Here is a 121896-nt window from a genome sequence, read left to right on the forward strand (position 1 = left end):
CTTGGTGCCTTCCTTACGGATTACTTGGTGGGGCTTCGGAAGCGCCCGCGGTGTTTCTGCATGGTGCTTACCTCCTCGGAGCACTCGGGTGGGGCCCCGGATACACCCGCAGCGTTTCGAACTCTGTGCCTCCTGACTTTTGGATTACTTGGTGGGGCTTCGGAAGTGCCGCATCACGTTAACGGAACCCTCGTATCAGGTTTTCTCCGGGGGGTCTTTTGTGGATATAACTGCCAATTACTGTGTACAATATCTCTTATTACCTCCCAATTTGACCTGCATCAGGTTGGGGTCGGTTTCTGTTCCTTCAGGACACCAAGAGTATTGGTGCTATTTACAAGGGAAGGTTTCATGTCCCTGCTTTGATTGTGCAGAGGCTTATCTGCAGCAAAGAAGTTTTCTGATCTTGTTTCGAGCTGGGCTGCTTTTCTTTTCTTTTTTGGGTTGGCAGAGGAACGTTAAGTACAGACTACAATTAGTAGGTGGTGATTGATTCATTAAGGGTATTTGAACTCATCTGCACGCACTGTTTTGATACCTGATATATCTTATGATTAAGCCACCTCGGAGGGGATGATGAAGAACCTTTGGTGAAGTAACCAGTACGTTCCTAGAGTTCATATGTATAGTCTATGGAGAAGAGTGATAGAAGACCATACAAGTAGTCTTCAGGGCATCCCAGTCCTCCTCATTCTAAATAGTGATACCTGGGGAATGAGAAGAAGCCTGTTCTATTGCTCTCTTACTTCTGTATTCCTGTTTAGTATTACAGGTGAGATATTGTATAGCTTATCGTTAGCATTAGTATTATAGTACTAGGGTGACAGTACCACTTATTTCATGCTTTGTAGATTTTCAGGTCTCCAGTTCCTGCCGCCCAGCTGTTCCCCTCCGGACCTATTTTTTCCCCCGCTTGATCTCCTTAACAGTCTGTGAACACTATTGCCAGACTTGGGATGATCTAGAGGAGGGCCCCTTTATAGCATCAATACAATCCTGGGGATTAGCAACGGAGAACCTGACACAAACAGAGTGGGGTGAAGTCTCCAATCGCCGTAATCTCTGAGGAATGTGGAATTCCAGTCCGCCACCTAACCAGTAAGTATTTTATTTGTTGATTAATTAAAACCATTACAAAAAAGAAAAAAACAAATACAAAACAAACACAACGACTAATTGAACATATGGGGATAGAGTGCATAGATAAAAATTGCCCATAATTGATTAACATTTTCCAGTTAGGGATTATAGTGCTGCCAATATTTTCACAGGATTGGTAACAGTCCACAAGTTCCAAAGTAAAGTGCAATGGGCTTACAGAGCCGGAGCTAAAGTACAATGTACTAGCAGCAAAAAGAACATTTTACAGATTCTCCATATCTGTCGTATTGCAAAATCAATGCTAAAAGGACTTATGTTATCATCAAAAAAGTGAACAGTGCATTAAGCGCAATAGACTAGCAGCAAATATTCAATAGCAAAAAGTGAGCTGTGCATTAAGTGCAATAGGCTGGCAGCAAATATTCAATAGCAGTAAGTAACAGAGCAAAAGAAAGTATCACAAATGTCTAAAACTAAAACCAGCTAAAATACACTGGTAGAACAGAATCAGAACTAAAGTGACTTGTGCTATCAGCTAACGTGAAAGATGCATTACATTTTTCACTGGCGAATCTAATCAGAACTAAAGTGCCTTGTGCTAACGGCTAGGAATTAATATTTTATTTTTAAAACAATCTATTATGTATGGCTACTTTCGGGGATAAAGAGCACATACGCTAATCAATAAAATTATTCAGCATAATTAGCGGGACATTATTAAAAAAAGTACTCTAAAAACATCAAATATAACACAGTAAAAAAGTGCCATAGAAATAATCCATCAACCCCCTAAAAACTGCAGCATCATCATTTCACAGCTGGAACAAGTTTAACATATACTTAGGGCGTCAACCTTACATAATTTTTTTTCCACTCAAAGAAGGAACTGAACAAATTGCTGTATGATATAAACATTGACACCACTTAGGCAAAATAATAATGCCGATCTACACGTTCTAACTCCCATTTCTTTAAAAATAGGTTTTAAAATTGTTTTCCGTTCCTGCAACATTTTTGGGCATAATGTTATCATATGCAGCAAGGTTTCATCATACTGCCCGCAGAGCCTACAAATATTTGATGCCTATTTAGACTCACATTTAGGGGTTCCATCTTTGGTTGGATATATTCCAAACCTTAATAACATAAATTTCTTTTCAATAGAAGGTTTTTGATGAAAGAGTAAATAAGGTTGGGCAATCATTTTATCAAAAGAATTGGCAATAGATCAAAAATGTTTTCTGACTTCTGACAACAAAGCAGCGGTTGAATTAATTAATTTTGTTAGAACCATTTTACTCCTTGTTTCATCTTCCAACTTAGGGCATTCAAAATTTAAGAGACACTCAGCTAAGTAATCCTGCCAACTTCTGGAATATTCGCCTTTTAAAATCTCACGTCAGTACCCTCCTCTGCTCGAGATAATTCCAATAATGTTTTTTAAAATGTAGCTTGACGAACCCAGAGCTGATTCATTAAGCCAAATTCCAATCTTAAATTGGCACGTGGGATCTGCCTAGGAATCCTAAAAACTGATTTATATGTCCTTGCCACTATGCCCTCCAGCACTTTCACATCTCTACCCTTAAAAATTATGGACCCATAGTCCAGGAGGGAATACGTTTTGCTTTCATAACTTTAAGCAGGTGGTCATAATTGGGACATAACTTATCTCTCAGTTTTCGAAAAGCGAAGGCAAGTGAGGTACCTTTAGCCTCTAAGTTATCAAAATGCCGTCTAAATGACACAACCATCATCAAATGTAATTCCCAAATATTTGTAGGCTTTAACACATTCAATAGACAAACCATTGCTATTCAAATCCTTTACCCCTAGTTTGCCTTTCCCTATTAACATTATTTTAGTTTTTTTGTATTAATTGTTAAGCCATTTTGAGTTACATATATATTAAATGAATGTATTAATCTTTTTAATCCTATCATGGTTTGACTCATTAAAATGGTATCGTCAGCATACTGTAGGTATTTAATTTCTTTACCCATTACAGCAGGAGAATGCGAGTTTACATCATTAAAAACGGATGGGAGATCAGACATAAATAAATTAAAAAGACAAGGGGCGAGCACACAACCTTGCTTTAAACCGACATTTGTTTCAAGGCGGTGGGTAGTATGTTTACCACCGCCTATTTTTACTTGAACCCAGGTTTTGGAGTACAATAATTTAATCATTTTCAAGAGAGTTTTTGATATACCCCACTTCATTAACTTAGACCAAAGAATATTTCTGGGTACAGAATTAAAAGCGGCTTTTAAGTCGATAAAACAGATGTACAATTTTTGTTTCCTACATATTGCTCTTTCTCCTAATAAAGACAATAATATCAAAGTAGTAATAGTCGATTCTCCCTTCCTAAATCTTGTTTGAAAAATTGGGATCAATTCTTCTCTTTCCGCCCAAGTTTCCAACTCCTCCAACAGACAACTTGCAAATATTTTTGCATCCACGTCTGTGAGGGTTATTAATCGATAATTTGCAGGATTATCCTGGGGCCCACTTTTGTATAATGGCTGTATAATACTTCGCTTCCATGAATCTGGGATACAGCCTGAGATAAGAATGTCATTAAAAAGGAGCGTTAATAACTCTGGCCAGTACCTGATTTTAGCTTTATAAATAGCATTAGGAATTCCATTAGGGCCAGGTGCTCCATTTGATCTAATTTTAAGTAGAACTTTTTAACTTTGTCCACCGACCATAACTCAGTATCAATGGTGCCTGGTGTATCCCTAATACCAAAAGGGTCACACCCTTCTACTGGCTCCATTTTACATTGGTGGTCAAGGCATTCAAACGCCTCGGTTGGTTGGCATGGAGAAGTTATTTTCATATTAAAAAAATGTATCCAGCTAAATTCATCTATATTGGCACTTGTATTTCTAAAATTTCTATTTTCTAAGTTATTAATAATGCCCCAAAACAGTCGCAGATCCTTCGATTTACATGCATAGTGGAGTTTGGCCCAAGTTTCTTCATAATACAATTGTTTAGCCCTCCAAATTTCATTCTTGTAACCCCTCTTTAGGTTTCTGATTTTAAGTAACATTGAAAAATGAGAAATCCCATTTGCTTTTCTATACAAAGATCTTATTGTTTTGTTAAGAGTCCGTTTCAAGTATAATAAGCGGTGGGAAAAGCAGCCTGGGTTGTTAGGATTCAAGATTACACCCCCAGTTGGTTCCCTATTAGGGAATTTATTCAGTAAGTAGTCACACACGGTGGGCCAAAGAGCAACCATTGAAGTTCCTTCAGAGTAAGCGACCCAGGCATCAAGAATTAAAAACTAGAGAAAATCAATAATATCTTTCTCTGTTTTCTCACTTCTTATTAACCTTTTTAGGTTAAAAGCGGCCGGGGCAGTTCTTAGTATTCTGGTTTTTGATAAATACTTAAAGGGTAAACTAATCGTAATAACTTGTGGATTATGGTCACTCTCAATCCTTGGAACAACCTCATATCTTTGAACTAATTCTTAGAGTTTATCTGACAATATCGTATAATCAATTATAGATAGATAGTCAGTTTTATTAAATGTTGGGAAATACTCTCTATCATGCAAAATCATTAGATTATATTTAAAAAATTCACAATTGGACCATTGGGCTAAAAGATCTGAATGGGTATCCCGCTTTTTAAATGATAGAAGATGAGTGTTAAAATCCCCAGAAATAATCATCTGTGCGTCCCGATGATCATAATATAGCACTTTCACCATTTCCCATAGCTGAATAAGTTAAGATGATCGAACCTTTTTTTCGAACTTAAATAAACATTTAAGATGATCAACGATTGACTAGCTACTAATTTAACGCACTGAATCCATTTGACTTGAAGGTCTATCTCCGCAAAATCCCTAGGAATCACTCTCGACCCCAAACTGGTCATGAATAAACACATCTCTAAAACCGCCAAAAGGGCGTTCCTGAGCCTGAAACTTCTATACAAAATTAAACCCTTCCTCCCCCCCAAAGACCTGAAACAGGCCACGCAGGCACTTGTGTTCTCCAGAATTGACTATGGCATCGCAGTGCTGACTGGAACAGCCAAGTCGCACCTGGGACCTCTCACCTCCACCCTCAAAGCAGCAGCAAGAATGGTCACAGGAACAAAGAAATTTGACCACATCTCTTCGGCACTCAAAGAACTGAAATGGCTCCCGATTGACCAACGAGCCAACTTCCGCACAGCTTGCCTCACACATAAAGCCCTGCATACAGGCAAACCAGAATACCTGGCCACCAAACTCAAAAGGGCGGGTCAATCCAGGAACCTCAGAAGCTCCAACACACTACTACTCATCCCTCTGAAATCACAGAAACGCAAAACCTCAAATAAATCCTTTGCGGGGAATGCCCCCAGGATCTGGAACACAATCCCCCCATATCAGAATGACCGCCTCCTTCCCGCAATTCAAATCGCTACTCAAAGCCCTCTTCCATGAATACTCCTGTGCTTAACGAGAACCCCACACCTGACGGTGGAAGTCCGCTATCTCTCTGAACCCAGAGCCGGTTGATTCGCTCCTGATCTCCGTCCTATATTGCGCTCAAGTTGCTGTTGTACAGACCCTATTTCCTGCTTGTTGTTCTTGATTCCTGTTTTTCTATGCTTATTTTTCTTTGCTGCATATCTGTATTTGCTGTGAAGGGCTCTGATACCCCCGGGTCCAGCTAGCGCTATACAAAACTTAAATAAATAAATAAATAAATACACATATATTGAAAGTCCCCCACTTGGTCGACCATAAGCTGCGTCCCTACATGCTGCATTCAAGTATTCGTAATAGCCGATCAGTGGTGTACTAACCAAGTTCCATGTTTCTTGCAAAATTAACAAATCAAACAATTTTAAAAAACGTACAACATTTACATCCTCTAAAAGGGTGTTAAGACCATTTGTATTCCAAGAACAGAATTTAAACACTGCTGGTACATTATGTGAAGTACCCCAACATCAATCAGCCTTTACTGAATTTTTTCTTGATAAACTAGACGGAAGCCCACTCCAATCATCAGCCGCCTCGGGAACCCCTTTTAATTCCTCACACACACGTGATCCGGGCTCACAGCTTTTAATTTTAATGCCACCTAACCTCTTTAAGGCTGAAGATGGACCTGAGGCACCTTTCAATACTCTGAATTGGTTAACCTCAATTGGTTTTGGAGCCTCCTTCTTAACTATTGGTATTAATGGGGTCGGATATTGCAGACCCTGAAGTCTCCATACATTAATCCCCCAGGTTTCAAAATTATTAGAATTCACTAAAATTTTCCTTACAATATAATCCTTAAGCCAAGTCGTGATGGTTATCTCCCTGTTACCACCGTCTATCTTAAACTCTACAGAATCCAGATCTTCAGTTACAACACCCTTAAGGTCGGGAGTTGCTTTTAGTAGTTTCAAAATGTTCCCCCTATTCAAAATATCGTGTGTACCAAGAGTAGAGTATTGGGGACAAAAAAACACTTTTCGGTTTTCAATCTGCATTTTGGGGGATTCCATGTTACTCCTTAGCCCTGAATCAAAAAAATCCAAATTCCCAGCAATCATCGACAGGGGATTGTCCGACAGATTTAATCGTTTAATCTGCTCTAGCTTTGATTGACCTGTTGTACAAGCACATTCAACCTGGTCATTCTTATTAATTGCAGAAGGGTGGGATTTACAAATTTTGTGTTAGGCGGTTTCTGATCTGATCGCGTGTTGTTACTCAGAACTTCAATAAGCTGGGCTGTTCCAGCTGAATAGTGAGGCTACAGTCTTCGTCAAGCTCACAGAGGGTACACATAGGGTCCGAAGACTATACCTACCCACAAACTTGTTGCCCCATTTAGGAGCTAGTCGATGATGAGATCCGTCGTCAACGCGGTGCTCTGCCAAAATTAAAACAACGCCAGAGATCTGATGCATTAACCAAAGCAGGGTCACAGTCAAAGTCAGATGGAAAAAATGAGGGGGACGCTTTATCAAGGGACTGCTTGACCGAGTTGGCTGAGGTGAGTTCATTACCTTTATGACCGAGTTGGCTGAGGTGAGTTCATTACCTTTATCCCCTATTACCCCAGGGAAGTTTCAAAAGATTTCCAATATCGACGCTCAACCGTCGATTAAAAGTTTCTTTTTTAAGTACCATCACAGCCATACTCAAAAGCAAAATAGAAATCAAATTAAGAATGGCAATTCCAACGCTGATTGCAGAACATCATCATTTTCTTCTTCATTATCGCCACCATGTCTAAATAGTGCTCAGCTTTGTGAAAATCCTGAATTTAAATCTGACTTGGCTGTAGCATGGCCCAGTGTGGAGAAGTATTCCCCAGATAGGAACCTAATTTCTGGCCACTCTTTTTCATTGAAAGATCCCAAATTTATCCTGGGTCAATTTAAGGCGTATGACGTGAGCAGCCTCAAGGAGAAGACTCCAAAGCCAGTTAAAGACTCCCAAGATGCAGCGCTTAACCCGCCGGAAAACTTATCGGTACATCCTGGTAGGCTGCAGACGCAAGCACAAATTCACCGTCAAAATATGGTGGATCAGCCGATCGAGCTAATTCGGGAGGAGGACATACAAAGTTCAGCAATGGAAGAGTCGAACAAAAGAATTATAGAAAGTGCTAATGCTGTATGTTCAGTAATTGATATCTCTTCAGGTTCGAATCATAATGTGAGTGATGTGGCCGTTGTGTTTGATCCTAATGCTGTTAAGTTGATCAATAAAGGTGGTGGTGACGATTTAGTATTAAGTCCGATTGATCATCCTACCTCAATCGGGGACGCTCGTCCTTCTAATTTGGATCAATCAGTATAATCTTTCTGTATTAATAAGTCAATTTTGATTCCAGGTGTGGCTAGTCGGTGCAATAACTTTAAGGACGATATCAATGAGCAAGGTAAATCATTTACCTCTGCAGATTTATCCTTGTTAACAAAATCCGACGGAAATTTTCAGTCAAAACCAGATGCCTTGGAAAATAATGTTAGCAACCCTGAGCGTGGAGTATGGGATGGTTTGCTTAATACTATGGATTCTATAAAAAATGCCTTTAACTTCCACTCTGATAAGTTAGACATTCAGGTGGACATTTTAAATACTTTAGCAACACATGTTTTAGGAATTGATGCAAAGCTTTTTCAACTAACTAAATTGATTTCTAGAGTTCAAGCTGATAAAGAAAACCAGTTAATATCTTGCACTTGTGCTCAATTGATCGATAAAATTTCTGACCTGCCATCAATTGTTAGTTCTATGGTCCACGAAGTAAAGTTATTATCTGGTAGGAAAGCCGAGGGGAGAGATGACTTATTAAATACTGGAGCTATTGTAAACAATCCTCTAGCTTTAAAAGTTTCCCCCCGCGGATTGCTAATAACAAAAATATGGACTCTGGACCAGAAGCTGGTAACATTAGTGTATCTCTAGTGACTCCCCATTCTCCCAAATCAAAGATAAATCGGGAGTTAAATAAGAGTTGCTCAATAGTAAGTGTGGCCACAGAAGTAAAGATAGTACCCGAAGTTTTATCAAAAAGGGCGAAGAAAAGGTTAAGAAAAGCACATAACAAGTCAGCCCAGGATAAAAAAAGATCACTCCAATCCAAGAATTAGCAGGGCCCAAAGATAATACACAAAGCTATCCAATCGAGATAGGGTCAATTTGGTCTAGAGGTGATTGAGTAGTCCTAAAAGGAGTGCAATTTATGGTCAATGATATAACTGTAAACTCAAATACGCACAACAACCAGATTAGTCAGGGAGCACAGCCCTGTGTACAAGCCACCTGATTGAGCTTCCCCGGAAGGTACTCTGCTACGTCAGTGATCTTGTGGTCCAGGCAGAAGTGCTCCTTTACTATGCTGACCAACATTCGGGACCTTTTGCCCCCTAGGTGGTTGATATATCTCACCACTGAGACATTGTCCATCCGGAGAAGGATGCAACAATTGCTATGCAGAGGTGGGATTGACCTGATCGCAAACTCGAGGCAGTTTATGTGCAACATGTCATGTGTTCCAGCCACCAACAAAGCTCCTCCTGAGCTTCCAGGGATAAGGGAATGAGATGGTCCTAATGAAATTTCTTCTGAATGTAAAAGATCTTGAGCCTTTGAAGGGCCCGGTAGTGCAAAGGACACGGGAAAATGGTTTGGATCGAGGATGCCAACAGACCCACAATTCTCGCCAAAACTCGCAGAGAAATCATTTGGTTGGACAAAGTGGATCTGATCTCCCTTTTTATAGACCTGATCTTGCTCACGGGGAGAAGGAGTTGGGCAGAGATTGAATTTATTAGGAATCTTAAAAATTCTATCTGCTGACTCGGGACTATCACTGACTTCTTGATGTTGATAACAAAACCCAGATCTTGTAACAGGAACATCAACCACTCCAAGTGAGTGAGGAGAAGGGTTTGATCTTGCGCCTGAATTAACATGTCGTCTAAGTACACAATGAGGCGCACCCCCATTTCCCGAAGGCGGGAAACCACTGGTCTCAGGAGTTTAGTGAAGACCCACGGGGCCGACGACAACCAAAGGGGAGAGTGCGATATCGGTACCATTGCCCTTTCCATTGAAATTGGAAGAACATTTGATGTGAGGGGCAAACCGGTACTGTAGGGTAGGTATCCTTCAGGTCCAGCTGGACCATCCAGTCTTTCTCCAGCAGGAGATCTCTCAAAAGATGGATGCCCTCCATCTTGAAGTGTCTGTAGACTACATAAGGATTGAAATCTCTTAAGTTCAAGACTAATCGTTGACCTCTGCCCTTCTTTTGAACCAAAAAGACGTTGCTGCAAAATCCTTTGGGGATGAAGGGTCCTACAGCAATAGCCTGTTTGGCCAAACCCTCTTCTAGTTCTGAGTCTATAAAAATCTGTTCTTGAAGGGAAAAAAGGAGAGGACGAGGAGGAAACACCTAGCAGGGGGGATCCAACAGTTCTATCTGGTAGCCCTGAACGGTCTGAAGGACCCATACATCCGAGGTGAGATTTGTCCAATGACCACAAAATGCAACAACCTGCCCCCTAGTGGGATCTACAGACATACAGGACTTACCATACGAATGGGAGTCAAAGTTTTTGTATCCACGGTTGACACCCCTGTTGAAGCGACCGCTGTATCCACGAGATCTGGAGGTGTAGAAAGCCGGCCTGTTCGGGCTCTTGGGTGTAACCTCTGCGTCTCGGGGAGAATCCTCTCTGAGGACTTGGATTGGTGTAGCGGCCGGTCGAGCGCCCTCTGCCGGCCCTACCAGAGACCTGACGGAGCACCCTTTTAAGGGAAGCCTGTGATTTATCGAGCGAGGTGAACGTGCTCACGAATTTGGCAATGTCCTTCACAAACTTGTCGCCAAAAAGCTGCCCCTCAGTCAGGGGGCCTGGTTCCGATGAGGCCAACTCCACCAACTGTGGATCAATCCTAAGCAATACGGATTTGCGCCGTTCAGAGGCCAGAGCACAGTTATCGTTCCCCAACATGCAAATCGCCCTATGCGCCCATCCAGCCAGGACCTCGGGTGAATAGCGGCCCCGTCTCCTGTGCCAGGAGGGCCAACTCCAGAATTTTTGCTAAATGGCTCAAAAGGTCAAGAACCTTATCTTGGCATGCCCTGAGGGCGCAATCAACCCCCTCCTTAGGATCATTTTTATACTTTTTTAAGAAGGTGGTCATAGCAGAGTCTATGTCCGGAGTGAGGGCTGCCTTGTGAGCTAAGTCTGGTCGTGGGCATTCTGATTTCAATCGAGCCCTAACCCCTTTACAAAAAACCCTTGCGAAGGTGAATTTGCATGTATTCTGCAACAGAAGGGGGGTGGATCCAATCAGGGGACCTAGGATGTATAATGTCTGAGGGATCAAACAGGAAGGGCGAAGGTTGGACCGGGCAAGAAGTGTGCTTACGCTTTTTGGCGCACTTGCGAGGCCTAGAGTCATGGGATGAGTCTGTGTCAGTGTCTGTAGTGGTATCTTGAACAGAGATAGGACAGGACTGTGGGGGGGGTCAGGGACGTCATCCTTGGAACACTCTTTGGACTTACATAGTTTTGAATATGCATGTGCCTGAGGCCATGATGAACCTGAGGGTTCGGTAGGAGTGGGGGGAACAGGGACCGAGGGAGAGCCTGAGGGAGAAATGGAAGATCCAGGAGGAATCAGAAGTTCCAACTTCTTAGCTGTGGGCAATAGGGTGGAGGAAAGGGCCTTGTCTAACTTGGCACCCAAGTTTTTATCAATAATGTGTGTAATGTAATGTAATGTATAGGCATTTATATAGCGCACTACTTACCCGGAGGGTCCCAAAGGCGCTTCGACCGCTGCGAAACCCTTCCTGGCTTCCCTGAGAGATGGTCCCTTAATGGGTATCTCCAGGGTGAGACCAGGCATCCCCGGCGGTCTGGTGGGGCCGTTAGTGAAGATGAGGCAAGCTAATGCCCAGAGTTGCCAAGTGTGAACGCTGATCAGAGTGGGCACCGAGGCGAGAGAATTATCGAGTCCGCTGACCCTGGTCCAGAAACCTGCCGCGCCGGGAATCGAACCCTGGTCCCGGGCCGTCCTTTGCTCTCGGGTCTGCCGCCTCTAACCAGTGAGCCACACTACTTCACTCCTCAATGGACTCCTCTTCATAGTACTCATCATTGCCCTGCCCTTCACACACTGCAACCTCCTCCTGGTAGAAGTCACAATCTGCTATAGTTTTACACAGAATACAAAGATTCCAATCAACAGTCCCCAGAGGGAGGCAATAATCAGCCCCAAGAAGTGTAGGACGTCTGATGGGAGTAATGCCGAGGCCCAGGAGCCAGGGAAAAATCAATACCAACAAAACTAGTAATGCCAGTCCCAATCTAGGACTAATGGAGGATTGTTATCCCTAACTGAATGCAGTTTAGGGGCACCAAAAACTATTTTCCAGGCACCCTGGAATTCAAGGGTTAATGCCAATGATCAATGTTTAAGGTTCAATGGGGGAAAAACGCTGCTTTAGCTGCATAAACTAGCCCTACTGACTCCTGGCCTGCTGCGTAGTTATCCCCCGATTCAGCCTGGGGCAGGGCGTTGGTCCGTCAGTAATCAGGGGCTGCGCGCACACACAGACGCGGCCGGGCTCTGCGTGCATCTCACTCCCTGGGGAGGGGGGGCCAACTCCTCTGATCGCGAACTGCGATCAGCACCAGCAGCGATGGTAGCAGCGAAGCAGTCTGCAAGGGGACACGGCCTAGAGCGCAACAATCGCTCGGAAGAGGGGGGAGCAAGCGGCGGTAAGGCGCAGGGCAAGGCAGAACGGAGCAGCGCTCCGGAGGCAAAGTGAAAACAATTGCGCCACTAATCACAAAGCGCGCACAAGGGCACATAGAAAACGCCGCCCCCAGATAGCAAAATACTTATAAGTAAATAGTCATAAACATGCAATAATGCAGTAACTAAAACACCAAAGTGCAGAGTATGCAAAATAGAGAGGCCGCGACGGACGAGACTTGGACCGTCTCGGCTCCCGGTCCACGCGCTGCTCCGGCCTGGATCCCAGCGTCTGAATGAAGCCCTCCGCGATGCTCATGCTCCATACCTGAAGCGGAAGGTGTGGGGCTGCTCCGATCGCTGCTGGTGCCACTGGAGCGGCGTAGATTTGTAGTGCGGAGAGACGACGGCGGCGGCCAAAATGGTGACCGGAGCCCGCCGAGAGCGCCGATGGCTGCATCCCTCTGCAGGAGGTATGTCTAAAGTGCGCATTTCGAGGGACACAGCAACTGCCACTAGTGGAACACTACCTCGGGGGCCTCGGTAACAGCTTTACACCGGAGACGGCCCCGCCGCAATCGGTTCACCCGCGCCTGCCTGACTTTAAAATGGCACCCGGAGGTGACTCTTAAATGCCGATCGGCGCCTCTAATTGATGACCTGGGCCCAGCGCTTACTGCCTCTCCCACAACATATACTGCATCTGTTACCACGAGCTGCTGCCCCTCTGCCTATGCTGCAGCTGAGCTGAAGAAACCACTGGCCTTTCCTGAGGTTAACCCCGCACCTCCGACATTTTACCACGGCAGTGAATATCTGCCGACATTTGCCTTCGAAAAAGAGTTCGGGGATGTGTGGAAATCTGCAGAAATTAGCGCGAAAACACCAAGTGCCCGGCTCCAGCTCTCCTCTCACCCCCAGCCTGGAGCTGGAGAGCCCCGCTGTCATAGCAGCACCAGGATAGGTACTGCCGGGACGACGAGGTGCCCAGCTGGGGACGTGACACTGCAGCACATCCCGCCTCCCGCAGCAGGGCTGGCACAGAAACGGGCGAGACATGCAGGACAATGTTTTATACTAACTGAGCCTAAACTCTGAAATCGGTGCCGCCTGACTCTAAAATGGCACCTGCGGAGGACATGAGGCCTCGTGATAACTCCGGACCATCTCAACAGCCCGTTCCTCGCCAGGTAATCCTGTCCTATGCTGCGCCCCCCTCTGAATCCAGGGGCACTCCTATAAGACGCATCGGAGTCGGATGACCATAATTACAGACCCCGGTACGGGAAACACTTGAGGCACTGCATTTGTGGACCACAGACTCTTGGACTCCCTCACTTTTCCTTCTGTCCTGTCTGTCATTTTGCTGCTGTTCTCTGGCGTTTTTTCCCTGGTCCCCGGCCTGTCTTCTTGTCCATTCCTTCGTCTTTTACCCTTTTTCCTTGTTTCCCCCTTGATGTTCCTCAAATGTTTCTTCCCTTTTCTGCATTGCCTTTTCTCCTTACCCTTGATTCCCTCCCACCCTCCCTTGGTGTTGTGACCACGTCCCCCCTACGACCCCACTTAAGGGAACTCTGCCTGAGGATCTCTACTATGTGTGTATATATTTGTATATAGGGATAACTCTAATCACTAGTATATGCAGTAGACCTTTGCACCATCTACCGTTCCTATGTGACTCTTAGAGTATATCCAGTCATATCCCTTCCCTATGTATATAGAGATAACTCTAATCACTAGTATATGCAGTAGACCGTTGTGCTCTCTTCCATTTCTATGTGACTCTTAGAGTATATCCATTCGTATCCCTTCCCTATGTATATAGAGATAACTATAATCACTAGTTTATGCAGTAGACCTTTGTACCATCTACCGTTTCTATGTGACTCTTAGAGTACATCCAGTCATATCCCTTCCCTATGTATCTAGAGATAACTCTAATCACTAGTATATGCAGTAGACCTTTATACTATCTACCATTCCTATGTGACTCTTAGAGCATATCCACGTGTATCTCCTCCTTGTGTGACTTTACATCTTGTACATTTGCAATTTTTTTCCGTGTGTATCTGTTGTAACTTAGACTCTACCTTTCACTCTTTCCCCGTTCCCCCCTCACCTCTCCAGTACTTTGGTACAGACCGTTCTGACAGCTCGCGCCTGCTATCGAATGTTGAGATAGCAGTCGCGTCTCGTGTTGACAAGCTGGCGGCATCGTTAAGGCTTTTACCTTAATAAATTTGAGTTACTATCTACCCATATCGTTTCCTTATTACTACATTTAAATGGCGACGAGGTGAGGAGACTGTGCCAGGGACAGTGGATGCCGTCCCCCTGGAAGGAGTTAATTGCTTGTCGAAGGAAGAAATGAAGGAGAGTGCCCACGGCAAACAGCGGTTGAGAGCTGAAAGTGAAACAACTGTTGTGGTGAGACGCTAACAGAATAGTACGCGACTAATTTTACAAAGTTTGTGAAGGAGTAATACAAGGTGATCGTGAATATTATGACTCGGGAAAGTGCGAGTCAATGAGAGGAAGCTGTATGGAAAGTACGTAAGGATTAGCGGGGAAGGAGGTCTTCTTGTGTGTCAGGTCGGGCACAGGTGGGGATTTGATAGTTTTGAGTGCAGCGTCGAGGGAAAGGAATAAATGGACTGAGGCGGCGCACAGTAGCGTTAGGAGAGCAGCGAGGCAAGGGGCTGGCTGGCGGAGTTGGTCAGAATAACTTTCCATTCATGTGCTGCGCCATTGTCACCTCACGGTGCTCAGGTCCCCAGTCTCTGCTCTCTCAGGAGACTCGCCCTACTAGAGAAACAGCTACATGAGGCCAGCGCGAACTGTAGCAGGTTCCCTGCCGTTGGCATAGCGTTTTCCTCGACGCCCTTCCCCCTATCGATTCTGCCTCAGAAATCACTACAGGAAATTAGGCGGAACTTTGCAAAAAAAAAGTAATATTAAGGAGGAAGCGGAACGATATTACCTCCTCAGCGATCCAAGGAAGAATCTCCCCACCAGCAGCTCCGCTCGGACAGGAACTTTCTCCTCAGAGACTCATCCACAGGAAGTTCCCGCCAACAAGGGGTGGGGGGCTGTATTCCGATTGGTTCCTCTGACTAAGATCTGTGGTAAAAGAAAGGGGACTTTCGAACCAACTTGGGTGTTAGCAGAAGAAATACCTAGGCCAAGGAAACAGTGAAATTTACATTTTAACCCATCCCTCTCAGGTGGTAGAACCAAATTGTCATTTCTCCTCCGGTTGTGGGAAAATTGTAGTTTTACAGGCTGGTTTATAGGTGAAAGTTATCCTGTGTACTCCTTATCTGACTCTAGCAATTATCTCTCCACTTGGTTATCCTTTCATTAGTGAATAGGGAACTTAAGGGCAGTTAATGGCAATGGCGGGAGCAGGCATGAGTCAGCCTCCTCCTTTCCTGAATGAATTAGGAGAACCGGTTATTCCCTGGAAGAGGTGGGAAGGCATATTTAAATCTTATCTCATTGCCATAGGAGGAAGTAATTATTCAAACATACGTAAGCAACACATACTACTTCACAATTTAGGCACACATGGAAGGAAAATTTATGAAGACATTACAGGGAGGTTGGTGGAGGATGAGCAAGAGGAAGTAGTGGAGGGAATCAATGTCTACGAGAGCACTTTGAGGGAGTTAGAGTCACACTTCAAGGAAAAAACTAATGTGGTGCTGGAAAGACATAAGTTTTTTAAGAGGGTGCAGAAGAGAGAGGAGAGGGTGGGCGCTTACATAGCAGTGTTGAGAGGCTTATCAGCCACCTGTGAATTTGGGCAACTCACAGACTCGTTGATTAGAGATCAACTTGTGAGATGCACCAACGATATAAAGACACAAGAGGAATTGCTCACCAGGAACCCAAACTTAGAGGAAGCTATCAACATAGCAAAGGGCCTGGAACACACCGTGCGGTGTATGAGGGAAATGAAACCACAGGAGGGGACAAACAAAGAGAGGGCAGAGAACAATACCCACACTGAGGAAGAAACCATTTGTAAAGTAGGAGACAAGAGTAAGGAGATAGTTCGCAGTAAGACAGCCACCATGGTGTGTTTTAAATGTGGTAGTCCCAATCACTTGGCCAACAATTGGAAGTGCCCGGCGAGAAATGTACAATGCAGGAAGTGTAACAGGTGGGGGCACTACTCCAAGGTGTGTAAGACACCCAGCAAAGCAGTACATACCATAGAGTAGTCTTCCCAGGAAGAGGCAGGGGAGAAATCATATATTTTCCAAGTGGGTGAGGAAAATGAGAATAATGATGATATCTATCCTAAATGTGATGTTTTACTTGATGGGGTAAAGTTCAGTATGTATGCTGATTCATGCTCACCCTACACGTTGGTAGACAAAAGTGTGTTTGAGGAAAAATTTGCTAATCATCCTGTTAAAATGATGCAAGCTGATATCAGCCCGAAGGGGTACAACAAGGGAAGAATCTCATTAGAGGGCATGGTGACGATGAGAATTTCATTTAAGGACAGGCACACAGTGGGGAAAGTGTATGTATCCACTAGCGGCTCGACTCTATTGGGCTGGAAGCATCAGAAGGAGTTGGGAATGAAATTAGACCCGAACAACAAGGAGCAGGTGTTACTTATCAACCCTGCAGGCATAGCGGGGGACCTCACCGAAGAGTTTAAGGAGGTATTTAGCGAAAAGTTGGGTGTATTTAAGAACTATATGAACAGGATTATTCTTAAGGAAGGGGCAGTACCCGTGGTACACAAGACTAGATCCATACCATTGCGAATGAGAGAACCTCTCCAGCAGGAACTCCACAGGTTGGTTAGTCAGGGAGTCATTACGGAAATTGAGAGTTCAGCATGGTTGGCCCCGATTGTGATCACGGCAAAGGATGGAGGGAACAGCATAAGACTCTGTGTGGACCTGAGAGATCTTAATGCCAATATCCTGGTGGACAGGTTTCCCCTTCCCCGAATCAGTGAATTGTTAAGCACAATCCGGGGGGCCAAGTATTTTAGTGTATTGGACCTGTCCTCTGAATACTACCAAATTAAGCTACATCCTGATTCGCAAATCCTAACGGCATTCACCACCCCATTTGGCAACTTCAAGTTTCAGCGAATGCCATTCGGCTTGGCGTCAGCGGCTGCGGCCTTCCAAAGAGTCATGCAACATGTGCTGAAAGACTGCAAGAACACGATATGTTTTCAAGATGACATTCTGATCTATGGTGGAAGTGATGGAGAACACAATGAGATGGCAAGGAAGGTGTTAGAGAAGTTGAAAGAGGTCGGGTTCACCACCAAACCAAGCAAGTGCAAGCTAGGTGTAAGCTCGGTGGACTACCTTGGACACACCTTATCGGAGGAAGGCATCAAGCCAAAGTGCGACCTGGTCAGAGCAGTGAGAGACGCACCCACACCAAATAACAAAGAGGACATACTATCGTTCTTAGGACTTGCTGAGTACATGGCGAAATTTATCAAGGACTTTGCCATGGTGTCGCAGCCCCTTAGAGAGTTGATCAGGAAAGACAGTGTATTTGCATGGGGGAAGGAACAAGAGATGTCCATGAAGAGCATAAAGAAGGCGATCATTGAAGCCCCGTTTATTGGTAAATTCGACCCAAATGGAGCCACCATCATCTCGACTGATGCCAGCAACAGAGGAATCGGGGCCACCTTGGCGCAAAGAGAGGGGAACAAAGTCAAAGTAGTGGCTTTTGCATCAAGAACCCTCACTTCATCAGAAACAAACTATTCAACCATTGAAAAAGAGGCACTAGCAGTCTACTGGGCCATCCAACACTACAAGTTCTTCATCTGGGGAATTCCTTTCGAAGTACAGACTGACCATAAACCCTTGGTCTCACTTTTTACTAAGAAGGACATGGAAAGCATGACGCCCCGCATAGCTAAATGGTCTGTGGGGCTGCAAGCCTACAATTTCAGAGTGACCTACATTCCAGGGCAACAAAATTGGGTTGCAGATTTCCTATCGAGAGCACCGGCAGGTGGGGAGGAGGTCGAAGAGTTGAATGGTGACTCTATCCTGGAGGTGAGCCTAGCTGCGGTGGAAAAGAATGAATGGGAAACCCAGATGGAACAAGATGAAGTACTGAAGAAAGTGAAGAAACATATTCTTACTGGATGGCCAAAGAAATGCAAGGATATGGAGACCGAGATCCAACCGTACTGGAATGTGTGGGAAGATCTATCTGTTGAAGGGAACTTTATACTCAAGTCCGGCAAGCTGGTCCCTCCGGAAGCTTTAAGGGGTCAGATCGTGGAACTAGCGCATGAAGGACACCTGGGCCATAGTTTGAGCAAAGCTAGACTACGTATGGACTACTGGTTTCCAGCAATGGACAGTGAGATGGAGGACAAAGTGCGAGACTGCTACGCATGCAGCCTAAGTGACAAGTCTAAAGTCACTAAACGAGCACCATTGTCACCGGTGGAAGTTCCTAATGTTCCATGGGACAAGTTAGGTTTCGACATAGCCGGGCCCATCCATGGCAAGGGGCCCCAGGATTGGTACTTACTGGTACTGGTGGACTACTACTCAAGCTGGATAACCTGCAAGATCGTCCACAATGTGAACACAAAGTCAATCATCGAGTTTCTAAAAGAGGTGTTCTCGAGAGAAGGCATCCCATTAACGCTGGTTACGGAGAATGGGGTACAACTGGTCTCTGAAGAGATGAAGGAATTTCTGAAAGACTGCTCCATAGCTCATATCCGCACACCACTGTATTGCCCCAAGGCAAACGGCAAGGTGGAAAGAGTAAACCGCATGTTGAAAGAGTGCATGAAATTGGCCAATCAGGCTGGGGAAAACATTGAGGAAGCAATAAGAGACATGCTATGGGCATATCACACTACGCCAAAGTCCACTACTGGACGCACTCCATTCGAGTTACTGAGAGGGAGGAAAGCTGGATCGAAGCTGACCCCCAATTGGATGGGAAGAAAGCAATTAGAGGAGACAGATCCAGAAGAGATCAAGAGGAGGATCGAAAACAATCAAGGGAAATACAAAGAATGGTACGACAAGAAGTGGGGAGTCAAGGAAAGAGAATTCCAGCGAGGACAAAATGTCTACATCAGGAAACCGGAGAGACTAAGGAAAGGGGGTGACAAGTTTTATGCCCCCATTACCATCAGAATGCCGAAGAGGAACTCTGTGGTCAATTAGGATGGAAAATTATGGAGCCATGACCGGGTGGTGCCAGCTGGGGGGGATGAAGCTAGGTCAAGCACAAGACACAAGAAGGATGGAGGGTGGAGACATCAACAGAGGTGTTAGACAGGACAGGAAGAGTGATAGACTAAGGGTCTCCCCACACTGGCACAAACAATCCATAATGAGATCGTGATCTGCTATGTGAACCTAATGTGTTTTAGAGTTACATATGGTCTTCTGCGAAAGACCATGGGCCAGGAGAATGGGTGGGGTGTTTTCTTCCTGCCTCTACCCCTTGTCCTTCCGGCTCCTACTCTTCCCCTTCCTGTTCTTTCCTTTCCCCTAGGGAGGATGATGTGTTGTAACTTAGACTGTACCTTTCACTCTTTCCCCGTTCCCCCCTCACCTCTCCAGTACTTTGGTACAGACCGTTCTGACAGCTCGCGCCTGCTATCGAATGTTGAGATAGCAGTCGCGTCTCGTGTTGACAAGCTGGCGGCATCGTTAAGGCTTTTACCTTAATAAATTTGAGTTACTATCTACCCATATCGTTTCCTTATTACTACAGTATCCTTTTTGTAACACATGTAATCCTAAGTCTTTATGTTTTTCAACTGGTGCTCATGTAAAGCGCTCTGACACCTTTGGGTAAAGTTTGCGCTATAGAAAATCGCATAAATAAATAAATAAATAAAATCTGGGCTGCGGAGCAGCAAAGAAAGAAGCCAACATGGTGCCTCTCTATTTTGTGTACTTTGTGATGCAGTCATTGGCTGTGATAAAGGAGGCGTGGTTCAAAGCCTCATGGGTATTGATGTTTTTTTTACTTATGTAGTTTTACTTTCATTGGCTGCTGTGAGTTCAGTAAAGAAATTGAGACAGCATAATCAAAAGCCTCCGGTCCTGCTATAGAATTTTACAAGTCCAGTAATGCAATGTCCAAGCCTGGTCTGAGCTAGTGAGGAACGCCCCTAAGACTACAACTGAACTGGGGGCCCAAATTCGAGTCTACGCCTTGGCTAAAGATTCTGTGAAAATCTCTCAGTCTCCCAGTGCCTCCCAAAAATCAATGTGTCCTTGTGTAATGTAACTAGTGTTCATGCAAAGCACTCTAATACATTTGGGTGGGGTTCACGCTATATAAAAAACTGGGGGAAAATCACATTTACAGACTAGTTAGTAGCTTCTCTGCACGCCAGCTTTACTTGCACTTATTTACAAGCGCATCAAAAAACACGACACGTGCAGGCAGAGACAGAAGCACGTGGGATGGCGTGAAAACGCCAGGAAGTTACGTCCTATCACGTGATGCTGCGTGGGTGCCGCCCACGAACCCGAGAAAGTACTTCGCTTAATGTGAACGTTGTCGCTACAGCACTCTTCGACGAGACAAGTGACCTACCAGCGAGCATGCGTCATCAAGGTGTTTCTTCAGCGCATGCTCAATCAAGGGAATACTATTGTGCGCATGCTCAATCATGGGAATGGTTTTGTGCGCATGCTCAATCGTGGGAATACTATTGTGCGCATGCTCAATCAAGGGAATACTATCGTGCGCATGCGCATCAGTTCCGATGCCCCTCTGCTCGCTTTCAATTGTTTGTTTTCATGCTGATGAAGCCGTTGCTTGTGGTGTTTTCTTTCGGCGGTTGTTCAGGGCGGAGCTCCCAGTACAGTTAGTTTGTTGAGGGGACTGCTCGGTGTGCCCTTGTCTCTTGTTTCCTGAGGGGAATATTTTAAACTGAGGTATTTTCTCTTTTTTACGAAGGGTAAATCCACGTGCGTTTTAATGTGTCGGTGCTTTAGGCGAGGGGTGCTGTGTCCCGCTGTTTAGGGATCTCTCCTGCGCAGTTCCAGTTCAGGGTGCAGCCCCTTCTTCCCCTTCAGCCTCTCTCCACTCCTAACACCCCTGGAGCTGCCGTGAAGAGCAGGAAGGCCATGTCCCACCAGGAGCCAAGGAATGTAAGTAAGATATGTGTTGGATGTCAGTAAGCCCATTATATCAAATATGGTATCATAAAACTGTTATAACTTTACCCTGTGGGTGGGTGTCCTGTGGTTCAGCTTACATCACAGAAGTGTGGAATGTTATTTCTTAAAAATCTACTTGCCCAAAAAGCACGATGCTTCATGAATCAAATGGCCTCCTGTTAAATTTTACTTGTCCCTTTTGGTGCCATGCAGTTAGTTGGCAAATTATAGCCCTCTGGGCATGCTCATCTTATATACACACTACTGCAAATGCTAGGGAATTGGAGAGGGTCAATTCTGCCTAGGCCCCTACAGATGTCCAAAGATATTTGGATAGGTCACCACACCCACCATGTCATGGCATGCTCCATGATCGGTGACCTCCCACATCATGGTAGGAATTATACCACTGTGGTGGACTCAGCTGCATTCTAGGACTCCTTTTATAAATAGTACTGCATAGATAGAGACAAGGATCAACATTTAAAAATGCCTCCGGACATCCCACGGAAATGTTCCTTTATCAGTTGGGTGATCTGGATATCATTAAAAAGAGAAGTGTGGATGGTAATCTAAATCTAATGCATAATGTAGCCACTCATTTAAGCTATTTACTATCTAGGCAACATGTTACGGCCTTATTATTGCCCCTATGGGTAAAGCAGCCTTCGTCAGAGCTCAGTGTAATTTCCATGTCTACCACATTAAGGCCATGCTACTAATGGAGCAAACGCTCTCCTTCCTAAGTCCCTTGACTTGTCACTTTCAAAAATAGAATACCTGTGATCATCAGGAGTTTAAGGTATTACCATTGTAAATGGCAATGCCTTTTATTTATGTTTTAAAAATGAAATATAAATAAAGACATTGTCATTTACAATGCCGATAGCTCAAAGTCGCGTAAATGCAAGACCTATTGCATTGCAAATGCTTGTTTTCATTCTTGTAATGTAACGAAGAATACAGCCAACACGTTTCCTCCCAGAAAAAACTGAAGTTTTTCAGGCATGTCAAATGCATAAGACATAATATGCAGTCATTAAAATCACAATGATGGAAAAACATCACATCAAATCAAAATAACATTTTACACAAAACATTTAGCCTGTTATATTAAATGTTGCTTCTGTCTGCAATGGATGAACTCTGAATCACAGTGGCATGTCTGTCAAACACAATAATTAAATGAATAAAGAGACACCGTTGTGAGGACTATCATCTGGTGTAAATTTGTTGTGCCAAAAGAATTCCTTTCTGGCTTTTCAGCAGCTAGATTTTGATAGTGAGAAGACAGCACTTTTCTGCACCTATGATGGGTGCAAAGCTGTGTTAGTCTGGCACCATATTGTGCTGTCATACAGCACTTGTGTAAAGGATGCGCATGAGAGAAGAAAACTGTAGTGTAATGTTATTCTTTTGTTGTTCTCTGCTCGTGCTTATTGTTCTTATCTCGTGAGCGCATGTATGAGCGCATGCACAGAATGTACACATGTATTCTTTTGAATGTAAGGGCGCCTTCAGAAGCCAGGCGTCCGTTGTGTATGTTCAGTTACTGCTTGGACTCCTGGCTGATGAGGCGCTCCTCCTGTGATTGGAAACCTACTAATAAACCTCTTTTGGAATATAATCCTTCTCTGGGATCTTATTAAGACTACTAGTCTTCTACAAAAACCCTGCGTTATATGAACAATTTATGTTCATCATTATGTCTGACCATGCTAATTTTCCGACTGTGGCATAAATGTTCATGATTACAATCTCTCTTCCAGGCACTGCTCACATTCCAGGATGTTGTTGCTGGTTTCTCACAAGTGGAGTTTGAGCTTTTACACAACTGGCAATCGGATCTTTATGGGAATCTGATGAAGGAAATTCATCAAGCCTTCCTATCACTCGGTAAAATCACCTTTATATTTTATGAAAATTTGCACCGTGCATGAATTTCCAGACAGTTTGGTGGTTTATGTTGTCATTGCTTACGTATTGCTAATGCTTTTTTCTATAATTGAGCTACTTTTTTTTAGATATAAACAAGATGTTAAATGGACTACCTCAGAAGATTATTAAAAGCCAGATGGCTACATTGGTGATCTACACAAAGGGTATAAGGGCTTTTCGGATGGTGATGATCGACAAAGGGTACAAGGACTTCCTTTGATGGCTTTGTAGTGTGATAAGTCTATAAAAACATGTGCGAAATCGTACACAGTTTGCTGAAAGTAGTTTGGTGGAAGTGTGTTTTATTTTCTTCTATAAGTGGTTTTAATGTGCAGATCGTTAGAACTGCCTGGATGTGTTTTATTCAGTGTTTAATTTTGTTTGCATTTATTTAAATGTACTTTTATAGTGTATACTAAAAGTATAAGCTCCCAAAGGGCATTTGCTTAGCCCGATTGCTGGTTGAATCAATTGTGGGTAATTTTCAGTAGAACAATTCCTGCACTAGTCTACATCTTGGTTACAGGTGCTTCAAGTTGCAGTTTTTGAGGTGATACTTGTAGTGTGCCTTTTTTGAGGTGGTCTTGGGTGATTATCCTGTTGCATGGTTACTGAGCATTGGCAGCTACCATCGATTGGCTGCAAGAGTTCACAGAAGAGAAGGCTGCCTGTGGCTCACTTGTCTGCAAAGGGGTGGATCTTATGTGCTTTCCTGAAAGACATCGATCAGTAAAAGCGGTGAACTCGGTCTCATTTTCCTATAGTGAAAATGAAAGTACACCATCTTAAGTTTCTATGGTTTTATGCATTAAGACTTCTCTGACCACCATCTAGTCCTCATCTCCCAACATAGAGAGTAAGGATTCCATGTGTATCCTTAGTCCTTTAATTCTTTCATATATTCTTTCACCAAGTCCTAGTGGTAGATAAATCTAAATTTGTGCAACGAATAAGGTGCACAAATTGCACTTCGTTATTATTTAATAAACAGAAAAACAATTGCCAAACATTTGGTAGCCTTCTGTGAAAACTCAAGTGCATTCTATGATTCAGTAACATGTGGAACACCCTTTAGCAGCAATTATAATTCTTATAAGAAGTTAACTCACAAGAGAAAAATTCTCCTTACAAAACTGCTTCATCTCTTTGATGTTTGAGGACCTTCTTTTACGCACAGCTGTGCATCTGTTTGTATGCCACATCATTTTAATGGGGGACTATCACCCGGTAGGGGATTCTGGCGCTGAGCAGGTGTACGCCTAGCAGAGCCTAGGGCCTAGTGGGACTGTGCGAAATGTCAGGTCTTCAGCTTCTTGCAGAATTCAAGAAGTGAGAACGAGGCTCTTTTGTGTCGTGGCTTGTCGTGCCACACCTAAGGAGCGATGTAGGAGAAGGCTCGACCGCTGGATCTGGCTTTCCATATGCATGGGATGTGTGCAAGAAAGAGTCTGGGAGAGCAGAGATGTGTGGAAGGTTTATGAAAGCCGATGCGATTGTTGAGATATGTATACCAGTGTTATGTAGGGCCTTGAAATCGTGGGTGAGGAGCTTGAATTGTGCTTGTTCGTGTATGGGGGGCTAGTGGAGCTCCTCCAGGTGTGGTGTAATAGTTGGTGGAGCGTCGACTATCCTTCCACCTAGACACTCTTGGGACACCCCCCAATCTGCCTTTGCAGCATGGACCTCTTAACATAGGTTTTGGTTCTTTTCCCTGATGATACACCCACCCACGGTTCGAGTGAACTATAGTTACTATATTCTTCCCCATAGCTGTTGCCCTACCATCCCCAGGTACAGGCCCTGCTGTGAACAAAGGCAAAGAACACTAAAAATAAGGCCTCTCAAGGATGAGCTTGAAATTTTGACCAACTCTTCTGATACCACATATGCTGCTTTTTCCACACAGATACTTCTTATAGAGTCATTATGCACTAAGTTCAGTCATCTCTTGGACTTTAAATTGCACCCAATTTATGATCGTTTTGAGTCAGTTAATAAACACCTTGAAAAATTAGACCTGTTCACTTCTGATGTACAGGATATTCAGCCGCCTGCACAAAATACTGCCCAGGGGACAGACTTGTTTAATACACGGTTGTGTAGGGTAGAGGGCTTTAATCGGCGGCAAATGTGAAGTTAAAAGAGGATGCAGCCATATGCAAACTTTTCAAACAGGGTAGAGTAGATCTGGTGCTGTTGATACCAGGGTTGTTGATAACATAAAAGCAGTTCAGCTGCCAGGGATGCTCCCTGCCATCCATTTACTGCTTGATTCATGCCCATATTTGCAGTTTTCGCAAACGTGCCTCGGCCCCTGGAGCTGAAGTATGGTGCCAATGGTTAGATACTAAACATTTTTAACTTTTTAGTGGCGCATTAAAAAAATATTTTCGTTTTTAATTAATTTTAATGTATTAGTTATATTCACTGTATAAGATATGAATTATTTATGTGTATCTATTCTTTTATGATCATTTTGCAAGTGATTTAATAAAGAAATAATTCAATTCACTAGAATAATTTCTGATAAATAAGGCAGCACTGTGATGTATCATGCCACTAAGATTGGCGGGAGAGGGTTAGCCTTACATATTTTGTGAAATCTCGTGCATTTCTGGCCATATACTCGAGTGATAAGGGTCTCCACAATTAGTGTAATGTTCACACTAAATGCCCTTGTTTGTCCTGATTGCCTTATACGTGTACTAGGTATATTTTGCAGGTCACTGACTTTGTGGATTGCTGGTTTTTAAGTTTCTCTATTTGTTAATTTGGAGTTGGAATTTGAGCACAAAAAGGCTTCAAGTATTTAAATATAATATGACTATGGAGCCCACAACTGTTGCATTGGCTTATGCGTAAGATGCATTAGATTGGAGTCCCATAAGAAACCTAAATATTTTGTGGTTAGCTAGTAGTACAAGCAGATTTTGCCAAATTAGTTGTTTTGTTCACTGCTGGGGGTTCAACTTTAGCTATGGAAACATAATGACTAAACTTATTTCCTTAGACTTTTAGTAAATGTGCTGCCACCCAGCTCTTATTGCCATCCGGCCAGATTTTCAGTAGTCCAGTATCTCCAGTAAATGACCTTCTCTTACACACCTGTCATCAGTACATCAGAGCCTCCGTAGGCCATTAGCCATTCAGGATATTACTGAACAGGCCAGCTCATTCCTCAAAAGGGATCTTCGTAATCCTGACTTGAAGCTACTCACTTATTCCAATTCATCCTTTTCACACTTCCACTTTACCTATCACCTTGACTGTGCCCTCTTTCCTGGAATTATTGACCACCAGTGAGACTTATTAAATTACCAACATATACCAGCTGTTACTTACAACTGACTGCCCGTTTATTACTTCCATCGCTTGCTATTTGTTCTGCTGTCTATATTTATCAGTATAAAACATGTTGACTCTGCCATATAAAGAACACTTGTTGCAGTGGCTGCAATTGAGCAGGAAGCTTCTTGATCTTCACTTCTCTTACTCCGCTTTTTCTAAAATTCCATATTAACTCTGTTTGTTTATAGCATATAATATGACTTAAATAATTGAGATCATTCACATGCTTATTTTTTCACTGTATACTTATTTTCTTTAGGCCCTGTGATTTCAAACTTTGTCTTTTCGCTAAAAGAAAAAGAAAAGGAAGATTTTTGCTTCATAGACAATGACTCGGACAGAGGACACAGCGAAGACCATTGTCCAAGTGAGTGAAAATGGGGCGCTTGTGTGTTTAATCAGTAATAGGAGACCGTTTTTTTAAACAGCCACATTAGTAATCACCAACTTGTAGAAAATGTTCACTTGCATAAACAGCACTCGGGTAAGGTTTTGCTGTGTAACAGAATCATATATATTGGATATGGAGAAGTTAATTACAGAGACCAAATAAACCACTAATGTGGACTTTACCACTTTCTGGCTGCTTGTTTTTTATAGATTTCTTTGGGGGAAAAGTTTTAAGGTTTTTACACATACATGAAAAGGAACAGGGAAGCGAAATTACACGATTTTACAAAAGTTACAAACCAGTAAAAATATGACACTTGTCATTACCTCTTCTCACTGTTCTAAAATTATCTACATGTAGATCCTGTATCACATCTGTACCAGAACTTCGCCCCCCCCAACCTCCATTTCTAGGTTTTTATGTTAACCTCAGTTGCTTTTGTTTCTCGAGTCTGTGCCTTTACTCCTTACATTAACAGGATACTGTTTTCAGAAGTCTTTTGGGTGAGCTTTTGCATGTGCCACTTCACAATAATCTTTGAGGTGGGTTTCTTGCAGGGCCACTATGTAAGGAATAAGCTGCTTTGCTACATGGTCCTAACTTGGGAATATAACACAAGCAAGTCTCGAGCCTCCAGGCGCCTCACCTGGAAAAACTGTAGAGAAGTTCTAAAGGGGAATGGTCAATGTCTCTTCATTTGTCAGAGCGTCGTCCTCTGCGCTGCTGTTGTCACCTGTCTTGGCACAAGGCTGGTCCGAGGGAGGTTCTCTCTACACTCCAGTTCCCCCCTGTGGGTCAGAGAAGTGATGCAAATGTTGATTTGAAATTCAAAGGCTATGCCAAACTGATATGCCCATCTATATTTCACATCCTCCTTGCAAAGATTATCTGAATGGTTTGAGTTGCAGTTGTCTCGCCAGGGTGGTGGGGGAGGCATCCTGTAACAAAGACCAGGAAGCTCCCTGGAACTAGGCTGGACCCTGTTGCGAGCCATCTGGAGGATTTTCTTCTTGGTCTTAAAGGACTGTAGCTTGTCTAAAATGTCTCTGGCACGAGTGCTATCTCCCGTCTTCTGTGGCCCTACTCTGTGGACTCTCTCCAGTCACACTCAGGTCGTCGCCCATGAGTCTAGAAAATATGTCCACCAGAAAAGTCTCTAAATCTGGGCCCTATGCCCTCTCCTCCAGCTCCTGATGCAGATTTTGTTGCGTCTAGAGCGAAGTCTTCACACTTGAGGTGGGCTGACTGCAGTTGGGACCGAATATACGCTGTGTCCTATTCTAATGGGGCTACTCGCTGATCCTGATTGTGGCATTTTGCTTCAAGGTCCAGAGCCCTGGCCCCAACCGATCGACGTTACCTGGAAGAGAGGTCAGCCAAGCATTTATGACCTTCCTCATAGTATCCAAGGATGTGGTCTAGTCTGATTGTAGTTCTTCTCTGAGCTCTTTTTAAAATTCTCTTAGCGGTGTCAGGAGGTCTTCTTTAGACAAGGTCATCACTCCCCTGCAGTCTTTTGAAGTAATTGATTGCGCTATTAGACTGGGCCTTCTTCGGTGAAATAGAGGCTGTTGACTTCAAGGGGTGCCAGAGTGACCAATCTGGTTCACAGAAGATCAGAGGGGGGCCATGGCTCTTCAAGAAGAGAGAGAAGCTCTTGAGTAAGTGCAATACTCTCCGTGCGGGATGCTCTACTGACAACCAGGCAATCGGCACAGGTACCTCAGTCCCCGCAGACACCACCAGTTAGAAAGACCATCCCAGGCTGTAGATTCATTCATCCACTCCCACCGGGCGCAGGGAACCAAAGGCCCTTGAGTACAGGAAATCATGTAAGCGAGTGATCCAGCAGGCTGTTGGATATCAAGAGGTGCCAAAATTGTAACCAGATGTGGGAAGCAAAAGCAGAGATCCTGTGTGAAGTGCCTAATGCCAAAGCAAGCTGACAGGGGTCTCATGGGGAAAGGCCCGCTGGCCAGAGTCACTCGGGCCCATGGAGCAGGAGTGCCATTCACCACGGGCCAGCTGGAGAAGGCTTCAGGAGGAAGGAGCCAATTGTTGTGCTCTCTAGTGGTCCATGCCAGCCCCACTCCCCCCGCTGGATGAGTCTCGGCACACACAACGCACGGTCGTCCCACATGGTTTACCGGCCTGGAGGCTGAGAAAAACGGCATTTAGCTTGCCTCTCTCTTACCACACCATCGGGCAAAGCAGCGGTCGCCACTGTGTTCCCCCATCACCCGGCAACTCATGGCTGGCGCCATATTGGAGTCAGGCAGTCGCTGTTGGTTCCGGTTCTGCCCCAATGGTCTGGACCCAGCCTCCACAAATCGCCCACCAAGTACTCCCTGGGGCCGTGGAGAAATGATGAGCATGACTGCTGCCAAGCGTCTCGCTTCTACCCTGCCCGTCGGCATGGTGTCCTCAGGCCACAGCAATGATACTCCCTCAGATAACCACAGTAAAAAGTAAGATGTATACTTCAGCTACCACACATGTTAACATTAATGATGGTGATAGCATTAGATTTGTAAATGCTCAATTATATCGAGCATGCAGTATAGAATAAAGGAAGAGAAAGGTCGCCATTCCTCCAGACTCACCTATTCCTCTAAAGAGAGTCTATTCCAACCAGTGGCCAGTCGTTATAAGCAATAAAAACGGGTACTCCCAATAGCCACGTATCTGTGGAGCAAAGCCATACATGGCTATTGGGAGTACCAGTTCTATACTGCATGCTCGATATAATTGAGCATTTACAAATCTAATGCTGTGGTTGTTTTTCTGGGGCATCTCTAAGATGCCCTCTGAGTGCATTGTATAATAAAGCCCACGCTGGCATCAGTGTGGGTTTATTATGCTGAGAGGTTTGCTACCAAACTTACCAGAATACAGTAAAGCCATTATGGTGCTGTGGAGTTCATAATGACGAACTCCCAGACCATATACTTTCTTTGGCTTTACTGCACTTACAATGTCTAAGAACAGACTTAGACACTGTATGGGTACAGTGATCATGCAACTGTACTCTCACCAGTGGTATAGTGCACCCAGCTAGAGGGATGTCTTACCTATACCATAGGCAGTGGGTTGCAGGCATGGCACACAAGTATGTGTGTCATGTCGACTCATTTTTCTCTGCACCAAAACACACAGCCTGCATTGGCAGTGTGTGTGTGTGTAAAGGTACAGGGCCTCTAAGGGTGGCACAATAAGCGCTGCAGCCCTTAGAGGCCCTCCCTGGGCACAGTGCCCTTGTTGCCCATGGTACCTTTTATAAGGGTCTTATATGTGGTCAGAGAGGTGCCAATTGTCGGTACCAATGTACAGTTTTGGGAAAGAACACATGCCCTGGGAACCTGATTGGCAATAACCCAGGGCACCTCAAGTCAAAGTGCATCCGAAATCTGTGAATAAGTGCGGGGGAGGTTACTGCAACAAAAACCCAGCGTTTGAGGCATGTGGGCTGCTGAATTCATATCTGTGCATAGATCGCCGCCTAGTGTTGGGTCTGGATGATCGCACATTGTTGTCCTGGAAGAGTCTTCGAAGTATCACGAGATAGGTGGCTCCTCCCCTGGACTGCAGTGCGCATGGGCATCGACTCAATCCTCAGATTGTTTTTTTCCGCCATTGGGTTCGGATGTATATTGGTTCACTCTAGTCGGAATCGATATAAACTTTCTTAAGGCCAAAAGGCCTTTGGATTCTTCGTCGGTATAGTCTTGCGTTCGGTGCCTGATTCTTCCAGCTCGGTTCCGAGCCGGATTCCAGAGAACCGCGTGCTTTCGACGCGGAGGGCGCAGTCGACGCCACAGACCCTATCGACTGATCAGCATGGAACGGAGCCCGTTCAAGAGATGTCCCGTGTTCAACTCCAAGTATCCCCACATCGACGTCCACCCGGTGTGCAACAAGTGTCTGTCGCCGGATCATGATGAAGCCAGTTACATGGCTTGTTCCCGTTTTCGATCAAAGAAGACGCTTAAGCATCGACGCGCTGCGCGCCAGGAGGCCCAGCAGACTGCACCGGCGCCTGTGGACATTTTCGATGCCGGGGATGATGAGGGAGCTGACCGGGAAGTTAGTGAAAACCTGTCGAATCCCGCGTCGGAGGTCGACTATAACTATGACGCGGACGCTGAAATGCTCGAAGCGGAAGAAGTCGTCGACGAGGTAGGAGACGACGATGGGGCCTTTGGGGCCCTGGAAGATAGCTCGAGCGAAGAGCTAACTCAGACTGACATTGGGGCCGAAATGTTTCAAAAGGCTCAGGTCGAGGGATCGCCACTAGGCCTTACCCAAGATCTTCCTATGGATTCTACGGCCCCGCCTTCGGGCTCGGCTACGGACATTGCTATTGAGCCGCACCCTGCAAAATCGAAACCGAAAGTAAAAACAACGGTCTCGACGCAAGTGAAAGCACTGGTGCCCCCCTCGAAACCGAAAGTGCGCATTACTTTGGTCGGATCGAAAGCTTTGGACCTCTCGGCACCGACGAAGCAGAAAGGTGTTGTCGATCCGAAGACACAGGTCAAGGGCGTCGAGACGAAGTCTGCCGCACCGAAGACTAAGGTCAAGGTTGTCGAGTAAATCGGCGCGGAAGGTAGTTGACACCAACAAAGGACTCGGCGATCCGAAGGTTCTCGACACTCCGCGCCAACAAGACGAGGCCAAAAGCGGCACAACCCACGAGTCCACGTCTAGTGGTGCCTCGAAGGATCCCGTCGACTCGGCGCGGCCGTCCGCCGCTTTCTCCAAGCAGGTGGCGGACTCCCTAAAGCGCATCAAGGAGAAGGCCTCGACTGTCAGCCCAAAAGATCCTCCACCTTCAAAGCCTGTCGATAAACCTCCAAAAGTGTCGACGCCCATTCACTTCACGTTGCCGCCGAAAGTGGCGCCGAAGGCTTTCACCCCTAGGATGGTCGCCAGCGTGCCCGAGAAGGTGCCCTCGGTGCCGAAGTCGACGACAGTGGTCCCGGCCTTAAAGCATCGACAATCTTCATTGGAAGAACAGCAAGAACATTTTATCGATGCCGAAACGGGCAGACTTTCCCTTCATAAACGGAAAATTGCCCCGGAACAGCCAATGGAGTCCTATAAAATTCCATTAAAGAAAAAGAAGGATTCCACTTCAACTCCTGTCTTGTGGAACCACTTTCTCCACATGGCCATGATGTCTCACCCACTTACTCTGACGTGGACGCTGGGGAAGGTGATGATGAGGATGAGTACAGCTATCCTGTCTACACTGACCCAGATGATACCAATAAACCCTGGGCAGCTGGTGCTGACCCAGGTGATCCACACTCTGCCCCAGACACTCAAATGTATGCTGTGAAAACGTCGCCTACAGAGGATTCTGCAGCGTTTAATGCCCTCATTGAACGGGCAGCTAAAAATCACGACGTACAGCTCCATGCTGACCCCATTGAAGTGGACTTTCTTTTTGACACCTTTTCCGTCTCAGAGAGGACTGTCAAGACTCTGCCTATGTTGAAGGGTGTCTTAAAGCATGCTGGGGAGATCTTTAAAGAGCCTACGAGAGCCAGGGTGATAAACCCTAGAATTGAGAAGAAGTATAAACCGGCACCTAGTGACCCTACTTACATCAAGGGACAGTTGCCTCTGGACTCTCTTGTTGTTTCTAATGCCCGGAAGAGGGCTAACTCACAAACAACTGGTGATGCTCCTAAGCCAGATAAAGAATCTAAGGTGTTTGAGGCATCGGGGAAAAGGGTGGCAGCTCAGGCGGCCAATATCTGGTGCATTTCAAATACACAAGCACTTCTAGCAAGGTATGACAGGGCACACTATGACACACTGGAGACCCTGTTGCAGCACCTGCCAGACGAATACAAAGAGGCAGCTGAGATGCTTATCCAAGAGGGGAAGCTGATATCCAACGCTTCTATTAAATGTGCGCTGGACGCGGCTGACACCGCGGCCAGAGCTATAAACACTAGTGTCATGCTGAGACGACATGCCTGGCTCAGAATCTCAGGATTTAAGCCGGAGATACAGACCACCATTCTTAATCAGACGGTTAATCCCGATCACCTATTTGGCCCAGAGGTGGACACCACCTTGGAGAAGATCAAGAAGGACACTGAAACTGCTAAGTCCATGGGGGCTCTGCAGTTCAGGGGTGGTTCTTTTCGTCGCTCAAGCACTAGAGGTGTTTCCAGAGGCCAGCTCTCCCAAACCACACAGTACTATAAAGCCAACACGCAGACCACATACACCAAACAAAATCGAGGTGGATATCGTGGAAACAGCGCCAAAGGCAGAGGTCGTGGAAACAACAACTCGAGATCCTCCGCCACTAACAAACAGTGATGCCTTGTCACTGCCCCCGACCACGTAACACCGGTCGGGGGAGACTCCAATGGTTCCTGCCAGTCTGGAAGTCTATCACCTCAGACAGGGGGGTCACACAGCTTATACAGTACGGTTATTGTCTGGAGTTGACATCCACTCCACCCAACATACCCCCAAGACACCGTCCTATGTCGGCCGAGCACTTGCACTTATTGCAGCAGGAGGTCCTCGTCATGCTGCAAAAAGGGGCAATTGAGCTTGTGCCTGTGCAAGAAAGAGGTACAGGGGTTTACTCCCTGTACTTCTTAATACCAAAGAAGGACGGGTCCCTCAGACCCATACTGGACCTCAGACCCCTCATGACCCTGCAGCAAGTCCTACCGTTGCTCAGTCAAGGGGATTTTCTCGCAACCTTAGATCTGAAGGATGCGTATTTTCATATTCCGCTGCACCCGTCACACAAAAAATACCTACGGTTCACCATCCACAACCAACATTATCAGTTCAAGGTTCTGCCCTTTGGGGTCACCACGGCACCCAGGGTGTTTACAAAGTGCCTGGCGACAGTGGCAGCACACCTGAGGAGACAGAACATTCACGTCTATCCTTATCTGGACGACTGGCTCATCCAGGCAAAGTCGGCCCAGCAGTGTGCCGCCCACATGTCCCACACCATTCACCTTCTTCACGATCTGGGATTCTCACTGAATTACCCAAAGTCCCACCTGCAACCCGCCCACATACAGCAGTATCTGGGTGCGACAATAAACACTCTGGCAGCCACAGCACAGCCGAATTCAGTGAGGGTCAGCAGCATTCAATCGCTGATACAAAAAATCAGACCTCAACACTCGCTTCCAGCACGTGTGTTCATGCAGTTGATAGGCATGATGGCCTCCTGCGTCTCCATAGTCCCGCACGCGAGACTACATATGCGTCCGCTTCAGGAGTGCTTAGCACGTCAGTGGACTCAGGCTCACGGACAATTGAAAGACCTAGTGTTGGTGAGCGGTCGGGCATACAACTCTCTGCATTGGTGGAATCCACAAAACCTTTGCAAGGGACGACCGTTCCAAGAGCCTGTGCCACAGATCATTCTGACAACGGACGCTTCTCTCCAGGGATGGGGAGCTCATGTACTCCACTACACTGTGCAGGGACTATGGACACCACAGCAAAGGAAGATGCACATCAATGTTCTAGAACTGATGGCTATCTTCATGGCAATGAAAGCCTTCAAAGTACATCTGTGCAACAAGGTCGTGTTGATCCGGACGGACAACATGACGGCAATGTACTACATTCAGAAACAGGGAGGAACACACTCTCCACAGTTGTCTCATCTGGCTCAGAGCATGTGGAAGTGGGCCATTCAGAGAAACATCTTTCTCATGGCAGAACACCTTCCAGGCAAGGAAAATCAAATGGCGGACCTGCTCAGCAGGTACAGCCACCAAATGCACGAGTGGGAGATACATCCATCAGTACTCCACCCGTCCTTCCAGAGATAGACCTGTTCGCCACAAAGGAGAACGCAAAATGCAGAAGCTTTGCCGCCAGGTTTCCACACCCACAGTCGCAGGGCAATGCGATATGGATGATCTGGTCAGGCAAATTTGCGTACGCTTTTCCCCCAGCACCTCTAATACCGCTGGTGGCACGCAAGCTGCAGCAGCACTCGATGACTCTCATCCTGCTTGCTCCAATGTGGGCTCGCCAACCATGGTACACCACGTTTCTGGAACTGTCCGTGGTGCCGCATCAGCGGCTGCGCCTCACACCCAGGCTTTTGACGCAGAGCCATGGCGACATTCAGCATCCAGATCCGCAACAGCTCAACCTGGCGATCTGGCTCCTGAGGTCTTAGAGTTTGGCTACCTCAACTTACCTCCTGACTGTATGGACATCATCCGGGAGGCAAGGAAGCCCACCAAAAGAGCATGCTATGCGGCGAAATGGAAGCGGTTTGTCATTTATTGTGCAGACCACAACATTAACCCGCTGGATGCATCTATTCAAAACATCATTTGTTATCTCTTACATCTGTACAAATGTAATCTGGCCTATGCTTCCATTCGTATACATTTTTTTTTTAAACACCTTTATTAGAATTGTACACATCATACACAGGTTCCCGCCTACAACCCACCTGGGCCGGCGAAGCGACAAAGTTGGAAACAGTCGAGCAGTTGGTAAGACAATGTACACAGCTTGATGCCGTTAACCCAGGGGTACAGCAGCGTAAAATCACAGTGCGACCATTAAGCTAAATGTGAGTCCGCAGCTGGGCCATCCTCGCCCACTTGCAAATGTACCCCAGAAACGTAAGAGGGGTTAGGTCACGCAGGCCGGGTGCTGCACAGACAGAAATGCAGGTGTATTTTGTATTTTTTAAACTCTCCAAACTCCCCGAAAGAACCTCCAGACCCCCCCCAAACCACCCCCTCCTGTCCTATCTGTCCACAACCCCACTCGATGTCAGCAAGGGTTCGCCTAGGCCACGTCCATGCCCCCTCTCCACTTCCAGGTTGCAATACCCTTGGGGTGTGTCAGGAGGAGACTCACTCCCATCACTTCTTCTTAAATCGGAGTCTACCACTCGTCACCTGCCTCGTAACAGCCGGGTATCACTACTCCACCCGGCCGTCCCCCCTGCCCTTCAGTCGTCCTTTTCTCCCTAGTGAAGTAGTGAAGGCTATCCTTGTGCATCCTCTCCCTCTGCACCCTGCGTGTCCGCTACCTCCTCCCTAGCATATCTAAAGGTGTTATACAAACCCCAGAAGTTTTTTGGTCTGCTGGTGGGGGGAAGTAGCTCACTGTAGTGCTCCGCTTGCGTGCAACAGTACACCATGGCTCTGGCCCATCGCTTTTTAGTCGGGGTCGGACCTCTCATCCAACACTGTGCCACCTTGCGTCTCGCCAGTAACCATCCCATATCCGCCAATCGTCTACATGCCAACGGCAGAGGTTTCGAGTAGCCCAGCAACGCCAGAGCTGGATCAACCCGCAGTTCGTGCTCTAGTATTTCACTGAGTTCCGAGAAGACCGCAATCCAGAACTCTTGTATCTGGCGGCAATTCGATGCCATATGTAGGAAGTCTGCCACCGGTGCGTGACAGCGCTCACATTCTGGAGATTGACGGAGGCCATAACGGTGTAGTCGTTCCGGAGTGTAATACACTCTCTGCAGAAATTTGAAGTGGATTAGTCTGTGTCTTCCATTCAGAGACACTTTTTTTGTATTACTACAGCAGTACATCCACATTGCGTCATCTATATCTATTTCCAAGTCTCTCTGCCAGGCTAACCGGGGTTTGGAGGGTTCCTGCGCCCTGTGTGAAGTAATGCACTTGTTCAGATGCGTCGTCAAGTGCCGCTGGGAGGGGTGAGCTACGACGTAAGCTAGTTCCGGAATGTCCGACAGCTCCGTCATATCTGGCCCCAGGACTTCCCTCAAGGCTCCTCGAAGTCTATGAATTTGGAACCGCTGCAGCAGGGTCGGGTGCTCCACCCCTAGGGCAACCTGGTCCCATGTTTTGACCTGGCCGTCCGCAAACAAAGCGCCCGCCGTATTAATCCCGAGGTCATGAAGTGCACGAATAACATTCCTGTCTCCGATGGGAGCCAGCCATTGCATCCACTCCACCGCCATCGCGGGGGAGTACAACAGCACTTCGCCCGTGCTTTTAACAACGCATTCCATGCATGGTTTGTGGCCGTTATAGAATCCAGGATGCCCACTCGGCGGTCCACAGGGGCGCAGACCGTGGCTGGGAGCGGAAGAGGCTCCGCAAATAGCCGCTCCATCCGAACGTGCGGTATGTTCTCATCCCCATGAATCCACGTATGTAGGTGCGTAGCCTGAGCTACCCTATAGTACCGTTCCAAGTCGGGTGCGCCGAGTCCTCCCAGTTCGTACGGCAGTGTGAGCGTATCCCATCGCACACGTGCCTGCTTACCTCCCCAGGCCAGCCTAGTCATTAGTTTCGTCACATTTCGAAAGAATATTCGCGAAAGCACTATGGGCAAGGTGGAGAACAAGAACCGCGGTAGAAGCACCATTTTCATGATGGCCACCCGGCCGAATAAAGAGAGCGGAAGCTTCCACCAGCGTTCCACATCGTCTTCACACTTACTGAAGGCCACCCCATAGTTTTCCTTGAAGAGCACTTCCGGGTCGGTATGGATCATCACGCCCAGGTATCGTACCGGGTCCGTGGTCCAGGTGAGCAGGTAGTCCATGTCGAAGCGGTCCGTCACCGGAGTCAGAGGAAACACCGCGGATTTCTCCCAGTTCACTCGCAATCCCGAGAGGGCACCGAAACGTACCACCTCTCTAAGAACCGGGGCAAGGTTCGACTCTGGGTTTCGAACGTATAATAGCGTGTCGTCTGCATAAGTAGAAATGACAATTTTGTAGGACGGGAAGCTAACCCCCCGATACCAATGGTATTCCCTCAGAGCGCACGCCAGCGGTTCTGCCACCAGAGCGTATAGCAGGGGGGACAGAGGGCATCCCTGTCTTGTTCCTCTGCTTATGGGAAAGGGTTCCAAGACCCGATCTCCATGTCGTACCCACGCTGTCGGCTTCCAGTACAGAGCACCGATCATCTGTAAAAATTGCTCTCCCAGGCCCATATGGCCGGATCATGAATGGCCATTCGACGGAGTCGAACGCCTTCTCCATGTCCAGGAAGATGGCCACCGCCTTCGCGTCTTGACGAACGTGTTGCATCGTGCCTAGTACCGTTCGAATGTTGTAAGACCGGTTTCTCCCCTGGACGAAGCCGGCCTGCTCTGGGGCTATTATCTCCGGAGCAATGAGGGATAGCCGGGCAGCCAGCACTTTAGCATAAAGTTTCGCATCAACATTTAGGAGAGATATCGGTCTATATGAACTGCAGAGGTTAGGGGGTTTACCCGGCTTCAAGATGGCAACCAACTGGGCTTCCCTCATCGTTCCCGGCATGCTGCCCTCTTCGCCTATGTCGTCAAATAAAGACAGCAAGTGTGGGATGAGTTTTTCCTGGAAAGCTTTATAGAACCCCACAGTCAGGCCATCAACTCCGGGAGCGCTGTGAGACCGCATGGAAGCCAAGGCCTCAGAGACCTCGTCCGCCTGAATGGGCGCCATGAGGAACTCTCTGTCCGACTGTGCCAAAAACGGTAATTGTATATGTTCCAGGTAGTCGTCTATGTCGGTTTCCAAGTCTATGGACCTGGTGGAGTATAGGTCGGAGTAGTAGTCACGGAAAACAGAGATGATGTCCACGTCTGTCGTGACCGTGTACCCTCCCGGGGTATTCAGTTCAGTCAGCCGGGGAGCGCTCTTTTCCTCGCGCAATATTCTGGCCAGGAGGGAGCTGGGGCGTTCAGCTTCCCCATAGGTCCTCGCCGAGGCGTATTTCCCCATAAAACAGACCTCCCTGTCTGCTTCCTCATTAAATTCCGAGACCAAAGTCCTAATTTCGGGGCTACCGCGGGATCAGGGTCCGTAAGGAGTCACGCCTCCAAGATGGCCAGTTGAGACTCCAAGGCATGAAGCCGCTGCCGAATAGCCTTCAGAACGCTGGAGTGTTTGGCCATGACCACCCCGCGGATGAACACCTTGAATGCCTCCCAGACAGTATGGAAGTCTTCCACAGAGCCTAAGTTCTTCTCGAAGAAGAGGTCAATCTCCTCCGCCACTTCACTCCGGAACGCGTCGTCTAGCAGGGCATAAGGCGGAAAGCGCCAGATAAACGGGGGGATCCCGCGCCGCGGAGCCTCTAATGTCAATAATATAGGCGAGTGGTCAGACAGGGTGCGCGCGAGCACGGTGCACTCAACAATTTGATTAGTGATGGAATGAGAGGCCAGCCAATAGTCGATTCTGGTGTGGATGTCGTGAAAGGAAGAGTAGTGTGTATACCCACCCCTGCCCGCATTGCGAGACCTCCACACATCTACCATATCTAGGGTCAGCAGCTCGACCCTAAGAGCCATTGCAGCCGCAGCAGGCTTTCGCATGGGGCCCGAAGATCTATCCAACCCAGGGTTTAGCACCAGGTTAAAGTCCCCCCCCAGAGCATGGAGGTGGAGGTGAATTGTCTGCAACTCTGAGCTAGCCGGGTGTAGAAGTCTGGGGAGTCATAATTCGGACCATACACATTAACTATAGTTAAAGAGTGTCCCTTCCCTTCACATCTCGATATGAGGTAACGGCCCTCGGGGTCTGCAATAATCAGACGCAGAGCCAGCTTGGAGCGAGGGTTCACCCACGTCAGCACCCCTCTGGAATGTGTGGTGTAGCCCGCTGCGGTGGAGTTACCCAACAATCCCCTAAGCTGTAGCAACTTACTCGTGAGTGGAAAACGTGTCTCTTGGATCAGGGCGACATCTACTTGGTGTCTTTGCAGGTAGTGAAGTACCTTCCTCAATGTTCTATGGTCGTTAAGCCCCCTGACATTCCAAGTTAGCACCTTCAGGGTATCGGTAGAGGAGGCCGAGGCCATTACTTGGCGTTCAGCCATCGGGGTTGATATAGAACAGTACAACAGCACTGTACCCCGTTATCACCAGCGAACCTCGAGTCCCCTGAGCAGTGCAGTGAACGTGTCAAGGACAGACCCCCCCAGTCATACCCCCCACCCCCTCCCTTCCCATCCCCCCCAAACACTGTAACCGCCAAAGCAGCCAATCTCCGGAAACCACCCGCCCCAAAACACCCCGACCTACCACCCACAGCAGACCCACCCCAACCTGGTCCGACAGTATCACCCCCTCCCCACCTCCCAACAGACCCATCCCAACTAGGGTCACCAACCAAAACAGTGTGCTAAACGCGCAGGGCAGCAGGGAGCCGAGTGACATAGTTCCCTCCCTCATCTCATATCGCTCGTGTGCCCCTCCACTCGCACCCGCCGTGCACAGCACCCCAGTGTCGCAGCAGTCATAACCCTGAGGATAGTTCAATACTCATTTTGTCCCAGTAGTGCCCGCACACACGTCCCACGATCAGGATCCTTTTCATTAAGAGGCCAGTGACAGGGCTCTCGCACCAGGCCGCAGCCCGCCCCCGGGCAGTAGAAGCACAAAGCCCCATCAAGGTATCCCCCCCCCCCCCGTCCCCCCGCACCCTCCAGCAATTCCACTTATCTGTGCGATCAACAATGGTCTCTTAGGTCCACGATCGCCCCAGCTCCTCTTCAGACTGATGAAACAATACGCCTCTGTCCCAGAGTCCCCAACTCAGAGGCACAGAGTAGATGCTGTCACAGACGTTGTTCAGTCTTGCTCATCCAGTCGGCTGTCGGCGTCCTCGTCCCCGGGCGGTTTCTCAGAATTCGATTTCTGTTCCTTCGCCCACCTCTTCATCGCCTGTTGCAGCGCCTTGGGGTCTGTGAAGATATGAGAGTGTCCCCCCTTATTGACGCGGAGTTTGGCTGGGTACAGTAAGGCGTAGTCTAAGCCCAGTTCTCGAAGCCGCTTCTTGTGGGGGATAAACTGCTTCCGCTCCTCCTGGACTTTTGCTGTAAAGTCCGGATACAGCGAGATGGTGGATCCCTCATATTGTAGGTGTTGTTTGGCCCTCGCCAGGCGGAGCGCAGTGTCCCTATCCCTGTAGTTGAGGAGTTTCGCTATGATTGGGCGCGGAGGCGCGCCAGGCTGCGGTTTGGGGGCCAACGACCGGTGGGCCCTCTCAACCGTGAACATGGCCGAGAACACTCCGTCTCCCAGCAGTTTCGTGAGGAGATCTTCCACAAAGCGTTCCATGGGGCCAGTGGAGGTGCTCTCCGGAAGGCCCGTGATGCGTAGATTGCAGCGTCGCGAGCGCGCCTCCAAATCTTCTGTCTTATCACTCAGGACCTGCATCATTCTTTCCATTTTCTTTTGCGCCGTGTTCAGGTCCGTTTGTGCCTCCTCGACCTCCGTCATACGTCTTTCCGCCATATCGTGTCTTTCTGCGTGCTTGTCCAAGCGTTCCGCCATTCTGTCCATCCTATACGACATAGCGTCGATCTTGGACCCCAGGGTCGATGTACTGGACTGTATTCCCTGTTCCATTGACAATAACATAGTCTTGATGTCCAAGTCTTCGCTGCGAGCCGCCTCGGTATGTGTTGTGGGGCCGTCCTCCGTGGCCGGGCTTTGTTGGAGCAGCCTTTTTTGGGAGAAGGGCAGCTTACTCTGTGTTCTGTCCCCCTTGCCCATTGTCTTCAAGTAATCGATTGCTGTGCGGCGCCAAATGTATGGACCGCCAGGTAGCAATGAGCGTAAGGAAAGGCAGGGCCCCTGCGCTGGTGAGTACCCCCAGAATCCCTAGTCGCCACCCGGAGGAGGGTGGGGGTGGGTCGGCTCGTGGGGGGGGTCGCAAAGTTCACTCCACTCTCGGCGCTCTCCGTGTCCCCCTCAATCCCTGAAGCCCAAACCTCAATACAGTCCAATCAGTGGATCTGGGGGGGGGAGGGGTTGGGACCGCTGGCCAAGAGACCTGTGCGCACTTTATTTCAAGGGGGGGGCTCCCCCACCACTCAAGCGCGTCGCTTCAGCAGACTTCAGGTGGGACCCAGAGCCACACAGTGCAGCGCTTATGACGTCAGGAAATGGCTCCGCGCTGTCCAGGGGGGGGGCGACCTCCACGCCGCGAGGATCCACCTCAATGATGCCTTCCGCCGCGTTCCCCAATGTGCCTCCTTGCTTGGGGACGCCACAAAACCACAAAGTCAGACCACCATAGGGCTGCAGGCTCTCACCGGAGTCTCCCGTTATGTCCAGAGGGGGAGGGGAGGGCCACGCGTCTCTCCGTACTCCCGAGTCCAATCGCGGTCCGAAGGCCGCCTGCAGGGTCCTGTCGCGTGGGCTCTGGCCGTCAGAGCCGTGTAGCTGGCAGCAGTCCGTCAGGTTTCCTCACCTCAGGAGCGCGAGGGGTCGGGGCTCCGAACCGGTGTCTAGCGCGGACCGCGGCCGCACGTCGGGTGACGCCAGCTGGATGATGCGATCACTCGGGCCCGCTGCTTGTGGCCTGGACTCTCGGTGCTGCGGGCTCCGTCCAGCCCGGCCGTACTACGCGATCCCCGGCGCCTCTGGAACCACCGCTGGGTCCCCGCTAGTGAAGGGGTCGGCTGGGACCTGGTTACTGCTAGATCACGCTGCTATAAAAGGATAATTCAGGATATTCCGGGCAATGCACGGCGGAGCTGTGGACCTAGGCAGTCATTTCGCTTGCCGGCTAGCTCCGCCCCCCCCCCATTCGTATACATTTATCCGCAATGGCTGCTTATCTCTGAAACAGACAGCACCTCTCACTTTTCAAGGTGCCTGCCATTAAAGCTTTTCTGGAAGGACTCGAACGAGTCATTCCTCTGCGGACGCCACCAGCTCCAGAGTGGAACCTCAATGTGGTCCTCACCAGGCTGATGGGTCCCTCTTTTGAGCCACTGCATTCCTGCGAAATTCAGTTCTTGACGTGGAAGGTGGCTTTCCTTATAGCGATTACGGCGCTACGACGAGTTAGTGAACTCCAGGCACTAACTATCCAAGAGCCATTTATTCAGATTCATTCTATCAGGGTGGTGCTTCGCACTAACCCTAAATTCCTTCCTAAGGTAGTGTCTCAGTTCCATATCAACCAGACTATAGAACTACCTGTGTTCTTCCAAAATCCAGAGTCACTTGCGGAGAGAATGCTCCACACACTTGACGTCAAAAGGGCCCTAATGTACTACATTGATAGGACCAAAGATTTTAGGAAGACTAAACAACTCTTTTTTGCCTTTGCGCCACAACACAAAGGTAACCCCATTTCCAAGGCTGGTATAGCCAGGTGGATCGTTAAATGTATTCAGATCTGCTATCAGAAAGCCAAGCGCACTGTCACCATTCCACCACGGGCCCACTCCACCCGCAAGTTGGGGGCCTCCATGGCTTTCCTTGGAAATATTCCTTTGGAAGACATATGTAGAGCAGCCACATGGTCTACCACACACACATTTACAAAACATTACTGTGTTGATGTGCACTCCAAACAGCAGGCAGCTGTAGAGCAGGCTGTTCTAAAAACACTTTTCCAAACTTACAAAACATTACTGTGTTGATGTGCACTCCAAACAGCAGGCAGCTGTAGGGCAGGCTGTTCTAAAAACACTTTTCCAAACTGCTGCAGCTGGCACGGGCAGCCGCCGTTAATGGAGGAACTGCTATGTATTCTATGCACAGATATGAATTCAGCAGCCCACATGCCTCGAACCGAATATGCTACTTACCAGTATGCATCTGTTCTTGGCATGTAGGGCTGCTGACATTCATATCGCCCGCCCTCCTCCCCGGCGCCTGTAGCGGCTGCAGCATTCACACATACTTCTAGCATGGTCATCATTCACTTAGTTTCACTCCATCTTGGCCACAATGGCTAAAAACAATCTGAGGATGGAGTCGATGCCCATGCGCACTGTAGTCCAGGGGAGGAGCCACCTATCTCGTGATACTTCGAAGACTCTTCCAGGACAACAATGTGCGATCATCCGGACCCAACACTAAGCGGCGATCTATGCACAGATATGAATGTCAGCAGCCCTACATGCCAAGAACAGATGCATACTGGTAAGTAGCATATTCGTTCCTATACCAAATAACATTTGGCACCTGCCGATTAGTCACAACTCATAGTTCTTTAATCTATTTAACATTTATTTTCCAGGTGGAATTCAGGATGAGTGGTAGTCCACTTTTAAATGTATTAGTCAACTGTATCAGTAACGCACAAAGCAAAATCCAATCTTATCCTTCAAAGGCAAGGACAAACGCCTCCCCACATCATACTTGTATGCAGAGATTTCAACACCCAGCCAGTTGTGTCTCTGTGGGCGACCAAGCCATGGTGTAGGCAAGGAGAGGTCCCCTAAATTTTGGTTACCACGTTTAGGATCCACCAGACGAGGACAAGTTTTTAATGCATTCTTTGTCAATCCCCCTCAATGGCCACTGTCCCTTGGATCACCACGCACAGCATACTTTTAGATTAAGCATATGGTACAGTTTAATAGACTATATATTAATAAGTCCAGAGTTCTGCAATCAAATTGTTGATATGACAGTCAAGGTGAATTGAAAGCAACCATGATCCTTAATTGTTGTATCTAGATCCTTCTTTCTTCACATGACCCACAGGAAGATCCTCATGTGCAGTAGCCCCTGGAAACCAGGTAGTAAAACCAAACAGGTAAAACATCTCCTGGCTTCCCACTCGACACAAAAAGCTCTGTGGCTCAGCAGCTTGCAAACAATGGCTACAAGTACAAAATAATCTACCATCTTTAAAGTAAGCAGTTAAGCTGGTCGTCTTTAAAAAATTTGACACACTGCTGAGACTAACAGGCCCTGCTGGCAATTTTCCAACCAAGGCTAGTTCCAGTACGACGCCTCCTCTCATAAAACTTGAAATAGATCGTTTTTGCTCCAAATGCATGAGAGCTGAAACAGGTACCAGCAACTTGCTGCCAGTCATGTCCATCTCCCTTAGAGCGGACTGTGAAATGTTTTTCAGGCTTGTAGCCTCATACATCTACTCTGCATAGAAAGCAAAACGATGCAACACCCAGTATGCATTCGCCCTCGCTTGAGCTGTGGGATTAGTTGGTTTCTATAATTGCGATTTTGCATATTTTCTATCTGAATATCATTTGTACATGTGTGTGAGGAAGTGCAGTAACATTTTTAATGCTGCATGTTGCTTTAATGTTGGTTTTACAGCTCCTTTTGATATCATTTGCCTAGTTTTACTGACCTGATGCAACTTTTCTTCTGTTATCCAACTTGCCAGCACAGCTGGGAATTGATTATTGCAGACTTTCAAATGATATCTTGGGCACTAACCTTGGGGTTGCATAATGTGTAACCTTGAATCTGATTTTTAAATAACTTTTTGTACTGTTATATTTATATTGTATTGCTTATATATGTAAAGCTGAAACAATTCAAGTATTGGATTTCCATAACTCTCAGTTGGAGCCTGTGGTTTTAGTGACTTTGGCACATTGGTTAAATAGAATGAGCCATGATCATGCAATACTTTTAAACAAGACTCTGTGTTGTTTTATCAGGATCACTTGTGCCAAGATAAGCATAGACAGAAAATAAAGCAGAGATCTGCTGATGTTCTTTCCTCCCAGAGAATCTTCCGGGTTTCATATGAATCAGATCTGTGCTTTGATATCCCAGGCACACACTTGTGTAAAGTAAATGATAAAGTGACACATGAAATATATCATGAATTAAACCCAGGCTAATTACATTATGTGTATTCTGCTTACTGGTGGCATTTCAGAACAGTCACCATTCCGTGTTTCTTCCACTAGCGGCTGGCAGGGAACAGAGGGGGGTGGGGCGGGGGGAAGGAGTAACGAAAAAATAAAAATCACTTCCCTCCAACCTCCCCGCCGCAGGCCGCTGTCTCTCCTCGTTCCTTCGACCAGAAGCAGCAGGAGCCACCCGAGCTCCCCTAAGCCAATCACAACGCTGCAACGTGATTGGTCTGAGCGCTGTGACTTGGCGCTCAGGCGGGGACAAGGACAGGGAGCCTGGGCATGTTCCCCACCAGGCTAACTGTGCATGACTCTTCGGCCAGTCCCAGACGACCGGCCAAGCAGTCATGTCTGCTTAGTGTGCACAAACCACTCCTCCCCCTGTGCCACCAGCCTCCCCACCCTAACCCAGCCCGAACCTACGAAAAATAAAATAATGATAACTGTTATTATCCTATTCTTTTTCCTGCTCTGAGAGCAGTGGGGCGACGCTTCCCCTAGCGTCATCCACTTCTGCATGTGCTCTGCTGAGATTTTGTTAGTCTTATTATTTTCTGTGCTTCTTGCAGGTGATATCATTGTGATTTCACCCAGCTTTACTGATGAAAACAAAAGACTTTTCAAGCAAGAGACCCAGGATGAACAAGTAAACGCAGGTGAGTCAGATGAGATACCGCCTTAAAAAATGGGTGAAATGTATTCCCAATATTTCTATTTGGAAAAGTGCCTCTTTTGACATGGTTAGCCCCCTCTTTTTCTCTGGTATTTGATGTGGTTTCGATTGTAGTGTACAGGGTCTCTGCCAACCAGGTCCCCTGTGTCAGTGCTCTTCATTAAAAGCATGTCCATAATTTGTACTTCTGCCCCTTGTAAGTTCCTAGTAAGTGGTGACCTTGGTACCTAGGGTCTGGAAGCTGAAAAGGGTCCCCTGGGACCCCCTCATTGGGACCATGCCACTGCCTTTGCAGTTGCATGCCCCTGTGTGGTAAGGAAAAACAACAGCGTTGACAGACACCCTGAACGGGTGCTTTGCCAGCAAGCACTGTCTGAAGGTATAGATAAGTCACCCCTCTAGCAGGCCTTTCTACCCTAAGGCAGGATGCACTATACCACAGGTGAGGGCCTATCTGCATGAGTAGATCGGCTCCTACTATTCTTAAGTCAATTCTTAAGTATCATAAGTGCCAGGGAAGCCATAAGGAGTATATGGGCTGGAAACGTGACAAATCGAGTTCCCCAGCACCCTGATGGCTTCACTGAAACCAGGAGTGTTTGGTACCAAATTACTCCTGGTAATAAGTCCACACTCATGCCAGTGTAATATTTATTAAACCATATACTCAGGTGCCTCAGAGTTGCCCCCTGAAAACCTACCAACCCTGGTGTGGTTGCTGACTGGCTTTAGGCAGCCTACCAAAGCAGACATGGCTCTGGACCCCTGGGTGGAGAGCCTCTGCTTTCTGGGCCCAGAAACAATTCACATCCTGGGCAGAGGCCTGCCGCCTTTGTAATGTGACTCCCCCCCCTCCCCCCCCCCCATTCCCCATTTTCAGTCCCCTCAGGGGACTCCTCCTATCGGGGCTAGGATTCTGCCCCCTCACACTGGAGGGTGGCATAATACAGGGTTTAGTCACCTCAGATTCGGTGACCATTGGCCCTACCTGTTGCTCCCTTAAAACTCCCCCTAAATATAGTATTAAGGAGGCTCCCCTAGACCTTGAAACTAGTTACTTGCGACCTAAAACAAAGGAGGAAAAAGCTGCAGTGCAGCGAAGTCCGTAGACTACTGACTTGTCCCCAGCCCTATCTGCCTGTCTCTAGCTTCAAAGACCCTCCGAGAAGACGGCGTTTGTTCTGGAGCCAGTAACTTCCAGAAACCAGAGGAAGACTCCCTGAATTCTGACAGAGACTTGAACTCCAGAAGACAGCGATTCTGTCCCCAGAAAACCAACACAAAGGATTCCAGTGCCTTCCAGATCCGCAAGTCCTGCCCACTCTTCACCAGATGCCTCTGGTCTGTGTCCAGGTGGACCACCGACCCAGAACAGGCTCCTCAGTGATCCTCATCTCAGGTCCAGCATTGTCTCACCTCTCCACAACGATGCCTGCAGCCTGAATCCGAAGGCTCCCCCTGACTGCGACCAGCTCCGTTAGAAGAATCCAAAGATAGTCCTGCACCGAAGTCCCTAGGCCTTGGTGAGCTGAACCTATGGTTCCCTGAATTGCAACCTGAACCCAGCTGCCCCTATGCCGCTAGTGGTGTATGTTTGGTGCTTCTTTGTGCCCCCACCCGTGCTTGATCTAGCCCTCAAAGCTTGGCCCCTGCATCCGATTTACCTACCCGCAATCAGTGTGGCTTCAAGCACCAGTCTCAATTGATATGCATTGGGGGCAAACTCTGATTATGACCTCTGTGCCCGGCCGCCCCTGTGCCTCTGGTGATGCAGTTTTGGTACACGCCTGACCCTTGCCCCTTGCTGACCTTTGGCTCCGAAGACTGGAACTGTAAGTTGTGTACTTACCTGTTTAAATATAAATTACATTGGTTTCCTCCTTATGATAACGGATGCCCGTAGGGTTACAGCGCACATTATAAATGTTGATACAATACAATAACATTGAAGTGGTCAGAAATTGCACTCTGTAGCCTTTTGAAAGTGAAAAGTATTTTTATTCAGAACCTGCCTTTTTGTGAAGAACTTTGTTTTAAGATTAAGCACTAAACAAAGCTTATTTCTATAAAATTAGTATGGATCTCCTTTTTTAGTCGTGTCTGTTATTGGTCCTGTGTGTAATATGTCTTACACTCCTCTGTGCTAGGCATAAGGCTGTTGCCCACACTGTCACTAACGGAGCATCCTGGGTTTGCATTGAGCCCTGTACACTTCTGGGGGAATCTCTGGACTCTGTGCACAGTATAGCCACCAAGTGGTATACCATATATTAAGCCAGCTTCCTACTGCCTATATTTCCCAAGGTTTATTAGAAGATCTTACAGAAAAGGCTGATTATCTTAGTTCTTAGCAAACATGAAAAAGGAGAGTGGGTTGTTTTGTGCACCAGCTGAACTCTCAGATAAAAGAAAGTAAAGGGTATCCTTGTGACCAATGGAGTAGCTAGAAAATTCGAGAAAAAAACACTTGAAGCATACCTCTACAACCAGCACGCAAAGTGAGCAAAGCTGATTTTCATAGAAGTGTTCCCTTTTCCCTTTCATCCTCCTTTCATCCATCAATCCTTTCATCCTTCTATCCATTTATTCATGTACCAATCCCTTCACCTTTCTGTCGATCCAACATACATCCAAAATCCATCCATTCACCCTTTCACTCTTTCAGACATCCTTTCACACGTACCATTTTTCCAGTGCCCATCTTTCCATTCGTTCACCCTTTTATCTCTCAATCTTTTCACTCTTTCATCACTGTGCGCACTAATACCCTCAATGGTGATTAGCACGCTATAAAAACACTGATAACATACATCCATTTTCCCGTACACCTATTCATTGTTTGACCTTTTCACTCCATCCATTCACCCTTTCACTCCATTCTTTTGCTCTTTCGTCTGTTCATTATTTCACGTGTCTATCCTAATTTTCACCTTTTTTTAAGTTTCCTTTTAATGTTCTTCTTTTCATCCTTACTTTTCCCACCAGTGCATTCTTTACTTTCTACCAATATTCTATATCCTTTTTCTTTATCTGTCTCTCAGAACACCTTTTCTGTTTCTCCCTCTCTCTGTGTTGTCCCTTTCCTTCATCATTCCACTATATTCCGTTCTCTTTTGCCTTTGCCTAAAGCCGGCCTAAAGCCACACCCCTCTGTCATGGTATTCCCTATCCATTATTTATTAACATTCAGCCTGCAGACTGAAGAGGCCACACATGGCTGATTAACGTTTTATTGGGATCAAGTTCACCAGCCCATAAGTCCCGTAGCAGCCCCCGCTTAAGTGGGGGGTTCCCTACGCCACTGCTTCTGACAGTCCTATTTTTTATGTGCAGAGACTTCGCAGTCGTAAAGATACTACTCATAAAATACCTTTGTGAATAGCAAACAATTGTAAGCTTACACAAAAGTGTAAGTATACCTTTGTGAATCTGGTCTCTTGTAATTTGTTTTCAACGAGGGAGGCACCAGGTAGTACAACATCTAACTGCAGTTACTGTGTCACCCTTATCCCAAAATGCCTGTGACATTTATCGCTGTGAGGCAGGCAGTCTAAAAAAGGTTTAAAGTGATTGCTGCTGCTACTAGTGTGAGGCCCTTTTGTGGATTCTGGGTGAGTCTGTGGTTACTGAGCAGTATTCGTGATAGGTACTGTTTCTTACTTCCTAGTGCCGTAAACACAGTTGCACCAAACACTTGAGTGCTTTCTAGACGAAACTTTGTCTGCTTAATTGCACAAACCTTGAACATTGAAAAGGTCAAAGCGGGTATCTTGGTTATCAAAATAGAGTGCAACAGTATTTGTGGCCCTCTCAATCGACTGTTAGACAGTTGTACTGTAATCGGACAGTGCCACACCCACTCTCATCACCTCAGCTCAGAAGAGCCCCAAAGAAGAGTGTCGGACATTAATGTGTTTGTGTTTACAAAGCAAGGATGTTATTTGGGGGGAGGGGGTCACAGTTGCCACTTATTTGCTCTCTCTACTGATTGAAGCTTGGTAGGCTATACATTCAAGCCATCATAGAAGTTGTTTTAGTTTTAGTCATGGGCTTCTCATACTCTTCACATTCTGGTCTCAATGCCAATATGTTAGACAATTGGAGAAGTCCAGGTATGCTGCAGTTTTCGTATCCACTTTATGGTGGACCCAGGAACACTGTGGTGACAACTCTCAGTTGGAGATCGTGTATTTAGTGACTTAGGCCCATTGGTCTAATAGAATGAAATAAGGCCAGGCAGAAATGTTAACTTCTAATTCGGTTTGTTTTATCAGGATCGCTTGTGCTAACTAACATAAGCAGAGCTGGGAAAATGCTAGAAATGTTACTAGACCTTCGGGTCTAGTAACTTGAATAATCTACTCGACCTAACTGTAATGTACTTCACCCGTGAACTGGTCTCAAATTGTGTGATCCTAGGCAAATAATTTGTCTTCTAGAGCCGCCTTTCTCTTCATTATCACATGAGAGAACCCTCAGATATGCAAGTTCACTATTTCTGCAGTACAAGAAAACTTTATTTTCTAGAATAAACGTTTGCTCCATGTATATTAAGAATCAAACCCACAATCAGGCTACACATGATCCCTGGCTTGCCTCTTAGTTCACTAATAGCATTGTCATCTGGGCAGGAGCAGGAATATTTCCCAGTTCATGCTTAAAAACTCACTTTACATAAATATATTACTAACGCATGATGTGGTAGTGCACTGTCATTCTCAGATCAATCAATCAATCAATCATAACACTTGTATAGCGCGCTACTCACCCGGAAGGGTCTCAAGGAGCTTGGGGGAGGGGGGCCGCTACTGCTCGAACAGCCAGGTCTTGAGTTGTCTCCTGAAGGCGAGGTGGTCCTGGGTCAGCCGAAGGTGGATGGGGAGGGAGTTCCATGTCTTGGCCGCCAGGTAGGAGAAGGATCTGCCTCCGGCGGTGGCTCTTCGGATGCGTGGTACGGCGGCGAGGGCGAGGCTAGCGGAACGTAGCTGGCAGGTGGGCGTGTGGAAGGTCAGGCGGTTGTTGAGGTACTTGGGGCACAGGTTGTGGAGAGACTTGTGTATGTGGGTGAGGAGCCTGAACGTGATCCTCTTGTTGACGGGGAGCCAGTGCAGGTTCCTCAGGTGGCCGGAGATGTGGCTGCGTCGAGGGATGTCTAGGATGAGTCGGGCGGAGGCGTTCTGGATGCGTTGTAGTCTTTTCTGTAGCTTGGCTGTGGTTCCGGCGTAGAGGGTGTTTCCGTAGTCCAGCCGGCTGGTGACGAGGGCCTGGGTGACCGTCTTCCTGGTTTCGATCGGGATCCATCGGAAGATCTTGCTGAGCATGCGGAGGGTGTGAAAGCATGAAGAGGAGACGGCGTTGACTTGTCTGGTCTTCGAGAGGGAGGAGTCCAGGATGAAGCCCAGGTTGCGTGCGTGGTCTGTCGGCTTGGGGGCGGTGCCCAGGGCTGGGGGCCACCAGGAGTCGTCCCAGGCGGTGGGTGATGGCCCAAGGATGAGGACTTCCATCTTGTCTGAGTTCAGTTTCAAGCGGCTGTCCTTCATCCACTCGGCGACGTCTTTCATCCCTTCGTGGAGGCTGGTTCTGGCAGTGTCGGGGTCTCTGGTGAGCGAGAGGATCAGCTGTGTGTCGTCGGCGTAGGAGATGATGTTGAGGTTGTGTTGGCGTGCGATATCTGCTAGAGGTCTCATGTAGACGTTGAAGAGGGTGGGGCTGAGTGATGATCCTTGCGGGACGCCGCAGATGACTTCGATGGCCTCGGAACGAAACGGGGGGAGGCGGACCCTCTGTGTTCTTCCAGCGAGGAACGAGATGATCCACTTCAATGCCTTCTCTTGGATGCCAGTGTTGCTGAGGCGTTGGACTAGGGTGTGGTGGCAGACAGTGTCGAACGCGGCGGAGAGGTCCAGGAGGATGAGTGCCACTGTTTCCCCGTTGTCGAGAAGGGCTCGGATGTCATCGGTGGCTGCGATGAGGGCAGTCTCGGTGCTGTGGTTGGCTCTGAAACCGGACTGCAAGGGGTCGAGGGATCCATTCGTCTCGAGGCAGGCGGCAAGCTGTCTGTTGGCGATCTTCTCGATGACTTTGGCAGGAAAAGGGAGGAGCGAGATAGGGCGGAAGTTCTTGAGGTCGGTGGGGTCCGCTGTTGGTTTCTTCAGTATCGCGCTGAGCTCGGCATGCTTCCAGCTCTCCGGGAAGGTGGCGGTGTCGAAGGAGGTGTTGATGACATCTCCGCGTTGGGGTGCGATGGTGGAGTCGGCCTTGTTGAAGACGTGGTGGGGGCAGGGGTCAGTCGGAGATCCGGAGTGGATGGTGTTCATCATGCGGGCTGTGTCTTCGGTGGTCACTGCGGTCCAGGTGCGGAAAGGTGGCAGTGAGGTGCGTTGGTTCGACGGTTGGGTGCGAGGATGGTGTGCCGAAGCTGTTGTGGATGTCGGCAATCTTGGGGTGGAAGAACGAGGCGAGGGAGTCGCAGAGATCTTGTGAGGGGGTGATGTCGTTGTTGCCGGTGCTGGGGTTGGAGAACTCCTTGACGATGCTGAAGAGTTCCTTGCTGTCGTGGGCGTTGTTGTCCAGTAGATCCTTCAGTGATTTCTTCTTGGTGGTGCGGATGAGCTGGTGGTGCTTGCGGGTCGCGTGTTTGAGGGGGGTCATGTTGTCAGTGGTCCGGTCGAGGAGCCAGGCTTTCTCGAGGGTGCGGCAGGTCTTCTTGGAGTCCTTGAGTTCGTCGGTGAACCAGGGGGCCTTCTTGCTTCTGGGTTTGCTGGTAGGGTTCTTCAGAGGTGCGAGGTCGTCAGCGCAGGCGGTCAGCCACTGCGTGAATTTGCGGGCTGCTTCGTTGGGGTCCAGTGTGCTGGCAGGTGGGTTCTGGCTGAGGGAGGCGGTGAGCTGGTCGGCGGTGATCTTGCTCCAGATTCTGTGAGGAACCTGTTGCGGGTGGTGGTGGGTGGTGGTTTTTTAGGTCTCGCCTTTTCCATTCCGCAGGAATGGAAAATGGAGAGAATTCTAGTGCTCAAAATACTCGTCAAACTAAGGCTTTTTTCTGTGCGGTTTTCTTCGAGTTCACGTGAATCACGTGACCAAACAAGCACGCGCATCAGCCTCCCTCCCTCCCTCCCTCCTAATTGCATTTTTTCACGGCTGCCACCACATCAAAGGGCTTCTCCCAGCGTGTGCTCTGCAGCTTCTCCTCCCCTAATTATTCATGGCTGGCCGGCCGTACTTTCAGTTTCCCGGCCGCTCTTGTTTCTCTAATTCTCTCTCACACTATCACGTGCCCTCTCTTGTACTGTTTTCTCTCTCAGCTCCCTCTTTCTCTATATCTTTATGTGTCAACTGTGTCTCTCTCCAGATTATTTGCCTACCCGTTTGTTTCATTTCAGTTTGTCCGTCTTATTCGTCCCTTTGTTTTCTTTAATCATATGTGCCAGGCTGTCACCCCTCATCGCTCTCTTTTCTGTTTTCTGCATTTGCTTGTTATTCATGGCTGGCCGGCCGTAGTTTCAGTTTCCCGGCCGCTCTTGTTTCCCTAATTCTCTCTCACGCTATCACGTGCCCTCTCTTGTACTGTTTTCTCTCTCAGCTCCCTCTTTCTCTATATCTTTATGTGTCAACTGTGTCTCTCTCCAGATTATTTGCCTACCCGTTTGTTTCATTTGTTTGTCTGTCTTATTCGTCCCTTTGTTTTCTTTCATCATATGTGCCAGGCTGTCACCCCTCATCGCTTCTCTTTTCTGTTTTCTGCATTTGCTTGACTCTTTCACTTCCGAGCTTATTAAAGCATAACCCAAGACAGAATACAAACCACTTTATCCATTAGCATTATCCTTTTTATGAAATGTATTAATCTACTTCAAGTTGTGCGGGGCTTCTCCGAGAGGTAATGAGGTGTCAGCATCTGCTAGGGACCGAAGAGGCTTCCTCCTCTCAAGACACAGACGATCCTCAATTAACTGAGCGCCAGCAAAAGTGGGCTGGGACCGACTCCATTAAACCCTTCAGATGCTTGAGAAGAATCGATGTAATCATTTCATACAGCTAATACCCAGTGAGGGGTGCGCGCGCATGCGGCTATGCAGACGACCTGCAAGAGAGGCGCGGAAACAGGAACGCGTGAAGATCCTTACAATGAGACACAGCGTTAATAGGTGCGCGTGATGTGCAAGGATATTATGATATGCAGTGAACCTTCCATAGTTACTATTAAACATGCATCTTTCCCTTGTTGGCCAATACACTGACTGAATACGACCATAAGCATCAAACAAACAGAAAGCCACAACCTCAGCAACCACCAAAGAAAATGATTGTTGCAAGCATATCCAGGTCCTTTGAAGTTCGTGTCAGTGCTCATCACACAGCAGGAGCAGAGGCTGGGATCAGTCCTTGGGACTGCCTGCTGCTGGGCAACGAGAAGGCACTCAAATATCAATAAAGACTATTAGATGGCAATCGGCAGTTGAACTAAGCCAGAACACAATTTGCAGTTTTTTAGAGGTTTCTCACTTCAGAAGGTTTGCTGGTTTGTGGCCAACTAATTATGTCATTTGTATAGCTTATTTTTGGGCCATTTATTAAAGTCGTTTTTCCATCACTAAAACTTTCACATAGTCATTTTGGCTAGCCTCCACACAACCACACACCCAACCACACACACAACCACACCACACACACAATCTCACACAACCACACACCCAACCACACACACAACCACACACAACTACACACACGCAACCCCACACACACAACCCCACACACAACCCCAAACACCCACACACACCCCCAAACACCCACACACATACACAACCCCACACACAACCCCACCACCATACACGCATACAACCACTCACACATACAACCACTCACACATACAACCACTCACACATACAACCACTCACACATACAACCACTCACACATACAACCACTCACACATACAACCACCCACACATACAACCACCCACACATACAACCACCCACACATACAACCACTCACACATACAACCACTCAAACAACTACACACACACAACCACTGCTGACTGAGACCTGGTTGGGGAATTTTCTAATCCCGATATAACCATAGCTATCCCCCCTGACTACAACATTTTCAGGCAGGACAGACTGAAGGGGAGGGGTGGTGGAGTGGCAGTGGTGGTGAATAAATGCGCCACTTGCTCCATTCTGCCCATGGACGATATCCAAGGATCTGAATCCCTTGCATTTTCCATTACATTGACGCCTCATCAATCTTTCAAAGGCCTCTTAGTCTATAGGCCACCTGGATCGCCTGGTACCTTCTTTGATGAGCTTCAGTCAGTAATCTCGGTGTTGGCCTTGAAAGCGGAACATTGTGTTCTTGCCGGGGATTTTAATTTTCACCTGGATGAGCAACTGGACCATGACACTATCAAGCTGTCTGATGTCACGGCCCCTTTCGGCCTGATCCCTTATCTTTTTGGACCAACACATGATAAGGGTCATACCCTAGATCAGGTCTTCTCCACGTCCCCTTTGGAGATGACGGATCTTGTACCAGTGCTTTGGTCGGACCATAGACTGGCCAAATTCCATATTGGGGGCACGATGAAATCGTCCAATACTGCTTCTAAGCATCAGGGTCGTGCCCCTAGGGCATATCACCGGGTGACCCCAGATATGCTGGCTCAGGCTGCTCGGGACCATCCCTGCCCCCTGACGGGAGAGTTGGAGAGGGACTTGGATTCCTTGCAAGTGTGGCTATTGGATAGATTAATTGAGTTAGCCCCTGTGATGGCCCCCCGGTTAACATCTAAGCGGGTCTCTGCCCCCTGGTTTACTGAAGCGCTGTCGCTTTCACGACGGCAGTGCAAGGTAGCGGAAAGAGCCTGGCGCTCGCAGTACGACTCTGTGGCAAGGCTCGCCTATAGAGCAGCAGTTAAAGCCTACCATCGGGACATTCTCCTGGAGAAAAAAGGCTACTTCGCGAGGAGGATAGAGGCCGCCTCTAATTCTTGTAAGGAGATCTTCACAATTGTGAGGGAATTCACGGCCCCCGCTCTAATGTGACTCAGGTTGATCCTTCGGAGTCCTGGGCTTCCGATTTGGCTAACTTTTTTACCAATAAGATCAAGCTGATCCAAGACTCCTTTCCTCTGCGGGTGCCTGCAACTCCATCCAGCCCCGTAGATGGATTAGTGTCACCGGCCCCTTTGGGTTCAGTTATGGCCGTCTTTCCATCTATCTCAGTTCCTGCTTCAGTAGCACTTATGGGAAATCTCAAATCTGGGTCGCCCCTTGACCCATGCCCAGCCAAATTCTTGGCAAAAATGGCAGAAGTCATAAATCCGCTGGCGAACCCACTTTTGAATCTTTCGTTGAGCCAGGGAGTGGTCCCGCAGGCCTGGAAGCAAGCAATGGTCATTCCTTTGCTTAAGAAGCCTGGGCTCGACCCGGAAGTCCTGGCCAACTACAGGCCTATTTCTCTCCTCCCTGCGCTCACGAAGATTCTGGAGAAGCATGTACACATGGAGCTTTCTAATTATCTGGAATCCCATAATGTACTACACCCTACTCAATCTGGCTTCCGCCCTAACCTAAGTACCGAGACGGCGCTCTTGGAGGTATCTGAAGCCATAAAAGAGGTTCTTGATTCAGGGGGCAAAGCCATGCTTGTCATGTTGGACCTGTCGGCGCCTTTGACACCGTCCCCCATGAGGGTCTTCTCGCCAGACTTCATGAGATCGGTCTGAGGGGGACGGTGCTCAGCTGGTTTAGATCATTTTTGGCTGGCCGTCGACAAACGGTCTGGGCCTCATCCAGCTCGGCCGTGATGCCGCCTTTGGGAGTCGGAGTTCCCCAGGGTTCTGTGTTGAGCCCGACTCTTTTTAACATCTTTATGACCCCTTTGGCGGCATTGGCGGAGTCTTTCGGGGCCCAGATCGTATCCTATGCCGATGACACCCAACTCCTCTTTTTGTGTAAGAAAGGAGAGGATTTCAATGGAGAGAGTATCCGGGAGTGCCTTGGGGCTGTTTTTAAATGGTTCCAGCTGAACAGCCTCAAGTGCAACTCGGACAAATCTGAGGTACTCTTCTTCGTTTGTCTATCGGATCCGGACTGGCAAGCATGGTGTCCTGCTAATATGTTCCCTCCGTCTTGTTCGTCCCAGATGGCTAAAAACTTGGGGATCAGGATGGACAAGGGTCTCACGTTAAGATCTCAGATCCTTGGTTTAACGGGAACATGTTTTGGCCTTCTTAAGATGCTCTGGAAGTTCTTGCCTCTACTTTAGGAGGAGCACAGGAAGCTGACAGTGTGGGAGCAAAGTATCTCCAGAGGAGACTTGTCTTCTACCGCCCGGCTCGATCTCTAAGATCTGAATCTCTGTTTCTTGCGATGGTTCCGCGGGTAAAAAAGGCTCGTATTGGAGGCCGCTCCTTCAGCCTGTTGGCGCCACAGCTGTGGCATACTCTGCCATTGGCGTTGCGAGGCGCTACTAGTTTGTTCACTTTCAGGAAGGACCTTAAAACTTGGCTTTTTGCCCTTTAGCCTATCTACCCTGTTTTCTCTGCTTTTTTATCTGTTTATTATTGTTGTGTTGTGTTCACTCTGCCTTAGGTTCTCAATAAAAGCGCCGGGACACTCTTTTTGAGTAGCCGTGCGCTATATAAAACAACGTTATAACATAACATAACAACCACACACAACCGCACACACACAAACACACACATCTGTCGCCCTCTATCTATTCCCCTCACTCTATCTATCTATTGCCCTCACTCTATCTCTCTATCGCCCTCACTCTCTATCAATCTATCTATCTATCGCCCTCACTCTATCTATTTCCCTCACTGTCTATCTATCTATCGCCCTCACTCTGTCTAATCTATCTATCGCTGTCACTCTGTCTATCTATCTATCGCTCCACCACAGCATCACTCAGCACCACCACAGCATCACTCAGCACTACCACAGCATCACTGGTTCAAATATGTTCTCTCAATGTTTGAAGCTTTATTGCAAATGTCACCAAAAATGTTAATATTTCACTTCTGTTCTTGGATTTTAGTCACTGAACATAATCTTCACAACAGTTATTTACAAAAGTTTAAGCTATTGCCATTAAAAATTACAATCACTTTTATGTAAGTATTAATTATTTAAAAAAATTAAAAGCCAATGTTAATTGTAATATCAATACATCTAAGTAAAGGCAATACAAAACATGTGACATTACAAATACTAAAAGTGTCACATATGCTAAAGTTAAAAGTATTGGCATTGTAAATCACAAAACATAAATATAAAATGTCATTTACAAAACCAATAGCTCCAACTTTCCTACTGCGAGACCTATTGGCAACGCCAGTGCTTGTCTGAAGCTGAAGTGGACGCAGCTGTGGTCGGTCCAGTGAAGTCCGGTGGAGTGGCTGAAGGCGATGTGCTTGCTGGATGAGAAGACTGGGTCAAGCGTGTGGCCGGCGTAGTGGGTGGGGGTGTTGACCAGTTGCTTGAGTCCGAGGTTGGCGAGGTTGTCCAGCAGGGTGACGGTGTTGCGGTCCTTGTTGTTCTCCAGGTGGAGTTGAGGTCCCCTAGGAGGATGTAGTCGGCGGAGGGGAGGGCGTGTGGGCTGATGAAGTCCGTGATGTCTTCGCTGAATTGTGTGCGTGGTCCCGGGGGTCTGTAGATGAGGGTGCCTCTGAGGGTCGTCTTTGGGTCGGTGTGAATCTGGAAGTGGAGGTGTTCGGCGGCGGTGTAGGTGTCGTCGGCGTCGGTCGTGATGCGGATGGTGTTCTTGTGGACGATGGCGATGCCTCCTCCGGTCTGGTTGATGCGGTCCCTCCTGATGATCTTGTATCCATCCGGGATGGCGATGGCGATGTCGGGGGCTGAGGAGGCGTTCATCCATGTTTCAGTGAGGAAGGCGACGTCTGGAGATGTTGTGTCGAGCAGGTTCCAGAGTTCGACGGCGTGTCTGTGGACGGAGCGGGTGTTGAGTAGGATGCACTTGAGGCCGCTGCTGGGGTTTGGCTTGGCGGGCGCGGTGCATGTTCGGAGGCAGGTGAACTTGTAGGTTGTGCAGGTGAAGGGTCCGTGGAGGCGTTTCGGGGCGGCCCGGCAGCAGGCGGGGTTCCGGCCGGCATTGAGTGCGTTGAGGGCGGCGGCGTCGTAGGTCTGTCGGGTCGTCTTGCGTCGGTGGGGGCCAGGGGGCCTGGCGCTGGGTGCGGTCCAGGCGCGGACGGGCGCAGACGGGCTTACCTTTGGCGCACAATCGGCGTGACCGCTGCGCGTCCACGCGGTCGCCATTTATGGCGAAGTGGGAGGGAGGGGGGAGCAGCTGGGAGGCGGGAGCGGGGAGGGCACAGAAGGAAAAGGGGGCGTGGCCGCTAGCACGGCGGCGGGGAGCGGGGCGGGCGGCACAGGGGGGCAGAGAGACAGAACAACAGCGCAGACAGTAACAAAAAGGGCAAAAACAGCAAATGGGAAACAAAACAGTATTTACAAGGTGCAGGAAAAACAATAATGGAACAAATTAAATTCAACACAACACGCTAATACGGCGGGGGGCGGGATCGGCGTGGCAGGCTCCACGAGGCTGCGGGCAGCAGCGAGGAGGGGTGCGCACACAACAGCTGGTGGCCGGGCGGCGCGGGGGTGTCCTGAGAACAGGTCACACTCACCTGCGCCGCGCTGTCGCCATTTATGGCCAAGTGGGAGAGATGGAGGAGCAGCTGGGAGGCGGGAGCGAGGAGGGCACAGAAGGAAAGGGGGGCGTGGCCGCTAGCACGGCGGCGGGAAGCGGGGAGCGGGGCGGGTGGCACAGGGGGGCAGAGAGACAGAACAACAGCGCAGACAGTAACAAAAAGGGCAAAAACAGCAAATGGGAAACAAAACCGTATTTACAAGGTGCAGGAAAAACAATAATGGAACAAATTAAATTCAACACAACACGCTTGGCCTTCTTAAGATGCTCCGGAGGTTCTTGCCTCTACTTTCGGAGGAGCACAGGAAGCTGACAGTGAAGGCCATGATTGGCTCAAGACTGGACTACTCCAACGTCCTTTATTTGGGCCTGCCGGAATATCTATTGCAGCGGCTGCAAGTCGTCCAGAACTCGGCTGCGAGGGCCATTTATGGCCTAAATAGGCGAGCCAGGTCTGCGGGCCTTCTGCAGTCGCTCCATTGGCTGCCCATCCGGAAGCGGATAGCATTCAAGGACTTGACCTTGGCCTACAAGGCTCTTCATGCTGTGGGAGCAAAGTATCTCCAGAGGAGACTTGTCTTCTACCACCCGGCTCGATCTCTAAGATCTGAATCTCTGTTTCTTGCGGTGGTTCCGCGGGTAAAAAAAACTCGTATTGGAGGCCGCTCCTTCAGCCTGTTGGCGCCACAGCTGTGGAATACTCTGCCGTTGGCGTTGCGAGGCGCTACTAGTTTGTTTACTTTCAGGAAGGCCCTTAAAACTTGGCTTTTTGCCCTTTAGCCTATCTACCCTGTTTTCTCTGCTTTATTATCTGTTTATTATTGTTGTGTTGTGTTCACTCTGCCTTAGGTTCTCAATAAAAGCGCCGGGACACTCTTTTTGAGTAGCCGTGCGCTATATAAAACAACGTATAACATAACAACCACACACAACCGCACACACCCAAACACACACATCTGTCACCCTCACTCTATCTATTCCCCTCACTCTATCTATCTATTGCCCTCACTCTATCTCACTATCGCCCTCACTCTCTATCAATCTATCTATCTATCGCCCTCACTCTATCTATCGCCCTCACTCTATCTATCGCCCTCACTGTCTATCTATCTATCGCCCTCACTCTGCCTATCTATCTTTCGCTGTCACTCTGTCTATCTATCTATCTATCGCCCTCTATCTATCTATCGCTCCACCACAGCATCACTCAGCACCACCACAGCATCACTCAGCACTACCACAGCATCACTGGTTCAAATACGTTCTCTCAATGTTTGAAGCTTTATTGCAAATGTCACAAAAAATGTTAATATTTCACTTCTGTTCTTGGATTTTAGACACTGAACATAATCTTCACAACAGTTATTTACAAAAGTTTAAGCTATTGCCATTAAAAATTACAATCACTTTTATTTAAGTATTAATTATTTAAAAAAATTAAAAGCCAATGTTAATTGTAATATCAATACATCTAAGTAAAGGCAATACAAAACATGTGACATTACAAATACTAACAGTGTCACATATGCTAAAGTTAAAAGTATTGGCATTGTAAATCACAAAACATAAATATAAAATGTCATTTACAAAACCAATAGCTCCAACTTTCCTACTGCGAGACCTATTGGCAACGCCAGTGCTTGTCTGAAGCTGAAGTGGACGCAGCTGTGGTCGGTCCAGTGAAGTCCGGTGGAGTGGCTGAAGGCGATGTGCTTGCTGGATGAGAAGACTGGGTCAAGCGTGTGGCCGGCGTAGTGGGTGGGGGTGTTGACCAGTTGCTTGTGTCCGAGGTTGGCGAGGTTGTCCAGCAGGGTGACGGTGTTGCGGTCCTTGTTGTTCTCCAGGTGGAGTTGAGGTCCCCTAGTAGGATGTAGTCGGCGGAGGGGAGGGCCTGTGGACTGATGAAGTCTGTGATGTCTTCGCTGAATTGTGTGCGTGGTCCCGGGGGTCTGTAGATGAGGGTGCCTCTGAGGGTCGTCTTTGGGTCGGTGTGAATCTGGAAGTGGAGGTGTTCGGCGGCGGTGTAGGTGTCGTCGGCGTCGGTCGTGATGCGGATGGTGTTCTTGTGGACGATGGCGATGCCTCCTCCGGTCTGGTTGATGCGGTCCCTCCTGATGATCTTGTATCCATCCGGGATGGCGATGGCGATGTCGGGGGCTGAGGAGGCGTTCATCCATGTTTCAGTGAGGAAGGCGACGTCTGGAGATGTTGTGTCGAGCAGGTTCCAGAGTTCGACGGCGTGTCTGTGGACGGAGCGGGTGTTGAGTAGGATGCACTTGAGGTCGCTGCTGGGGTTTGGCTTGGCGGGCGCGGTGCATGTTCGGAGGCAGGTGAACTTGCAGGTTGTGCAGGTGAAGGGTCCGTGGAGGCGTTTCGGGGCGGCCCGGCAGCAGGTGGGGTTCCGGCCGGCATTGAGCGCGTTGAGGGCGGCGGCGTCGTAGGTCTGTCGGGTCGTCTTGCGTCGGTGGGGGCCCGGGGTCCTGGCGCTGGGTGCGGTCCAGGAGCAGACGGGCTTACCTTTGGCGCGCCTTCGGCGCACAATCAGCGTGACAGCTGCGCGTCCACGCGGTCGCCATTTATGGCGAAGTGGGAGGGAGGGGGGAGCAGCTGGGAGGCGGGAGCGGGGAGGGCACAGAAGGAAAAGGGGGCGTGGCCGTTAGCACGGCGGCGGGAAGCGGGGAGCGGGGCGGGCGGCACAGGGGGGCAGAGAGACAGAACAACAGCGCAGACAGTAACAAAAAGGGCAAAAACAGCAAATGGGAAACAAAACAGTATTTACAAGGTGCAGGAAAAACAATAATGGAACAAATTAAATTCAACACAACACGCTAATATGGCGGGGGGCGGGATCGGCGTGGCAGGCTCCACTGGGCTGCGGGCAGCAGCGAGGAGGGGTGCGCACACAACAGCTGGTGGCCGGGCGGCGCGGGGGTGTCCTGAGAACAGGTCACACTCACCTGCGCCGCGCGGTCGCCATTTATGGCCAAGTTGGAGAGAGGGAGGAGCAGCTGGGAGGCGGGAGCGGGGAGGGCACAGAAGGAAAGGGGGGCGTGGCCGCTAGCACGGCGGCGGGAAGCGGGGAGCGGGGCGGGCGGCACAGGGTGGCAGAGAGACAGAACAACAGCGCAGACAGTAACAAAAAGGGCAAAAACAGCAAATGGGAAACAAAACAGTATTTACAAGGTGCAGGAAAAACAATAATGGAACAAATTAAATTCAACACAACACGCTAATATGGCGGGGGGCGGGATCGGCGTGGCAGGCTCCACAGGGCTGCGGGCAGCAGCGAGGAGGGGTGCGCACACACCAGCTGGTGGCCGGGCGGCGCGGGGGTGTCCTGAGAACAGGTCACACTCACCTGCGCCGCGCGGTCGCCATTTATGGCCAAGTTGGAGAGAGGGAGGAGCAGCTGGGAGGCGGGAGCGGGGAGGGCACAGAAGGAAAGGGGGCGTGGCCGCTAGCACGGCGGCGGGAAGCAGGGAGCGGGGCGGGCGGCACAGGGTGGCAGAGAGACAGAACAACAGCGCAGACAGTAACAAAAAGGGCAAAAACAGCAAATGGGAAACAAAACAGTATTTACAAGGTGCAGGAAAAACAATAATGGAACAAATTAAATTCAACACAACACGCTAATACGGCGGGGGCGGGATCGGCGTGGCAGGCTCCACGGGGCTGCGGGCAGCAGCGAGGAGGGGTGCGCACACAACAGCTGGTGGCCGTGCGGCGCGGGGGTGTCCTGAGAACAGATGGCACATTTTCCATTGAAATGTCCACAAAACGTACCCACTAACATATAGTTTTACTGATAAAGCTATTTAGCGCATAAACAGTGTTTGGAAATTGGCTTACAGCAAAAATATTTCAAATGTACACTTCACCAAGTAAAGTGTTCTGATTTGGTTTGATCCTATAAGAATCAGTTTTTTCACCACAGAATTACAGAAATGTGTCTTTTGTAACTAGTGAAATATATTTGAGATGTTTGAAAAGTTCATTTATTAGCTATTTTAATGTCAAGTTAGAAAAAAAAGCTTGAAATCTTACAGCCTTTCATTTTACATTCTTTGCACAGTGCAATTGTCAGACAGTTCACTTTACAAAATCCTTTAACTTCAGTCACAGAAAAATATATATATAACATAACAAAAGTAAATGTAGGAAAACAAACTGACTTTTAACCCCTGTTATATATATATATAACATAACAAAAGTAAATGTAGGAAAACAAACTGACTTTTAACCTCTGTTATATATATATATAACATAACAAAAGTAAATGTAGGAAAACAAACTGACTTTTAACCTCTGTCTCTGAGAGCCGAGCAAATCTGACAAGTTAACAAGATTTAAAGGCATCTTTATTTCTTATTCACTCTTTGTGAGCAAGCAGGACACCTGTTGTCCGCTCGCCAGAACGGTCAAGTAGATTCTAAAAATAGCTCACCCTGAATAAATCTGGCTCACCATAGCAAGTGGGCAGTGGGCAAGTGGATTTTTTGAGCCCTGGTAAGCAGAAGCAGTGATTTACTACTTTAACACCAGAGAGTCTACCAGTATCTATGTGAAGCAGGTGTGTATTTTGATGTCCCATGCACACAGTTGTGTAAAGTAATGATAAAATGACTCATGGGAAATAACATGGATCCCACTCACTCATATTACATTACATTATGTATAGTCGCCATTCAATGTTTCAAAGGATTGTTCCTATTATTCTGTGCTTCTTGCAGGTCCTATCGTTACTACGTCTGTGATTTCACAGAGCTTTAGTGATGAAAGCAAACCACTTTTCAAGCAGGAGTTTGACTATGAACAAGGAAAAGCAGGTGAGTCATATGAGATCCTGGAATAAACCCCATGATTACAATTATATTCCCAATCTTACTACGTTTCCAAAGTTTTTTAGACAATCTTACAGAGAAGGCTGAATATCATAGCTTTTAGTTCAGCAAACATTAAAGAGGAGAGAGGGGATTAACCCCTTCGCTGCGGCGGCTATTCCGCCGCAGCACTAAGGGGGAGGCGGGGCCGCGCGGCGGTCCCGTGCTCGTTACGAAACCGCTCCGTCACGGCCCGCGGGTGAGCTGTGCTTGTGGCGGAACAGTTCCGTCACGGCCCGCCCGCTCTTCAGAACGTCAGCACAGGCGCGGAATACGCGCCGCGCAGGCGCGGCGAGCGGGCCGTGACTGAACCGTTCCATCACCAGCACAGCCCACCCGAGGCTCGTGACGGAACGGTTCCGTCACGAGCATGGGAGGGGTTAACTGCACTCTGAGATGAAAGGAAGCATTGATAGTCTTAAAAGCAAGTAAATGGCATCCTTGTAAATAATATATGTGAGTGACCTCCCCTAAACCTGCATTAGGATAGTTTACTTTCACGTTCATTAATTGTTGCCTTCTTCTTATCCCATCCTGACTTTACTTTGCCTAGTTACTACTTTGTGATTCATTTGTTGTATTTCCCTTCCTCCCTGATTTTTTAAAATCATTTATTCATGGAGCCTGTTTGAGAAACATGTCTGCCTGGGTTGCTCATATAACTGACTGACCATAACTTCATCCCACAAAGCTATTACTGTTTATGGTGCTATAGTTCACATCCCTTGTATCAGCCAGAGAAAGAAGGTACATTGGAATGCAACTTTGCCGTTCCTGTTTGTTTACTTATTTAGTAGATCTGTAAATCGGCCTGCACTTTCAGTGGTTTTTCCCTGTCCATTGCAGCTGTGCCTTCATGCCCTGTTCATCTTGTTCCTGTGTGGTTTCACCTCCTTCCTGCCTGTTCTGTGCCCCCCCCTCCCCGCCGCTCCCCCCAGTCTCACATGTACCTCACTACATAGGAGTTCTCCTTCAGTGATGATTGTGTTTCAGATTGCCACCTGCAAAACTGAAGACTCTGACTGAGGGGTATACCAAAAGTATAATATACCACCTTGGTCAAGGATGACCCCAATTCACTCTTAGGCTAGTTTATAACTGGCAGTAGTAGCTGATTATAGAGTTAAGGAGCAAAGACCCCTTTTTACTGGTACCCCTGGTAAGGAGATGTGCAGGGTGCACTATACTACATGTGTGCATAGAGCTCCATGAGCACATGTGCCCCTGTGCTGGTCAGTTCTATTGATGCCAGTACAAGTGACCAGGGAAGCAATTTTAAGTACGTGTGCAGGACACTGGGTAAAACGAGTTCCCCAGCTACATGATTCCTTCACTGAAACCAATAATGTTTGGTGTCAAACATCTTGTATTAATAGGCCCACACTGATCCAAGTGTTGGATTTATTAATGCATGCGCCCAGAGGGCACCTTAGAGGTGCCCCCTGAAAACCTACCAACTACTGTTGTGTTCACTGACTGGTCTTAGCCAGCCTGCCATCCCCAGACATGTTTCTGACCCTAAAGGGTGAGGGCCTTTGCTACCAGGAGGTCAAGAACAAAGTCTGCTCGGGCAGAGGGTGTTTACACCCCTTCCCTCAGGATGACCTACAAATTACCATGCCAAGGCAGGGAGCTTCAAATAGCCCGCCGCTTTTGATATTCAAATGTGGCTTACCCCACAGGAGAGGATACCAACCACGAAGAAAGACGAAGAGCCACAAAAGCAAGAATAGTAGACAAAGCAACTGAATTAGAGCCAGTCCTGCTGGCCTGTTCGCCTATTCTTGACATTTGCACCAAAGTTGTCTCACCCTGCAAGTTGTTCATCCTCCAAATCCTGGGAGGACTGCCAGCACTTTTTAAAAGACTCGGGAACTCCCGTGGATCAGTGGAGCTGTTCCCCTGCACCTCGCAGGTGCCAAGAAAGAAGTGTGAGGCTCCAAGACTGCAAAAACCGGACTCCTGGAAGCACCATTGCACCAGAGCTGCCCAGTCCTAGCTGAAGTGGGCCAGTGGTGCTAACGTGGGAACAAGATCCTACTCAGAGTTATACATGAATGGGGAACTGATGCCCTTTCAAGCGCTACAAGACATGTATGGCCTCCCCGAGGGCGACTTTCTGATTCATGTAGCGGTTACAAACGCGATTCAAAAGCACTGGTGAGGTGGACGAACGGAACCTGTGACCACATTGGCCTGTCAGTATGTCGTAATGGCCGCGGGGACCATTAAGGCAGTCACGCGCCTCCAGTCTCGGATGATGCATGAGGGATTGCGCCCATTGGCGGACCTCAAGGCGAAGTGGGAAGCGGGTATAGGCCGCCCGATCCCGGACTTAACATGGGAACACATTCTTAAGAGGGCATAGAAAGGGAGCTGAAATGCTCGGTTCCAACAGATACAGTTTTTCATTCTGCGTCGGGCTTATCTGACCCCGGGTAAGATCCGGAAACATTTCCGGGTCCAAGATGCGGCGTGTCCCAGATGTTTGGAGGAAGATGTCGAATTGGAACACATGCTATGGCTTTGCCCGAATATTGGGAGTTATTGGGCAGAAGTAGGAGACCTTTTGAAGGCAGTCATGGATAGACAGCTAGATTATCCAGTATTAGGGGTGTCTTTCATAGATTCACATGCCTGAATCATTCCCCGTCGTCGAGACGGGAGCCTCCGGTACATAAAAAAGTAATGTCCTATAGACATACATAGAGAAAATAGGCCTAAGGGTCTCCCCTTAGCAGCCTTTCCTTGTCCTTATGCAAAAAGGACCAAACTCTCATAGTCAGCCAATCAGCTCCGACCTCCCTCTAGAACCTTCCTGGGAGGAGCCTCAGTCCCTCAGATTTTCGTACGCACCCAGCTAGGGATATTCACAAGGTGAGGAATCCACACGGCAGATGTATCTATCAGAACACTGTTACATTGCATTTGTTTTGTTGCTTGATAATTCCTGATTGCTTTTTTTCCTCTATGTGTATGACTTGTCTGTTATTTGTACAGTGCTCTGATACCCTAATGGGACAGTGACTGCAGGCAGAGTTGAGAAGTCCACAGTGGGGAAACCTAAGGTGGGCTCTGAGTAGGATCTTTTTTTTTTTTTTTAATATATTTTATTGAATTTTTATAAGGTCATCATACAATAAAAACATGTATCACATCATTTAAATCTGTCAAATATGTCTCCAGATTAATACCCAACTCACCCCCCCCCCCCCCCCCCTAACGCCCTCCCCCTACATACTCGGTGGCGTGGGCACGTTCAGAGTCTCATATCCCGTTATAGTACCAGTTGTACAGAAAGCTTGCACATCATTGTTCTTTGTGTGATGATCACATGCACGAGTATTGCTCTCATCCTCCTCTTCCGGTTGATAGTCCTTCAAAGCCTGAGCCAGGGCCTCCCACGCTCTCGCCATCTCCAAAGCTTTATCATTACCAACACGTGTCGCTTGTCGGAGCCTGACCGTACTCTCACACTTTGCCCACTTACAGAATTCCGCACGCCAGCGCTTCCTCGAAGGCCCCTCCCTTGACTTCCAATGCCAAGTTATTTCTCGTTTGGCCAACAATAGACCCAAATCAATAAACTTGCTGGTTATTTTAGTTTTAGCCGTGTGCGGGAACCAATGCAGCAAGCAGGCAGCCATGTCGTAAGAAATGCGTTACTTACCTGTAACAGCAGTTATCCAGTATTGGTGTCTTTCATAGATTCACATGCCTGAATCATTCCCAGTCGTCGAGACGGGAGCCTCCGGTACATAAAAAAGTAATGTCCTATAGACATACATAGAGAAAATAGGCCTACGGGTCTCCCCTTAGCAGCCTTTCCTTGTCCTTATGCAAAAAGGACCAAACTCTCATAGTCAGCCAATCAGCTCCGACCTCCCTCTAGAACCTTCCTGGGAGGAGCCTCAGTCCCTCAGATTTTCTACCGCACGTTGTGCTAGGGAGTCTCCAGCCTGAGCTCTCCTCAGGATTCCTTCAAAATCATCTACTTTCTTTGGAAGTGATTTCTTCAATCTACAATCTTGTCAGGGATTACTTCAGACACTTTGTTTGCAGTAAGTGTTTTCTTTCCACTGCTTTATTCAATGTCTGAATCCCAGAAGAAAGCCCTTTTCAGGGCCTGCTCTTCATGTGAGAAGAAAAGGCTCCATGTGGAAGATAAGCATGCCCTGTGCTCATATTGCCTTTATCCGGACCACGTCCCTGCAGACTGCAGAATATGTAGGTCTTTCCCTAAAAAGACCGTGAGGGACAGGGAAGGTCGCCTTCTCATCTGGCTTGACAGGCTTAAGGATAGAGACACTCTGGAATCATCAGAGGGTAGTGTTTCTAAAACCTCGGAAGTCTCTCAGAAGAGGCCAAGGGTAGCTTCCCCTGGCCCCTCAGACACTCCTCCTAAGAAGGCACAAAAGAAGTCTTCAGAGGCAAGATCTACGACATCTTCAGTGTCTGTCAAGGATAATCAGACTTTTAAAAAGCCTGCTCAGTCATCTAGCAGAGATGCCCAGAGGACTACCTCAGTAACAACCACTGTGTCGACGACGACAGCGTTGTCACCTTCACCGTTGACGACGACAACTCCATCATCGTCGTCAACAGGTAGACCTATTTCATCTGTTATACTGCTGAAATCGTCGTCGACGACGAAGACCTTGTCGACGACGAAGACTACACCGTCGACGACGACGTCGTCGTTGACGAGCCCATTGTCGTCGACGAAGAACCCACCCTCGACGACGAGGGCATCGACGACAAAGACGTCGACTACGAAGACATCGACGACGGGCTCGCCGTCGACGCGTGCACCGACGACGACATCGACGTCGAGGTCGTCGTCGACGACCAAGATGCCGTCTACGGAGATACCGTCGACAAAGGCCTTACCGTCGACGAAGACACCGTCGACGGAAGACTCGTCGTCGACGATGGCACTTTCTGAGCCATGGAAAAAATCCAAGCTCGTAGAAGTGTCGTCACTCACGCTACCGCCGTCGACGACACCAACAACGACCACAGGACCTCCCACATCAAGTTCTGCGTCTGGCAAGACTACCAAACTACAAATTACGCCGGAAACCACGTCTCCGAGCAAAGTGGAAATGCAACCACCTCCAGAAATCTTCCAAAGTGAAGAATCTGAAGAGGATGACCCCCCGGGTCCTGCTACTTCCATCTCGGACCTTCATGTCAAATGCCAGAGCACTGACGAAGAACAGGAGGAGTTCACTTACCAAGAACACTCCGTCCACACTAGTGTCCGCACGGAGGTCACCCCCATGATATGCCTGCCGGTGACCCTTGTCAATGACCTGAGATTCCTTGTACAGGATTACAAGCAACGCTTCCCGGAAGCAGACAGTGGGAATCAGACGCCTATAGTGAATAAACCAGCGTCGGCCCCAAAACAGTCTCAACCTCTCCCTCAAACCCACCGTGAGAGAGTCCAACCTCAGGTGGTAGTGTCATCAGACAAAGATGAGGATGAGGATGAATTGGAGGAAGGAGAAGTCCAGGAAGTCCACTCTACCCATGATGAGGAGGATGAGTATGTGGCATCTTCCCCAGCTTCGCCCCATCCACGCCAAGCGGATTCGCCACCTGTGGACATTGGCGGCTTCCATAAAATTGTTGAAAGGGCGGCAAAGCGATTCCATATGGTTATGGAATCAACTGAAACTGAATGCTTCTTGCACGATTTCAAGGAGCAGACGCAGAAATCAACGAAATCTATTCCAATAATAGAATTCCTGTGGGAGCAAGGCAAGGAACTAATGCTGACGCCCGCTTCTGTACCTGCGGTTGTTCCACGCCTGGACAAAAAATACAAAGCCAACTTACAGCGGCGGCTTGCCTCAATGGACACCCCAAACCAGATTCGGTGGTTACACAGGCGGCCCAAAAGAACTCCCGCAACCCTTCCTCCCCTCTGTCAGCTCCTCCGGACAAAGAAGGCAGGAAGCTGGACACGATCGGAAAACAATTCACGACAACATCGGCCATGACCATCAAGGTGGCCAACTCCATTGCTCTGTTGGGACGTTACAATCGCCAACTCTGGGAAGACATAGCCCCATATTTGACAGAACTGCCTGACACAGTCCAAGGTGAAGTCAAGGCTCTGCTTGTAGAGGGTCAAACTTCAGCAGCCGAAATAATTGACTGTGCTATTGATGCTGCCATGACCGGCTTTCGTCAACTTGCTGGAGCAGCAGTCCTGCGCCGTCAAGGATGGCTTAAAGCGACGTCGTTCCGACAGGAGGTGCAATCAAAAGTGCTAGACATGCCCTTTGATGGCCAGCACCTTTTTGGGGACAAGATCGATGAGGCACTACAAACCATAAAGAAGGACACCGATACTGCCAGGGCACTGGGTACTTTGCAGTCGCGGAACCAGCCCTTTCGAGGCAACAGATCCAGAGGTCAGTCCTCCTATCGAGGTTCCTATCAGAATAGGTCCTCGTATTCCTACAATAACAGAAATCAATACCAGCACAAACAACAAGGTCGTCAATCTTCTTACGGAAGATCAAACTTCAGAGGCAAGAATCAAAAAAGGGGCACTGGCGGCCGCCAGTGACCGACTACTCCAGCCAGTCCAGCCGCCCTATCCCTCGTTACAAATTGGAGGAAAATTGACCCATTTCCTCACCAATTGGCAACACATCACCACGGACAGGTGGGTTCTCCAAATTATAAGATTCGGCCATTCCCTCGAATTCACCACCATCCCTCCCAGAACACCTCCCCGCAGACGGACACACAAACACCTACGCCTGCTTCTCCAGGAAATTTCTGTAATGCTGAAGAAAGGAGCGATCGAGCGAGTTCCAACACCCCTAAAGGGGAAAGGCTTTTATTCCCACTTCTTTCTTGTACGCCAGAAGGAGGACAAATGGAGGCCCATTCTGGACCTCCGAGCGCTCAACGCTTTCCTACGGAGCCAATCGTTCAGGATGGTGACGATTCAAGAAATACTAGGCATTCTAGAAAAAGGAGATTTCATGACATCCTTGGATCTCCAGGATGCCTACTACCACATCCCCATCCTCAAATGTCACAGAAAATTCCTGAGGTTCGAGGTTGCAGGGCAACATTATCAATTCAAGGTCCTGCCGTTCGGCCTCAAATCCGCGCCGCAGATTTTCACGAAGTGCCTTGCACCGGTGGCAGCTTTCCTGCGTCAAATGGGTCACCAAGTCTTCCCCTACCTAGACGACTGGCTGGTGAAAGCACCCTCAGCAAAAGACGCAGCCGCATCCTCCAGCGCCTGCACCAATCTTTTTCAGAGGCTGGGATTAACTCTCAATCTCAAGAAATCCTGCATTATTCCTACGACAAAAATTACCTTCCTCGGGGCAACCTTGGACACGGAGTGCGCAAGAGCCTTCCCCTCGAAGGAAAGGACAGACAAGATATTATCTCTGGCCACGGCTGTGGCGGCAAAGAAAAACCTAAAAGTCCGGACCTACACATCACTCCTGGGCATGATGTCTTCCTGTATACTCCGCATCCCTCACTGCAGACTCAAGATGCGCCCGTTGCAGGAGGCGCTCACGTGCCAATGGACTCAAAGTACTGGCTCTTTCGAAGACATTGTACGGATAACACCGAAAATATCCAGGAGTCTGGACTGGTGGAGGCGCCGAAAAAATCTAACCGTAGGGCTGCCATTTCTCCTTCAGGCAACACCTCTGGTGATCACCACGGACGCCTCACTGGAAGGATGGGGCGCTGTCCTCCAGGACCTTCGGATCAGCGGCAAGTGGGACACTCAGGAAAAACAGCTCCATATAAACCTTTTGGAGCTGAGAGCGGTGTATCTGGCACTACAGGCCTTTCTACCACGCATCCAGAACTCCCCGGTGCTCGTCAAAACGGACAACACCACGACGATGCACTATCTCAACAAACAGGGAGGACCGCGTTCGCTTTCTCTATCACGCGAATCGCAGAAGATCTGGAACTGGCTTGTACTACATGGAATCACGCTCAAAGCGGACTATGTACCAGGCAAGGACAATACCATCGCAGACGCCCTGAGCAGGCAAAGATCCCTCTCCCACGAGTGGGAACTGAGCGACAACGCACTGACTCACATCTTCTCTCAATGGGGAGTCACAGGAATCGACCTGTTTGCCACCAAGGGGAACGCCAAATGCCCAAACTACGCAAGCTGGCATCCCCAACAAGGGTCAATGGGAAATGCTTTTTCCATTGGTTGGTTCAGCGTGTTTGCGTACGCTTTTCCTCCGTTTCCGATGATCCCGAGGCTCTTCAGAAAGATGAAGGCGGAGCCCTGTATCCTGATCCTGATTGCCCCGTTCTGGCCGAGACAACACTGGTTCTCGGATCTGCTTCGACTCTCCATCAGGACACCGATTCGTCTGCGACAACACCCGAACCTCCTGACGATGTCCAACGGGCAGGTACAACACCCGAACCTGCAATCGCTCAAGTTATCGGCCTGGCTCCTGAGCACAGAGAGTTCTGTAGCCTGAATATCCCGCAGGAATGCAGAGATGTATTGGCAAAAGCGAGGGCAGACAGTACCAACAAAACCTACTCTCTCAAATGGAAAAGATTCTGCCTTTGGTGTTCAGAACAGGGCCTACAACCACTGCACGTCACACCTGTGCAGATTCTGCCATACCGCCTGCATTTGGCACAGTCAGGACTGGCACATGCATCCATAAAGGTTCACCTGGCGGCTATCTCAAGGTTCACCAGAACTTTCACAGGACCTTCTCTGTGGTCCAGTAGACTAGTCAAACAATTCCTAAAGGGACTTTATAGGTCCTTCCCGAGGCCTCGGAAGGTCCCTCCGACATGGCAACTCAATCTAGTCCTCAACCAACTCATGAGGCATCCTTTTGAGCCCATTCATCGAGCATCCATCAAGTACATCTCATGGAAAACGGCGCTCTTACTCGCCTTAACATCTGCCAGGAGAGTAAGCGAGCTACAAGCTCTGTCCATTCAGGAACCATATATGCAGTTCAGACAGGACAGAGTGGTACTGAGACCGAACCCTAAATTCATACCAAAAGTGCCTTCGGACTTTCATCTCAATGAACCGATAGTCCTTCGGTCTTTCTTTGCGAACCCTTCCACCGCAGCAGAAAGAGCACTACATTCTTTGGATCTCAAGCGATGTCTAAAGTTCTACCTAGATAAAACTAAGACTTTCAGAAAATCTTCACAACTGTTTGTGGCATACAGCAGACCGAGAATGGGTCTGCCTCTCACGAAACAAAGCATCTCGAGGTGGATCTCCTCAGCGATTGCATTCTGCTATGACAAGGCCGGACGGCCTTTGAATGATCATGTTACGGCACTTTCCACCAGGGCGATGTCCACATCAGCAGCACTGTTCGCTGGAGTGCCGATCTTGGACATATGCAGAGCGGCGACCTGGAAGTCACCGCACACTTTCTCCAGACACTACTGCCTGGATATCGAACTTCAGAAGGATGCAGCAGTGGGCCAGGCGGTGCTTCGCCATCTCTTTCAGTGAGGTGAGCCTTCCTACATCCCGCCATCCAGGTATGCACATTCTTTGTTCTTGTGATATTCTGCTTATGCTATCATTCCCATGTTATATGATAATATGTGTATTGTCTAACATGACTGCAGGGCAACTTTGCATCACAAATGTGCATATCTTATTGCTAACTACTCTGATTCAGGCATGTGAATCTATGAAAGACACCCCTAATACTGGATAAGAAATGCGTTACTTACCTGTAACAGCAGTTATCCAGTATTGGTGTCTTTCATAGATTCACATGCAACCCTCCCGCCTCCCCTGGAAGGACTCACATCCCTCTCTAACAATATTACGCCTACCTAGCTGGGTGCGTACGAAAATCTGAGGGACTGAGGCTCCTCCCAGGAAGGTTCTAGAGGGAGGTCGGAGCTGATTGACTGACTATGAGAGTTTGGTCCTTTTTGCATAAGGACAAGGAAAGGCTGCTAAGGGGAGACCCGTAGGCCTATTTTCTCTATGTATGTCTATAGGACATTACTTTTTTATGTACCGGAGGCTCCCGTCTCGACGACTGGGAATGATTCAGGCATGTGAATCTATGAAAGACACCAATACTGGATAACTGCTGTTACAGGTAAGTAACGCATTTCTTACGACATGGCTGCCTGCTTGCTGCATTGGTTCCCGCACACGGCTAAAACTAAAATAACCAGCAAGTTTATTGATTTGGGTCTATTGTTGGCCAAACGAGAAATAACTTGGCATTGGAAGTCAAGGGAGGGGCCTTCGAGGAAGCGCTGGCGTGCGGAATTCTGTAAGTGGGCAAAGTGTGAGAGTACGGTCAGGCTCCGACAAGCGACACGTGTTGGTAATGATAAAGCTTTGGAGATGGCGAGAGCGTGGGAGGCCCTGGCTCAGGCTTTGAAGGACTATCAACCGGAAGAGGAGGATGAGAGCAATACTCGTGCATGTGATCATCACACAAAGAACAATGATGTGCAAGCTTTCTGTACAACTGGTACTATAACGGGATATGAGACTCTGAACGTGCCCACGCCACCGAGTATGTAGGGGGAGGGCGTTAGGGGGGGGGTGAGTTGGGTATTAATCTGGAGACATATTTGACAGATTTAAATGATGTGATACATGTTTTTATTGTATGATGACCTTATAAAAATTCAATAAAATATATTAAAAAAAAAAAAAAGATCCTACTCAGAGCCCACCTTAGGTTTCCCCACTGTGGACTTCTCAACTCTGCCTGCAGTCACTGTCCCATTAGGGTATCAGAGCACTGTACAAATAACAGACAAGTCATACACATAGAGGAAAAAAAGCAATCAGGAATTATCAAGCAACAAAACAAATGCAATGTAACAGTGTTCTGATAGATACATCTGCCGTGTGGATTCCTCACCTTGTGAATATCCCCCTTGCGTCAGCAACATTCGGAAATTCTTTTTTCGTAGCCTCGCGCCGACGTGGATAGGACGTCACAGAGACACGGCTCCGCTCGCGACTCCGCTGACGTCACCGACGCCTATAACAGGCCCACGCCGGCGTGATGACATCAGTTCCCTTTTTTCCGCGTCGTCGACGCTAACGGTTATCGGGAATCTCTGTAGCCTACTGGTACTTTGTTGCCATTTTGGTGGTTATTTCTGCTTCTCTGTATCCTGTTTCTTCGATAATGTCATCTAAGAAGACCGGCTTCAAGCCCTGCAGGGAGTGCGGTAAAATGATGTCCATTACCGACCCCCATGAAGACTGCATCTGGTGCTTAAGTTCCGACCATGATGTGGAGGATTGTTCTTCATGTCGGAAGATGAATCCGAAGGCCCTGAGGGAGAGAGAAGCCAAACTTCTGGTTGCGAAGGTGAAAGCTGGAAGGGAGAAGTCGTTGAGGTCTCGTTCTCGAAGGGCGAGGTCGAAGTCCAGGGCGAGGTCGAGATCTGCTTCTCGAGAGAGGTCATCTTCGAAGTCGGCGGATCATGTTTCGAAGTCGAAGAAAAGGCACAAGAAGAGGAGACATGAGTCCCGGCGTCGGTCTGGTAAGGAGTCTGGCTCGAGGTCGAGGTCACCGAAGAAGGTACGTTCGAAGGTGGTTACCCTCGAAGTCTCCGAGCATGAAGGTGAGGCCTCGCCTTCTGAGTCGCGTGGGCGATCTTCATCCCCGGCTCCGAAAGCTTCTCCGGTTCCGAGCCCGTCTCCGGCTCCGTCCCCGGCCCGTGAAGAGGAAGAGGCCCGGGACGATGTGGATTCCGCGCCTGTCGAAGAGCCGAATCCGATCCCTCTTCAGGACCGGCCTGATGGTTTTCAGCCGCCCTTTCCTGCTCCAGGCCAGGACCCTTCTGCGTTTCTTAACGCAATGTATGGTGTCTTCTCGAGGGCATGGTACCCCTCTGGTGCGCCTTCGGGTCCCACGGGTCCATTGGCATTCAGCCTGGGAGTTCCTCACTCCTATCCTCCGGCTCCGTTTATGCCCTACATGCCGGCTCCGACGCCGCATTGGCATTTCCCGGCTCCGCCGAAGTCGTCGACGCCGATTCCGGCGTCGCCTGCTCCTGATCATCCTCGAGGGCATTCTTCTGTGCCGTCGGTTTCGGTACCGGCGCCGGCCCCGAATTCGTCGAAGCCGCTGGTGGATCCGGCTGCGAGGCGTGTTAAGGAGAGATCCAGAAGAGAAGCACAACGCCTTCTGGAGGAGCAGAGTTATATGGGCTCTCAGTCTGACGTTGAAGAAGGTGAACTAGAGGAGAGCTGTTTTGAGGAATTGGCGGATTCTGGGACCCTTGATTTCTCTCCAGAGTGGGAGTTGCCCTCAGGCTCAGGTGCTCCATCTAAGGATATCCAGCCTTACCATCTGGTTATGAGAAAAGCTGCTGAGCTCCTTCAATTGACTCTGCCTACAGTGGAGTTCAAGTCTAACCTCCTCACAGAAGTCTTGCATTCTCCAAATTCGGTGGTTGAGCCTTTACTTCCATTCAATGATGCCTTGACTGATCCTATTATGGAAGTTTGGAAGAAACCTTTGTCTGCTCCTGCGGTATCAAAGAGTGTTGCAAGGAGGTACAGGGCTGCCCCTGAGGACCCGGCTTTTCTCTCTTCACATCCTTCGCCGGAGAGCCTGGTCATTCAGGCTGCCTGTTCAAAGAAGAGTCTTAGTGCCTTTCCGCAGGTTCCTTGTGAGAAGGAGGCAAAGAAACAGGACCAGGTGGCAAAAAAGACCTTTTCATCGGCTAGTATGGCCTTAAAGTCAACTAATGCCACATGCCTAATGGGGAGGTATGTTCATGCCCTGATGGACTCCTTACGTATCCTGGCCCCTAAAATTCCTGACGCAAACCGAAAGGATTTTGAGGAGGTGATTAATGACACTCAGGCGGCTGCCCGCCAGGTAATTCAAAGTGGTCTGGACACTGCTGACTCTGTGGCTCGAATTATGGGCACTGCTGTTGCGACAAGGAGATCTGCCTGGTTGAAGTCATCGGACTTTTCGGCTGATGTTCAGGCGACTCTGCTTGATCTCCCTTTTGATGGCTCAGGTCTCTTTGGGAAAAAGGCGGATACTGCTCTTGAGCGGTTCAAGGATTGCAGGGCAACAGCGAAGTCCTTGGGCCTCCAGATCAGGGGCGCTTCTTCCGGCAGAAGGTTCAGGGGCTTTGGTCGCTCCTTTCGGAATTTCCGGCAAGGCCAGCAGCAGCAGCAGCAGCAGCAGCAGCAGCAGCAGCAGCAAAATTCTATGTACAGATCGTACAGGGGGAAGCAAAGAGCGCGTCCTCGTGGACGTCAGCCCTCCTCTTCCTCCACCTCTTCCAACCCCCCTGCCGCAGAAAAGCAGCCCTAGATTCGCTATTCAGGATCATGTGGGTCCGGTTGGGGGTCGGCTTACCCATTTTCTACAGGATTGGGAATCGGTTACGTCAGATCTTTGGGTTCTCAATCTTGTAGAAAATGGGTATGCCCTTCCCTTTCGGGAATTCCCCCCTGTTTACCCTCCTTGTCAAGGTTTTTGCACCCAGGAACATCTGTCTCTTCTGCAGGAGGAAGTTCTAACTCTGTTACGAAAGGGTGCGATAGAGGTGGTCCCAGAGCAGGAAAGGGGTCAGGGATGCTACACCCGGTATTTCCTGATCCCCAAGAAGGATGGCAGGCTTCGTCCTATCCTGGACCTCAGGATCTTGAATCTCTATCTGAAGCAGGAGAAATTCAAGATGCTCACCCTTGTTCAGGTTCTTCAAGCGTTGATGGAAAGAGACTGGATGGTGTCGCTCGACTTGCAGGATGCGTATTTCCACATCCCAATCCTGAAGTCGCACAGGAAGTATCTCCGTTTCACGGTTGGGTCGCAGCACTACCAGTTTGCGGTCCTTCCGTTTGGTCTTACTACTGCGCCTCGAGTCTTCACCAAGGTGATGGCGGTGGTGGCAGCACATCTCAGGAGATCGGGGATACCTGTGTTTCCGTATCTAGACGACTGGCTGATCAAAGCGGAGTCGTCGGAGAAGGTGCTCCATCATCTGCAGGAGACAACTCAGTTGTTGTTCAGGTTGGGTTTTTCGATAAATGTACCCAAGTCTCACCTGGTGCCCTCCCAGCGCAACCTGTTCATAGGTGCCGTACTGGACACTACTGTTTGTCGCGCATTCCCTCCTCCTCAAAGGATTCGCGGCATACAGGAAATGATTCCTTTGTTTTACCCTGGAGTTGTCGTTCCAGTCCTGAAGGTCCTTCGCCTGCTCGGTCTGATGGCTTCTTGCATTCTCCTGGTCAACCATGCACGCTGGCACATGAGGGCACTCCAGTGGTGTCTCCGCAGGCAGTGGTATCAGCACAACGGAGATCTCGGGGAGTCGGTGAAGATCTCCAGAGAAACTGCAGCGGATCTGTCTTGGTGGAGCGTGGAAGGCAACCTGTCGCAAGGGAAGCCTTTCCATCTACCTCCATCGGTGGCCACGGTGATTTCGGATGCATCCACTCTAGGGTGGGGTGCTCATCTGGGGGATCTGGAGGTCAAGGGTCTTTGGTCTCCAGAGGAAAGGTTGCTTCACATCAACCTTCTAGAGTTGCGGGCGATACGTTTGGCACTCAAGGCCTTCCTCCCTTCCCTTCGCGGTCGGTCGATCCAAGTCCTGACGGACAACACGACCGCGATGTGGTACATCAACAAGCAGGGAGGAGTGGGGTCGCAGTGTCTCTGCAGAGAGGCTCTGCGTCTCTGGTCCTGGGTTCAGGACCACCAGATTTGCCTGATGGCAAATCATCTGGCCGGAGTTCTGAACGTACGTGCGGACAGTCTCAGCCGGCAGTTCTCTGCCGACCACGAGTGGAGGCTTCATCCAGAGGTGGTTCGTCACGTCTTTCGGACGTGGGGGACCCCTCGGGTGGACCTGTTTGCCACTCGCGAGAATGCTCACTGCCCGTCATTCTGCAGTCTCCAGTATCCGATGCAAGGAGCCTTGGGGGATGCGTTTCAGTTGAGTTGGGGAAGTCAACTCTTTTACGCGTTTCCTCCCATACCCTTGATTCCTCGGGTTCTGAGGAAAATTCGCCAAGACCGGGCCCAAGTTATATTGGTCGCCCCGGATTGGCCAAGAAGGGTGTGGTATACAGATCTACTCCACCTCTCCTCTCACCCGCCGCTCCGTCTCCCTCTCAGGGCAGACCTCCTCTCTCAGATGGAGGGGCAGGTTCTACACCCCCACCTCCAGACATTGCACCTTCATGCCTGGAGATTGAACGGGGCAACCTGATTTCCTATTCTCTCACACCTGATGTAGTGGATGTCATTTTGTCTGCTAGACGTGACTCCACTAAGACTGTCTATTCTTATAGATGGTCTAGGTTTGTTGTTTGGTGTGGTGAGAATGATATTGACCCGTTGAGAGCCCATTTATCAGATGTGCTCCGGTTTGCTCTCTCTTTGGCTCAACAGGGGCTGGCAGTTGCCACAGTTAAGGGCTATCTTTCGGCACTGTCCGCTTTTATTTGTTTGCCTGATCAGCCCTCTCTTTTTAAGTCACCTGTTGTCTTGAGATTTTTGAAGGGTCTTGTAAATAAGTTTCCTCCTACCCCTTTTATTGTACCTCAGTGGGACTTGAATCTTGTTCTGACTTTTCTGATGGGCTCTCCTTTTGAGCCTCTTCATAAATGTCCTATGAGGCTTTTAACCTTTAAGGCAGTTTTCCTAGTTGCGATTACCTCGGCAAGGAGGGTGAGTGAGCTTCAAGCTCTTAGTTCCAAGCCCCCGTTCCTGACCATACATGCTGATCGGATGGTGCTAAGGACCAGGGCTGCTTTTCTTCCTAAAGTGGTGACTCCTTTCCACCTTGGTCAATCCATTACCCTCCCTACCTTTTATCCTCCCCCACACCCTTCCAAGGAGGAGGAGAGGTTGCACCGTCTGGACCCTAAGAGGGCGGTGTCTTTTTATTTGGACAGAACTAGAGACTGTCGCTTGGACGATCAACTCTTCATTGGCTTTGTTGGCTGCAAGAAGGGAAGAGCGGTCCATAAAAGGACTTTATCAAGATGGATCGTTCTGTGCATAAAGATCTGCTACTCTTTGGCCGGTAAGGAGCCTCCGGAGGGTATTAGAGCTCATTCCACTAGAGCTAAGTCATCTACCTCTGCTTTGGCTAGAGGTGTTCCTGTGGAGGACATTTGTAGGGCGGCAACCTGGTCTTCCCTCCATACTTTCGCGAAGCATTACTGCTTGGATACGGAAGTCAGGAGGGACGGCCACTTTGCGCGCTCTGTCCTTCAGGATTTCCTGGTTTAGAAGAGTGGACACCCTCCTCCGGGAGTGGGGACTGCTGTGGGACTCTATTCACAAGGTGAGGAATCCACACGGCAGATGTATCTATCAGAAGAACAAGTTACTTACCTTCGGTAACGCTTTTTCTGGTAGATACTATATCTGCCTGTGGATTCCTCACTGACCCACCCGCCTCCCCGTTGTCCACTCTTCTATGCCAGAGTTATTGTACTGTAATGTATATTTGTTTTGATGTCAAGGAAATGTTTCATTTGCTTCCTGCATTTGCTTTACACTGTGTGTTTTGCCTTGACTATTGTATACTGTGTATGCTTTGTATATATCTACTGTCATTGGTCCGTCCGTGTGCCTCGATGGCACGGAAAAAAGGCGGAACTGATGTCATCACGCCGGCGTGGGCCTGTTATAGGCGTCGGTGACGTCAGCGGAGTCGCGAGCGGAGCCGTGTCTCTGTGACGTCCTATCCACGTCGGCGCGAGGCTACGAAAAAAGAATTTCCGAATGTTGCTGACGCAAGGGGGATATTCACAAGGTGAGGAATCCACAGGCAGAAATAGTATCTATCAGAAAAAGCGTTACCGAAGGTAAGTAACTTGTTCGTTAGGTAGAATCAGGATCAAGAGGTGTCTACGTGAAAATACTCCAGCTGAGTTTGTCTGGGTTATTATTGAAGTAATTTGTCCATCAGAAGCCTTTTAATTTTTTTTTTTTTTGAAGGGGGTCGTCGAGGGGTTTGACCTGATCATGGGCGGCAGTGCATTCCATGTTCTTGGGCTAGGCCGGAGAAGGAGTGGTTGCAGGTTCTCTTTTTGTTGAGCTTCTGTAGTCTCCGCAATAGGGAGTTAGCGCTTCTTAAGGAACGACTACCCCCAGACAGTTTCAATTTATTGGCCAGATTGACAGGAGTGTTATGGTGAAGGGCATTAGGTGTCATGCACATTATTTTGAGCTGTATCATTGCTTCAAAAGGGAGCCAGGGGGGCGTGGCTAAGGCGGCGATGTGAACGGACGCACCTCGAGTGAGCTCCGCTGCCCCGCTGCCTAAATAAGCCTTCTTAAGCGACATTCGGGGGGTTATTTGGGGGACCCCGTCTCCTGTCTGAGTCCTGGAAGTGAGGCGACCCTCGGAGCGGCCACTTTGGTGCGAGAGACCCAGCTGAGGGCACCTGGAGACCTTGTCGCTCTGCTGCCGGTGCACCGCCGCCATTTCTTCACCGCGTCTGACGGCCGGAGCCTTGGCCTCGCTTCCCCTGCGGGCGGCGCACAACGCTGAGGGGGCGATCGGAGCCACCAGCAGACCTTCTGAGGTGAATCCCTGTATGCGGACTGAGCGTTGCGAGACCGGCGGACAGAGGGGACGGAGCTGCCGGCGTCGGGGCGACCCCCGGACAAGGGTGTGGGGGTCACTCGGCTGCCGGCCATACGAGAGGACCCGGCTTTGGCGGAGGTGCAGGGCCGCGCTGGACGCGGGAAAGCCGCCGGCTGGCTCACTGTCTGGGGGCCCTGCCACGGGACCACGGGCTGCCGCGGGGGCGCCCTAGTGACCTGTCCCCTTCTGCCTACCGCCTGAGGCCTTGGCGGCGCCCTGGGCTACTGCGCCACGACTAGGCCCACTACAAGTGCTGTCCGCCATCTCGCGCCTTCGGACTGAGTCACAGCCGCCATCTTGACTACTCCTACCGGCGCCTCTGGCCCGGGTACCTGTCCCAGCTGCCCGACTGGACTCCCGGTGAGTACGACAGGGCCCTGTCTCGAAGGGTACTTGCTGGCCTCGGCCCTGCGCCGCTATTCAGCCCGCTGCCCTTGCCTGGGTGCTCACGCTGGACCGGATCCTCTACCCCCCCGCCTCAGAGAGGACCTCGGAGGAGACGACGCTGCCTGGGTGGCTGCAGGGACAGCTCGCGTGCTTCTCCCCTCACCGGTGGGTCGGACTGGGCCTACCTACTGGACGGGTGCTGCGGGAGGAGTGAGGCCCGGACCCCCTGCCTGGAGAGAACTTTGCTGTCGGCTGGCTGGGCGGGCCGCTTCACCCACTGGTGCCTGCACCTCCGCGGCCTGGCTGGCTGGCCGGCCTGGGATGAGGGGGAGAGACGACTGCAGCCGCGTGAGTACCCCTCCATTTGCACCAGGGCCCTGGGATGATTTGTGCGCTGCTCCTTTGCCCCCCGAGAGGAACGACAGTGGTGGGGGAGCGGAGTGCACCTCGGCTACCCCCGTGGGGGACCGTCGCGTGCCGCGGGGGTGAGTGGTGCAGCGTCCTTGGCTCGAGGAGGGGGCTGGCCCCCATAGCGGTCCATCCACACATTGGTGCAACCTTATGGCCTTCTGAGGACACGGGCCCCACCCCATCTCCTGGGCGAAGCGGGTCTGCATGCGAGTAGGTGCTCGAGAGGGGAGAAGACTGCTGGTGGTGTACTGAACTGCCCCCACGCTACTGCAGCGCCATCGAGGATTCGCGCCCACGGAGACGGGCGACGCTTCGGGTGGCTGGGCACTGCGCTCCGGACTGACAATGACCCGTGGCAGAGGGGGCAGGGCGGACCTGGCTGCGGCGTCCAAGGACACATCGGTGGTTGCCATGTGGGGCAAAGCAGGAGCGTCAGTGCCAACTGAGGAGGTGCCGCCACCTGTTGCTGCCTCCCCTCCGGTGACCCAGGCCTTCATGTCATCTTTCATGGCAGACCTGAAATCGGAGATAGGATCCCTGAGATCGGAGGTGCACTCGTGGGTCAAAGAGCTGCGCAAGGAAGTGACCGAGCTGGGAGACAGGGTTGACGGACTCGGGGAAACTGTTGATACGCGCACGGAAGATATGGAGCAGCTGTGGCAGAGAGTGGCGGCCCTGGAGGAGCAAAACATCGAGCTCCAGGTCAAGCAGGAGGACCTTGAAAATAGGGGGCACCGCAACAACCTCCGTATACGGGGTGTGCCAGAAGGGAGAAGGGACTGACACCATGGCCAATGTGGCCCTACTCCTACACGAGGTGTGGGGCAACGAAGAAGCCCCTCCGCCACTCTTGGACCGTGCCCATCGGATCTTCGGCGCGGGAGGCAAGACGGGCCTCCTCCTGGACATTATAACCCGAGTGCACTACTTTACGGAGAAAGAGGCCATACTGAAAGCGGCGAGGGACAAGCAGGACCTACGCTACGGAGGGCACAAGATCCAAATCTTCCAAGACTTGGCCCCCAACACGCTGCATAGAAGGAAGGTCTTCTGCCCGGTGACAGAGAAGCTGCGGGCTCTCGACATACCCTACCAGTGGGGACATCCCTTTGCCCTCATCTTTCGCTGGGAAGACAAGCGCAGAGCCATCCGCTCCTACCGCGAGGCGGTGCAACTGCTTGCACTCTCGGAATCCCCGGAGCGCAGCCCCTCCCGCCCCAAGCGCCAAGAGAGACTCCCGGCCCGACCGGACTGGACCACGGTGACTCGACGTCACTGAACACCCCCGATGGATGCCTGCTCTGCGTCCCAGGCTAAGCAGGATATCATAGAACACATCGCTCCCTTGAAGACGACCGCGAGGGGCAATCCACGAAGCCCCGCACTCCGTGAAATGCAGAAGACCGGCTCCTGACCTTAGGTAGTCAACGGCCAGCGAGAAGACCGGCTCCTGACCTTAGGTAGTCAACGGCCAGCGAGGAGAACACTGCCCCAATCCCTGATATTGTAATGGACAACTCTCGCGGCTCGGCGCCCCCGGAAAGGCGATAGGACGACCCCTACACTTCTGCGGCCCCTATGAGACTACATCCACAGACATCGTAGGCGGAGTGCGCCCCTGGAATTGAGCCCGCCACCCCAATGAGTGGGGACAGCTGGGCATTGGAGACGGCCCTGATGAGCCACCAGCGAGAAAAGGGGCTGAGGAGAAGCGACATGGGGTGCAGCTGCTCTCCTAAAGGGGACCATGAGGGTCGGTCCCTGCGGTCCTACAGTCCAGGAGTGGTCTCCTCACCGTTGGGGCCTGCCGCCTCTGAGCCGATTGCTGAGACACGTATACCTTTGCGCTGAACTTGTGTTAACGACCCCCGAATCCGCCCTGGGCAGCGGGGCAGATGGGCCTCGGGGCAACCGAGACCCACCTTTCTAGCAGAACACCCCCCTCTTTGTCCCTTAGGAAGTGACATACCTGAGACCATCCAAACCCTCGGGTAGAGGATTCCCGGAACCTGGGACATTATACTACGGCCATGTTGGCCTGTTGTGGTTATATACCCTCTATGTACTTTCTTTTTTCCTACTTGTACTATTCTTCCTACTCCTCATCTGAGCCTTTCCTGTACTAGGCCTCTTCTCCCTTGGTGTAGAGTGGTGGTTCGGAGATTATCGGAGATGCCTGTGTTCTCCATCATTCCCCTGACATTGTCTTTCTTCAGGAGACACATCTTTTGCGGGGGGACACTAGACGCATGGCGCATCCCAGATACCCCACACAATTCTGGGCATCGGCTGACACTAAAACGGCGGGGGTGGCAATTCTGTGCAGAGCTGGCTTTAGGCAGGGATCCACAAAACACTACAAGAGTGGAGATGGACGCTTCCTTCGGGCCACGGTACAGGTGGGAGGGATGTAGTTCACTCTAGGTAATGTATATGCACCCAACCAGTCGCAAGATAAATATCTCCAGTCGCTCCTACGGGAACAGTTCCAGACCGGCGAACCGCGCACAATACTAGGCGGGGACTTCAATCTAGTATGGGACCCAGACATGGACCGCGGGGACAATGCGTTTAGCGGCACGGGCGAGATGTCAGCCACGCTAAGGGAGCAGATTACGGACCTAGGACTCGTCGATGCGTGGCGCTACCATAACCCGGGGATTTACGACTACACTTTCTACTCGCACTCCCACCGCACTTACTCGCGCATCGACCACTTTTTTACCTCTCTAGACCTGATACGGGACACGCTGAAGGTTGCCATATCGGATATCTCGTTGTCAGACCACGCACATGTAGAACTGACACTGCAGGACCCACTGGCGCACACCCCCCGGGAACGAAGATGGACCCTCCCACCGAGCGTCCTTTGGGACCCGGAGGATGTTAACAGCATCCGGGAGGCCATAGACTCGTACTTCGCTATCAACGATATCTCGGAAACGGCATTCTCGGTAGTGTGGGATGCCTTTAATGGCCACCATACGGGGTCACATTACCTCCCTGGCGATAGCGAGAAGACGGGCGGCCTATAAACTGGAGGCTGACCTAACGGGTGAGATCAAACAGGCGGAGGCGTAGGACAGGGACCGGCCTTCCCTGGCGTCCAGGAGAAAGTTAGCGAACCTTAGGGGACAACTTCGCCTCCTACGCACCAACAAGGCGGAACACTCTCTGCTAGCACTAAAACAAAAATACTATGAGGGGGGGACAAGGTGGGACGCCTGCTGGCAGGAAGGCTGAGGGCGAGAGCAGCCAGAGCCCATATTGCTAATGTACAATGCCAGGACGGTACTAGTGCCGTCACTGAAAGCGCCAAACAGGATGCTTTTGTAGCCTACTATACCTCCCTGTACGCGGGGGAACCCACATCAGTGGAGGCGCGAGCGGCCGTCCTCGCTGAATACGAGGGGACTCCGTTACCGCCGGTATGCGCGATGGAGCTGCAAGAGCCCATACTGGAGGATGAAGTCTCTGCGGCTCTTAAAGATCTCCCCACGGGGAAAGCTCCGGGGCCAGATGGCTTGCCACTGACCTTCTACCGAATCTTCCAGACTCAACTTCGCCCCCATTTGCTGAGGCTGTCCCACTCTTTCTCAGACACATCTGGTCCGTCCCCTGATATGGGAATGGCGGAGATTGCGTTGATACCGAAGCCGGGGAAGGACCTGCGCTGTGTCCCTCTTACCGCCCCATCGCCCTCTTGAACACCGACCTGAAGATATATACCAAGATGCTGGCTAAGCGACTCGACCCTTACATGCCGGGACTGGTGAACCCGGACCAGGTGGGGTTCATCCGGGACCGGCAGGGGGCCGATAATGTGCGCAGACTGGCACACTTGGTGGACAAGGTGCGGCATTGGGACATCCCGGCTTGTCTTCTCTCGCTCGACGCGGAGAAGGCCTTTGGCAGAGTGGACTGGGCCTTCCTGAAAGAGGTCCTCCAGAAACTGGGTCAAGGCCCCAAAATGATAGCGAGTATTATGGCCCCATACCTAGGGCCGCAGGCCAGGATCAGGGTAAATGGCCAATTAAAACGCCACCGCTGAAGATACACAGAGGCACGAGGCAGGGGTGCCCACTTTCGCCGCTCTTGTTCGCCCTTGCAGTGGAACCCCTTGCGGCACTGATAAGGCGCGACCCTAGAATACATGGAATAGCCCATGGGGGAGGAACAACAAGGTGGCGCTATTCGCGGACGACCTGATCCTCACCCTCATGCGCCCCCGTGAATCCCTACCAGCGGTCCACGAGGTGCTTTGTCTATTTGAACAAGCGTCGGGCCTTAAAATAAATCATACTAAATCTTGGGCACTCAACCTCACTGTGCCTGTAGAGGACATCCCATCCCTGAAGAAGGCTGTGCCCTATCAATGGGCGGAGAACCACATCAGGTACTTGGGCCTTACCCTTACACCCCACCTAGACTCCTGGTCCTCGGTAAACTGGACAGAGTGTCGCAAAGCGGTGCTAGAGGACCTTCGGAAGTAGAAGCCTCTGATGATCTCATGGCTGGGACACCTTAACGCGGTTAAGATGTCGATCCTTCCTAGAATTCTATACCTATTCCAATGTCTGCCCACCCCTATCCCGCTCCACTGCCTTTATCTGGGGCGGGAAGCGCCCCCGATTCTCGCAGAAGGTTCTTATGGAACCAAGAGATAGAGGCGGCCTGGCATGTCCCAACTTGGTGCACTATTATTGGGCCGCCCACCTCCGCTTCGGGGTGGAGTGGGGCTCACGTGAAAGCGACAAGCATTGGTTCCATATGGATCGAGCGGTCACAGGACGTACCATATGGGATCTGCCCTGGCTCCCTCGGGCGGCACGCTCCAGAAGTGCATACCTTGCAGTCCCCACAAAAACGGTTCTGGACATCTGGGATAGTGTAGCCGTGTCTCGAGGTCTCACCACGTTCCCATCCCCGCACACCCCGATAGCGGGGAACCCGCAGTTCCCCCCCCGGCCCATCAGACTTGGGCGTTTGACAAATGGACTCAAGGGGACTGCAGAGTAGTTGAAGACCTTTTCCTTGGGGGCTCGCCCAAGACTTGGAAGGACTGCAGGGAGGAATTTAGGGTGCCGAAGACGGCTGGCTTGCAGCACGCTCAGCTGCGCCACTGGACTGCGAGTGACGACATGTATCAAGCGGCCACCCGGGCGTATACGCCCTTTGAGAAGTTGGCACGCTCCCTTGGGGGGCTGAGGAGGCTAATCTCGCAAATATACTACATACTGCAGCACCCTACATGGACGCATGCACACCCCTATCAGAGACAATGGCAATTGGCGTCGGAAACAGACATTGACCTCTCCCAATGGAACAGACTGTGGCGGGATATACCTAAGGTGTACCGCAGTATCCCACAGAGGGGAAACGCCTATAAGCTGCTCACGCAATGGTATTACACCCCTCTACGTCTTAGCAAGATGTTTCCCACCGCCTCGCCGACGTGCTGGAGATGTGGCTCTGCGACTGGTGACTTTGTGCATATATGGTGGACGTGTCCGACCCTGGCTGTTTTCTGGAAGGAGGTGCTTAGCCATATCAAAGGGGTGCTGGGGTTCCCCCTGCCTTAGGAAGTGAGCACGATCCTCCTCGGTATCCGCCCTACCGCACTCAAGGCGCTTACCCGCAGCGACTGGATCCTTACACTCCAAATGCTGGGTACAGCTAAACAACTCATCGCCTTATACTGGAAGCGAACAGAGGCGCCGCCCATAGCTTCCTGGTTTGTGCGCCTTTGGCAGGTCCTGGCGATGGAGCTACTCACGGCAAGGTTGCAGGCGCGGGACACACGCTTCAAGGCGGTTTGGGAGCCCTTAGTGCGACACCTCTGCTCTATAGAATATGCGCGACATATGCCCACTAGACTCCGCGCTCTGCACCTCTTCGAAGATGCAATTGTCCTTGCGGACCCGGCCAGGCTGTGTCCTTGATCACCATGCACATTACAGATGCTAATGCTACCACACGCCCCCTGCGCCTTCCTCACCAGCAGGCCGTGCGTGCCCACCACCCTTCCTCCCTTTCTCTGCCTACCCTCAGGCTCTTTAGTTTCTCCTACCTCCTTTTCTCCTACTTGCCGCTCTGGCCCTCGTCTCTCTATGAGACAGTTGCGCCCTGTTGGGCAGTTTATGACAGTTGGGCTAGTTGCACGCCCCATGCCTTCCTCGCAAAAGCGGACATACTCTCACATGTGACAAGTCTCTGCGCAATGCACCCCTAAGCCACGCGGCCGGCCCTCCTTGGAGGGTTGTAGGCAAGGCGCTGTGTTAAAGCTCCTTCCCCGTCCCAGCTGGCACTGACCCACGAGAGTTATCACATACGCGGCCGGCCTCGGCACGAGGTTGTAGGCTTAACGCTGTGTTCAAAATAAAACAGATTTGAACTAAAAGGGAGCCAGTTTAGAAGTTTTAGATGCTGGCCAATGGAAAAGAGGGGCGGGGCTTAAAGCCCGCTAGTCAAAGCTCCTAAAAAACATAAAATCTCGCCAGCGAGACTGCGCATGTGCGCAGCCTACACTAGTAAGACCGAAAGAAAAGGAAATCTCTCCAGAGATACAGAATTGCAGTGAGGAGGAGTTGGAAAACCCCATCACCCTTGAAAGGTAGGAAGAAATAAAAGAGGACTTCTTCGAATAAGAGGAAAAGGAGCAATAAGAAATTTCACAAATTGGGAGAGCCAACAGATGCATGGCAGGACATCTATGCAGACTCACCAGATGAAGGGTTTGAATCCTATCCATCCAAACCTTCACCACTGGATGACATTGTTAGACCTGTCAGCCCTTTGGGTGGTCCCTCCTTATTTTTCTCCCTTCCTGCCTCTGATTTTTTTTGTGTCCACTGTATTTCTTGTGTGTTGGCTTAAAAACTCCGGGCGCACCATCATTACTGATTAATGATGAGGCGCAGGTGCTCCTATTTAAAATGGGAGAAATAGGGGTGCTCTCACACAAAATGGTGGCCTGTCCAGATTTACCTCATGGCCTTGGGCCATAGGGTAACATGAGGGGTTCCAGAACCTTCTGGTCCACTCTAGTAACTCTGGGCTCAGGCTATATAAGGCGGAATGTTGGACGGCCATTATGTGTAGTGGTGACCAAGCAGGAGTTCAGGCTGTGGAGTGAGGAGGTTGGCGCACTGAGGGGGTTTGATTGCCTCCAGGGGCTGCTGCCCCTTCTTATTGATGCTACCCCCGCCTGTTGACCTGACCCTGCGGGAAGTCTTCATCTGAAACCAGTGTGGGGAGAAGTAACAGAACTCTTCCGCCCCTGTTTGACCATCGAGATCGCCAGGTTGCTGAGGGACCTCAGATTGCCTGTTTTAGAGGTGGTGAGTGGAATCCCCTGAAGATAACTGCGCTGCTGCTTCCCCCATACTAAGAAGTGAATTGGGTTAAATGTGTTCTTAGGATCTCCGCAGTAATTGCCCCCACTTCACAAAAGGACTGTTAGTGGCAGACCCACGTGTGGAAACCTAATACGAAAACTTCCCCCCTGGGTCCTCGCCGTTGCTAAAGTGGAAAACCCTACAACGTAATCTCCACTGGAGGCTAAGTGCCCCTCGCGCTTTATGCGCACTACTCTTTCCCGTCATAAAGCGGAATAAATAGAAAGGAAAGACCTGCCTTTGTTCGGGCCCCCGAGACTGCCGCTGCTGTGAAGCTGCCCCATGTGATTTCCGCAGAGAACTGGTGAGGCTCCAGTCCAGCCTTCGGCGCTTCAGTGGGGAAGTCAAGGGGTGGGCTCAGCATCCACGGAGTTTCAACCCAGCTGGTTCCTGTCAGGGCGGCGTGGAGGAAAGGAGGCAGGGAATTGTTGTGGGGTTGCTAGGCAGCCGCGGCCTTTCCCGTGTCAGCTGCGTAGTGAGTGCCGCCGGCTACCCCGCCAGGAAGGAAAAAGGGAGCTCTGTGTCGGCCGGAGGGAGAGCGCATGACACCATGTTCACTTCCTGCAACCTGTTTCAACCTTGAGTGGCCGGGGTTGGTGACAGCAGAATCACCGGCCACTCCTCACTCAATTAGCGGTAAGATCCCTGGAGTTGGGTGGGGCCTCAGGTGACAGGAGTGCCTCTACTGACTTCGTTACATAACTGGGGCCAAAGTTTGATTAACGCTTGAGGCGGTCGGGGCCTGCTGGAAGGAGCAATGAAGGTGCAGGGTGGGGAGGGGGAATTGTGACTGGCTGAGCCCAATTCAAGTGGAAAGAAATCCTACAAACGGTGTTGTTCCTCAAAGAGCCCAGCAAGCGTGGAAGAGAAGGGACATAATTTGGCAGTAGGTGGAAGCTAATGACTTAGTCAAACCTTAAAGTTAAAAGCTATTTGATGTAATACGACTGCCTAATCTTAATGCTTCGGGATGTTTACTTTGATGGAGCAATTGTCTGCTTAACCTTCTTTTATTAGAATTCACTGTTGTTGGTAAAATGATATGATTGCTCGCCTATATTTCATTTAATGAATTTTTGCTGCTCAACTTCTCTAAACTGCTAAGGGACTTTGTGATTTGAAATATGGAATATAATTTTTAAACTCATTACCTTTGCTGAGAGATGTACCTTAACTGAATGCAATGTTATGCTCATATTGGAACAGATAATCAAATGTGAAAGTGCTTACTGTGTTAAGTTACACACACTGCTGAAATATATAGCCAATTTAAGGACTTTGATAAAGCACTTCTATTTTTTATAAGACGGTGTGGTGTCATTTTTGGTGGAGGTGCACTGGGGTGCTGTGTTGAGTGTGGCGCACGTACGACAAGATGCCTTGAAGTTAGGCCTTTCCACTTGTGCCAGGCTACCCTTGGTGGACCGGTGACCCCGGGTCCAACAGACTACACTGCATTCAACGCAGTCATCAAGAGGGGTTCAGATAACTGGAGTTCAGCTAGAAGAAGAGCAGTCAGAGGCATGCTTTCTCATTAAAACACTTCTACCTGACCAGAAGTGGAACCAATTCAATTTCAATTTGTAATCTTTATTCGGTTCTTAAAAAGACACCATAAAAGCACATACACAATATACACGCACAAAAAATGTTTAAAAAAGGTGATTTTCCTTTTAAAAAAGTTATAAAAGTTAAAATTTTCTAACACCATAATTCATTAAGCTATGGGAGCAGAAATTAATTATCCAAGGGGTCAGGTAATGTTAGAGTCAAGATTCTCTGGTGTTCCTCAGCCTTAGTGCCATACGGATAAAGTTTATAGTGCAGAAAAGGGTATAAGCGTCTTCCGCTTCCTGTAGGAACTTCAGGGCCAATTTTGCTTGTTTAAACTTTAAGTCTTTCAAAATCCCCACCAGGAACTTACGTCTTGGTACAGTGTAAAACGGGCACAATAAAACAAAGTGAAGGGTATCCTGCGGAGACCTGTGGTCGCAGCCGCAGGTACCCTTCTCTGCCACTGTGAGAGTGAACCCAGCCGGGACCGCAAAAAGATGGTGGAGCATATTCAGCCTGAACCGGGTCATGACATAGCGGTCCTGAGCATTATACATGACCCTCAAATAAGGTTCCATTCCTTGCTTCGCTGTAAGTTCACTATAAGATACAATAATGGATTTATGACTTTCTTTCTCAGCCCTTAATGTCTGGAGCCGTACAGGAAAAAGTTTTTTCACCAGAGCTTTGCTCTCAATGGTTAGGGAGTCTGGGGATGTGAAGAAGTTTGTGCAATCAATCTCCGCTAGTGAGTTCTTGACATACTTCAGCCAGGGTATGGTGTAACCTTTATCTCGTTTGAGGCAATCCAGTATAATTTGTCTTGTTAGGGCTGCCTCAGGGTTGGTCCATACTTTGACCCATGCCATGAGAGGTTTAATTTTATTCCGGTCTTCTATGAAGGGTTCTCCCACCTCTTCATGGATTATGTAGGCCGGTATGCTCTGGGGCACTTTCAGAATTCTTCTCAAGAATTTATTTTCTTCTGTCTGTATTTGCTGTGCTTTGTTATCCATGAAGCCCCACACTTCTGCCCCATAGGATACCTTTGCACAGCAAATTGACCTGTACAGGTTCAGTATTTGCTCTGAAGACCATCTTCCTAGCCTTTGACCATACCCCATGATAGCTCCTACAGACGCTGCCAATTTCATTGAATGTTTCTCTACCAGAGGTATAAAGTTAATATGGTTGTCGAACAATACCCCCAGGTATGAAAAGGTCTTGACCTGGTCTATCTTGTGTGACCCGATGTGATAGGTAAAGTTCTCTTTTGTCAGTTGCCCTGATGACATAATGTAGGATTTTTCCAAGTTTGTTGATAGGTCCAATTTGTCCATGAACCCAACAAAGCCGTCGATCAGCTTTTGTAATCCTAAAGGGGTTCTCGCAAGCAATGCCACGTCATCGGCGTATAGTAATACGGGCACTGCACGATGACCAATTTGGGGTGAATCCACCTTTAGTTTGAGGAGATCTTTTTCCAGCGAATTGATTTATATGGAAAAAAGGAAGGGCGCGAGGATACATCCCTGCCTTACCCCACTGGTGCAAGCAAAGGGATCGGTCTTTTTTCCCTCTTGTGTGTACCTCACGCTTGCGGTTGTATTCCAGTGGAGGTTTTGCAGGGTGTCGACTAGCGGTTGGTCCACTCCTAGATCCGACAGCATGGACCAAAGCTTTCTTCTGTTTACGCGGTCGAAAGCCGCTGAAAGATCCATAAACCCCATATAAATGGACCCCTTCCCAGCGATGGTATATTTAGCTGTCAGAAGATATAAGTTCAAGCATTGGTCGGTGGTTGATCTACCCTCCCTGAAGCCATATTGAATTTCCGATAGGACCTGGTGCTCCTCGGCCCAATCTTGTAACCGCTGTAGAATGACTCGCCCCAATACTTTTGCGGTCACATCAATTAGTGAAATGGGTCGGTAGCATTGAGGGTCGTCGCGATTCCCTTTTTTGTAAATAGGGACTATGGTCGCTGTTGACCAGGAACGAGGCAGTCCCGCCACCACTGCCTCGTTCAAGACCCTGGTGAGCAGCGGGGCCCACAGCTCGGGTTTACTTCAGAATAAGTCAGGTGGAATTCCATCCGGGCCGGGTGCTTTATTTTTACTGAGCCCTGTGATTCCCATTTCAACTTCTTTCAGGGAGAAGTCCATTTTAGCCGGCTGAAAGCTCCTTGGTACATCCCCCTGGGTTGAATGGCTTGAGTGGTTGTATAGACTCTGAAAGTGATTCTGCCATTGTTCCGGCACGATGATGTTCGTTATTTTTGGTGCCCCTTGATCCTGGAAACATAGGGAGTTAATAACTTTCCAGAAACTTGTAGAGTCTTTCCTTTCAGCGGCGTCCCATAGGTCCTCCCAGGCTTGACTTTGTAAGCTTAGTTTACGCTTCTTCAGTGCTTTTTTGTATTCAGCCCTATTCTGTGCGATCATGATCTTGTCCCTTGGTTTTGCATGGAGGCTGACTTTCAGTTTTTTTAGAGCCTTAGTACAGATCGGCTCAAACCAACGTGGATTTGAGGGCACTTTGTTAGCCCCAGTAGACTTTAAGAGATTGTTTACATGGGATGCAATTTCTTCAAATGCCCTGACCACCAAAGCTCCATCCGCGCTTGGGTCAAGGCATATGTTTATTGCTTCTGAACCCTCTGCTATCAGACTTTTATAGAATCTATCCCCATCAATCCTGGCCCATTTGATTCTTCTTCCTTGGTCCACTGCTTTTTCTATGGTGTCAGATCTCTTTGAACCCGGATTAAAATCGAAGCCTTCTATTGTGATAATGACCGGATTATGGTCACTAAAGATGCTTGTGTCTATTATAGTTTTACTAATATATCTTTTTAATAAAGGGGAGACTAGAATAAAGTCAATGTAAGAATGGCAACCTCTTCCTTTGTATGTTGGGGTTAGTTCTCCTTTTTCACCCAGCACAACAAGATCTAGTGTTTGAATCAGGTTATGCCTTTTAGTTAGTCTCTCCAGGACCCATCCCTCTTTTGAGTGAGTAAAATGCGGGCCTTTCATTAATGTGCATCTTGACCAGTCTTTGTTAAAAGGTTTTAGTTTATCACAAAGGTGGCAATTAAAATCCCCTGTAAGTATTAAACTTTGGCGGTTTGGTGTCTTATTTGAGGAATGCAAATTTTCTAGGCAGGCATCAAGCTCGTTTGTGGCTGTTCCCTTTTCCATCGTGCCAGGAGCGTTATACCAGTTGACTAGAAAAAAGTTTAGTCTTGTGGAGTCAAACCTTAGTACTTGGAGGTTATGTGAAGCCCAGTTGATGTTTGACCAGGTGCCCTGGATGTCTAGGTTGACGTATATTACAAGTCCCCCACTAGCTCTCCCCGAGGATGCCTTTTTAGCCGGAACTGAGAAACTTTTGTAGCCCTCAAGGCTATAGTTGTTTAGTTCGGTGACCCATGTTTCTTGCAGGCATATGATTTGGTATTTATTTATGTAGCTGAGCCATTCTTGGGATTCAAATTTGGCCGCTAATCCTGCTATATTCCAGGATACGACTTGTAAGTTTTCATAATTGTTTTCCTTTAAAGTTCCTGTTAGGTCTCTTAATGGGAGCACTGCCTGTTTTTCCACTTTATATGATGTGTCGGGGCTGGGTTGTGAGCTACAAAGGATAGCTGGTCTGCTCAGTGTGATAGTTGACCTGTGTTTTGGGGATTTTAACGGGTCGCCTTTTCCTCTACTTCTATTATTGCTACCTCCTTTGCGGGGCGCGGGTTCTAATCTGTTTTCCGCCCCCGTGCTCCTTCCTGTTAAGAGTGGACTTATCACTTTCAGCCTTATGTGGTTGGGGGGTTGTACTTCCCGTCCCTGTCAGTCAACCTCTTCAAGTACGCTAAACCTGTTCCAGTGTGTGTGCTGCATAAGGAAAGGGTCGTAGTTTGGGGTCACATGATATGGCCTTTGCCACTGGGGTAGTCTGTATTGGGGGACCATTTGAGGCACTCAGATCGTCGGTGGTCTCTTGCTCTGCAGGGGTCTATGAGGTGCAAATGGGTAAAAGTAGGATAGGTGTACCGGGTGGATTTGGGAGTGGGTATAGCTAGGGGGGGCATTGCAGATAAAGTTAACTGCTGCAATGTCTCTGAAGTTTATCGTGATTATGTCCCCTGCTATAGTCTTTGTGCCATTACCGATCCACTCCCCCCTTCGTACTGAGAGAATCTCCCCGTGAATGTTGGGGGGTAGTGGTCTGTGTGTTTGTAGCCACTGCGCACATTTGTTTTTTAGCTCTACTTGTGTTTCCCTTTTGCCCTCTCTTAAAGGTGGGACTCCTGTTAAGACAACTACAAAGGGTAAGGCTTCAGGCGGAAGGTTAATAGTCCTGAAGCGGGTGGCTGATTTATTTTCTTTGGTTGCAATTGGGGTCGGATTAGTCTTAGAGGACGCTTTGGGAGTTTGGGCGTTATTTCCTTGACATGTTTGTGGGGGTCCAAAGGGTGGTTTGTTAGTTTCAGTAATTGTTTGTTTGTTGATTTTGCCCGTGTTCGGAGGGGTAACAACCTTTTGTGTATCTTTAGTGCTTTTTTGTATGACTCTGGTGGAGTTGTTTGCTACCTTGTCAGATATTAGGCTGGCCTTATCTTTGGTTGGTCTTTTGGGTATGGCCTCGTTTTGTTTTGTTCCTCCCAATGCTACCTTGTGTGGGGTACCGGCGCAGAAAGATGTTTAAAAAACCAGCTGCATCCAAGACCATAACACCAAAAAAGAAGTATTGCTTCACCTCGAAAGACCCTTTCTACATTGGGGGAACTTGCCAGCTGCCTCCCTCATTGTGGCAAGAGCACACAAGAGCAAATGAAATGGAGGGGCTCATGGAAAACCTGCTAGAGGCGTACAAAAAGAAGGCGAACACAGCTCTACAGGATGGCAAGACAATTGCCAATGCTTGCCTGAAATTTACGTTTGACTCAGCGGACATGCCTGTAGGCAACTCCACATGGGCCACCACCTTACCATGACACACTTGAATGAGAATCGCAGGGATGAATAAATCACAGTAAACTACCTAATTCATTTCTGTTGATTTTTTAATTACAATTTATGCCCTGAAGAAGTCTCTCTGTTTAGGGATTAAACACAGTTGTTTCCATGTCCTTGGTATCATATTCAAGCTAGAAACAAAGAATGACACTTGTCTATGACATCTTGATGTACTGAGTAACAAGTTGTGTGACTCTGAATATTGATATTATTGAGGGATAATAGAACCTTTTTGTATGTTTTTTTCTGCTAATGTAAGAATGCTTCTCTCTTATTTTGTTGTACACTTCTAAATGGTGTTTTATTTAGATTTAATAGAATTGTTCCCATAATTCTGTCTTTTTTTCAGGTGATGAGGATACTGCTTTTGAAATATCACAGAGATTTAAAGATAACAAACCAGGTTTCCTGCTGGTGACAGAGGACGAACGAGGAAACGCAAGTGAGTAGTTTTTAAGAGCTGTTTACCATGGGACAGATAGCAGGAGGATGATGAAGAGTAAACTGATATCCCGTCTTTATGTTGGTAGACCAAAGTGCAGGGGACATGTTCGCAACTTGTAAATTGGGGACATTTCTCCCTATTGCCACATTCATATTCAATTACTACTACTTCATCCACATTGGTATTCACGTTTTCTTCTTCAAAGCAATAAGACTGCCTTGCCTCTGCCGTGACTGTCGAGACCCAGATACCACATAGATCTCAGGATTAGGCAGTTTTCTTACTGGTAGCAGTCTTCTTTATTTATTTATTTATTTATTTATTTATTTATAACATTTATAAAGCGCACTGTTACCAAACGGTGTCCTGGCGCAGAAGTGAGAGCTCCCCATGCCCCTGCCTGAAATGTTTAATGTGCGAAAAGCCAGGTTTTCACGCCTTTGCGAAAGGCCATCAGGTCAGTCATTTGTCTGAGACCCAAAGGCAGGGCGTTCCAGACCCTGGCTGCCCCCAGGATGAAACTCCTGCCTCCCCATCGCGCCTTCCGAGGGGCTACGATCAAGCCCATGTTAGATGACCTAAGCTGCCTTCCAGGCCTATACCAGTGGAAGTACTGCTTTAGAAAAGACGGGCTGATTCCTCTGAGGGCTTTAAAGACTATACACAAGGCCTTAAAAGAGATTCCCTCCGTACTGGAAGCCAATGCAGTTTTACTAATTCTTGAGAGACGGAAGCGAACTTAGGTAAACCTGAGATGAGTCGGGCTGATGCATTTTGCAAAGCCTGTAATTTATTCAGAAGCCCTGTTGAGCGTTGAGAAGCAAGCTATTGCAATAGTCCAGGCGGGACAAAACCAGGGAAGTCACCACTGTCTTCTTACAGCCATCGGGTAAGAATGGAAGGACCTTCCGGATAGATTTCAAAATGAAATGGATGGATGAAATCAAAGCATTGACTGGGGTCTGAACGTGAGCTGATCGTCGATCAGGACCCCTAGATTCTTGACCTTCGTGACTGGAGAGGGGGGTGTGCCCATCCCATTAGGCCACCAGTTCTGGTTTCAAAAGTTATCTCTAGATCCGAACAGTATAACTTCGGTTTTAGCCTAATTCAATTTAAGACAGTTTTGGGCCATCCAATTGCCAACCGCCAGCATACATTCCTGGAATTTACGGGCAACACCTTCCTCTTTGCCCGGTAGCAGTGACACCACAATTTGCGTGTCATCCGCATGCGATGTCAATTCAAACCCAAATGATCGAATAATTGGAGCCAATGAGGAGACGTAAACGTTAAAAAGGGTAGGACTCAGGGAGGATCCTGGGGGACCCCACAGGGCAACACGAACGGTTTAGATTCGAACTCCCCCAGTGCCACGACCTGGACTCTGTCCGTGAGGAAAGCTTTTAAGATGTTTAGTGCTTTCCCTTGAATCCCGCAGGCCTCCAAACGCTCCACCAGAATCTCGTGGTGGACCGTATCCAAGGCTGCTGATAGATCCAACAAGACCAGAGCCGCTCTCCCCCCGACATCCATCACTTTCCTAATTTCCTCCGTCGCTTTAATTAAAGCGGATTCGGTGCTATGACCTGTTCTAAAATCGTGTTGGGACGGGTCAAGGGCTTGTGTGGCTCCCAGGAATACGCGAAGCTGTCTATTCATAGCTTTTTAGGTCGAGCGTAGCGAAGGACCTTTTGTCGGCGTGTTCGGAGGAATCTGAGACAGCGTTCGGGGACGCGCCTCTGCTGTCTCAGATTCCTCCTCGAGGGCGCACACGGCGCCGTGCACTTCCCCTGCCTGCCATTCACATGCTCTCGCAATCACACACAGGCAAAGTCACGCATGCGCACACACATTCCCACGCGCACACACTCCCCCTCAAATCCCCCCCCCCACCCCCGCCAGGGCACGCACCCCTCTCCCCCACCACTCACGGGCTCACACGCACGCACACATACACACACACGTACATTGCCCTCCCGCCCCACTTCCCACTCACCGCATCAGCGCCACCACTTCTGCAGCCATCGCAGGGCTCTCCCTTGGGCATGGGAGCCCCGCGTCAGTACTGCTTCTCTGCCAATCCCTCCGTAGGCGCGGGCTTCCCATGGAAAACGGAAGTCCCGCCCCACGAGAGTCGTAACGCACCCTAACTTCCGGCTGCACATCCCAACATCACTAGTATTTTTGTATAGCAATCATTGACGTCCCACGCGCCTGCAGACAGCATCTATGCACTGATTGCTTGTTTTATTTACATGTGTCTGGGGACGCGTGTAATTCATTTTCATGCGAGTTGTTAAGCCGAGCTGTGGGCTCACGGACAGCTGAGTGAAAACAGGCGCCTTGATTAGGGACGAGTCCGAAGACAGACGTGTAGGCGCGGCCGCTCTCTCTCGCGGTTTATTAAAGAGAGCCACACCTGACCAGCCGGCTGCTGCCGCGAACCGGCGGAGCGCGAGGCGCGCCAGAGCCCGGCAGGAGGAGGCGGCGGAGTGCGCCAAAGCAACTTCCTGCGCAGCAGAGTGAAACCATGACGGGGCAAAAAAAACTTGCGCCTGGTAATTGCTTTCTAAAGTGGTTGCAGCTCTAAACTAACAAACCTAGAGGAAGCTGCGTAATTGCTTTCTAAAGTGGTTGCAGCTCTAAACTAACAAACCTAGAGGAAGCTGCGTACGTGAGGTCCCTTGCTAGCAGAAGGGAAACTGAGGTTTAGAAGTTTACTTGGGATGTTTTTTCATTGTGATTCCTAATAAGTTATTTCCTTTACTTAAGCCTAATAGTTAATTTTAATATTGAGACTGTACATTTATGGCAGCAAAAATTAAAATATTAATAGCACAGCTAAAGAAAGCTGCAGTTTTGTTTGCTAGCACTTGTGCTGCGTGTCTGCTTTGATATGACTGGAAGATGTGACTGGGTCGTTTTTACCTTAGAGTAAAGTCTGGTTTCTAACTTGATTATGGAAGGCTTTTGGTTACTTCTGGACAGTTTTCTTGAAAGTTGTATTTACCGAAAGGTTTATTTCATATAGTAGTGTGATCCGGGGCATCTGTTCCAGCCTTTCCGAGTAACCAACAACTGTTTAAAAGATTTCCAAAGTTTAATTTGGCCCTGTATCCGGATGATTTGGCTTTGAGCCAGCCCCTCTAGAACTAAGTTGGACACCAGAGAATTAAACCTGTGACATGGCACTTGGTCATAAACTTTCTACTCCTATGTTTAACCAGCGTGTGCCAACTAAGGCAGCCAAGTCGCAATCAGTTGTCAGTGTGCTGCTTCTTCCAGCATTCTGTTTAGTGATGGAAATGATGCCCCTTCATTTTGTTTTCTTTTACTCTACATCTGTAGTTTGTACATTTCTATAAACGTGTACAGTGGCAGTGAGTTTTGCGTTCGCGCTCTGCATCATGAAATCAGATAACCATTATGTCATGCAATAATTGCAGCTGCCTAAAAGATCTAGCTTTCCGCAGATGTGAATATTTAGCCCCAAATTGTTTAGGTTTCGTTACAGACTGCTTGTAGCTCTTTGCCAAAGGCCTCTTATTGACCTTGCCAGAACTTTATAGTAGGTTTATGTAAAACCACTGCACTATGAACCCATGTCAAAACCGCATACTCCATTACTTCCCCTCACCATCCCATACTCTTGTTTCTTAAATTTTTGCTCTGCACTTCCTGCTCGCCTCAGTCTTCTTCACCACGCTTGTGCTGTGCTTCAAAAATCTCTTGTACTTTAAAAAAAAAAAAAAGTGAAAGGGGCCTAGTGCTCGCCCATTACTTACCTTTACTTGCCATTGGCTGGCTCCCACGTCATTCACGTTTCTTTGCTGCCTATTCCTCAGCTCCTCCTCCTCACTTCTCTTCCTCCTGGGAGTATAATCTTCGTCCTGTTGTGCTGCCATTGATACTGGGCCAAGTACTGCTTCCGGTTGCCAGTGTCCTTCTACTTCAGGCTCCTGAAGTGCAGGCACTCTTTAAACAAGCATTTGCAATGCAATAGGTCTTGCAGTTGTTAGAGTTTGAGCCATTGGCATTGTAAATGGCACTGACTTTTATTTATGTGTTGGATTTTAAAACGTAAATAAAAGGCATTGCCATTTACAATGCCAATAGCTCAAACTCTCACAATTGCGAGACCTATTGCATTGCAAATGCTTGTTCTATTAGTTTGGCCGGTAGTGGTAGTCTGGCACTAGGACGATAATTATTTGGATCGGTGATGTCTAGATTTGGGTTTTTCAACAATGGAAGGATTGGGGCCAATTTCCAGCTGGACGGGAAAACCCCTGTCATAAACATGTTGTTGAACAGCGTGGCTAGAGTTGAGGCTATAGGAGCCGAGGCTAATTTGGCCACAGTGGCCGGGCATGGGTCCCGTGGGGAGCCCAATTTAGTTCCTAATAGCAAAAGTCTGATCTCCTCAGAGGTCACCGGGGAGAAGTGCAGCATCTTATCTACTATCAGTTCGGCTGTTAAAGTTACAGACCTACCCTCTGGCAGGTTTTCCCTGACATGCCCTTCAAGGGAATTAAAAATAATCTCAATCTTATTTAAGAAGAACTGCGCAAGATCCTCACACAGCCATACTGGGAGGCGTAGTCACTGGCTTTGGAGATGCAAGGATTTGCTCTGGGTAACGCAGTGTATACAGGTTACAGACCGAGACCATCTGGACGAGCTAAATTGTAGACATAGGATTGGAAAACTAAGAGGGACTGGGATTAGATTTCTACAGATGGAACTGCATGGAAGGCTTGTTTGACCAAAGTTATCATCCGCCTTATTTGAAAGTCCAAGACAATCATAAAAGCACATAAATAAGTTTGTACTTCAGTAAAACAGTAATCATAAAAGTGTTAATACAAATAAACACTAACTCATTATACTGTATATTAATGTAAATCAGTAAAACAGTAATAGTAAAGATGATTATTTAAAATTCATACATTTACAGTATTCAGTTTATTTAAACAAAAAAACACCATACTCTAAAGTATGCATCCTCATTAGGTAACAATTGCAGAAATCGAAGAGCTACTCTGCATTGAATACATTTATACTCCCTTAAAAGTGTTATCGAAAATTGATACAGAATAGTTTGGGCTGAAAAACCATCACAGAAAAGATGAATAATGTTGCCAGCTCTGACTCTTAATAGCAGGGCCCTCTCCGAGCTACTGCGTACTAGAATAAAAAAAGGCACTAGCCCAGCATTTGAATGGAGTATGTATTGTTCCACTAATGGGTTTCTTAATTCAGCATTTTTCGTTAGCTGACACCTGCACTCCCCGAATGTCCATTACCAGCCATTTTATCCTTTGTAGTCATTGGTTGTGTAGACAAAACTGGTCTGCCCAATACCCCAAAGCTCTTTTTAACATAGGCCAGCCATGGTACTTTTATTCCGTAATGACCACATAATCAATCTCTATTTATTGTGTGGTTTAAAGTAGCCTGGGGATTATTCCAGACAGAGAGCCATAACAGAAGAGATCCCTGCTTGGCAACATACTCCAGATAACGCCAGGCCAAGTTATTTGTGGCAAAAATAGTGTGAAGATGAATGAAGAAGTGAGAGATGACGCCTACAGAAGTTATTTCCCTCCACCTATAATGCTCCTCAACAGTCAGATTAGCTCCAGATGCACTTCCCATAACTCGCAGATCGCCATAATTTGTGTTTTATACATTTCCAAAAAAAGGGGATTGACTTGCCACGTACAGCTTGGCTCATGTTAAAAATTGAGCTTATTGTTGTGGTAAACAACAAGCTGCAATATGTAATATTGCTGGCCCAGAACAAACAACACAAATACGAACTGAAAATGTTTATTACCATGTATGCATCTTTTTGTAGTGTACATTACTGTAAATGCACATGCAACCACCCTCCTCCCCTGCCACGGTTGGTTCTCATAATAGATTTCTTCTATTAACTAACTTCCTTTCACGATCACTCTCGTGCTGTGCTGAAAACAATCTAACAGGAAGTTGGTGCTCAGGCGCTATGGAGTGACGGGATTCTGTTAAGAGTCCAACAATAAATGGCAGAAGTATGGAAAGCATGTGGTCAACAGCACTACACACTACAAACGAATGCTTATTTGTCATGCTATGCTCTGTTATGTTAGAGAAATTTGTACAGCGCAACGGTTACCCTGGGGTGTCCTGACGCTCGCTACTGTCCTCCAGTTTATAGATTAAACAGCCACGTTTTTAGAGTATGGTAAGAAAGATTTTGCTTCCACATCTTAAGATCTTCATTGACAGTCATTGATGCTTAGATGATCAGCCGCTGTCTGTGTGGTCCCAGAGCACTGTACCATAGATATTTTGTTCATTTACTATTTCACACAGTGCAAAACTACTCCATTAATGGCACCCTGTAACATTCTACCAGCAGTGGATTTTCTGCAATAGCGATGCAGATTCATCTTGGCAACATTATAAAAACTATATTGGAGCATCTCTGTGGTAAAGGCAGGGTACAAATGTGGAGAGAGGAAGGAAAATGGAACCTGATATACTTCTATTGCAATCAGAGTTACAAGGACTCCTGTTCCTTTAAGAACACCTCGAGGTTCTTCTACCCTTGATGCATTGTATTGGCAGTTTGCCTCCCCACTCAGTTCTGTTTTTTTTTTAACTCCTGCAAGATGGATCTTTGAGAATGTGAGGTTTTTTAACTCACTTTTTTGTCCTTCAAAATCTAGTCTTTTAGGCATTATTTGACTTCCATTCGACGTCTTCTGACAAGAGTGATTGTGTTTTTTTTTGTTTACTACATTCGAGGATTTTTTCTTCCCAAAATGCTTCAAAACGGCTGTAGGAAGCTGGCTATGTATATACTATCCAAAATGAGGTATAGTGTGCACAGAGTCCAGTGGAACCCCAAATGTAGGCAGAGGTAAAAGTAGATAATACCTTACTCTCTATTTGTGGTAGCAGGGGTGAGCAGTAAGGCTTTAATAGAGGGTAGTGTTAAGCATTTGTGGTACACACTGAATCAGCAAATGATGTCACACACTCAAAGACTGAACTCAGACCAATTTGATTTGTATAAAAACATTCTTTAGTTGTATTTATTTCCTTGAACCAAGCAAGCCTGGTACAACAAAAGACCTGGGGAAGCTCACAAAGACGGCAAGCCTGTGAAGCTTCCCCTTCGGGGACCATGGCCATCCTAGGGGAGGAGGTTTGGCACCTCGTCCCAGGAAGTGCTTGGTTTCAGAACCCCAAGAGCAGCAGGCTCCCGACCAAGGGGTCCAGAAACATGTCTGGTGGTGGCAGCTGACAAGCAGCCACTCAGCCTGGACATTAGTGTTAGGTCATTTTTCAGGGTGCATCTCTGAGATTCCCTCTGTGTGCATTTTTCATCAAATCCCACACTGGCATCAGTGTGGGTTTAATTTGCTGAGAGGTATGATACCAAACTTCCCAGTTTTCAGTAAAGCCATTATGGTCCTGTGGAGTTGGTAATGACATACTCCCAGCACCATATACTCTGAATGGCATTACTGTACTTACAATGTCTAAGAATTAGTCTCGACACTGTAGGGGTACAGGGCTCATGCACCTGTACCCTCACCACTGGTACAGTGCACCCAGCTAGAGGGGTGGCTGACCTATGGCAGGGCAGTGGGTTGTAGGCATGGCAGACAGGAATGTGTGCCATGTTGACTCTTCACTTTGTTCTGCACCAAAACTCGCAGCCTGCAGAGGCAGTGTGTGTGCGTAAAGGTACAGGACCTCTAAGAGTGGCACGATAAGTGCTGCAGCTCTTAGAGGCCTTCCCTGGCCGCAGTGCCCTTGGTACCCGTGATACCATTTACAAGAAACTGACCAGTGGCCAAAGAGAGCCAATTGGGTTTGTTTTCAATGCAGTTTAGGGAAAGGACATAGGCCTGGGTACCCGTTTGGCAGGAACCTAGGGCACACTCTGTCAAAGCACATCAGCAGTTTAGCAAAAAGTGGGGGCAACCATGCAAAAAGAGAGCACTTTCCTACACAACCCGCCCCCAGGGAGATAGACCACCTCAAAAGTTTAGGATTTTCATCTTTCATCAGCATTAGCCATTTGAGAGGTCTGTGGTTACTTTGCACTAGTAAGTGAGTACCAAACAGGTATGGTCTCAACTTCTTCAGGGACCAAACCATAGCAAAGGCCTCCCTCTCAATGGTACTCCATCGCTGCTCCCTGGGGAGTAACCTCCTACTTATAAAAGCAACAGGTTGGTCTTGGCCTTCATCATAGGTCTGGGGTAGGACTGCTCCTATCCCTAGCTCAGAGGCATCAGTCTGCACTATGAACTGCTTGGTATAGTCTGGCGCTTTGAGAATTGGTGCTGAGCACATTGCCTCTTTCCGGGTGTCAAACGCCTTTTGACAGCTAACTGTCCAGATTTCCTTTATGGGCATCTTCTTGGAGGTAAGTTCTGTGAGTGGAGTCACAATGGTCCCATATCCTTTCACAAACCTCCTGTAGTACCCAGTCAAGCCAAGGAATGCCCTGACTTGCTTCTGGGTTGTTGGAGCTGCCCGTCCACGATGGCCTGGATCTTGGGCTTTAAGTGTTGCACTTGGCCTCCACCAATAAGGTGGTCCAAGTATACCACAGTTTCCTGCCCTATCTGGCATTTGGATGCCTTTATAGTTAGGCCTGCAGTTTTCAGGGCTTTTTAAAACCTACCCAGGTGGATCAGGTGATCCTGCCAGGTGGAGCCAAAGACAGCAATATCATCCAGCTATGCTGCGCTAAAGGTCTCCAATCAAGCAAGAACTTGATTCACCAACCTTTGCAAGGTGGCAGGGGCATTCATTAAACCAAAAGGCATAACAGTAAACTGATAATGCCCATCAGGTCTGGACAATGCTGTCTTTTCGTTTGCTCCTGGTGCCATGCCAATCTGCCAGTACCCTGCAGTTAAGTCAAAGGTACTTAGAAAATTGGCTGCACCTAACTTATCTATTGATTCATCAGCTCTTGGGATAGGGTGAATATCTGTCTTGGTGACAGAGTTGAGCCCTCTATAGTCCACACAGAACCTAATTTCTCTCTTTCCACCCTGTGGAGGAGGTTTGGGGACTAGAACCACTGGGCTGGCCACGGGGCTCTCAGAGGGTTCTGTAACCCCTAACTCTAGCATCTTGCCGACTTCAGCTCTGATGCTTTCTATGACTTGATCAGACTGTCGATAGATTTTTTTCTTGACAGGTACACTGTCACCAGTGTCCACATCATGAGTACACCAGTTTGTCTGACCAGGGGTCAAGGAAAAGTGCTTAGCATACTTTTGCAAGACTTTCTTGCAATCAACCTGCTGTTGGGTAGAGACAGTGTCTGAGTAGACCACTCCATCCACTTACCCATCTTTGGGGCTGTAAGAGAGGAGGTCAGGGAGAGGTTCACTCTGTCTCCTGATCCTAATCAGTCACCATCAACATGGTGATGTCAGCTCTCTCATGTAAAAGCTTAAGGCGGTTCACATGGATCACCCTTTTGGGTGCCCTGCTTGTGCCTAGGTCCACCAAGTAGGTGACCTCACTTTTCTTTTCTAAGATCGGGTAAGTGCCAATACACCTGTCCTGGTGAGCCCTTGGTGCCACTGGCTTCAAGACCCACACCTTTTGCCCTGCTTGAAATTCTACTAGTGCAGCTTTTTGGTCCTACCAGTGCTTCTGGTGCTCCTGGCTGGCCTCGAGATTTTTGGAAGATTAGGGAGCCCGATATTCATGATTTTCAATGTCTTGTTAAACCTCTCAACATGACCATTGGTTATTGGGGGATAGGGTGTAGTAAACTTGTACTGCACTCCACACTCTTTCCCCCTGTGTTTTAGGTAAGCAGACGTGAAGTTTGACCCTCTGTCTGAAACCAACTCCTTAAGAAACCCTACCCTAATGAAGACACCAATGAGGGCCTTGGCTACTGCAGGAGCTGTAGTAGTCCTAAGTGGAATTGCCTCAGGATACCTAGTGGCATGATCCACTACCACTATTATAAATATGTTTCCTGATGCTGTGGGAGGTTCAAGTGGACCCACTATGTCCACACCTACCCTTTCAAATGGAACCCCAACCACCATTAGTGGAATCAAGGGGGCCTTTGGGTTAGGCACCTGTTTTGCCACTGGCCTAATAGGTGACACAGGAGCTGATAAACTCCTTTACCTTCTGAAACATCTGTGGCCAGTAAAAGTGGCTAACTAGCCTTTCCCAGGTTTCGGGTTTGGGCCAGATGTCTGGCTAGAGGGATGTTATGAGCAAAGGTGAGTAAGAACTCCCTTTACTTCTGAGGCACTACCACTCTCCTGGTGGCTCCAGGGTTGGGATCTCTTTCCTCAGTGTACAGTAGTCCCTCCTCCCAATAGACTGTGTGGGTGCCACTGACAGCTCCCCTTTCCTGTGCAGCAGCTTGCTGCCTCAGGCTTTCAAGCGTTGGACATTCCATAGGCTCAGTTCCTTCTGCAGTGTCCAAGTCCTCTCCCTGAGGAGAGGGTTCGGGATCCTTTTGCTGTACAGAAGCTGGTTTCCCAGTCTTCTTACCTTTCCTTGTGAACGGTTGGGCCATTCTTTCAGGCTCCAACACTTCTTGTTCACCCTGCTTTCGGCTCTGTGCTCTAGTCTAGACCACTACCTGTTTCAGGCCAGGAACCCCCCTTGCCCCCAGTCTAATGTCAACATAGCCATGGCATGGTTAGTGGTAACACTGTCAGGATTGGCGACTGGGTAAGTTTTCCTAATCCGGTATTGCTCTGGGGAAACCAGTGTATCGCTCAGCATAGTGACACTGGCACCTGTATCCCTCGTGGCTTCTATTCTAGTCCCATTGATCCAGGGGTATTGCTAATACTTCTTTAAGTTGAGTGGCCACACAGCAAAAGTGGCAAACTCAACTTCACCCTCAGTGACTAGAACTGCTTTGGTGTGTAACCTGATTTGCTCTTGGCACACTGTTGAACCCATCTGGAGACTGACTACACCAGGATTAGCTGTAGGAGGACTACAGGGCTTCTTGTTAGGACAAGTAGCATCTCCAGTTCAGTGTCCCAACTTCTTACAGTTGTTACACCAGGCCTTTGGGGGATCAAAGTCCTTTCCCTTGTACCTATTATTGGACTACGAAGAGTTTTGGGACCCACCCCTATGTGCAGGTTTTTGGAGCCCTTTTGAAGACTCTAGCTTTGTATCTTGAGAGTTCTCACCCCCATTCCCCTGGGGAGGTTTTGTAACCCCTTTTCTTTGCTCACCCCCAGTGGTTGTTTTTATCACCTTGTCTTGACCCAGCGGTCTGCCTTCTTTTCCGATACTTGGGGAGAAATTAGACCTCGGTCTACCAAATGCTGATGTAACTCATTAGTGCAATTACTTAAAATATGTTCTTTCAAGAACACATTTTAAAGTCCATGGAAATCATGCACATATTTCCAGTTAACCAACCATCTAGTGGCTTAATTGAGTAGTCAACAAAGTCAATCAAGGATTGGTTTGGGGTTTTGTGAGCCATTTTGTGATATCATCACCCTCTTCATATTTAGGGACAATCCCTTTGGGGATTTTAGGATCATAAGATTGCTCTTTATCCTTATTTAGTTAATTGCTACCACCATTGATGGGAGCTAAGCCCATCTCTACTCTCTCTTTCTCTAGAGCCAGGATGCTGGTCTCTAGATCCAATGTTTTGGTCAACCTTGCTAAAAGGTTGTCCTCCTCATTGAGGCTGCCCTTGATGTCTTCAGCAGCACCCGATCCACCTGTGTGGGCTCTAGGTGCTGAGTAGTTTGTTTGGAGTCGGGGCCCTTCTCTCCCTATGAAGTGGGGGACAGTAGTTATCCTCATCTCTTCCCTCTACTTCTTCATCTGAGAGGTCTTCACCATTCTCAGACAGGTGATCCTCAGCATACCCAGCCAACAGCCCCTGGAGATTTTGTTTGGAGGGATGGGGCCCCATGATTATATTTTTAAGTTTACATAGAGACCTTCAGTCCATAAATTCTAAGTGGAGATAAGGCGTGAGGTTGAGCTCCTCAACCTGGTCCTCTATGCCATTGTGGTTATCTTCACTAACAGCTGGATTTTTGTTGAGACATTATTAAAAAAACTTCTAACCCCTCTTATCCCTAGCTAAAGTGAACATTTATTTTTCTAAAATTCTAAAGGGACTTCACCAAGGCCCTAACAAGACTTTTACTAATTTTGGGGAAAACAAATGTCAATTCAAAACTCAGAATTCTAAAGGCAATTTAAGAGTTTTGTCATGTGATCAGGTGGTAACCGAGTTACATCACAAATGCAAAGTTGTATATCCCACCACTGATCCACCAATGTAGTAAGCTGGCTCTGTATATACGATACCAAAATGAGGTATAGTGTGAACAGAGTCCAGTGGAACCCCAAAGGTAGGCAGAGATAAAAGTATATAGCACCTTACTCTCAATTTGTGGTAGAGTGAGCGAGCAGTAAGGCTTTATCAGAAGGTAGTGTTAAGAATTTGTTGTACACACTCAATCAGCAAATGATGTCATACACTCAAAGACTGAACTCAGACCAATGTGTTTGTATAAAAATATTGTTAAGTTATTTTATTTGTAGAACCACGCCAAGTCTGGCACAAGTAAGTGAAAGGAATGCTTTGCAAAATCTTATGCAGTGTTTACAATTGAATGCAAGTTCAAATGCAGTTGTTTGAAATGCAGTCAAGGCAAGCATTCGAAATTAAGGTATAGATTACTTTTTTGTAACTTTTTGGATTACTTATTAAGTTTTTCTACTCAATGTGATATGCCCAGAAATCATCCTGGGGTATTTCCTAGAGAAAAGGTAAGTAAAATCAATTTTGTACAGTTGTAGTTTTGCAGGTTTTCATACCGTTCAACTCCACTCTTTGAGCCAACCATCGACGTAATTGTCCCGCCGATGGCACAGAAACTCTTTCTGCAGTTTCGCTACAAATCTCTTCCCACTAAACTGTTTTGTTCAAAATAGTCTAGCAATAATGACTTGGTTGATCTTTGTCCTGCATGCCAAGGTAGTCCAGAATCCATACTCCATCTACTCTTTTTTTGCCCAAACTACCAGCCCTTGAGATAAAAATGGATTGTCCCACTATGTTTTCTAGCGGGACGGGGGCATTACCTAGAGGTACTACTTTTTTTGTGTACTGACACTCGTCAATCTACTGTATTTGGTCTTGCTAGATTCTGGCATGCCCTTTGGATTAGGCGTAGGAAAATATGTACGGGAGACAACTCGTCTTGAAAAATGTTGCTAGACTTGAATTTTATTTAACTGTTCACTAATGGCTGCGTAAATATGAGATCTTCGCACCGTAATTTTCATTATACATTTGGCGGCTTCTGCACATGCACTTTTTCAAATGTTTTGGGGGCCCTTTTAATTCTGAATTTGTATAAATGTTTCTATAGATTTTCTTTTTAAATATACCTTTTAATTGTATTGTTAATCTATCTTTTTTAAAGGACAAGCAATCTGTGCTGTATACTTTTTAGGATCTGTGTGATCGTAATAAACTTTGTTGATGATGAAATGAAAATATCGGTTATGAGGTAAGTAATCGGTCTCTGGGGTGGAGGTTCTGGGGTTAGAACAAGCGTTCCCCCAGGGTCCAAGGATGCACGCTCAAAACACCCTCAGCGCCACTATGGCGGCTGGGTGCAAAGTGCTGAGGCCCAATTTTATCCAAAAGGGGCATTCGGTTGGTGGCTGCTCACGAGCAGGCCACAAGGTTGTGTGAACAAAGCTCCTGGTGTTAGGCTGGGTGCGGCTGGGTGCAGGGTGCTGTTTTGGGGTCGGTGTCCTGTTGATTTCAATGGGGATTCTCCGGTTTCAACAAAGACTGCAGGCTTGGGGACGAGGATTCTCTGGAGGTGACCACTGGTTGGAGAGGTAAGCTGGGATGCCTGGGGATGATGGGATATTGTTAGTTGGGCCACATAAGGCCGAGGGGCTTCGGGTGCAGGGTTTTCTTTGGGCATTGGGTTTTCCTTACCAGCTCCGGACGCGGTCGGCGGACCCTCTAGAAAGAGGCTGCAGGCCTCGCTGGGAGATTTGAGGCAGGTCAAAGATCACCAGATCTCGGGTCAGGAACGTCGGTAGACCTCCTCGTGGTGTTCAGTCACTCGAACTCGGGCCGTGGGCTTCGGGTGGAGAGTGGTGCAAACTCCCGGATTCGGCTGGAGTCAGAGTCTGTGGTGAGCAAATCCGGTGCTCATGGGCGATAGTCTTTTCTGTGGAAAGCAGGGCAGGTTCTCGGTTTCTTGAGGTTGCTGGCTGCAGGACACACCGCAATGTCGCTTCTGCAGATTCGAGGTGGGGAGAGGCCGGTAGGGCTGTGGCCAAGTCAGTGGGCGTCCACCTCTTCTTAGCTTGGCATGGCTCTTCGGTCCGTCTTCTTTTCATCTTGGTCGGTTCTTGTCTGAGGAAGCAATTTTCGGGGTGCCCCTAAATACTAAATTTAGAGGCGCTACAGGTAAGTAAAAGGTTGGGACCAATGGGTCCCTTCCTTGGGGTGGGTACACCCCTATTATGCCACCCTCCAGTGGGAGGTGGCATATGCCTCACTCTGGTTGGCTGGGTCCACCCATCTGCAAGAGAGTTGTGCTTCACCTCGCCTCCCCCACATGAGGGGTGGGGTTGGGAAACGTGGGCACACCTCCCTTCCTCACTTGGTTTTCCCGCATATTCTCCCGCCCAAAGTGGGGGTCAGAACCAGTGGGGGCCAGTTGCTGGAAGCAGCAAAGGTCCTGGGAACGCTCACAAAGGCGGCAATCCTTTGAAGCTTCTCCTTCGTGGACCCTGCCCATCCTGGGGGAGGAGGCTTGGCACCTTGTCCCAGGATGTGCATTGTTTTAGACCCCCGAGAGCAGCAGGCTCTCGACCCAGGGGTCCAGTGACATGTGTGGTGGCGGCAGCTGGCGAGCAGCCACTCCGCCTGGACACTAGCGTTAGGTCATTTTTCAGGGGGCATCTCTAAAGTGCCCTCTGTGTGCATTTTTCATTAAATCCCACACTGGCATCAGTGTGGGTTTAATGTGCTGAGAAGTTTGATACCAAACATCCAAGTTTATAGTGAAGACATTATGGTACTGTGGAGTTCATAATGACAAACACACAGCACCATATACTCTTATGTCACCAGGTAGGTCGCCCTCCTCAGCCGCCACACGGTCCTCCTGTGCCGCTGGCCGCTGTGTCCTCGCCTGACTGCCCCTGATTGCTGCCATCCTTCTCTCCTCGGCCTCTGACTGCTTTCTCCTTCCTTTTTTGTGCCAACTATTTTTCTCTTTTTGCCACAGCCACTGATTCTGCCCACTACTGCACTTCTTTCCTGTCGCCTGTGCCCTGCCCCCCACCCGCTCCCCTCCCATTGCGCTTCCCGCCGCTGCCTCCCTACGGCCCGCCCCCTGGTGCCCCATTCGCCACCCCGCTCCCGCCTCCCAGCTGCTCCTCCCTCCCATAACCCCTCATATGGAGGCCGCGCACAGTGGCCGCGCAGCTGGCACAAGCCCGTCTGCGCCTGGACCGCGCCCAGCGCCAGAACCCCTGGACCCCGTAGCCGCCACAACACCAGACGACACCACTACGACTCCAGCACCCTCCACGCACTCAACCCCAGACAAGATCTCTCTTGCTACCGGGCCACCCTGAAGCGCACCCAAGGGCTCTTCACCTGCCGGAACTGCAGCTTCACCAGCATCCAGCCCGCTAAACCATCAACCAGAGAACCCAACCACCTCCGCTGCATCCTGCTCAACACCCGCTCCGCTCGCAAGCACGCCATCGAACTCTGGGACCTCCTAGACTCAACCACCCCAACGTCGCCTTCCTGACGGAAACCTGGCTGAACGCCACCTCAGCACCAGACATCGCCATAGCCATCCCAGAAGGCTACAAGATCTCCCGCATGGACCGCATCAACGGAGTGGGAGGGGGAATCGCCATCATCCACAAGGACACCCTCAGAGTCTCGACCAACACCGACGACACCCTCACCACCGCCGAGCACATGCACTTCCAGATCCACACCGACCCCAACACCACCCTCACAGGAACACTCGTCTACAGACCACCCAGACCCCGACCGCAGTTCAGCCGACCTCATCAGCACCCACGCCCTCCCCTCCACGGACTACATCCTCCTCGGGGACTTGAACTTCCACCTCGAGAACAACAACGGTGCCAACTCCACCGCCCTGATCGACAACCTCGCCAACCTCGGACTCAAACAGCTCTTGACGACACCCACCCACGCCGCTGGACACACACTGGACCCCATCTTCTCCGCAAGTCCCCACGTCTCCTTCAACCACACCACCGAACCCCACTGGACAGACCACAGATGCGTCCACTTCACCTTCAGGAAACCCACAAACACCACCGCACCCAACAGAGGCCACGCCGCTGCTGGGGCAAGGTCACCGAGGACCAACTGACCACCACCCTCGCCCTGGGACCACCCACCGACCCCAACACCGCCGCCATCGCCCTCAAACAGTGGATCAACGGCTGCGCCGACACCCTCACCCCACTCAAGACCTCGGCCACCAATCACACCAACAAGAAAGCAGCATGGTTCACCGAAGACCTCCAGACCTCCAGACCTCCAAGCGCACCTGTCGGAAGAGCTGGCTCCGCAACCGAACACCAGATAGCTACACAGCCCACAAAATCGCCACCCGCAACCACCACCAACTCATCAGGACCACCAAGAGTACCGCCTTCAAGGACCGCCTAGACAACAACGCACACAACAGCAAAGAGCTCTTCAACATCGTGAAAGAACTCTCCAACCCCAGCTCCATCGCCAACGACATTCCACCATCAGAAGACCTGTGCAACTCACTGGCCACCTTCTTTCACCGCAAGATCACCGACATCCACGACAGCTTCAACACCGCCAACCCCACATTCACCACCGAGACCATCACCCGCACCAGTCGCCTGACCGCCTCGTCCAACGTTAGCGACGAAGACCCCATCAAGACCATCAACTCCATCCACTCCGGATCCCCATCTGACCCATACTCTCACCACGTTTTCAACAAAGCCAGGACAGCCATCGCACCCCATCTCCAGAAAACAATCAACATCTCCTTCGAGACAGCAACCTTCCCAGAGAGCTGGAAACACGCCGAGATCAGCGCCCTACTGAAGAAACCCAAAGCGGATCCCAACGACCTCAAGCACTTCCTGTCCAATTCCCTGCTCCCTTTCCCGGCGAAAGTTACGGAGAAGATAGTCAACAGACAGCTGACCCACTACCTCAGACAACAACATCCTAGACCCATCCCAGTCCGGCTTCCGCAGCAACCACAGCACCAAGACCACCCTCATCACCGCCACCGACAACATCAGGATCCTTATGGACAAAGGAGAAACGGCCGCCCTCATCCTGCTGGACCTATCAGCAGCCTTCGACATGGTCTGCCACGGCACCCTAACAGCACGCCTCTATAACGCCGGAATTCAAGGGAAAGGCCCTGGCCTGGACCACATCCTTCCTCTCCGGCAGAACCCAGAGCATCCGCCTCCCCTCTTCCGCTCCAAGACCACCGAGATCATCTGCGGCGTTCCACAGGGATCATCCCTCAGCCCGACGCTGTTCAATTTCTACATGGCACCACTCGCCCACGTCTCACGACAACACAACCTCAACATCATATCCTACGCCGACAACACCCAGCTGATCATATCCCTCACCGAAGACCCCCACATCGCCAAAGCCAACCTCCACAGAGGAATGAAGGCCGTCGCCAAATGGATGAAGGACAGCATGCTGAAGCTGATTTCAGACAAAACGGAGGTCCTCATCCTCGGCCCCACCCCCCTCAGCCTGGGACGACTCTTGGTGGCCAACATCGCTAGGAACAGCCCCAGAACCCACCGACCACGCACGCAATCTGGGGGTCATCCTCGACTCCGCCCTCTCCATGACCGAGCAGGTCAACGCCATCTCCGCTTCCTGCTTCAACACCCTCCGAATGCTCCGCAGGATCTTCAAATGGATCCCCTCCGACACGAGAAAACCCGTTACCCAGGCCCTCGTCACCAGCACGCTGGACTACGGGAACGCCCTCTACGCAGGAACAACAACCAAGCTCCTGAGACGGGTGCAACGCATCCAGAACGCCTCGGCACGACTGATCCTCGACGTCCCCTGACGCAGCCACATCACACCACACCTGAGAGGCCTGCATTGGCTCCCCGTCAACAACAGGATCACCTTCAAACTCCTCATCCACGCACACAAAGCCCTACACAACAGCCCTACACAACGCTAGACCAGCATACCTCAACGGCCGACTCAGCTTCTACACCCCCACCTGCAGCCTCCGCTCTGCCTACCTCGCCGCCAAGACCTGGAACACTCTTCCTACCAGCCTACGACAGACCCAGGACCTGCTGGCCTGCAGAAGACTTCTCAAGACCTGGCTTTTCAATCAGTAGCAGCCCCGCCCCCCTCCCCCCACCCACCCCTCCCCACCCCCGCGCCTTGAGACCCTCATGGGTATGTAGCGCGCTTTACAAATGTATTGATTGATTGACTGCGCTTACAATGTTTAAGAATTGGCATAGACACTGAAGGGGTATAGGGTTTATGCACCTGCACCCTCACCACTGGTATAGTGCACCCAGCTCGAGGGGTGGCTGATCAATGCCAGGGCAGTGATGTGTGCCATATTGACTCTTCACTTTGTTCTGCACCAAAACATGCAGCCTGCAAAGGCAGTGTGTGTCTGTAAAAGTACAGGGCCTCTAAGGTTGGCACAATTAGTGCTGCAGCCCTTAGAGGCCTTCCCTGGGATGTATGACGTTACCACGCATACTATTACCACGCATACCATTACAACGCGGTATTTACAATGCATACCGTTACAACGCATAGCGCTTTGAGGTGCTGGATAGTGGTAAGTATAATTTTATATTCCAACTCCAGTCCCCGTGGACACTAGGGAAGGTGTTGGATATAAAATTAAACTTATTCTCTATCCTAGAGCGCCCCCCAGCGCAATGCGTTGTAATGGTATGCGTGGTAATGCCTGCGTTATAAGTGTAGTGCGTGGTAAAAAATGTGTGGTAAACGTTGTATACCCTTCCCTGGCCACAGCACCCTTGGTACCTGTGGTACCATTTACAAGGGACTGCCCTGTGGCCAATTGAATGCAGTTTTAGGCAAATAACATAGTCCTTGGGTACCTGTTTGGAAGAAGCCCAGTCAAAGTACATCAGCAGTTTAGCAAAAAAGTGGAGGCAACCATGCAAACAGAGGGCACTTTCTTACAATGCATGCGCACACTGCATTCCCCCCTGGATGCATTTTACATGGCACACAGTCTCCTGGTTGCATATGCACAAGTGAAACATAAATTATTTCTACAATGAAAAAGTCCAATATGCCATTTTCTCGCCAGGAGTATAGGTAAAGGTCTAGATCAGTAAGATTAAAACTCAGCTGCCATGAACTTCCATTTTGCCCACAAGGGTGATGACACCAATTTGGCCTTGCACTCATCGCTGAGTATGGAACAATGCATGGATTATAGAGTCCATTGATTGGAAATCACTAAGCTGGTCTGAAAGAAAAAGTTGAACATGAGCTGGTTGGCTAAGTATTCTGTGCCAATGTGAGGAATTTTGTGTGTGTGTGTGTGTGTGCGTGTGTGTGTGTGTGGGTGTGTGTGTGTGTGTGTGTGTGTGTGTGTGTGTGTGTGGTGTGAAGTAAAGGAGGGGTGGGTGGAGATTAGGAGAGTGAATTCAGCATCAGAACATTACATTTGTGTTTTTTTTTAATGTTTTATTAAACAGTCTTTTTCTTTAAATGTTTTTAACTTTTTTTTTAATTTTTCAGGGCATGAATCAGAGACCGAACATATGAGCGAAAAAGAGTCCTGCTCATTAAAAAAACATCAAGGAATGCACAGTAGTGAGGGATGCTTTGCTTGCACTGAGTGTGCGAAGAGATTTCACAAGGAGTCACTCCTTGTGGCTCACCAAAGAATTCATCAAGAACTGAGATCTTACCTCTGCACCAACTTTGAACGTAACTTTACTGAAAACTCAGGTCTTCTAAAGGGCCAAAGTTTATGTACTCAAGCAAAGCCCCCTCATTGCACAGAGTCTGAGAAGAGTCAAATTCGAAACTATGAAACGGTTACTGTAGGAGGCCCTTATCAATGCACTAACTGTGATAAAAGCTTTACTCGAAAGTTAAATCTTCATTATCATCAAAGAACACACACAGGAGAGAGGCCCCATCACTGCACCGAGTGTGATAAAAGCTTTACTCTTAGGCAAACCCTTCTAGAACATAAACGAATACACACAGGAGAAAGACCCTATCATTGCAAGACGTGTGAGAAAAGCTTTACTCAAAAGTCACATCTTCGTTATCATCAAAGAACACACACAGGAGAGAGACCTTATCAGTGCACAGAGTGTGGAAAAAGCTTTACACGTACGTTCCAACTTAAAAAACATCAAAGAAAACACACAGGCGAGAGTCCCTATTACTGCACAGAATGTAAGCAAAGCTTTACAACAATGTCAGATCTTAAATGGCATTTAAGAACACACCCAGCAAAGTAACATCTTTACCATAAAGGAACACACGCAAGAGAGAGGCCCTATCAATGCACCAAGTGTGAGAAAAGCTTTATAATAATGTCAAGTCTTAAACAGCATTAAAGAACACACACGAGAAAGACCTTATCAGTGCATGGAATGAGATACAATCTTAACTCACAAGCAAACTCTTAAGTCCACCAAAGAATGCACACAGAAGAGAGGCGCTGTCACTACACGGAGTGTGAACAAACATTTGCTTCAATGTCACATCTTCCATGCCATCAAAGGACTCATACAAACTTGAAGCCCTTTCACTGCACCGTTTGCAAAAAGAGCTTTACTCTAAAGCCATCTCTTCTACAGCCCCAAATGTCAAACACTTTTTTTCTTAAAAGTCAGCATGCACCAAGGAATCCACATATCCATCCATGTACTGCAGTATACGTGAGAAGATGTTTACACAAAAGAGAATTTCTTTCCATCACAAATGAATCCGTAGGAAAGTGATACTCCCAAGGGGGAATTACTTTTCACTGCTGCACATTTGTTAAGAGACTCTTTCCACCCCTACTGTAGCACCTGAGAAGCCACATGGGCTTAGGCTCTTTTCTGTGTACTGTCCTCAGAATTATACTTTGGAGATTGATATTACCAGTGTTTTCAGACAGGAAATAAACTCTTCTCCTTCACTACAAGAAAAACGTCTCTGTAAAATCCTCGTAGCTAATCCTGCGCGGCAAGGCCTGAGCAGTGATACTCTGAGACCCTCCTCGAGAGCCGGCGCTCCCAGTATGACTATAGAACCATTGCTGGACTTGCTAAGTGGAAAAGGTGGTGGGGCTGAGGTGAACGAGTTGGGAACCCAGAAGAGATGATTTGCGAATGATTTCAAGTTACAGTGGCATAGCTAGGTTGTTGTGGGCCCTAATTTGAGGAAGGAGAAACCATCCACTTTTTCTACCTGGCCATTAAACCAGAGCCGATATTGGAGAAATCCGGCATTACGCCGTGACGAATAGAGTAAACTGCAAAATTTCCTGACAACGCTACAAGCCGGGACTATAGGATTGTATCATTACTGCCCTGAAGAAGCCCCAGGCCTGCTGGCCGTTTAGGGGTGAGACACGTGTTGGCTGTTCACTTGATGTGCCAATAAATACGTTTTGCACAAACTAATGTGAATTTATGGGAATTATTCCAAAGAAGGAACATTTAAATCTTCAAGCCCCAGCACAACTTTTCTATTCTCTACTTAAACAAGGGGGTGAGGGGTGTCCCCCTGCTGAGGGCTGAAGCGCAAACAGATTGGAAGCTCATTAAACTGGTTAGTAAGGGCTTGTGATCTTTTTACCCCTTCAACCTGTGCAACCATTAAACCAGAGGCGTCTGCTGCCATCCGATCACCCCTGCAAGCACAGAACGAACCACCACCATGCTCGGATTAACAACCCTATTGTAATAGGACACATTTGGCTACAGTGACCAGAAGACCAGTCTCAAGAGCTTCATGCTTAATGTTGTCTTCACACCGGTTTGGAAATAGTGACATGCTAACTGTGACATCGGTAGTTTGGAGTTGTATCCCAATAATGACATGCACATTCAGACAGAACCTGAATCGCTTTAGGAGTGGCCTTCCCAACACACTGTAACACAAGCTGTACCACTATAGTAGCCACTTGCCCTGCCCATATGACTATATTGACATAGTTGTGAAGTGCAAACTGAAAAGGTCTGTAGTGCTATAGTTGTAATCTACACACACTGTAAATGGCTACTTTCACTGTACTCGCAGCTTAGGCATTGTTACATTGTTAGTGTAACGGATAGAGATAATTCTGAGGTAGAGAATCTGTAGCTAGATAGTCTACCAGAAAAGGCATTACCGAAGGTAAGTAACTTGTTCAGCTGACCCACACTGAAAGTGTTTTTATTGATAGCACCCTAGTCACAAGCCTGCAAATGGACACATATATATAATTTTTTCTACAAAAACATTTAAGGGTCATAAAAGGAGGCTGGGTTTTGTTATTTTGGAAAGGATGATGGATGCTGTTCCTTCAAAACATCAAGGTACGTCTTCTATGTCCTCAGCGGAGTCTAACTGTAAGACTTCTAAGCAGACTCTAGGACCTTCTCACCCTGCCTCTAAGGGTCCGGCAATTGGTCAGCCTCTGGCAGTTGCATCAAAGCTAAAAAAACATGAAGGGCGTTGTTCCTAGTGAAGACAAGGTACTTTCATACAAATCACAGATTACCTCAGATTCTGGACATGGTTCCCCTGCAAGATGTTTGGCAATGACAAAGATATCTGTAAAGGTTTTAAGTATGCCAAAAAATGAATTGGCTTTAGTTTCGACCAACTAGTTTCCATGGCCCTCAGACAAAGAAACCTCTATTTGCTGTCACCGTCAACAACCTCGGTGACGAAAGTACCATCAACATTGCTTTTAATGCTGATGAGGAGGGTGCAGACACATATACACGGTGGAGTTTTGACTGGGGACACATAATTCCTTTGGAGGAGGAACTACACCAAGCGCTCCATAGAACAGATGGACAGGCTGCATACTTGGAGATTGACTGTGCAGGTCCAGGGTAGGCCCCAACGACCGAGATGCTTTGACTTCTGTGGGTCTTTCATTGCCATGCTATGATGGTCTACACTCTTACTGTGTTTGTGCACTGGGTGTTAGCTGTTGAAGGTTTGCTTTGATACTCAAACGATGTATGCATTATCCAATGTCACGATTTGATGCCAATGTCTACTGTGCCTGTTTATTTTCTGAAATGCCAATAAATACATTTACAAAAAAAAACCATTGCTTTTAATGCTATAGACAGGATCACCGTCATTGAGGGAACTGCAATCATCAGAAACCGCTCCGTCGATTAGGAAGATGGTATCTCACATTATGACCTAGGACCAACCAGCAGTGACTTATCACTCAATGACGATACCATCCAGAACAAAATTAATAGAATTTCCAGCCAGAAATAAACTGTATGCTGTGCAGTCCACAAGTCATCCTTGTAGATTCAATGATATCTTATGGATCAGATGTTGGTGGCCTCTCCTGTCCTAATACAGCCACCATAAAAAAAGTGTTAAAATATGCTTGTTCAAGACAGAAAGAAGACCCAGATTTAGAATAAATTGAAGTTTATTTCCAGTTACAGTGAAGAAGGGCTGCTCACCCAGAGGAATTAAATAGTCAGCAACTGGATTCTGATGGGATTACACAGAATCCATACACTCTCTGCAGACAGATCATTATTTCAGTCACCAAGACTTCTGCAACGTAAATAGAGGCAAGAATGGGTACATTCTTCACAGTGCTTCATGCCAGTGCCTGCACAGAATTCTCTTGAAAGAGTGCAGAGTGTGTCAGGAGATGACAACAGTAACTTAAAAATGGTGATGCTAGCTGTAAGTATG

General features: G+C 48.6%; 1 protein-coding gene across 2 annotated transcripts; it reads left to right on the top strand.

Annotated features, from left to right (window-relative positions):
* Nucleotides 1-21080: 21080 nt before the first annotated feature.
* Nucleotides 21081-121276, top strand: LOC147700306 (uncharacterized). Of its 2 annotated transcripts, XR_015299398.1 has the most exons (8): nt 21139-21498; nt 23277-23403; nt 27053-27160; nt 46356-46442; nt 64867-64962; nt 97773-97865; nt 117742-119435; nt 119838-121276. XR_015299398.1 is itself a non-coding variant. In XM_086935678.1 (7 exons), the coding sequence occupies exons 1-7, from the start codon at nt 21475-21477 to the stop codon at nt 118476-118478; spliced, it is 1272 nt and encodes a 423-aa protein (XP_086791804.1). In that variant the 5' UTR covers nt 21081-21474; the 3' UTR covers nt 118479-119626. The 2 variants fall into 2 exon arrangements, 1 of the variants encoding a protein (XP_086791804.1); XM_086935678.1 differs by lacking the exon at nt 119838-121276 and having other exon boundaries at nt 21081-21498; nt 117742-119626.
* Nucleotides 121277-121896: the final 620 nt, after the last annotated feature.

The sequence above is a fragment of the Lissotriton vulgaris genome, chromosome 8 (genome assembly GCF_964263255.1).
Source record: "Lissotriton vulgaris chromosome 8, aLisVul1.2, whole genome shotgun sequence".
Taxonomy (NCBI): Eukaryota; Metazoa; Chordata; class Amphibia; order Caudata; family Salamandridae; genus Lissotriton; species Lissotriton vulgaris.

Excerpts from the sequence above, each read along its gene's own strand:
- LOC147700306 (XM_086935678.1), top strand. The coding sequence starts at position 21,475 with ATGTCCCACCAGGAGCCAAGGAAT. Across the intron at positions 23,404-27,052 it reads TCAAGCCTTCCTATCACTCG|GCCCTGTGATTTCAAACTTT; the intron begins GTAAAATCACCT and ends TATTTTCTTTAG. Across the intron at positions 46,443-64,866 it reads GGATGAACAAGTAAACGCAG|GTCCTATCGTTACTACGTCT; the intron begins GTGAGTCAGATG and ends TGCTTCTTGCAG.